Source organism: Pezoporus flaviventris, unplaced genomic scaffold (genome assembly GCF_033815535.1).
Source record: "Pezoporus flaviventris isolate CSIRO_AGI_PZ_B2104156 unplaced genomic scaffold, CSIRO_AGI_Pfla_v1 ptg000002l, whole genome shotgun sequence".
Lineage (NCBI taxonomy): Eukaryota > Metazoa > Chordata > Aves > Psittaciformes > Psittacidae > Pezoporus > Pezoporus flaviventris.
In genome coordinates, this window is record NW_026892550.1 from 68400397 (window position 1) to 68523938 (window position 123542).

At 42.6% G+C, this 123542-nt stretch overlaps 4 protein-coding genes across 15 annotated transcripts; 1 reads left to right on the forward strand and 3 right to left on the reverse strand.

The window, feature by feature from the left end:
- Positions 1-5971: 5971 nt before the first annotated feature.
- LOC133263001 (deoxycytidine kinase) lies at positions 5972-16828 on the reverse strand. Its single transcript, XM_061442548.1, has 7 exons — positions 16604-16828; positions 15219-15337; positions 13030-13223; positions 12327-12474; positions 11124-11239; positions 10545-10644; positions 5972-7269 (listed from the first exon to the last, which is right to left on the reverse strand). The coding sequence occupies exons 1-7, from the start codon at positions 16671-16673 to the stop codon at positions 7243-7245; spliced, it is 774 nt and encodes a 257-aa protein (XP_061298532.1). The 5' UTR covers positions 16674-16828; the 3' UTR covers positions 5972-7242.
- A 1053-nt stretch (positions 16829-17881) lies between these two features.
- On the reverse strand, positions 17882-59372 carry MOB1B (MOB kinase activator 1B). 3 transcript variants are annotated; one of them, XM_061442586.1, is made up of 6 exons: positions 59189-59372; positions 36307-36473; positions 32100-32193; positions 25946-26079; positions 23744-23907; positions 17882-23151 (listed from the first exon to the last, which is right to left on the reverse strand). In XM_061442586.1, exons 1-6 carry the CDS (start codon positions 59200-59202, stop codon positions 23074-23076), a joined length of 651 nt encoding a protein of 216 aa, XP_061298570.1. In that variant the 5' UTR covers positions 59203-59372; the 3' UTR covers positions 17882-23073. The 3 variants fall into 3 exon arrangements, with proteins under 3 accessions (XP_061298570.1, XP_061298580.1, XP_061298589.1); XM_061442596.1 differs by lacking the exon at positions 59189-59372 and adding an exon at positions 58684-58818; XM_061442605.1 differs by lacking the exon at positions 59189-59372 and adding an exon at positions 58437-58553.
- GRSF1 (G-rich RNA sequence binding factor 1) lies at positions 58846-73873 on the forward strand. Of its 2 annotated transcripts, XM_061442572.1 has the most exons (13): positions 58846-58981; positions 60732-60848; positions 62920-63014; positions 64314-64471; positions 65249-65393; positions 66149-66304; positions 66597-66737; positions 68147-68276; positions 70603-70763; positions 70915-71039; positions 71777-71912; positions 72146-72228; positions 73614-73873. In XM_061442572.1, the coding sequence occupies exons 3-12, from the start codon at positions 62987-62989 to the stop codon at positions 72202-72204; spliced, it is 1239 nt and encodes a 412-aa protein (XP_061298556.1). In that variant the 5' UTR covers positions 58846-58981; positions 60732-60848; positions 62920-62986; the 3' UTR covers positions 72205-72228; positions 73614-73873. The 2 variants fall into 2 exon arrangements, with proteins under 2 accessions (XP_061298556.1, XP_061298547.1); XM_061442563.1 differs by lacking the exons at positions 58846-58981; positions 60732-60848; positions 62920-63014; positions 64314-64471 and adding an exon at positions 64632-64850.
- Positions 73874-75120: 1247 nt separating this feature from the next.
- Positions 75121-121367, reverse strand: RUFY3 (RUN and FYVE domain containing 3). Of its 9 annotated transcripts, XM_061442646.1 has the most exons (20): positions 114728-115353; positions 114469-114656; positions 103319-103372; positions 95870-96043; positions 95029-95146; positions 93040-93141; positions 91915-92038; positions 91192-91253; positions 90032-90097; positions 89858-89927; positions 87762-87854; positions 86977-87057; positions 86320-86487; positions 85505-85602; positions 82140-82259; positions 79734-79836; positions 78465-78541; positions 77522-77549; positions 76933-77007; positions 75121-76373 (listed from the first exon to the last, which is right to left on the reverse strand). In XM_061442646.1, the coding sequence occupies exons 2-20, from the start codon at positions 114644-114646 to the stop codon at positions 76230-76232; spliced, it is 1935 nt and encodes a 644-aa protein (XP_061298630.1). In that variant the 5' UTR covers positions 114647-114656; positions 114728-115353; the 3' UTR covers positions 75121-76229. The 9 variants fall into 9 exon arrangements, 8 of the variants coding, with proteins under 8 accessions (XP_061298630.1, XP_061298602.1, XP_061298622.1 ...); XM_061442618.1 differs by lacking the exons at positions 114469-114656; positions 114728-115353 and adding an exon at positions 121058-121367; XM_061442638.1 differs by having other exon boundaries at positions 114469-115352.
- Positions 121368-123542: the final 2175 nt, after the last annotated feature.

Below are 123542 nucleotides of genomic sequence, written 5' to 3' on the forward strand. Positions count from 1 at the left end.
TTCTCCTAATTAACTATTAGCAAGCCAGACTTAGAAACATCTACAAATTCTGACTGAATGCTTGACAGGAATCTATATGCAGGAGGTAAACACATTGACAAAACAGGACAGAAGTGATCAAACTTGCTCACATACATAGTATCTGCTATGTGGTGAAGACATTACTTTGTTCATAACTCCCTCCTTGATATGAATATTTAATAAGTATTTCTATTTGGAAAAGGCAAAGCTGGACCCAAAAAAAAAAAAAAACCAAAATCAACCCAGGTTATTGTAATCCTGAAGCCCATTACCAAAACCCAGAGTTCCTTTGTCTTGTATGATGCACTTACCTAGCTTTTAAAGGTTGCACAGACACTGCTAGCTCTGGGAAAACTTTGACAAGCTTATCATGTACCCATAAATGAAAAGACTGAAACATGACACAGAGATGCACATGGCTGCTTTGCAAATCTGAGCCAATAATACCAAATGAAGAATCAGAGAAGCACTTGAATAACTGGTGTCATGCAGCTCAGTGAGGCAAAGCAAAGCTCCTGTCAGTTTCTATCACCTATGGGTTACAGAGTGCGAGAGATTAAACATCTCCAGCAGAGTTACACCGATCTGGACAGGTTCATCAGCTTGTGAAGATGGGAATACTGGTGGGCTGCTCTCAGAACTGGGTGTCCCACCCTGGATATCCCACTCAGACCAGCCCATGGGTTTGGGCGAGCTGCCGTTCCACCCTGGATAGCAAGACAGCATGGAAGAGATGGATTTCCACTTGTTCAAGCCTTACCATAGAAAAGCTAAGTCCTGGCATGGCTAATGACCAAGAAGGAACTAAGTGTGGCTTCCATAAAGCTTTGAGCAAGGGTAGAAAATACTAATTCTATTTCATTTTTTAAATGCAGTTTCAATGTGTTTTATTCAGAAGAGCTACATTATGCAGCTGTAGAGAAAGGCAACTGCTGAAGGTATCCTTTTGTTTTCTGCAGACTGTTCTAGTGGTCTTCCAAATTTCCAGTTCTGGAGTAGACAGACTAAAATCAGGGCCCACAGCTTTCAGAAAGGTAGGTAGGGTCTTAAACTTGGCTTGTAATAACAGCAGCAAGAGGAAAAGCTGGGGATCCCGCTTTTGGAGTATCTAATTTATTTAACTGCTTGGCTTCTGTTGTGTTGAGGTTGCGGGATGTGGCAGTAACACACAGCATGTATATCGTGATTCCAAGTGGCTCATAAGAAAGAATTTTTCCAGATTACATTTGTTTGCTTTGTTTATTAGATGTCCAAGGCTGGATATTTCTAGGAGATAATTACCCTTCTTCCCAGAGGAAGCAGCTGATGACTTCACTACCTCTTGCTAGCAGCCTCTTACCCACATTGTGATCAACACAACCACATCATCACACCAGCTCTTCTTGAGACATCTCATATTTATTCCCGACCTGGACAGATCCATGTGCCAAAACTTATCTGTCTTTTCCAGTTTCACCCCTTGATTTCATAAACACACTTCCCAACAAACGCAACTTGGAAATGAGGAACTAATTAAACCACTCTCAGAACTGAAGTAAAATAATGGCAACTACAAAAGTTAGAACTTGCTCCACTTGTCACAGCATGCATTATGTGGCTTTGCCTTGAACTGAATCATGAGGGAAAAAGGCTTCCAGGCCCCTGCAAAACCACTCTCTTCCCATCAATTCTCTCCTTTCTGTTCCCTTATCCCAATGTAGAAACAAAAAATAAGGTAGCCAAATTTATTATGAATCCCTATTGCACAGTACATCTCCCATTAAGATGTTCTCTTGATTACTTCAGTCGACTTGCTGATCCCCAACGGCAAGTGGCAGCTCCAATTTGTCTACTGGTAACTTTCATCTGTGCTAATAATAAAAGTTACAGGGAAAGGGAGGCAGAAGACACATCGCGTTTGCCTCCTCAGTAAGTCAGGATGTCATCCTCTCTGCACTCCCCAAGAACTAATGCCTCTTCAGATCACAGGTGGGGAAAGCCTAATTCTTCCACCCAGACTCAGAAACTAATGATTATATGCACATAGGTATTGTTACACAAAATGTTTGGCAAGTGGTTTATTTCTCTAAATTGACAATTTTCTGTAAGTCATTTTTTTTTAGTATTTTTGGAATACTTCCTTCAGAACAACATGTCTTTCTTCATTCAGTTTAACCTCTCCATCCAGCAAGTATTTCTTCCCTTCCATGTTTCTGATAGAACACAAATCAACAAAGAGAGCTCTTGCAGTTTTTCTTTCCTGTGTGTCACTACAGGACATCAACCAAGTCATGATGATTAAATAATTCTGGAAACCAAGTCTGCAGGCTTCTTGAAGATCCCCATCTGTCTGACTAAGGCTCTGGCCCACCAAAACTACCACACTCGGAGCAGTGTTACAGCAACAGCAGCCACTGAGATCACCTGGAAATTAGATTTGAGTGTTGTAGAAAGATATTGAAGGTGACACCTCAAAATGACTTCAAAAAGAAATTTAATGTTTGAGGGTTAAAGTTTTGGACCACTGACATCATTTGAAATCTTGTGCTGAAGCTGGATGTATTTCAGAAGGGAGGGTTTTTTTTCAGGGGAGGGGGGTGGGGGGGTTCTTGTATTTCTAACCTTTGCAAAGCTGTGCATGTGGATACACAGGCACACAAATAAAGGAAGATCAATGCCACCATAAGCACCTACACAACTAAGTTCAAAGCGTGCAGAGAACATCAGAGGCAGCTTTTGTAATTCTATGCCTTACAAACTAGTGCAACACCTGACACTGGATAATTTCATGCTAAAATAATTTTGAGCCTGCTTCCTGAGATTATAATTCTAAGCATTGAGTGTTGTGGGCAGTTTATTTCATTTTGTTTTAAAAACCTCTTCACACGATGGTCTCGAAATTCTATGTTTTGGTCATATGCACCTCCACTAGATGGCGCACTTTTAAAAGACATTTCCCTGTTTCTTTCCTTCTTGTGTATCACCAGGAATACGGAACAGCTTTCAGCAATGTCACCAAGAGTCATCCCAGGCCACAGCTCTTCGACTGAAAAAAAGCTGCCATCTCCTTCAGTAGGGTGAAGCAGCAGCAGGTACTGCGGCTGCTCGTCACCCTCCTTCACTGCAGGGAGGGCCCCAAACCAAACAGAGCCTCCAGTGGGCTACCACCCCGGGACCTCATCCAAAGCAGCCTATGTGTTGATTATATGGCTGAAACTGCAGTTGTCCTGCACTTGCCAGGTATCCCTGTCCTGAGAGAGGTGGCCTTTCACATGATATGTTTCTGATAAGGAACGTAAATTCAGTCAGTGTGTGCTATTCCTTTCACACACACCTAATGAGATCTTAGGATATCTACTTCAGGATCCAAATGATTCTATAAAATCACCGAAAGCAGTTCAAAGTAAGCATTGGTTAGCACTGAAGTTGACTTTTACTCTTCTTCCTGAACTGAGAGCTCCTTACATTTGTCATCATTCTCCATGTACTTTCTAGTTGTCCCTGTTACTCCTTGGAGAATTACTTATTTATGTTTCCTCTTTTATTGAAAAAGCAGTGCTTTTTCATTAAAACCATCCTCAGGGTTAATAGAAACTTGTAGGAAAAAGCTGAGGGAAAGAGCTAAGGCGGTTTTACTTACCCACCACCTGAGGGAGAAAAGAAGCCTTCATAACCCGCATTATTGAGCTTTTCTCAATACATGTCCACAACTGAAATAAGCTGTGCAGGGATAAGGTGGCCACATGATGTTTGCTCCATCACTCCTCACCTTGTTCTACCTTCTCCTCAAACTTCATCCACCTACAAGAGGGCAGAGCAATGAGTGCAAACATTCAAGAACTTGGCCATCCTCACCAGGTAAATCAATTATGAACATCAACAAAATGAACAAGGAACACCCAGTGATCCAAATCTTCAGGTTACCTTTTAACAGCAATAAACCTTCTCTTTTACTGCTCTATTTCTGATGTGTTGACTGGGCTTTGCTGTGACACTTTGCGCACACTAAGTACATTTCTCCAAGACAGCCCTTTATTGTGAACCATGGCTCAACATCATGATGAGCTAAGAGACAACAGGACCACTCAAAGGAATCCTCGAGCCCTGGTCATGGGCTGATCTTACCTACCACCAGAAATGTCACCGTGTGCGGGGGAAAAACTCCAGCCTGTTTATATGGGGGATGTAACACAGGCAGCTGAACTCAGATGAGTCAAGGACCATGATGACAATGAATCAAGAACCAACTCAAGGTCCCCTCTGGAAATACCTTTTAAACAGTATCTTTAAGGTTCTGGCTAGAAATTTTCTATGACATGTATCAGTTATTTTTCTATTGACCCAAACAGCTTTGCAAGGGATAAAATAATTTGCTAAAGCCTTTTAATACAAATACTCTTCCTTAACAGCTTCCATGCCCCCCAGGTCTTCAATCCAAGGCCTGCAGCTAACTCCCCTGCCCTTGTACATCTAGCAGCAGAAGGCTCTTTCAGCAAAATTCAGTCATTTCAGGAAGATACTGAGAAATCCTGAGCAACCATACACCATGCAGGATCACTATCAGCAAGCAGGATGCAAGTCAAGAGGTTTGGGCTGAGTGTAGGAACTGCACCTCAATGGGATGCTTAGAGCATGTAATGTACACATGTATCTTCAAAGATGAAGCATGTATCCAGCTCCATCTAGCACTTCTACCAGAGACATGTGGAAGCACATAAACCCAGAAATCTTTTGCCAGAGAAGAAAGAAACCTCCCGTTTTCCCTACAGCCACCTGACAGTATGAGGAGTGAAGGCATATCCCACTGGAAGGTCCTTTAGATGTAAGAGTGAAGGGCTCCTGACCAATGTCCCTCAAGAAACAGCAGAGCTTTGTGACCTGCCATGCAAGACACAGGGCATCTTTCTTCCAATGGCTGGCATTTGTGGACTTATGAAAAACAGAGCTTTCCAATATTCTTACTATAAAGGAGACTGAAGGAACTGCTCAATACAAGGTATCACACTAAGATCTGAATTGTGAAAAAGCTTTAACAATTTGCCATTAAAACCCCTTCCCAAAGACCTACACATGGACAGAGGAAAGAATCTTTTGCTATAAAAGCAGAGCTGGGCAGTACAGATGACAAAATGCAAGTACCAAACTAATGACAAGAGGGGGGAAAAACAATAAAGGGAGAAAAGCATGACCAACAAGCAAGAAGTTAAAGAGTAAAAAGCCTTTAAACAGGTTCTCCAGGTGACTGAGAAGTAAAAATAAAAGATAAGGGGGCAAAGGGGTAAGTGGTGGAACAGCTCATTATATCACAGGTAAAGAAAAGGTAAAGATAACCTGCCACAGAATTTCTGTGCGCTCTATGATGGGTTCAGAAAGAAGTCTCTGTTAGAGCTCAGGCTTGTTTACGCCTGTCAATGAGCACTGTCATTCCAGTTCTGTAATTAAATCCACAATTTTGACAGCTGAAACTGTAGGAATAGTTGCAGTTAGTCAAAGTAAGTTGCTACTGTTCAAACTGTTGCCAAGAATGTTTTAAAAGCTTCTGCTTTGTACTTCAAAGAAAATCTGAACTCAATCTTCAACCATTCCACCTCACTTCATTTCTGGAGCAAAGATCTGAAAAGCTGTCCTTTTCCTAGGCAATCTGGAAGTCCAAACCAAGACTTTCTACCATATTATTGATACATTCCGCAGTAACATAAATACTATACAACCATTTTCACTGATCAGTAAATTATACATATGACACGTTTTATATAATCCTGTATTTTTATCCCATAAACACATTTTCCAGACGTGAAAAAAAAAATCTGAAGCCAGTCAGTGTTTCAGAAATCTTACAGGACTTGGGACAGCCAATACACTGAGAACAAGTACTCCTAAATTCCTTTGCTGTAACCATTACAACATTCCAATCTACAACATCATTTCTTTTATGAGACAAGAGAGCCAACACTATCAAACACTGAAAAAGTCTTTTCAACCACCTTTATTTTTCAGTCAAGGGTTAGAGCACACCAGCACAATACCAACCACAAAGGAATTTGAGATTGCATCTCAAATTCACAGGTAACGCAGGCATCACAGCAAACAATAAAATGCTTTACAATCAACTTTGGCATTCAAAAGCCAACTGTGCAATCATCCAGAAATGTTTAAAGCAGAACAAAGCAGCTCATAAAACACCATGTTGAGATGTGTACCCTGTACCCTTTTCTGCACCTGAAACAAAAGTGTCTCAGTCAATAAAACACAATGCACTAGAGCAACAGCTACTCCACAAAAGTCTCTCCTTACTACACGAGGATGAGAAACGAGAGGGACAGCCTACTGCCAGTATTGCTGGATCTCATGTAGGCACTTAGAAGGCCCAGTGAACAAATGGAGAAGCTGGAAGAAATGCAGGAAGCCACCCCTGACATCCAAAATGTGATTAATGGAAGGGTTAGAAACATGGCATTTACAAATAGAGGCCTTTTGTAAAATGTTCTTCCTTTTATGGTACTCATCAAGCAAACATAATCCTCCACAGGAGAAGACGACTTAGCAACAACAAAAGCATCTCTGTTGTATTAAGAGCTTGGGAAAACAGACTAAACATGCTGAACAATGGAAAGCCTCTCAATAGCCTCATCTGCATCACACAATCAAAACCTCATTTGATACCTGCAGCATTTCAGCCACATTTGGATTTGGTTTATTTCAGTATATTCTGGGCAGAACTTCATCTATCAAAACTGTCAAATGAAACTTTCTTATAGCTTACAATTTAAAACTCCAGGTTATATTAAAATTCCCTCAGCAGCAAAAATGGGGTTTACTTTTTCCTTTCTCAGAACAATGAGACATCCATTACAAGTCAATTCCACTAAAAAAAGTCAAGAGATCTAAAACCCCACTACCTTCTTGAACATTAAACAGCTATTGGGCACAAAATAAATTTAAAAAAATAAAATTAAATACTCCAGAACTTAATGGTCTGATTAGAAACAGGCAAAACATTTGGGAACTCTCGGAATTTGAGTATCTTCAGAATTTGTGTGTATTACTTCATAAAATATTGAACAGACCTAGTGATTTATTAAATAATTTCCTATTCACAAAGCTTGTTTGTTCCTCACAATTAAATCAACAGTATTGAGTCCTGCCTCTCCAGAGGCCTTCTATAAAAGCAGAAGCTGCACTTCAGGCTTTGGTCGTGCAGATGTTTGGAACAGTTTGACTCTGCCTGCGCTTCAAAGAGGATTATAACATGCTCAAAAATTCTTTGACCTGCAAAAAAGAAACAAATATGGTCAATCAAACTAAGTATTTATCAACAGAAATACACAGCAACTACATTTACCTCCCCATTGCCTTATGCTTTACTACAACCTACAGAAACAGGAACTGGGAAAAAGAATCTTAGGCTCAACTATGCCATTTCTTGTCTGTTGCAGAATGACTCTAAGAGCAGGATCATAGAGGTCTGGAGGACTGTGCAAGCAAGGCAGGGGGTGGCCCCCACAGGTGGCCGGAGACTGGACCTGGGAGGAGAATGTGGAGGAAGCTCTGGGGGGGCTAACCAATACTGTTGTGCCAAGAAGGAGTGGCTGAATACCACTCCTATATGTGTGTGAACTGCATCACAAATAAAGTAGAAGTTGCTTATCACCCATATTGGGTTGGCCTGTCTGCTTCTCCTCGCCGCTTACACTTGTCCATCAAGAACTTTTTCAGCCATGATACCTGTAATTTAGCAAGTGCAGAGACACACTCAGTGGAATGATGCTCGCTCCTCCCATGGTCCTAAACTATGGCCCTATGTCGCAATTGATTTATCTTAAAAGCAAGTCTAACCTAAACATGAGGAAGATAATGAGCACCTCAAAACACGAGCATTTGGAAAACTCCAAGTCACACCCACTGCCAGAACACTGCTCACATTTCACGTCAATGAACAACCCAATGTATGTAATTACTGTGTTCCTTGGAATTTGAGGGTAGCAAATAACACTACCCAGCAAAACCACAGTTCCTGAAAAAAAATCTGATACTGTAGAACAGTTCCATAAAGAGCTCAGGTACTGTTGAACTCCACTTCCAGTACTTGAAGAGTGGTTCAAATGGCTACAGCTACCTAAAAATTAATAGTGGCCCACAGAAAGCTATCTAGAACCCTGGGTCAGAAATCCCTGATCCCACAGAGAGCACCAAAAAAACAGCAAAGCACGTTAAATAATCCATGCAATGGCATGAGAACAGGATCCAAACCAGGCAGTGTGCTACCATTACACTCCTAAGTGTGTGGTCACTTCAGACAACATCTTAAATTCAGGTCACTATCAAAGGTGGCAGGAAGAAAACATGCAGAGAACTTGCTTCTTCCCATAGATACGTGTGCTGCCTTGTCATGCCCCCTTCCCAAAAGGGTAACTATCCCTCCCTTTACAGTCTTGGGGTAGGAATATATGGCAGCAAGGGTAAGATCACCTTTTCTAAAATATAACAAGACCCAAGAAACATACAACTCCTATCTCCCAGTTTCAAGAACATCCTAGCAACTAGCTGCAATACAGCCTGAACTGGGAGCATTTTCTTCTCTGTCCCCTCAAGCTAGACTACTGCCTGAAAAGGAGTCGACAACATACTAAAGAACATGGTATTAATCCTTTGGCAGAGCTCTCATACACCGAGCGCATCTGTAAGCATTTAGTCCGAATTCTTGATGTGAAATGGAAACAGATCTTGGATCACATTCTCCACCTGTGACCCTTCCTTTCCTAGCTGAGGGTTCAAGGAGGCAATAAAAATAAGAGGTCAGAATGATTTCCTGGAGAGAAGGGAACACATAACTGTGCCAGCTCTCTAACTGGGAAGGTATTATGAGAAAGCCCCCTCCACTTCAGGAAGGACCAAAAGCAGTAGGTACACTATGAAGCTTATCACTAGGCACAGTTTCAGGACAGGTCTCTGCATGTCAGCATCACAGCAGAGGTAAGAAGGAAGCAGACAGGTTTTAGGTCCCCACAGGACATGAGCGTACACTGAAGTCCCAAGCACTCAGCCTCATGAAGAGAGTAACTGTTCTGGGACTCCATTTGGAATCTGAAAACTTAGAAATGCCAAAAAAAAAAAAAAAAAAAAAAAAAAAAAAAAAAAAAAAAAAAAAGGCCAACACAAGGCTTAGGCTGCTCCCAGATAACCTGACAGCCCTGCACAAGTAAAATCCTCTGAAACCCCTGCACAGGTGCCTGGGCTTGGCCTTATCTCATGGTGCAGGTGGGAAGCATATTCACTCCACAGCTGTGATGTCCAATCATTCCATCAAGTATCAAACTTTAAAAGAGCAAATACTATTAAGACTGGTTTTAATCAGATGAGCAGCTCTACTTCTCAGAGGATCAACGAAGATCAAAGCTGGTCTTCTTGTGAGGTAAACAATTTATTTCCAAAGAGCAGAAATATGTGCACGTACCATCACTAAGATCTGTAACTCATTGCAACTACTCAAATAAAAGTCAAGTTGTCCTCATCTGAACCCCACCAAGCTTCAAATATCAAATACCTGAACAGCTAAAATGCTGATGGTTTGGCCTAGCTTTAAAATATATATTACATCTTTTTGTGCTAAGGATTAGATCTTAATGCAAACACAAACCTCACCTTGAATTCTTTGTATATCAAATAGTCCGCATTTTTTCCATGCCTTCAAATAAAACTAAAAAATGCTTCTGATGAATATTCTGCATTACATCCCAAACAAAGTTAGAAAACTACATTTGAAAAGTACTGCCTCAAGTTTCAGACCCTGCTTTTGAGGATTTTGACTAACACTTTCATGAGCACAACTGAAGGAAAAAACTTTCATGATAGTTCCAATTTAATTAAGAAGGCTAAAAATACTGCAGCAGGTTGTAAGACTGTTCATTATCTGAATGCAACCCCAGGACTATTTTAGAATTGATGGCTATACACTGAAGTGCATTTTTAGAGCAAAGGATCCCTGCCTGCATCAGCTGTACTGCCCTTTGCTGTGACACAGGAACCAGAACAGGGGGCAGCCTGTACTTTCCTTCCTTTAGCTAGAGGCACCTACAAAACCTAAAATCATTTGCCACTGGCTCATTGCTTAAGATCAGAATTCAGCTGTGAGTTCAGAAAACTCACCCTTCAGTTTCCCCTTGTACTGGTTTTGTACTGTATTTTCACAGTACCTGGAACCAAAGTTCTTTTATTCACTAGTCCTGTAGGTGAGAACTTTCACACTTAAGACAAGGAAGACTTTCCAACAGTTGATGGATATTTAAATTGGAAATTCTATTTACAAACAAAGCTACTAGTGTCAAAGTCTTCTCAAATATGCCTGAAACATTTCCTCCCCTTTTTTTTTTCCTTTTTTTTTAATGGAAATTTTATGTAGGAAATACTATAAAGAACCACAGGTTCTAAGCCTAGTTTGACTTCAAACAGTGCTACACTTCAGGATGCAAGAAGTGTACTGAGTTCCTTTTGACATGCTGGCAACAAACCTCACTCATCAGTTTGTTCTGCTTATTAAATCCTACCTTTTCAGTCATGTGATCATATCTGTCCTTTTTGCCTTTGAAGTCTTCATTAACATCTAACGTTAAAATAGGTATTTCCTGGAGATACTCAAAATCCGTTCTGTATTAGGATAGGAACATAGAAAATGTTAGCAGCTGAAAACAAGTACCCATCATTCAAGTCTCTGTCAGCATTTTCCTTGCTAAGAATCCCATGAGAACTGCACATATAAACTACAGGCACAAACTCTGAATATAAAGCAGCTTGAAATTACAGTGGCACCTAAGATACATGATTGATTCTCAAACATCCTCTTCCCCCAGCACCTAAAGTTAAATTTAATTGCGTATTAAATTAGCTCAGCTGAATCCTCTGCTATTCAGGACTCTATGTAAAGAGAACTCAAGGCACATTGCGCATCCTAGTGATAATTAACATGTTGTCAAGCCAGTACTACTAAAGAACTACAGATAGAAACATTCCTAGAGTTTAACTTTACATATTGTAGGAAAAGCTGAAGTTTCACTGGTGGAAAAAGTATTATGGAACATCCTTACAAAGATGTATCCATCCTTAAGTAACCATTAAACAAACCCTACCGCAGTGTCCTATGCTGAAGCCAACTTTCATGTTTATAGTGAAGCTTCTCCAGATATTCAATGGGAATTTCTTGCTCTTCATCTCTTCCACGCAAGTAAATCCTATTTAAGCATTTCTAAAGGCAAAAGATAATAATTTAAAAAACTATTGTTTTTGCAGAGGAAGTCTAGTTTGTGAAAGTTTCTTTTGCCAACCCATCCTACTATGTTCGATATGCCACTCTCTGCCAGAGATGAATATTCAACTTGCTACCTATCTTACTAGCATAGAAACACTATTCCATGTTCAGCTGATGAAGCCCAGACTACAGTCAAAAATCAAAGGGGGACTCAAGGAAATGTATCATGTTATTTCTTCACTACAAGGAAAGTCTCCAGTAAGCTTTTTATTAAAAGAAGGGGTACCTGTGTATTGCATGAAAAGAGCACAGACTGGCATTACAAAATCTCATTATATATTTCACACTCTTAGGAAACCAGTTTTCCCATGTAGTATATATATCATTTGTTTCTGTCCTGAACACATCCAGAGCTTCAGTAAGAAGCAAATCAAAACTGTTTAAAACTGTTGTATTTTCCTGTTTATATACATGTTCTTTACTTAAAAGAAAAAAAAAAAAAGCTCTCAATAGCAAGCCTAACAGGAAAGCTCTCAGAGAAACTGTAGTTTCCAGTTCCAGTGGTATTTTCTGGTTTACTCTTGTCATATGTTCTGGTTTTATAATTAGAAAACCATTATCATTACATTTTATTTAAAAATACACAGGCTACATTTGAAAGAATATTCTTTTAAGTATTTCCAGACTGATTAGTCATACTCAAGCACTGTAGCTGTCAGGGGAATACTGCAACCAGAACTACACTGGAATCATTAGGACTGTTACAGCGAAAGATAAGGGTAGCTCAAGATTTTAAGAATATCACATTTCAACAAGCATTTTTCAACTGTTTCTTTGCCTGAGACAACCGAAGCAATCCCTAAAACAAAGACACAGTGACATGCAGTGACACTCAACTGTGACCTTACTGGAACTGACTGCAAGCACATTATTCTGTTATCATAAAAAAAGTCTAAATCATAGTTAAACACTATACTTAAAAAACCCAAACAAGCAAACAAAAAATCCTATGGAAGCATAAACAAAGATCAAATTTTACAGGCAAGGCACAGAACATGCACTCTCATTTTCTGTAAGGTCACACCTCGGGAGTGGCTCTGAGATAAATGATGCCATCCAGCATCAACCTCTGACCAAAATGCTGATTCATCCAGTAGTGCCAGTCTTGGTAAATAGTCCACTCAGTTTCATTCATGCAATCAGACTCATATAAATTGGCTGCAAAGATGTACCTGTGAACACATAATAGTTATGGAAACAGAAGTTAGCTTGAACACAGTTCTTGCTTTGTTTGCCTGAAGTACTGTACTGTAAGTAAATAAGAAGCTGAGCATAGTAATTTTGCAACTTCCTTGAGGTAGGCTTGGAGTGGAAATAAACAGCTGGTATCCTCATCCTCTATGTCCATTAGAGCTGGCCAGAGATGTGCCCACGAGAATCAGTAACACTGGCATCTCGGATATAAAATCTAACCTTCTTAATTATCAAATCTAACCTTCCAAACCCAGAAGCACATGGTACAGCACTACAAAATAGCTACATCTGTAATCAAGGACCATAAAAGAAAACAAGGGTAAGTGACAAAGGAAGAAATTGTTTATGACTTTTCTTGATGCCTGCTCCTCTCCTTTCTCTGAAGAGAAACATGCATGCACAAAGCATAAAAAAACCTACCCTCAAAGAATGAAGGTTAATTGAGGGTATACAACAAAATTACAAACCCCCTAACCAGTAGTTTTACTTAGGAGAATTCTGATCTTCACTTGAAGGACTCCAGTCCAAAGTACCTGTCACTGTAGACAGATCGCTCAAAGAAAACAACAGGATTCTCTGCCTCCCTGAGCTTGCCATCAAGGGACCTGAGCTGAGCCCGGATCCTGCTCAGGCACGCGTATGTTTGGAAAGTGAAAGACCACCTCTCTGGTTTTTCATACATCATCTGAAGCACATTTCCACCACTCTTCTGTGATGTGGTCAGCTCCTGGTTGTTAACAAATACAGAAACACCTTAAGTGAAGAAGGTGGACAGTTACGGTGAAACAGAATTTCTCTACAACATTAAAGCTGTTCAGCATTTACTTCAGGTTTACAACTGCTTCATTTACCTCTCAACCCTTTTTGTAATATAAGGCATAAATGCCAGAGCAACTCCCATGACACTGAGCTGAATGAGCAATTCTCTGCAATCCACAATGCCAAAATGCCCAAGTACCAGAACACTTTAATCAGTCTTTACAAGGTAAAAAAAAAAAAATCCTATCAGTATAAAAAGTCAACAACACAGTAGAAAAATCCATGTTCCTCTTACTCTGGCAAGTGTGAGCTTAAAATTGGCCTTATTTTGGCTTCCATCTATTAATTACAGTTCTTCCTACGGTAACAGCTACTGACATAGCATCTTCAGACCTCTCACCTTACCTAGGAGGTTCGGAACAGACTTGAGAGCAAAGATCTTCCTCAGCCAACAATGGAGATCCAACACCTTGAGAGAACCACTGAAGCTCACGGAAACAGAAAGCTGTGTGACTCAGGATACCAAAACCCCAGTCTACCAAAGACAACTGCTTTTGTCTGAATATTTTTGTTACATTAACACTAAATCCAAATACTGACATATTTTCAAAAGATTCTGGAATTCCAGGTTTCATCCTTGCCTCTAATTCCCTGCAACAATACTTGCGGTAGTAAACCAAACATGCCCACCACCATGCTCTGACACTGGCCAAGCAGCATCCTAGAGCACTGTTCACAGCACACCACCTCCAAAGCCTCCAGAAGGACACAACTAAGTGCAGTGCGCTGTCAGCAGGGCCCTGTGCTATTCAACTGCCCAAACCTGCCTAGGAACTGCTTGGAAGAGTCCCAGCTGGCATAGGACAGAAGTCTGTTAGAATCAGGGGACACAGCCTGGTTCCACTAAGCAGGATATGCTCCTCAACTCTGTCATCAAGCAGAGAAGATACAGCTACAGCAACCTCTCACAAGTCAGAGGACCTTTGTCAGGAAGGGGAAGGAAAAGGGGAAAAAACAAAGGCCTGTTGTTTGGGCTGTACAGCAGTCATACAACCAAGCTGGTGTGCAGTCCTGTGCTGTTCTATGGCAGCTGCTGCTGGTACTGTGTGAATAAGACAACAGCAAGAACACTACAGGCTATTGACAGGGCAGAAAAGAGTGTAAGACACCCACAGACACATCCACAAACAGCTTAACACCGAGCATTGTCTTGTTCTTAGGAACCTTTTTGTGTCTCCTGTCTAATTTTAGGAGTCATAATGTCCTCAAGCCTTTCTCCCTTTCCCACTCTGCCCCCTAGCAAGCAGGCTGGGGTGGGCAGGAAGCTGGGAGGAACAGAGCCAGAAGAGCTGATCCCAGTTGCCAATGGGATATTCCACATCATAGAATGCCACACCTCCATTAAAAGCTTCCACTTAAGTTTACCAAAACACATTGTACTTTTTGACAGAGCTAAAAAAAGAAAATCATCTACAGTTCTTCAAAAGCTCCACACAGCCAGCAGAGTGGCAACTTGGTAGGAGCTGGATTGCCAACAAAATTACAGGTAGCTGACTAAAAAAAAAGCACCACTACAAACCATTTAGCAGTTAGTTATTTCCTAGACATTTTAAGGGACAACTTCGAGGTCACCTAGAGAACCCTCTGCTCAATCACAGTTGGTAAAAGTAACAAAAGTACTCTCTTTTTTCCATCCTTTGCTTTTATACATAGAACAGGCTTTTACAGCTTTTATCATTTATATCCTGACTATGAATAACATTTATTCTACAATTCACCAAGCTAACTGAAAAACAGGAACTCAAACACTGAAATAAGAATCAGGAAAAAAGTTGCTATCACATATGTTTTCTAACAGACTTCATCTATCACACGTACTGGTCTTCTGAAATTAGGAGAACATACAACTGGGGTTCGGGGTTTTTTTGTTTTTAAAAAGAAACCTCAGTTTATTGTGCCATACCTCACAATCCTCTTCAGAGCTGGGCTGGACATTGCACCATCTTGCTATAGGCTCAGGAACAACTTCCCACTCCTCATCAGCTTGTTTGAGAATCTCCACAAACGTCGATTTCCCTGCAGCTGTAGACAAAGCATGCAGGGAAAACAGCAGCTAAAATCCACATTTTTTTACCAGGAAGAGTGGCATTATTTAACCACTATACAACTCCAGCTTCAAGTCCCATAAGGAAGTCTCTGACACCCACATACGGTTGACTTGATGTCAAGCACCAGAGACCATCCAGTACCACAGATCACCAACTCAGTAAGCATTGGGTTTTCTTTTTTTGTTGTATACCACACCAATAGCCAACTCAACAACAAAACAACGACAAGATGTCTCAGGCCAGCTCAATTATCTACATTATAAAAAGTTATATTTGCAATTAGAAGTCTTACATTTCTAAGGATACCAAGTGGTCCCATCTCAGGCATGGAGTTACAGCCTTCCAAGTTTTATTAGGAATCTAAAACAAACCCCACAAAAAAGGCAAGTAACATTGAAAGAAACATAAAGCAGAAGTGATGATTTCTCAAATGGAGACACCAAGGTGTGCTACTAGTTACTTCCTCCAGCACGCAAGTCATTCATCTGTCATTAATCTGCCAATGAGCTCAGGAAAATTTAGAGAGAGACACTTGAAGCTGGCAGAGGCCAGCAGTTGGCGCTATCAATTGCCACAGCGTGGAGCAATGTCAGTGAGCTGACAGCCCTCCAAGTCGGGTACTCGATTTTAAGCACATCCTCTTGCCAAAAATTAAAAAAAAAAAAAAACATAAAAACAAAAAATAAAAAATTTCTAAAACCCCAAGCACCAACAAAACCCAAAACAAAGATCCTCAAAACCACAACAAACAGAGGAGAGTGTCTTATGAACAGCCCCTCACTCCCGCTCTTCATAACAGACTTCTGCTGCTCATTAGGAGTCCTGAACATGACAAGTTTGACCCGACAGTCTGCACTGACACCGGTGTTCCACCCTGCAGTCAGAAAGGCTGTGAGAGAAGCCTCATCCAGGACTCCAACGCATCTTTAATGATGTGAATAAACCAAAACCTCAAGTAGAAAATTCCACCACCCCCCCCACCCCCATCCCGCCATTTTTATACATCGATTCATTAATTCCTACGGTGCCAACAAAGTTATCAACGTTACCGGCGGGCTTGGCGGCACAACACACCCCGCCGGCCTGACTCACACCTCATTACCTCACGAAGCGCCTTTTTCGCTGGGCAAAGGCGAGGAAGAGCTCGGCGAGGAGGGAGAAAGGAGGGAGGTCCCTCGGAGGGGGGAAAGAGGAAAGGAAGCAACGAGGGAAGGAGGGAGGGATGGCTGGCCCGACTCACCGATGTTTCCCTCAACCGCGATCTTCTTGATCCTGCCCTCCAGCCGCCCGCGCTTAGGAGGAGTAGCCATGGCGGGCAGCAGCCGCGGCGTGAGGGGACAGTAGCTCCGGAGGCCGCCAACGGAAATAACGGCCGCCGCGCTTGCGCCTGCGTTCGAATCTGGCGCGCGGCGGGCTCGAGAGGCGTCATGAGGCGCTGCGTACGGGTGGCCGCGAGGTCCGGGGCGTGCGGCGGGGCGGTCGGTCGAACCCAGCGCTGCAGAGCCGCGGCAGGAACGGAGCGCTTCGATGGGCGGGCAGCGGCCACCGGGGCGCTGCCCGAGGGCGACGCTTCGCTCAGACCCAACTGGCCGCAGCCAGAGTGGGAGGCGCAGGGAGGAGACCGTACGGTGCCACGAATTCAGTATCGCGGAAACATTAAAAGTCACAAGCAGGTTGGTTTTAAGAGGGACTGAAGCACTTGTTTACAGTTCAAAACCCCCCAAAACCCGCTGAACCCGCACTTGACTGCTTCCCAAAATACCATACCAACATAGCGCTATCTTGGTTCCTGGGGGTCCAACAGGGGAAAAACCCTCCTATCAATAGAAGGGAGTAGTGACCAGCACACACGCTGGGGTAAAACTCTGTATGAGCCGCTGCTGGCACGGTCCGTCAAACATCCCCAACCCCAAAACATGGGGATTAACATAAAATGTGAGATTTTCCACCACCTTTTCAAGCCAATGGCACAAACCACTCGTCAGGTGCTGGCAAGAGGTGACTTAGCACAGGTACGGGCATGAGTAGAGAAGGCAGAGGGAATCGGATGGTGGTAGGAAACCTGGAGTGCTGGGACTGGCAGAGTCGTAAGAGGCTTTGGGGAGAAAGAAAGAAGGGGAAAGAATAAAAAAAGGTGCCTGTGCTGCAAAGCATGGCCAAAAGCAGTCTGGATTTGGGGAGAAAGGGTGACCTGAGGCAGCGCACTGCAAACCTTTCTAGTGGCCCCGGGGGTCAGTGCCGAGGTAAAGCCATGGCAGACCCCTGATCTGGCATCCCAGACCAACTCCATCCACACTGGGTCGACTCGCGTCATGAAACACGGCACTGTCTCCGGTTGGTTTATTGCTATGGTGTCTGCCTGCAATACAAATATTCACAGATTCCAACAATGCAATTACAAATATCTGATTTGTAGGTGTAATAATGTTCATATGTGGACAACATATAGGAAAAAAAAAACAGCTATCTACAAGGAGAAGATAATTTAGAAACAGGCTCAAGAAGGAAATCAAGACAATCATGGTCAAACATAGCTATTTATTTTCTCTTATAAACAGCCTTGAGCTTGTCATTGAAAAAAAGCTAGAATTTAAATATTCTGTCCCATCACATACAACAATCTGTATACAATATTTACAACTCTCAAATAAACATGGTGCAGATTTTCAGACATTCAACTTTTTTCCTTTGTAATTAAAAGCTGTTCTTATTTAAAACTAAAATATTGATCAGTGACTACCAGCGGAAGCGGTATTGGCACAGTTAGCTCACAGTAAGGGTTCTCATCTTGCACTCTATAATTTACAACACATTTTATCCCAACTATGTTCAGGATTCTAAAGGAGGAGAAAAGGTTAGTGTTGCTTTCATCATCTCCAATTTCTTTTCTGCCTTCAAAAATGGCCTTTTATTGAAACTTCATTCAATTTATTGCCTTCTTCCTCTCTCGTGCATGGCACATCAAGGCATGTGCCTCTAGGTACATAAGTAACACCACCACAGGGTAGCCAAGTAGTACCACAAGCCTTGGAAATAAATGTTTCCTCAACAACACATCTCTGGAAAATGTTCTAAGTTGCAAATGTACAAAAATAATGAGTATAGTTTAGTGGCTATAAAAATTAATTTCCCCTAAAAATACAATACTCTATGAACACTTTAAGGAGCTGGAAAACAGGAAAATCAAAAGATTTTACACTTAAAATAACCAGTATTAGTCTCATCCTAGAAGAGAAGATGTCCAGGGCATAATGAGGCATCCATAAAACTGCTAGTGGTTTTAATAGTGCAGCTTGGAAAAAAACAACTGGTATCAACAGTGAAGGAAACTGGACCTGTCATAACAGGGAATCTTTTAGTGAAAGGAAAGCAAGGAGCCTGTGTTCGAGCCACAGCTTTTTAATAGCTCAATGGAAAGGGGGTGGTTTATATACAGTAACAGAGCACTCCAGCAGGTAGGAGGGGTGAGAGGGCAGTGAGATAAGGCCAAACTATCCAAAAGGGATGTGTTTATAGAGTGAAACTGTGTCTGGTGGTTCCAGATAAAGGGAAGGTGATAAATTTGGAAGGTAAGTAAAGTCCATAGCAGCAAATAAATATCCTTACCTGTTAACATGCATGTCAGGGAGACTGGGAGAGTATTCAGTTCCTAAATACTGAGTAAGGAGCGTGCTCCTCTCTATCTTAAAGTAAAAGCAAAAGTCCAAAGCTCTACATTGCATAGTAAGCAATAAAGGAAACTTGATACTTGCAGATGGGCCACCTGCCCATGGAAACCTGTTTTCTCCCTTCCTCTAGCATTCAGCTACCTGCAATGGCGGGTTTATTTTCTATGTGCATGATTAACTTGAATCCCTGCCTTGAGTTTGAAAGACTAGAACATGATGTATCCACACCACCTCAGCAGTGCCACCACTGGCAGTGGTGGCTCAACTTGACCCGCTTGGCAGCACCTTCCCCATCCCATCTCGAGGTAGATGAACCTCCTGAAGTTACCACTAAAGTCACTGATGTGCTCCAAGATGCCGGTGGCCAGAAACCACCACAAACCATAGGATTTATGGACCCGCTTACACAGGAAGGCCTCAGGCAACACTAGCAGCCCAGCCTCGCTCAACCCCACCAGCACCTTCCACTCCCAGTGACAGCAAAGCTCAGTTTTAGTTTGACGACACCACAGTCCGCTTTAACGTGGCCTGGAGCAGCGCAGGGTTTGTTCAGGATTCGTTTCTCTGGGGTTTATTTGGGAGTGAGAGGGTGCTCTCTCCTTTCCCCCCAATAAATGCACTATTTTATCAACACATTCACTTCACCCAGACTCCATCTGTACATCATGGCAACTTTTGTGTACCATTTCTATGTGCCCTTGCTTCAAGAGTGTAAACATGCATCAGCTTCTGGTCCCACACCTTTCTGAAGCAAAAAGCTGCAAACATAAACAGCACAGGGATACTAAATCCCAAATGCTGCATACATGTCTTCAATATTGTTATTTTCAAGTGTTGTTGTATAATTAAACAATGTGTTCATACAGCTGTCAGGCAAATCATGATCTCCAAGCTTTTATTACAGTCCTAGGCACTAGTCTGTAACAGGGTTTTCTACTGCCAGATTCTAAATCCAAAGAACACACTATAAACATGAGACTCATTTTTTGCATAAGAAATTCTAATTCTGACTGGCTGAACTGCACCAGATGCCTCTAAATTTCTAGAGCTGGCTATTTAAAAGAGAAAAAACACTTTCCAGAGCTTAAGTATGCCAAAAATGAGAGCTACTGCATTGGTATCACTCCAAGCAAATCCTAACACTTCTAAATATTTTTCTTTCAAGTTTCTTGCTGGTACATGACACCAAACCAATGAGACAACTTGACAGCTTCAAATCTAATGGAGGTTATCTCCTATTTAGCACCTTGGAGCAGGCTTCCGCCATTCTCCTGTGTCTTGCTGTGATAACTTGAGCTCTAGGCATGGGTCAGAAGGCTCCCCTCAAGTGCCACCAGCACAGGGAACATGCACATACAGCCTGTCCAGCAGCACTGACTCAACTCAGCAAAGCAGTTTTCATAGGTAAATTTACAGGACTTTTTAATATCAAACTGCATCTGCAGCACTCTTCATGCCTCTGTAGCAGGGAATTTCAGTCATTAGTCACTCCTCAGACAGAAGCACACTCTTAAATTCAGCTTCCTGCATGACCGGAGTCCTGCACACTGGAGAGACAAGATCCTCACTGGCTGAGAAAGGATAAGACCTTACTCAGCCTTTTTTAAATTAGCAGTTTGTTAGAATACTTGAGGGAAAGCTGTTTTTGCACCACCAGCTTAACTCAGTGTGGACTGTGGTAACTCCAGTCCAATCCCAAAACTCAAGGAAACCACCATATAAAAGCTCCTTCCTTTGACATCTGCATATTAAGAAAACTTGGTAATGCTGTATGATATCAAAAAATTAAACATAAGGACAACTGAACATTTCACTTGTCCTTTGAGGAGATTATAATGGGCAATGACATTGATCTGCCAAGGAGCCAAACGCAATACGTCTCCTTGAATGAGTCGTTCTGAATTAAACCAAGGGCTGTCTTCATGACAAATGCTGAACTGCAGGTGGTTTGCAAGCAGCCTCGCTGTCTAGTATTAGTGTAGCCAAACCTGAATGCAGTGAAACAAGCACAGAATGCCAGTTTCTAGCTCAGTACTCGCTATTCTCAATTGTTCTCATGTCTGTCCAGGGAGGAAAGAAAAGAGAGACAGAAGAGGTAACAAACCATTAAATTGCTTCTCCAGGAAGCAGCTTAAGGAGACCAGGAATTTAACTGTTGAAGATACCATAGTTCTTAAAATACCCTTCTGAAATATATCGTGTTAACACACAAGTAGTGATTCTAGTCTCCCAAATGACTACATGTTTATTATGTGCTTAGATGTTTGTCAGAGGGCTGTACTCATGGCCACCTGCATATTTTGCAGGCTGCTGAACAGTATTTTTCCCTTTATTCAGCATTTTCAGTCAAACAAAGGTGTACAAAAGGTAAGCTCAGCTTCTCTTGCATACTAACTGTGGCTTCACCTGTAAAGTTTAGAGGTTCAAGGTCAGTCGATCATATGCCAGTCAGTTAAGGTCTTTGTAACTGAAGTCTAAAACTCGTGTTATGTGTAGTCACAATCTAGCAAAAGCCTGGCACCATTAACCACAACCTCACGTACTCTGGCAACCACCGGTACTACTGGAGAGCACACTGAAGAACCTAGCACAGATTTCTTTGAATCCAAAACACAATGGCTTAGACGATACATAAATGAACAAGAGCTACTCATACAGGCTTCGGCAATGGGAAACCTGACTGATGACAGACCTCCAGCAGAAATCCCCAAGTCACTGACTGCGGATCATTCCGGAAGTCAACTTCTCCCAGGCCGTTCCCGTATCTGGTTTGAGAAAACGTAAGGCTGGAGAGGCAAAGACATGAACCAAGTGGGGGAAGGCCACATTTTGATTTGGTTTTCTCAGAACCAGAAGATGCACTTACTAAATGACAAAGCACTGACAATTCACCAGTACATTCCTATTACTTTTCCCAACTGCTGTTCTTCCTTGGAGACAGGCTGCAATTTTAAGTGGAGGAGAACACCATTATGCCAATGTAAATCCAAAGTGGTCCACGGAATTGTATTTCCTCCAAGACACATCTCCTACCACAGAAAACACTGGCCACCAGAGCTCCTCCATGGAGCTTTATATTCTTAACTTACAGGTTTTTATCTTAACCAAGCTTTTTATTCTTAACTTAAAAACATTATTTCACTAATTTTTCAAGCTGTATCTTTCTTACTATTACCCCAGTGCACTTTTTGTTTAATATTAACTATTTTTCCTAACCATATTTGTGCAAACTAACTGTTCCTTTGGCAAATGCGAGGAAACTTCACCAAAGTGACAGACCCCAGTGGATGCTTCCCTGTTAAAAAAATAAAAGCAACTATGAAAAGCCCAAAGCAATGGCAACAGACATGTAACTACTTGCTAAGCACAAGTTGTCATTTTGACACACCTTCATCACTCTGCTTTAGCAACGAGAACTCCACCATTGCTCTTCTTTATAAGAAATATCTACTTTTGAAAAATTTTATATTAATCTCTACAAAAATAAGACAGGTATTTGTATTAAAAGCTGGAGATCACTGATTTCAGCAAGTTATGGCTTTTTTTTAGTGTAAGCATATATATTTTTTTCCTAAAACAAGTAAGTGTCCTGGGTGTTAGTTTGTATTTTCTGTTTCCAGCAATGTTCAGTATTGTATGTGCTTTGCACCTCAGAAGTGAGTCTGCCAAGGCACTTAGAGAATGTAAGCAAGTCTTTCAGGGACTTCATAAGAATGGGCTACCACTGACACAATACAGAACCCATCCACCAGCAGAGTCAATCCCCTAACCAAGCACATTTCCTTTACAAACACTCAGCACCTGCTAAAATTCCACAATGAATAATAACGATGAAAAATAAGATTTTTTAAAAAAAGCTATTTACCACGTGTCACTAACAGAGAAAATATTTCCCGAATAAAAGCACAGAAAGTGGATTTGGCTGTTTGAAGTAACAGCTCAGGGGGTTGTTTTGTTTTTTTTTTTAAAAAACAAATGAACAAAAACCAAATACCACACGGTTGCTTAAAGAAACAAGTGAGTTCAAGAAATCCTTTTCCTTTTATCTGTCCTTAGAGGTGAGTTTTTCAATCAGTTCTTGAAGAGGTGCAAGTTCTCTTCTATCAATAAGGTTGAATTCCTGCAACAAGCATGAGGAGAAAGACAGGGTTTTATATGTACAGCTCTGGTGAGAAGTTTTATTCAGACAGAAATTATTTGATAGGAGGCTTTTAGAGCCCAGGCTTCGCCACTACAGTATTTTCTGCCTGCCTGCCATTACCTGAATAGCAGTGCTCAACTGCCTGAAGTGCTTTTTTTCCACTTAAAGGAAGGAAATTTAAGAAGATGCTCTTTTTCTTTTAAAGGGAGAGGGGGAAAGGGGAGAGGGGAAAAAAGAGAGAGAAAAATGTAGCTTTGAAGCTTTGTAGCTTTTCAGTCTGGCTTCTGATGCCATCCTCCCTCTTTCTTTTGTTACGAATTCCTGTTCTATTGTATCATTTGATAGGGAACACTTTTCAGTATTCAATTTTATAGGAAACAGAACTTTTACGCTCCTTGAAAGCTTCTACCAGTAAATATACATAAACATGGGATAAGATACTAGCTTAGGGTCCTGGAGGTATCAAGTCTCCTATGAACATACCAGCTGTTACAAAACTGAAGGGGCATTACTTTGGAACTTCACTTCTTCCACAATATTCCTGTAACCATAATGCTCCTGCCACACGTACCTGAACAAAAAATATAAAGTGCTTGAAAGAAGTGTTGAGGTGTGCCTCTTCTTGTAGTTGGATCACTGGATCAAAGTGCTGGTGATAAATGTGAGCATAAACTCTGAAGAGCCGCTTTAAAATTGTCTTTGCCACTGACATGAAATTCTTTGGGAATGGTACACCTAGAAGTAAGAAAACAGATGGCTTATTTTTCAACTCCCATACCATGGTCATGTCTTTTGAAAGCCACTCTAACCCAACCGCATGTCTTGCACAAGAAGGGCTGTTCCGTTTCACTCAGCAATTAATTTGGAAATTACACCATGTACTTGGGCTGAAGCACAGCCACAAGCTCACTGAAAGACCACAGGGGAGGTTTCCCTCCCTTCAGCAGACCAGTAGCTCCTGAACTTTTACCAAGACAAATCTGACTATGTTTCTACACTGAAGCCTTCTCGCTTCAGCTTCCAGCTACTAAACCTTGTTATGCCTCAGTTGAGTTCCCTGAAGAGCCTCCTCTGAGAGAGGATCTTCCTCCCATTCTGGCAGGATTCAGATACCAGAACAAAGGTATCTAATGTGCTTGTAGGTGCTCTCCAAGTATCTACCTGGCCTCTGAGTGCCAGTGCTGAAAAAGGGAAGCCTCCTGCAGGCTCTCAGCCTCATCAGTGGCCCTGTGCATGTGTCCAGGATACCACTCCAAGGGACACCAGATATCTTCGAGCTGGTAACTGAAATCACCTTTGGTATCAGCCACTGAGTTTTAACGCTTCTCTTGGCTGAATTGGAATCAGAAATAGGTTCTCTTCCACCTGTCTTGTGCCCAGCAAAAGAGTCCTGTTTCCACCCTGCTAACCACCATCCCTTAGCCAGAGGCTACTGAATGCTTTCGTAACTGCCTAAGTACTCTGAAACATGCTTTTTTCAGTCATCTCTATGAAAGGACCTAACAGCAGATCTTTGTCAGTGCACAAGTTTTATTAAAATTGGTTAGGAAACAGCAACCAGCTCCTGGGAGCAATGATCTCTTTAGTTGACACATCCACATGCTAAAAACGGTATGTAGCAACCATCTAAAAAGATTAAACCTGTCTAGCTTCTCATCAGGGAACAGTTTCCCCAGTCAGCTCAGTTCTTCTGCAGTCTTTCCAACTGCTGAAGTCCTGTCTGAAGGCCAGAGGTCCAAGCTGGTGCTCTATGCCAATCATTATCCTACCAACACTTTAAAACCCTAGCAGTAAAATTTTCATACTCCTATTTAAGCTTACTCTGCTTACATGGACATTACACTTCCTTCACCCGCTGCTGCATCACTTGGGAAGTTCATACTTAGTTGGTTACCCACTGCTGGCCTTTAAGTCTCTTTCTGAATTGTGACCGTGCAGAAAGGCATCTTCTTAAAGCCTTCTCTGCTTATCTGCTTAACTACAGGTAAAAACAATTGCCCCTTGATCATGACAGGTGACCCCGTTTTTCTGAAGAGGCTTACTGACAGTGTGTCAAATGCTTCAGAAACTCTCCACAAAATAAAAGCAATTAAGAGATCTCTGTTCCTTTTTTCACAATGATCATAAGCCTAAGAGTAATGGTGGACTGGAAACCTGCCAGTTAGGAGCTTTAGAACAGTCCTTCACGCCTCTAGAAGCAGGGTTTCATTCTTGTTACTGTTTCCAAACTGGTGGCAGATCATTATTTCCCTCCTGCTTTTCTGAAAGAAACCCCTCAAAAATGTACATCTTTCATTTTCACTTGAAAATATATTGTTAAGATCAAAGAAGCCATTCAGCTTCTTTGGAGGTAAAGCCTAGGAGAAGTTCTTCCTGAGGACCAAACATCTTCCCTGCATCAGAAAGCTGCCAGTTTGTACCAATTACTGCTTATGTAGTTATTTCTAAGGTAAAAACCTACCGTTCAAAATGTAAAATCAACAGATTTGATTAACAGGGTTATTAAATGGAAACAGTACTTCCCACATTGAGAACTGTTACAGATAGTTAATCACATGTTATGTATGCAAGTATTAACACATGGTTCAGAGTTCATGTACTACAACATCAATTTTACCTTTAGTGATACAAGTGCTTTCATAATATGTAATGTAAATTTTTAAACTTGCTCTATTTGTCAGTCATTCAGAAGATCTTTCAATGCTCTAAGACTTGAATAATCCTGTACAACTGTAATCCAAACACATTGTTCAATTTTACTTATTTACCTTACCTATTTTAGAAGGAAATAGCGTTTCATCATCCAGCTGATCCTGGACCCAAGTCATCAGGTAATCAATGTACTTTGGTGCAGAGCACTTAATTGGTTTCTTTATGTTGGTCCCATCTGCCCAGTGGTACTCATATCTGGGTTGGGTCAACAACAAGAAGGTATTTCTTAACACATGTGAATCATGCACATGAAGCCTGGAAGGCTGCCCTCCCTGGTCCTCATTACCCAGCACCCTCCCACAGCCCTTCCTTGAAACTACAGTCCAGGTGCTCCGAGTCATCTGCAGCTGCTCTGTGCCCCACCTTCCCCACTGTAATCCTGCCTTAGCCAGGTCCTCTTCGCAGTCTGTGAAGGCCTTCAAAAACTTTGTCCTTTACAGCACAATTCATTCACCTTGGGTGCAAATCTCCTGCCAATATGCACATGACAGCCTGAGGTCAAACTTGCATTCCTGTATGCCAAAAGGTGCTGTATGAGTAGGTTTCCAAGTCCTGAATGGCCAATAGCTACTTAGTCTTTTTTAACGCTTCCCCTCCTCTGAGGGTCTAGAGAAGAGGAAGCTCAGGGTGGACCTTACCACCTCAAAGGAGGTTGTAGTTTGGGGGTCAGTCTCTTCTCCCAGGTAGCAAGCTATAGGTAACAGCCTCAAGCTGCACCAAGGGAAGTTTAGACTGAATAATAGGAAAAATTTCTTCACAGAGAGGATAAATCAGGTATCAGAACAGGCTGCCCAGGGAAGTGGTGGAATCACCGTCCCTGCAAGTGTTCAACACCTGTGTAGATGACGCCCTCAGTGACATGGTTTAGTGGTGGTCTTGGCAGTCCTGAGGGAACGGTCGGATCTGATGATCTTCAAGGTCTTTTCCAACCTACTTGATTCTATGACTCTAAGAAAAAAACATTACAGCCTGTTGAAGTGAAACATCCACTAGTTACATGAGATTCTCACTCTCCAGGGCTCAGATTGGTCAAGGCACCTGACTGATTTCTAATGTGAAACTTCACCCGCTCCCTAGCACTGAGCTCTTTACCTCCCCTGGCAGAGAGGAACTGCAAAGTGAGTGGCAATGCCCAACCATAATACACTCCTAAAATTTACCTAATTTCTTTATATTTCAAAATATTCTTACAGATTTTTTTCATAACTAAAGTCCAAGCTACATCAGTTCTTGCAGAGATCTCAAATTATGTTTGTATTAGAGACAGGGAAGAGATTCAGAGGTAGGTTAATATCTAGGAGTACTCTTGCACAACTGGAAGCTGGTATAAAATGCCTTTCAGCTAACAGTTAGAAAAAAGCTTCTAGTCTAACCAGCCCTCCTTAGGAAAGGTTCATATCTGAAGATCTTTTGCAGATTCTTCTTGCAGCGAACCAAGCTTCAGAAGAATCTCAGTAACTGGAATCTCAGTTTCAAGTTACACCACTGGCCCACTTGATGGTTGCAGGCCAGTAACTGACTTGTAAATTAACTCTTCCATCTGCAGATAAGCTGATATCACCCCTTTACACACCACTGACATGACTCTGGAACAGTCAAACATGTGCTCTCTTTACCCTTTTCCATCCACAGAGCTAGTAATGTTCACATCTCATGCTCTATTTGATTGTTATTTCTTAGGACAGCAGTAGCACACCACAATGTCTGGGCTGCAACCACCTTCCCTTGCTATTTCCAGTTAATACTGTGTGGACAGTGCAGAAGGTGTTCTATTTTAAAGATCACACACCTCATTTTATGCAAAGCCTCACCCTATCTGATAAATCTGGCTCTTGGTTTTGTTTAATAAATTCAGTTTTGTCAGAACAGTACCTGGGAGAACATTGTCACAATAAACAATTTTACAAGTGATCACGAGCACACTACTCACAATGGTATAAAAAGTTCCCATTTTTCTAACACCAACAAATCACGAAGCTCTGGAAACGTTTTCACATTGCATCTCAAACACATGCAGAATTTCCATAGACACTAAGCAGACCACAACATGTCTGGATTTCTGAAAAATGAGTATTTCTCACTACCCAGCACTACCTACCACTGAGGTTTAAGTGGTATTAACATAGGACAGGTATCAACACTCAGCTGAGGTGCCAGTTTCGGCCTGGAGACAAAGACAACAAATGAAATTGGACACTAAAAATCTCATCCAAATAACATATATCCCTAAGAAGCCTCCTTCTCTCCCCACCCCCCAATACTATGGCTTAACTGTGTATATTTTAGAGGAAGAAATGCCAGGGAAGGACCCTTTGAGAAGCTCTAAAGTAAAAAAAAAAACAAAAACACACCCTGGGTTCAGCAGTAGCAGTCAAGCAGTCATTTTTTCTCCTTCTTGGTAGCTGGTGCAGTGCAGTGTTTTGACTTTCAGCTCGGGAACAGAGCTGATAACAATGATGTTTTGGTTTGGCCAAGGACTTTGTGAGCCTCATGCTCTGCCAGGGAGGAGGGGAAGCCAGGAGGAAGCAGAGACAGGACACCTGACCCAAACTGACCAAAGAGGTATTCCATACCACAGCACGTCATGCCCAGGATGTAACTGGGAGTTAGCCGGAAGGGCTGGGAGACTGCAGGGTTGGAGGAGGTATCGGTCGGAGCTTGGTCGGGCTTGGGGGCCGAGTTATTGGCCAGCTGGTGCTGAGGTGTTATATTCTCTTCCCTTGTTATTTCCTTTATCATTATTATCATTGGTGGTAGCAGTAGCGATTTGTGTTATACCTTAGTTACTAAACTGTTCTTATCTCAACCCGTGGGAGTTGCATTCTTTTCAATTCTCCTCTCCATCCCTCCGAGAGCAGGGGGAGGGCAAGAAAGGGGGGGAAGTGAGCGAACGAGTTACCTGACTGGGTTTAAACCACGACACCCACAAAGAGAAATATTCCCCCCGGGTTAGAACCATCTGAACTGCTACAGGAAATGACGGGTAAAAATCACGTTTCTAGCTCAAGCTTGTGGTAAGACGACTACAGTTCTGGTGATAGAAACTAATAAACTTTATCGTGATAGGCAGCTTCCCTACAGAAAATACATTTTTAGAAACCTCTAACAGCTCAGTAAGAGGTTCTTAAGGACAATGAAAACACTGTGTCGAGGATAGAGAAAAAAATACACAGTTCACTCCAGCAAGTGCAAGGGAAAAGCTAAGAATTCACAGTGACTGGTGGAATTCTCTCATGCTAACAAGTTATTTGCCATCTATAAATAGAAAACCCAACTGTGCTTCTCAAACTAGAAAATATCCCTATGTATAAACCAGCACAGGACCAGCACCTCCACCACACAGCCCCAGTTTTGACATCCAGCTTTGCAAAATGCAGTAGCCACGTCCCTCCTTTGGGCTCTCACTGAACACTTGTAACTAAGAAGGAAAATAAAGAAAATCACCATCACCCTATGCTGGTTAATAAGCAAAATACTTCTATGCATGTTCTTAACTTATCATCATGCCTGCTGCACCGATGGTGATCCTGCAACTGACATAAGAATAGCACAAACCAAAAAGGTTCCAAAAACCAACTAGGTTTGATTGGGTAAGAAATGGTTGTTCTTTACTGAAGTGAAAAGAATGGACCATTACCCTGAATAATCATGTTTTGGGACAAATTAAACCATTACTTTATTCAAACTGTTAGACAAGGCGCTGTACAGCAGGAGAGGGAGAGATGTTCTTGATCTTTATGTCAATCCTGAACTAACTCAATGTCCTGCCCCCTGATAAAAGCTAAGTGAGCACTCCTTACAACAGTCAAGTCCCTCTTAAAGGGGTTTCGAAGGCAAACCCCTCTTAAAGGGGTTTCGAAGATAAAAGTTAAGTGAGCACTCCTTACAACAGTCAAGTCCCTCTTCAAGGGGTTTCGAAGGCAAAACACCAGCACCTGGCAATGGATACAGGAACATTACACTTCCACTCTGCTACCCTCTCACTTCAAACATCTGGTTTAACTTCTCCATAGACTGCTACGAGTTTGTCAGTTGTACCTTGAAAACTGTGATTGAGCCATAACTTTGAACAGTTACCTCTGAATGCACCAACACCTTACAACCCTTTCTCAAGACATCAGCCATAAATATTTCTCCAATGGAACACAAAAATCAGACTTTAAAGCCACAGAATGCTTGCTGTTTTTGTTCTCCCCAGCTACTCATGCTATGGCCACCTAACCTGATTCAAACAACCCCATTTAAGCTGTTTCAGCTAACTCATACCCTTTCTCTGAAAGAGGTGAAAACGGAGCCATGGATGTGAGCAGACAGCAACCTTCAGCCTAGAAGCACTAATGAGTACCTAAGGCTCAATGCCTTTTCAATTAACACAGATTGAGCCAGAAGAGAACAGGACAGAGGTGTAAGAACCAGAAGAAAAAAAACATACATCTCAGTGTTTTCATGCTGACAGGTTCTCCAGCAGTACTTCCCTGAAAACAATGTTTTAAGCAAAAGCAAGCCACACTCACTCCAACTAAAGAACACGATCACCTAATAAAAATCTTGTCAGAATGCATCTTCAAGCATCAAGCATCTCTTTTCTACCCTGCTTCATAACTACTTGAGTAGGTTATACATTTCTGGCAATGGTTATCAGCCTCTTTGGAGAGAAACTCTTTAGCTTGGCAACCAGACAGCTAAACCTTTAATAATTAACCTCCACCCCCAAATAACTACTTCACAGCAGGCAAACAATAAAGCAAAGAAATATTTTCATGCTCTTATCTAACAATTGAAGAGTCCACTCTGCATGCCGAAGCACAAAGCAGACAATAGGCTATGGTACTGCACAAGTTCTTTTGTATACTGGTGAACTTGCTCTCCCTTTCATACTTCACCCCTTCCCATGCTGCAGCAGCGGGTCTGGTTTGGCATCTGGCATCTTCTGTTTTTAGTTCAGGATTGTAGTGCCAAGGCCTTTTCTGGTCCTTCAAGCTATTTCCAACTAGAAGAGCTCCTGCCCTCTCCATCTTGCCTTCCCAGCAGCAGCCTTGGTCCATCCTCAGCTCTCCACCAGAAATTCCTGGCTTCACACACTAACAGGAGGAAGTGGAGGAGAGGACTTGGTTTCACTTTTGTTTATTTAAAAGGAAGCAGAGCCCTCCCTTGCCACTTACTGAGAAAGGCAGGTATTTTCCTCTGAAAGAGGCAGCTGGAGACCAAGAAAAAACAGACATGTTGGATGTCTGTACAAAAAAGCATAAGCAAGAATTAAAGAAGTGAAACCTCACTGAGGAACAGGGTAGGGGATTCTTATTCAGACTACTAAAATCTGTAGCCGATTTATTTCTACAATACCTACTCAAACACCTAAAGGAAATATTTTGGTAATCCCCAAGTGAGTGCTTGCCAATAAAAACTTCAGATCTTAAATTTAAAAGCCCTCATTAACATTTCAGTAAAAAATAAAAGGAAAAAAAATAGTTTGATAATGAGTTTACTTTCCAGGACTAAGAAATATAAACAAAAAACCCTTACCCTAAGAAAACCCCACCTTTTCATTCCCAATTCCCTTAAAACTTCCAATTTCTCATCCCTTCATGGGTAACAGGAACCACAGAATCACAGACTGGTTTAGGTTGGAAAGGACCTTAAGATCATCCAGTTCCAACCCCTGCCATGGGGAGGGACACCTTCCACTAGACCAGGTTGCTCAAAGCCATGTCCAACCTGGCCTTGAACACTGCCAGGGATGGGGCAATCTGTTCCATTTCCTCACCACCCTCACAATAAAGAACTTCTTTCCTACATATAACTTGAACTCCTGTTTAAGTTTTAACCCATTACCCCTTGTCCTGTCACTACAGTCCCTAATGAAGAGTCTGTCCCCAGCATCTTTGTAGGCCCCCTTTCAGATACTGGAAGGCTGCTCTGAGGTCTCCACATAGCCTTCTCTTCTCCAGGCAAACTTTCTCAGCCTGTCTTCATACATGAGGTGCTTCAGCCCCCTTGATCATCCTCGTGGCCCTCCTCTGGACTTGCTCCAACAGTTCCACATCCTTCTTACACTGGGGACACCAGAACTGTATACAGTACTCCAAGAGGACACCCTTTCCACCCACAAAAGTTACTTTATCTCTGGCACTTGGCTGAGGCAGTATCAAGTTCTCAAATGCAAAAATCGTCTAAAAATTTGCATTTTCTCAATAACACATGAAAGAAGACCTTACTTTGGGCCAGCAGACATCACTGGACAGCTCTCCTCCGTGCAGAAGTCTGTAATGGTTCCGTACAGCATATTGATCTGGTTGAAGAAGTCAACAGCTGTAAAAGCATTTAAACCATCAGTTAACAATCTGCACTGTAACAGCAACACCAGCTTTCTGCAACCTTAACAGCACACATTGCTCAGAGGGTCCTGGAATGCTTTCTGTGAAAAAACTTCACTGTTACCGCTTTTTAAAATGTATCATAAAGGAGATGCAGAATGCAACCACCAATGTCCTACACCACCCTCCAGCAATGACTATTTAATTGTTCACTGCTGCAAAATCTTCCTTTAAAAGAAGGGAAAGAGAAAGCAGAGTTATTTCCTTTTCTGAAAGTTTGGTGCAGTTTATTACCATCCCAAATTCTACTGGCTAGTCTGGAATAAAACCGAGACTTTCAGTGTAAAGTTTCCAGCAAAAGAGAGCTGTTACTCATTAGGTGACACTGACTTCCCTCAGGCTTTGCATTTCAAGACACTGTCTTTTCAAAGAACATTTCATAGAATCACAGACTTGTTTGGGGTGGAAGGGACCTTAGAGCTCATCCAGTTCCAAACCCCTGCACCACAGGCGGCAACACCTTCCATGAGACCAGGTTGCTCCAAGCCCTGTCCAACGTGGCCTTGAACACTGCCAGGGATGGGGCAGCCACAGCTTCTCTGGACGCCCTGTGCCAGTGCCTCACCACCCTCACAGGGAAGAACTTCTTCCTCATGTCTAATATAAATCCACCCTCTCTTAGTTATGGTATGGTCAAACACTGCAGGTATGGGAGGTCTTCTGGGGGGTGGTTGGTTATTGCTTCAGTTTTGTTACATGTTTGAGAAAGCAGTTCTCTTAGCCAAAACTTTGTTTTTAAAGGGTCTACAGTTGAATTCCCAAAAGACTAAAACTTACTGTATCTAAATATTCCCATAGTTCTTACTACTTTAAAGAGGTGCTTGATTACTTGGTACTCTTTGAAATCAAGGCTCTTCTTCAGTAACCTAACAGCAGGTCCTGCTTTTCAGAACTGCAGACATTGTAATCACTTATAAAATGCACTTTATCTCTCCTCAATTAATGTCCTCTGCCCTTGCATCTCTTGGGGAGCACAGCATGTTACCACAGCATCAATATATAAGTTTGTTTTTCCAAAATGTCTTTCAGACAATGGAAATTGTAAATTCTGCTTTAGGATGAACCCATGTAATACAAGCCTACAGGAACCCAAGACTTGTGGGACTAGTTCTGGTGTCCTTTGGTGTCCTTATGCATCCTTTCTGATGCATGGATGACACTCAGCAATCATATGAAAACGCAAACCAAGTGTGGTGGAGCTCCACTCCTGTTTAACCACAGCGCTTTGCAAATTCAACTGACATAGGTTTACCCTGAAAGGAACCATGTATAGCACAGATAAAGATTTAATGCCCCAGTGCCCAGTCCAGGCTACATTGCTTCTGCTGCTAAAAGTATTGTGCCTGCCTACCCAAATGTGCGTTCCTTGCTTAACTCTGTTACAGAAACATACAGGTTTGCTGTGAGGTGGAAACTGGCATCCCAAATGTAAGCACTAGCAGATACCAGGTACTGTGAAAGGAACTAACAGCTGACGGAAAGCAAGTGTTAAATACTGCAGCTCCTTAAACTTCAAAGATTACATGAACATCATGGTAGCAAGTTACAGCAGATGCAAGATACGAGCTACAACTGTGTCATGCAACTTCCCAGGTATTAAAAAAGGGAAGCAAATAAAAACTGGTACGCCGTGCTCCTAGCACAGCTCATCTCTAGCAACAAAATTTGGGTGGGTTTTCTCCCCCCAGCACAGCTAAGGCAGAAAACAGCAAAACAACATTGGGAAAGGTAGACAGCAGTTACAGAGGCCCAGGAGGACTCCTACAGCTTGTTTGGGCAGAGGGAGGAGGCAGTTAACACAGGAAGAAGCGGTTATAGACAGCTCTTGTTCCTTAAGTGTACGCAAGAACTGTTAATTAATTTTCCATTCCCTGATCCCAGTGGAAACCACAGACCAGGGTTTGCTTCAGGCAAGCATGTTCGCAAAACCCACACAGACATCCACAAGATGACTGATTGTTGCAAATCCCATACGCCAAGTCTCAAAAGGCCAGGAGACACACCACCCATTCACCACCAACAGCCAGCAGTTTGCAACAACCAAGAAAAACCAAGAACCTCCTTTCCAGCATGTGTAAAGCTGTACAGTGTCTCTGCCTATTTTCATTTCCTCTTTTTACCCATTGCTCTGAAGTTTTGAGGGCTTAGACTATTTTTTCCAAGTGCTTTTCTATTGGAAAAAGTGCACGCTGCCTGGCGCTCTATTATAAAGGTATGAGCAGGATGTTATTACGGAATTAATTTTTGGTATTTTCAAATCAAGGAGATTTCAAATTAAATTCAAACCAAACTGATTATAGGACTTTTTACCTTTATATTTTTTAAACTTATTTCAAAAATCTACTTGTACACCAACTCACTGCCAGAAAACATGAGTAAGGCTAAGAGCTGAGCACGAAGCAGAAGAGCAGAGCCATGCTTTCCTGTGCTTTCACTATTGCAAAGGTCAAACCCAAGGACATTAAGTCCCACATTTCCTTATTAGATATCTCAATCAACAGAAGGGGGTTCACTGCTACCATTAGCTGGTACTAGGTGTGGTAGAGAGATGCTGTAAATGAAGGGAGAGTGTAATCAGTTAACCACTTGTAAACAAATAAAAGCAAACAAAAAAAAAAACCCACACCAACAACGTTAGAACTCGGCTGCAAGAAGGCACGACCAAGGACCATTTCATTACAGAATGCAGCTGTTACCCAAAGGCAGCTCCCGCTCTTTCTGTCATCCAGCTCATTTAGCATTTGGGAAGGGAAAAATGCCACTGCCACAGACAGAGAAGAAGAGGCAGGTGGGGAGTGAAGAAAGCACCAAACGGGAAGAATGCCAGCAATATCAGAAGCCTCTTTAGTAATGCTTACTCAGAAAAATGGGATGGCTTTTTTTTTTCTAGATAGCTTTGCAATACCATACAAATAGACTCTCCTAAAGAATGGTGTCAGCAATTTCATCGTTCCCTGGAAACAGTGGCAGGTCACATACCAGCACACTGTGTGGCTCATTCAGAACTGAAGGTTGAAACCAGTACGACAGTTTCACTTCCTGAACATGTCAAAGAGCAAGAGGAAACAGAACCACAATTAGAAGACATTTCTCTTGAGCATAATTTATACTGCATTGCAATGCACAATCAATACTATGCAATCACAGAAAAAGGCCAAGCCAAAGACCTGAAAGATAACGAAATAACCAGAGAGGGCACAGAGTCTAGCAGCCAGAACTCCACATAGGCTACTGAGCATGACAGAACTTGGGTTAATCCGCTCTTTAAGAGTGGAAGGCAGGCAGCAAATTCACGCAGCAGGGAGAGGAAGGAGGAAACATGGTCAGGCAATCAGAAAACACTAATTTGGGCCTCATTGTTTGGCCTGACCTAGCATGAAGCACAGGGTTAGGACAAACAGCTTTAGAGGAAGCAAAAATAATGACATCAGACACTTACCAGGGCAAAGGCTCACAACTTGGTAGAAAAAAAAAGGAAGGAACTAACATTAGAAACACTGTAAAGATGGATCTCTGGGTTTGTTATAGGCAAAAGAAAAGCCAGGCCATACACACGACCGTAGTCTTTAGCATCATTCAAGGTCTTCGCGCTTAACTAAATTAAGGGTTTATGCTTAGCTCAGAGAGGGTTGACTATACTATTGGGTAAGAACCCCAGCTGGAGAAGAGCTAGATTAAACATATTAAGATGGCACTGACAGGCTACTTTCTAAAAACAGCAGTGAAACTTCTACTTCAGCACTTGTTTGTGATCAAGTGCTCAGAGTTTAAGCACCAAGAGGAAGAACTGTTTTGTTAACGGGAACATATTTTTTTTACACAAGGAGATTTAAGAGTTTTTGTCTCTGAAAGACACACTGCATCTGTCAGCTCTACACAGTACTACATTCACCTCTCCCAATCACAGCAAGTGGTGCACACAGGATAGAAGAAGACACGCTACTAGAAAGGAGTACAGAGTTGTCCTCCCACAAGTGTCTACCCATATTCAACAATTCCCCCACACACACACATTTAATTAAAAAAAAAAAAAAAAAAGCCCACTTACTGTTCACTGCAACCCATTCATTTAAGTCTTCACCCTCTGGAAGCATAACGGCCATCCGGAGATTACCACTTCCCAACGTAGCTTCCGCATGCTTTAGCAGCTCGTACTGGTGAGAGCCCTCTGGAATATTCTTCTTTGGTTTGAACGTTTTGGAAGAGCGACTACCACTGTGTTAGAAGAGGAGATGTTTAGAGAACTCATGGAAAGGAAAAAGAAAGAAGCAAACAAGGCACGCATAAGCACAGGATTAATACTAAACACTTTCCCAATCCCGTATTTTCATGTGGGAAAAGGATATTTGACACAGACTGGGATGCAAAAGTACAGATGCTTTGACTTGTTTAAACAGTTAAATGATTCTCCACTGCCCTGTCCTCTCACCTGCTCACTCTGCTGTTAAGCCAGTCAGACAAGTGGGAATGCTCAGGCTCCCTTCCCTCTCTGGGCAAACTGGATCACAGGGAAGGTGAGACCAGAAATACTTCCTTCCCCAGAATTCGGACAGCTGCTTATCAAGGATAGCACCCAAGCCAAACAGAAGCCTTCTTTACTCTGAACACTGAGGAAGCTTACCCTGGTAAATCAAACATACTATTTAACAGAAAATTCCATGTTCTAATATCCACCTTCAGACATGAAATGTCATCACACCTACTAAAGTGTTGTAAGGAGGTACGGGCCTGTTCAGAGCTCTGACTTTCCAAATGAGGTATAAGTAATTACTATTAACCCCTCAAAACCAAGCTGCTAGTATTTAGGAAAGCATACTTTCTGCAGGCCTAGCTGATCCAGAATATTATCTTACCTACCAACGTAAAGTAACTTTTCCACTATCAGGTATTGTTTACGAACTTGGCTTTGAAAACACAGTTGCTCAAAAATACATTAACGCTTTAGCTGTTGCTGATACATTTCCACATTTCCCCTGAACTATCCCTGCCATTTTCCCCTGCTGTCGTAGCATACAGACCTTTCAGTCCCCCGGTTAGTAAAGAACTAAGGATGACAACTTTTAAAACTTTCATATAAATAATTTTCTTGCCTGTAATTTTGTTTGGAAAACATGGACTGACTTAGAAAAAAAACTCAGACATTTGAATTTTAAATGGTGGCAGCGAGCCTGGATGTACATTATCCCTAACGTGACAGAAACACGTTGTGTAAAATTACATATTTGCAAAAAAAGTGTCAAATCAGCCAGTATTTTTGAGTGGTTTAGTGTATGAGCTGAGAAGATTTCAGTCAGAAAAGGAAAACTGAGCTCCAAATTCCAATGGAAGAAAGTGGAAAGCTATGAAACCCAGACCGCAGAGTTTTCACAGCAAGTATTATCCAGTTCTCATTTCTTTCTATAAAAGACTTGGATGATTTTTCACCATCTCTCTACAGGACTAAACAGAAATTTTTATTAGTGAGGCATCATGTTCTCTCTCCAGCTCACTAAATACTTAAACCACATGCTGAACATACAACGGTTGTACCTTCTCCTTGGGCAATGCCAGCATAGCTATGCTGTCACACAGAAGCACTTTAAAACTTAATTCTGCATGTCATTCCCCCCCCCACGCCACACTACAGCCATCAACAGAAAATTAATGAGGATCTCGTTTCTAGAATCCTGGACACAAACAGCTCTAGCAGAGACACAATGTGTAACAAAGAACACAACAAAAATTGTTCTTTCAAAAATACGTGACAGGTGATTGCAAACATCTCATTTGCCAAGCATATTGACAAAACTGTCCAACAGCTCATCAAGTTCAGTTTAGACCTTAACAAGAGCAATGAGGAAGAAAACATACTGAAACTGGAGATAGAATAATGAGCTTTGCCCAGGTAACAACACCTTTTTGCCAGGTAACAGCATCTTTGCAGGTGCATCTTTGGGAATTGAAGAGATTCTACAAATCCATTTGGTTGAAGATTTACACGGTCCTGGTGCTACCCTGACTGCAGCAGCATCCTCCCCCTTCCAGCCTCCAGAGTTTCTTCCTGTTTTCTAACCTGATAAGGAAGCACTTGGCTGGACTAATAGGGATCTTGGAATGATACAGTACAACAGGCCACATACATTCACACAAACCCCAAAACAATACTAATGCAGTCAGATACTAAATACAACTGAGCCCAAAGTCAGAAGAGGAAACATATGGCTCCCATATATATTCTGTTAAAGGACCTTGCTAACATGCACCCAGTCATTTGCATTTCACCCTACGCGAAGATACCAGATCCAAATCTTAAATAAAATAATTGCCTCCCAGTGGGAGTATGAAGCTTCTATGGCTCAGGGAGTTCCCTTCACTTCTCACCCCTCCAGCCACCTGTATTTGCTGCCAGGCCAGGCTCAAACCAGCTCTGAAGAGAAAGCAAACAAAAAAGAAACTCCACCAAGCAAAAAAAACCTCCAGATCTTTCAACTAATAACTTAAGAGATACAAATTTTTATCTTTAGGAACATATCCAGTTCACAGCCACCATGCCAGTATGTATCTAATACAAATCTAAACATCTGACAACTGCCTTAGTGTATGATTGCACAGACAGGACTGACACAAGGTAATACAGCAACTGAAGAGCTAGAGAAACTGGTATTGTTATCTTTCCACATGTATCAGTGTAGGCAGAAGAAAACCAGCACATGCTAAGCAAAAGCACAGCACTTCCTACCTTGCTAACTAGACAATGGGGAAACCAGCTCCTAATACTTTCATAAAAAGTAAACTGAAGGTTAATACAGACTTACCCCCACTCCAAGGCTCTCAAGACATTCATTTATCAGAAATAAGAAAGAGATCCTTCCTTGCTGCTTACACAGAACCCCTAGTTCCTAAAACTTAAGTCCTCCTTTCACCATGTTTCAAAACTTAACATACATCAGCCTCTCTTCTGCAACACTACCTTTTTCATACAATGATCAAGAATGAAAAACTTCACCGCTGTAACTGGTCTGGTGAAGCTGCCCCATGAAAAGTCTGCAAGTTCATCATACAAACTACTACTGGGCATGTGCAGCTCCCCAAGCTGATGAAGAAAGCTCTACCCAGATACGGGGAACACTTACCACTTAATCCCTGCTACCCCCTTTCCAGAATCACTGGTTTCTTCCCATGACCTGGCAAAAGCTGTAACAACAGAATACACAATGATTTGCTCCCATCAACCATTTTAAATAAGTCATTTCATATCTGCCTACACTACTTCTCTGATCACTACGTCTCAAATTCAGCATGGCAATGCTAAGACAGCAGGAAATGGTTTCACACAAAAGGCAGGCAGGCATCCAAAAGGAAAAGCAATTAGGATAAACGCAGACTGCATTTATCATCACGTGCTATGGAAATACCAGCAATTTTGGCAATAACTTACAAGAATTCCATGCATTTACGCAGTTCACCATATGTGAAGCTGGTTAACAGCATGCACTGCTGTACCTTGATACAAACAAAAACTCAACAACCTAATACAGCTTCTCTAAGACAAAACCCTTACAGGAAACATTTGCTCCTGGGAGGTCTACTTGTAAATGTTGCTGCAAATATTATTTCAACCACCTTACTAGTTCATAAACTCTATTATTTAACCAAAATCCATCGTCATTTATTAACAACTTAGCACCATCAGTTAACTAACCTTTCAAATGGTTATTTTACTGAGTAGTCCTGCTTCCTCCCGAAACCCTGCCCACAGCAGCATCTTATTCCTGCTGTCCTACAGTAGGATTCCCAGTGCTGAGCTTAAGGTATCTTAAAACCAAAATAAATAATGCCTTTCTTCTTTTTTTTTTTCCTATTATGCAAATCTGTTACATGTGACAGATTTCAAAGTCTTTTTGTTCCAGGTCTATTTCCTCAACTCCTTGAGCATTCAATGAAAAAGTTAACTTTAAAGAGATGTCTTGATTAAGTGTGGCACTTAATTTTCACCTACATTCCATAACAGAATTAGCTGTATCTGTGTGCTTTTTCTCTCAAGACTGAAATGCTCCAAGCTTGCGTGCAGCACCTGCTGCCTTTCTTTCCCAGATAGTTATTTGAATCCTCCCTCAGTTCTGAAACATCACATTAATGCAGAAGCAAAAGGGGACAAAGAAACCCTCAGAAATACCACACTGAAGATCCTATTTTCCTTGGGCATAAAAAGGTCATAAAATGGGGAACATGATGCATCACCTCCGCTATTTGTCACTACCAGTTTCTGGCCTGCCAAGGACAACTGGCTTCTCAAAAGATTCTTGCAACTCCAAGGACATTTTGCTCCCTTCACTCCCACATCCACCATTTCTAGCAAATTATGCCCTTCTATTTTTATAGGTAAGTGCAGCTACAGCAGAGCGAGATGCAGCTTGACCTAACACTAAATCAGGAAACAAGTTTGAAGTGACTGACTCCCTGTGTCAGGACAACCACTGAAGCTGGCTCAGAAGCCACACCTCCGAGCCACAAGAAGCCCACACACTGCTTGGCTTCACACAGACGTCACAACTTGCTTGTAAGCAAGAACATAACACTTCCTCCAAAGCTGTAATATTATCTAGTCATCTGCTGACAAGGAGGGTTATTAATGCGCATTCTGCAGGCTGCTCTTAGGTTAGCAAGATGCTGTTTCCAGAAGAAAGACAAATTTTCAGGCATCCTGCTGACACTTCACTTCCTGGGCTGCCTCAGCAGTCCACTTCAGTTTCAAACACAGCCCTGGCAAATCTTTTACAATCAAAGCCATTAAATATCCAGCTTAAATTCTTGATAATTGTAGGCTTGTTAATTGCAGGAAAGGAGCTACTTAAACTTTCATGTTCCTAGGAGAAGCATCTCGGCCAGCCTGGCTTAGACCACCTCATCCCCAACTATTTGTGCACTCAAGTCTCTTAATGGAGCTTTTAGGTATTTCTGTGAAGTCTGCTGCATACCCAGGGAAGCCTGAATTAAAACTAGAAAGTTTAGGCTCCTTATGCCTAGCACTTAAGGCTTTACAGCTTGTTCTTACCACAGAACTAACCTCAAGCTCTTACTGTTGTGTCTAACACTGCTCAAGCTGACAAGCAAATAAACCAAGCATGCTTCACAATCAACCATACGGATGCAGATCAAAGCCCAAATCCTGCCTCCACCCAGGCTGCCAATCTATTTCTTCTGCAGTAGCACCACAGCCTAAACAACCGAAATACCCAAAGTGCTCCAAGGTCTTCCTCAAATTTCTTTTGAGGGAACAAAACCAGACCAAGTTATCCCATAATTCAGTAACAATTCATTACAACACCTTAAATTAATGCAGTACTTAGACAGTATGTGATTACTATGCCATTGGCAAAATGGAAGAAGTAGAAGAGACGCCACCCTGGAGAAGACAGGAGCATCTGAAAGCCTTTTTTTTTTTTTCCCTGCACACAGAGTTGCACATCACACACCAAACTGACATGTTTTACAAGAAATTTAAAGATATTATTTTATAGTACCATAAGCACTCAACTTCCATGGCAGGTATAGAGAACACTGCTCCTCCAACCTGTTTCAGGCTGCCTGTAGGCTCAAGAAGACACTGCTGCAAATTCCATCAATCATTTCTTACAGGGCTCATCATTTCTTACATTTCTCAATCATTTCTCAATCATTTCTTACAGGGCTGAATAGTTTTATCAAACACTGGAAAGGATAGAAATTTGCACTGGGGAAAAATAAATAGAAAATGCTGCAGTGGCACCATTTTCAGGATATACCTGACACCTATATTCTCCTAACTGGCATATAACGCTGAAGCTATGGGATATCATCTTTCTTGCACCACCACACTCCAAGTGAAATATTTGGAAGTGCTCAAGAGATTCTCAAAAAGATGAACTCAAGACAGCATGCAGAACATTCACTTGGGGCATGGAAACTTTTTCACCTTTCTACCCCTGCTTTTTCATCTTCAAAGGCCTTTGCAAGCATTAATTAATCCTCACAACGTATCTTTGAAGTCGGCATCATTAGGAACCTGCTAGCCATAGGGAAACCAAGGCAGCGACTCATTGCCAAAGGCCAAGGAGTAGATTTATCAGAGAAGTCCTATGTTTTAGTTCTGTACCTCGTTTTTCTCCTGCCGCTTCTCTTTTTAAACCCTGATACATAGGAACGCTGGAAGGCCAGAACCAAATTCCAGAAAAGCAAACACTTCAAGCCTTCAAACAATAATATGGAGCTTCAAATGATAACAGCCTGCTAAGAATAGACACACAAGAGTATGACCATGTTAGTTTCCAAGAGCCAACACATCAACATAGAAATTAAAATGAAAACGCAAGCTACTTTTTGGTAATTGAGACCCTAGTGACAGCATTTAAATGCATTTTCCCTGTGACAATCACAGCACCAGAAGGATAAATAAAGCAGGTAAAATAAAGTGGTACACATTCAAGAAATGCACTGACAAGATTTGAGCATTTCTAAACTGAGTAGTCACAACATTTCTGTTCTGAAGAAAGACAGTGTGTGAGCTGAGCATTGTTTTCTTTGCCTCATACAATACCAAGTTGTCAACTGTTTTCCAGACAAATTCCCACTCATTAATATGCCTGTCTCAGCCCTCAGTCGGTTCACTTTAATTTGGAAGTAACAAACCCAATATAAGACTACAGGAAGTGAGCATTCCACAGCCCTGCGTTCCTTTGACATACCACTATGCAGCAGGTCTGAAGTCAAATGAAGTGACCACCACCTTAGGACAGTGAAAGATAGCAAAGAATGAGAAACCCCAGAGGCGAGCTACTCAAGGGCTACAGACAGTTCTGCAATTGCTGTTCTATTCCCTGATGTTGCTTCTCATGAAGGAGAATCTGAGACCCCCTGCACAGAGAAGGTTAACGGTTTGAAATGAGACATGATGCTGTCAATCCTGCCAAAGAGAACTGAGAAGCCTGAAGTGCTCCAGGACAGTACAATACTGGGATTCAACTCAGCATTAAGAGGTATCTGAAGACTGTTCAACACTGTTGAGTTAAAAGTGAGCATCCATACTGGTAAGTGAAGATTCTAAATGCATAAGGGCTCACCCTGAAAAAATGTCCCTGTCTAAATTCTTCAGATACAGTCACTGTATTATCCTGAATACTAATGAAAGCAACACGCTTCTAAAGAGCACTCCCATCTGACAAAAATAACTCACAAACATCAAGCTGTAAAAAGTGTAATTCCCTTCACATGGAAGGAAACACAAACTCTGCCAAGTTAAATAAGCAAATCAAAGTAGCCTGTGCAGGGAAAAAATCAGGAGCTGCCAACTCCTTACACAACATAGCTACTCTCCCAAAAGGTAAGGCATTGGTTAGAAAGCAATTCCAGGCCCAAGGGTTTTGTGTTGCTTTGTTTCTTTGGAGGCTTTTTTTAAGAAATAATTAGTTGGACTTGAAAAATTTCCATAGACACATGGTCATTCCTAGAGAAACAGAATACATGTTGTTGATTGCTTATACACTCTACTGTAGAAAACAGTAACCAAAAATACTCAGATCAATGGCACACAACTGAAGTTTCCCAGAGTAGCTAGGATGACAGAGAACAACTATATAAATTGTTTACTACACCTAGAGGAAGTCACTGATATTAGAAACATGATAGTTATGAATGGTGAAAACTAAGAGTTGTTCAGAAACAGCTCTTCCCAAAGCTAGCACTGCCCCTGGTAACACAGGGCCTCCACTTTATAAGGAATGTCTTTGTTCGATTCACTTACCTACTGCCTGCCCAAGCCAAAGCCAGTTGCCACGGCTACAACAGACCATACCACTACCACGCTTTATAACCCAAGGGCTCAGAGCCAAGTTACTTCTTGACAGACCAGGGGAATTTAAAACAGCGTCTTTATCTTTCAGCACATGGACTTGACAATGATGGCAATACAGCACAGATTATTCCTAAAAGAAGATCTTCGTCAGATGTCTGGAAATGGAATAAATACAAACCCAGACAAAACTCCAGATCCCGCTTTTTTTCTTTTCAGTGAAACACCGTTATCCAGCCTTTCTCATCCCACCCATTTTTTTTTTTTTCTACACCATGGAGTAAATTCAATTTTCTGTAGGCTTTTCAAGTTGTGTTTCTCAAGGTGTACAGTGACTGTTATCACTGTAACCGATTTGAAATAGTGCCTTCTTCTACCAGAGTACTGACAGTGAAGCAGGTATTGTTACAAACTTTTTGATTCTCTAGCCATTGAGATGGGAATAAAAATCTGGCTTCCCCTTCTTGGAAAACAGCTGTTTTCATACACTGAAGTTCTACATAGGATGGTTTGAGAGGGAACAGATGAAAAAGCCATCATTTCATCAATAGCTCGTAAAAAATACAAATATCTTTATACACAAGACTCCACATGTTAAAACAGCAGACGTTTATCAGATGATTCACATACAGTGAGGAGAAAGTTATTTAAGGTAGCCTTATGGAACAGTTTTGCTTTTGGTTGTCCCAACCATCACATCACCACCCAGTGTTGAAAGCTGTCCTAACACATCCACATTCTTAAAGTACAATTTTTTTTCTTCTATATATACAGAGTCAGTCAAATCAAGCGAACGTGGGATTCGACCAGAAGTCACCACTTCAGCACACAGATGAAGACCAGCTCTTGCTGGCTTAGCTGTGACTCAGGGACAGGAAACTGGCCCTTGGGAGCCGGCCATTTACCTCTTCCCTCTGATACATGGCCTCATCTGCCCTGCAGCAGGACACTGTGCCAAATCCACAGAGATGTCAGATGGCCACAGTCTCTTTTCCAGCCAGGTACCTACACTTCTCCACGTCTCTCCACCTCCGTTTTTCTGTCTGCAAGCTCAGAATGTGTCTGTAAACAAGGGGGAGGTGTTATGCTACAACCCTCCAGTCTACTACAACCCCACCCATGTAGGTGGCAATGGTGTTCCTGCTGTTCACCCAGTTGGATGCAACTGTTCTCCCAAGTAATCACAATTTCTAATGCAAGGAGCGAGCAAGCATCCAGAACACCATCCTGTAACCAGGAAATCATCATCAGTTTGCTATGCTCACACACAAAATAAATTCCCTTGTTTCATTTGCAACATGTTAATACATTTTCATCTCCTGGAAAATCATCAAAATGAACAAAGCAAGTCACAGCTGACCTCCCAGGATACTACCAGAGCTGTGCCTGTGCTCTCAGAAACACAATTCAACTAATTCCCAGAGCAGCCAATGGCTGTGGAAGTGACTCAACTTCTCAAGCCTTGGACACAGCCCTGCTGGGCACTGCAAGGATAGGGCAGGCCATAGTCACAAAAGCAGCATGCAAGAGTAGCCAGCAGAGAAAAACTTGGGTGAAAAAAGGAAGAAGTACATACTCAGCCAGGGATGCCCTAGTCACTTGCAGAGACAAGCAGGCAGACAGCAGAGAACAGGAACGTGTCTGTGATATAAAACATGGCTTACTCTGCATGTTTTATCCATGTCACTGTTCTGCTGCTCCCAACTTCCACCATGGATTTTTTCCAAGAGCTTTAAGATCAACAACCACCACTTGAAACAAGTTTTCATACCAGTTCACAAGGAGGAGGTTTTTAGCAGAGACACAAGGAACCCCACATATTCTCCTCTGATACCCATGTGAAATTCTATCAAGTGAGAAGAACCACAATTATCCAGAAGGTTTTGCTGGATGCTCCCAGGTAGCCACTGACCACCTCAAGGCAAACACAGTGCTGTCTTCACTCACAAAACTTCTGTCTGATTACAAACAGAATGACATTTCTAAGAAAGCTGAGGACTAGTCTTGGCTGTTTTGTTAGGTTCTTTCCATCAGATCCAGATTCCTTGACTGTTTCAATACTAACATTTACTGTGTACATACAGACATCATGGAACCGGCATAATCAAAACCAGATTTATTTCTGCAGATTCTAATATCCTAGTATTTGTGTACTGCACTTTACAAGAGCAGGCTACTAGCAGCTTTGCAGAACCCCAAAGTATTCCTTTCTCTCCAGTGGCTTTGTTTTTCCTGCAGACCCCTGAGACAGAGTTCAGTATCTTTATCATTTCAGTCACTAATTAAGCTCTCAGCAAACTCGAGTGCTATTTTCTCATTAATGTTCCCCTCTTTTCTCAGGAAAACCTTTTTTCTGTCAATTAGCATTAGCTCACTTAAAAGGGATAGCACAGCATGAATTCAAACAAAATTCAGAACTTCATCCACTTATGCTTCAAAGTTTAGTTTCCACAAATGTTCAAACCTCACTTTACTGCACAAATGTGCCTACCAAATCATCCAGTAGACATAACCACACTTCTTTTATAAAAGTTACCTTTTCCTACAAATAAAAATTGGCACTAAAACATCATCTGAACACTGTTTTATGCTGTGCATGAGCGTAGGGTGCACTTTCCTCTGGAAAAAGAGGACTCAATCAAGCTGTAAACAGCAAGGCTACACAAAGCAGCAGAAAGGTTGCTGAAAACAATGCAGTATGTACCCTGCAGCAAGGGCTGCTGTAGGAGAACTAAGTCTATCCCAGAGAGAATGCAGTTCTGCCCTGTGGCAAGCAAATCCAGAAACAAAGTCAAATGCCTGTGACGGAAGATGATGTGCTTCATACCCACTGAAACCTGCAGAAAAACTCAACCCTGTGCTGCCTGCAGTCCAAACTATTTCAGATGTTCTCCCTCTAACTTGTGATCATAGAATCACAAGTGGTTTGATTTGGAAGGGACCAAGCTCATCTAGTTTTAATTCCCCTGCAGGGACACCTTCCACCACACCAGGCTGCTCCAAGCTTCATCCAACCTGACCTTGAACACTGCCAGGAATGGGGCAGCCACAGCTTCTCAAGGCAAATACAGAAAGAAAAAACAAAATTTATTTTTGAGAAATTCTTAAACCCTGTCACTCATGCTTCCAAGAAAATTCTGTGTTCTAAAGGAAAACAACTACACAGACGGAAAACGCTTGGTAACACATGTGGGAGTGAGGATGACATAGCACATGTTATGCAGATACATAGAAACATGAAAAGCAGTATTCAACAACTCAAACATCACGCAGAACATAAGGGAATGGAACAATTTTAGGGCTGGGTTTGGTCTTTTTTTAAGAGAGAAGCAGTAACACTCAAGTCCTGTCCAGGCAGTCAAATACCAACAAGAGAAGGAAACCTATCAAACACAGAATATGAGTACCCACAGATGATCAGAAATCGAAACTACAAAAGTACCATCATGGACACAACTAAACAAATTATAAAAGAAATATTAGGAAATACATAAAGCTACGAGTCTAGGTTATTTCTTTCAATAACACATCTGATTGTGTTTAAAGATACTGGAAACTTTAACAAAGCTTTACTTAGCCATTTAGGAAGACATGAGGGAGTTGAAGACCTTCATATATCATGAAGTAGAATACCATGAAGTGGCTTGGAGAGATCCATCTTGCCTTGGGCCACCTTGCCTACTGCCAATCCCATACAGTACCATCTACCAAGGGCAGGAGGAAAGGGGCAGCAGGTCAGCTAAATAAAGCAGGTGATTAACAGTATTTGCCTACCTGTGATTTCTTTACTATAGTACTTTTTCAGTTTGATAAAACAGAAACATCCATACAAAACGTATACACCACTTTCCATAGCAAATTGTTCCTCCTGACACAGAGATTTCCTTAGATTCAGCTAAGTTCTCTTTCTGTCTTTACATTACTAATGCTCTCTGCATTCTAAACCAGATCTGCTGGTAACATTCACACCCTTTAAATACATTTAAGCAAGTAGGAAGCACAGCTTTCCAGAAAGCAATCTGCAAGCCACTGAGGATGATAAACTGCAGCAGTAAAAGCTTGGCTCTAGTATCAAATTAGATCTTCACTTATATACCAAATATAGTGCTTGGAGAACATGCTTCGGAACATGGACGGTTTCCCAAAATGCTGATCAGTGGTTTTAAAAACCAGTGCTTTATGAATGACTAAAGCAAATCTAGTCAATACAACCTAAGAAATCACAGCAGGGAACTGGAAAAAAAAAATGTAAAACTGAACATCTTAAGGAAGTCTTCAATCCTTTTAAACACACAAAAAAAAAGGACTGTCAATGCTTTTAGGAAAAAGACAAAGAAAGGAGACACTTAATTAAATTTTAGTGGGGGAGGAGTCACTTCAGCACTTTACCAAAGTTAAGTGTTTTAACCTCAACACAAAACAGGCTGATGATACCAACACAGCAAATGAGAAATACTCTACAACTTCCCCAAAGAAAACCTCAAAGCACATACATAAGATTACACTTACATGTTGATTAATAGGTAAAACGTGGGTCTGAATTCAGAAACTAACAGAACAATCATTAGAGGCAAGAAATAACACAGAGAACAGGAAGAAGAAACGGACAGAAGGCAGTAATGAATAATCTAACAGCTTTCCAAAAATACACTGAATTATCTCATCTCTAAGTATTTCCTACACTACCCCCATTTTTAATACGATCTTGTGTAAGCTGTGTGGAACTATCTTCAGTAACATTTGCTTACACCTTGCAAAGTATCACATCAGGAAAATCCACCTGCGCAAAGCACCTGAAAGGGAACAATAGCTCCTACATACACAGGAGAACTTTTCTTTTGACATCATTTAAGCTTGCGCATTTGACAGTTGAGTGCACAGTCAGTTTAACTGTTCTATATTGAGTTTAAATATAAAGATTTTTCCTCATTTCCACTAACACTGCAACAAGAAATTTTAAGAGCTGTCAAACAAAGAAGGTAATAATAGGACATTAAAAAGACACTTGATTTTTTCTAAAAGTTACACGTCAGCATTAGAAAAAGCAGTATTTTGGTGCCACTATGTATGACAAGACACAGTAATACCATTTGATTCCTGGATCTGAGGAAGGGATTAAGATTCCATATGTCAAGAGTGCCCACATCTCTAGGACACAAGCAGTCAACTCTGGAGGTAAGCTACCTTTAAAGATAAGTGCAAGGCTACAACAACAAAAAAAACAACCCTCAAGTATGTGGAAAAGAGGCAAACTTTAACTAAACCTCAAATGAAATACGGGTAGGATCACAGAAGGTATGTAAGACTAACAAAAGGAGTAGATTCCTGCCAAGGAACAGCTGTGAACTGGAAAGGGAAGAGAGGAGAGAGTGAGCAAGATAGAAACTTGTCTTCACAAAAAAAAAAGAAAAGAAAAAAAAAATCCCCACAGAAGGGAGGTTGGGACAAGAAGCTGACGTCACAGTTGGAGTTCAAAATGAACGGGAACAAAGGAAGAAAGATCATTTACATTTGCAAGTTATATCAGAGCAACAGAAGTCAATGTTGTGAAGGGCAACGCCTAAACAGACAAAAGCTGCACCTAATCCTTAGCCTTCCCCTGAACAAAAAAAAAAAAAAAAAAAACCAGAAAACACAAGAAAAGAGCAAATGAATTCAAGTACTCCTTTTAAAAGTCTCAAAATACATTTGCATAGGGAAAAAAAAAAAAAAAAAACCCACAAAACCACCACAACCAAAAAACCCACACTGTTACCTTAATGAATTCACGGGGGGGGGGGGGGGGGGGGGGGGGGCTCCCTTTTTATTAACACAAAATTACCATCTCATAAACATGAATTCTCTGTCTGCTGAGTCAGGCTACAGATCTGAAACCAGCAGCAGAGACTTGAATTAAACAGAACACATCTGAGATATATAGTACATGGTACTACATTGAACAAAACTGCGTATTAGGTCCTGGAAGGCATACACTTACTGAGCTTACTAAGAAACAGAAGTTATTTCAGACTTACAAACAAAGAAAACAATTTAAGCTGCATGGATATGTGCCAGTCCAGCTCCCATTAACCACCTTTCAATCCCCTTCTCCAAAATACTGACCCAAGCAGCAGTGCCCTAGGAAAGCATCTGACATATCCACAAGCAGACTAACCGCCTTGCTGGCTCAGAGAGAAATTGTAAAATTAACTTTGTGGGTACCTCTTTATGATGTGCTTTAAAGTGATCCAGACAAGCTGCACACATGTGGTTTTAGATAACCTAGTCAGGACTGATTAGGAGAAAACTCCAGGGACAAACCTGCCAGCAGAGTTTCAAGTTGACAAGCAGGTATTCTTTATTGCGGCGCCGGGAGACACGGGGGATAGTTCCTAACGTGTGTCCCCGAATTGCTATACAGGTCATCCTTATATGGTCACTGAGCACATTACATCATTTTCCAAAAAGTTTCCGGCATGCGTACAAAAATGTGGTCGTTTAAGGGTCGTTTACTTTTCCCAACAAGCTTAATTAACATTACAGACATTGCAATCATCCTGGCCTTCTACTTCTCAGTTAGTTTAACTGCTCTCATCCTGGAGATCTGCTAGTCCGGGATACTCCCTAGTAGATGCTTACACCAGATTAATCGGTTTATTAACACCCCAAGCATAGCAATCATCCTGTCCTTTTACTTATCAGTTAGTTTATCTGTGCCCACCCTGGACATCTGCTAGTCCCAGATACTCCCCAGCTCCTGTCCTTCTATTCTGCTTTTTTCACACCTTTTGTACTGAGGTCCTGAGGGTCTGAAACTATGTCAACTACCTTCAAGCACCGCAGTTATTTTCCATTACAAAGCCATAAAACTTAACATTACTTAGAACTGATTACATTTTGTACTTTTGTGCCTCTTTGTTTCTGGACATACCATAACTCTGAAAGGAAATTTATAGCACCCTGGTCCATTATAAAATTCAGTGTATTTCCTTCTATAAGAGTTAAACAGATGTCTTCCACTGGAAGAGAGCCCCCTGAAAATTTAAAGAAAAGTCATTTTCTTGCATCGAGTTGTCTCATAGAGACTCCAAACAAGACTTTTCAAGTTTTATCTCCCGAATGCTTTCAACATCATTCACCTATGGTGACCTCCCTACATCACACACACAGTACACACACAGTATGCTAGAGATTGGAAGGGACCTCCAAAGATCATCTATTCCAATCCCCCTGCCGGAGCAGGAACACCTAGATAAGGTTACACAGGAATGTGTCCAGGCGGGTTTTGAATGTCTCCAGGGAAGGAGACTCCACAACCTCCCTGGGCAGCCTGTTCCAGTGTTCCGTCACCCTCACCGAGAAGAAGTTTCTTCTCAAGTTTAAGTGGAACCTCTTGTGTTCCAGTTTGTACCCATTACCCCTTGTCCTATCATTGTTTGCCACTGAGTAGAGCCTGGCTCCATCCTCGTGACACTCCCCCTTTATGTATTTATATACACTAATAAGGTCACCCCTCAGTCTCCTCTTCTCCAAACTATAGAGACCCAGCTCCCTCAGTCTTTCCTCATAAGGGAGATGCTCCACTCCCTTAATCATCTTCGTTGCCCTGTGCTGGACTCTCTCCAGCAGCTCCCTGTCCTTCTTGAACTGAGGGGCCCAGAACTGGACACAATATTCCAGATGGGGTCTCACCAGGGCAGAGGCCTCCAACTAGACTCCACCCCATAGACTACAACTCTCTGGCTTCTCTCCTTCAGCCAGTTCACAGTCCACCTCACTACCTGATCATCCAGACCACACTTCCTCACAACATAGTCCTTCACACCAGTATAAACACATCCATCACTCTCCTCAGTAACATTCACATATGATACAGCAGGGGAAGGTACAACACCGACAGCCAACATGACACTAGAGCCACAGAAGTGCTCTGAAGTGAAAGGAAAAGAAATGCCATGTTTAAAAAAGCAACACATGCAGAGACGACAAAGCAAAGCACTGGATCCTAATAATCCCACATGATGGAATCTACAGGCTAGAAAGAGTTCAAGAAGTCTGTGCAAAGCAATGAAGTTCTATTCACTTATAGCTGAAAACATTCTACAGTGTTTGAATACACAACCCACAATCTCCCTGTGTGCTTTAAAAAGAAATTTAAAAGAAAAAAAAAGGGACAAAAAACAAACAGCAAGTTCATTGTAGCTTAGCTCTAGAGGGAAGTGGCTTAGTTTACAACTCCTAAAAGCATAACAAAGCTTATCCTGTGGTTTAGGTTGATTTGTGGGTCAAAGGCTTATTGATAGCTTTGGCAGCAATATCCTTCTGATTGCTTACTATGGAAGACTTCAAGTGGCCTAATTAAATGCAGTGATTTGCTTCTCTAAGAAAAACAAGCAGCTTCATTCTGTCAGCCTTCTGCAACTCATAAGCCACCCCTCGGTGGCTTTTTCGAGCAAGACAAGAAAGACTACATAACTCTCAGGACACAAACAGGGTAAGACGCAACTTGACCACTTGAGGACCCCCTGTCTTCACCGTGGCTGGCTGTTGCCATGTCGAGGTCCTAAATCCAAAGACTTGCCAGAAAAGTATCACCCGCTTTTCAGGGGGAAAAAAAACAAGCCACTGTCCATGTGCACCAACCCTTCCCTGAAAGTGATCCTAGTTCCACCGGTGTTCTTGCCTGAGGAATGTAAACAGCTAATTGCATAGGTTCACTTACACTGCAAACACAAGGAGAGGACAAACAAGAGAAAACAATTGTTGCATAAAAGCAAACAATTAGGAAGCAATTAAGACAGGGCATCACTGTGATGTCGTAAACACAACTTTCACACTGAACAATGCCTTTCTTCCTATGTTGGGTTGGGTTTTTTTTCATTCCAAACTAACGCTTCTATACTAAGGAGGAAGCATCCAAGAACACTTAAAAGTGTCAGTCGCTCAGTTCTTCAATTACATGTTGCCCAAACCAAAGTATTAGCAACAAAAGTGGGGCTTTTTTTTCCAATACAATTCCAAGCTCAGATACCTTTCAGCCTGAATTACTTGTGCACAGCCCTGTTACTCCAAGAGCCATGCACAGGGTGAAAACAGCTTCATAGCTAATTCCCACCACCCTGACAAGGCAGCAGCACTCACACACTGCTGGACACAATTAATTTCTACTTCATCATACACAAATTTGATCACGTACTTTTTGAAAAAGTTTAGCTTACAAGCAGACATTTCATCCAACTCATCAAGAACAAAGTAATTGATAAAGGAATGGCAAGAACTCAACTACCTAAACGGGTAGTAAGGCACACACAAGTTGGAGTTGGAAGAACAGGGTTGGCGACACAGCTAAGTAATCAGCAAAACACTAATCACACCAAAAAGGAATTAATAGTTCTCTGCTGCTTTACCTTCTTCAACAAGCTCATTAGAAGGATAAGAAGTGCCTCAGTAAGTTTAACCCTATCAGCAAGCTGCACCCTAACAAACTGGTTTGGGAGCTTTGGGGAAGATAAAGAAGGGAAGCAGAGTGACAGATGATTGAGTACAGGCAGTACAAGGGGCAACGCAAACACTGTGGAACCTTTTCATCGCCATGGTTTTCGGAAAACTTTCTTGATGCTCTCTTTCTTAAAAGCAAACCCAGCTGCCAGCCAAGGGACAAATCTTTTGACAGCCGGTATTTCAAAACAGGAATGAAACACAGAGTTCACACAGCAAGTGAAGTGATGGGCTTCAATAACATGAAACACAATTTTCAGGTAAGAGCATGTTTTTTGACAGTCACTAATTCAATGAATCCTAGAATCACTTAGATTGGAAAAGACCCTTAAGATCACTGAGCCCAACTGTAAGGCTAGTACTACCAATGAAAGCTAGAGACAGCTACCAAAATAAAAAATAAAAAGAGAAAAAAAATAATTTCTGCTTTCTGTGAAGTTCACTGTCAGAGCTGATTCCACAGGAACTCTACTCTCTTAAGGAATCCTTTTGCTTCCCTCAAAGCTACTGTAACCAAGACTTACAGAAAAAAGAAAAAAATCTTTAAAAAGTTGGCAATAACTCTGCAATTATCTCTGCAATTTACTCATAGGCAAACTCAAGAGACTTCTGACTCTCAATGCTCTTCAAAAAAAGAAACTAGAAGTATCACTAATGCTACTGGTTAAACAACAGATTTTACAGTAAGGTAACAGAGTCATGTGTCAGGAGCCTCTACCCTGATCTCTACTCTAGGAACACAGCCTGCACAGTAGGATTACATTCATGAAGCCAAATCTGAAGAAAAACAGTACATGAAAATACAGGGAGAAAGACATCTGAATGTTCAGCAAGCATAAATTTCCCATTTCTAACAGTCTCTAAGTGCCTACACATTGATTTTCAATGACCAAAATTCCAGTTTAGAAGTGCCTAACAGTCTTCTGTGGGAGGCCTTGATAAAGAGGAGATAAATACCACATCTCCAGCTTTAATCAGAAGAAGGCGCACTCATGAAGCATTTGGTTGCTCTCCAGCTAGAGTAAGATCAAAAACAGTGCCTACTTTAGAAATGGCTTTCATTTGTTAAGCAGTAGAATCAAGCCAAGCTGAGGAAGGGGAAACAACAAATATCCATGATGTTCTTCAAGAGCAGGAGGAGACTGGGAAATTAGGAAGGCCACAATGCTTCTCAATCTGAAAACAAACACATCAGCTCTGACTTTGGTATTACTCTGTAAGAGATGCAAGGAAAAAAAACGACATCCCATTGTACCTTCTGAACACATATATATATATACACACACAAAGCGTGATATTAATTAAATTTATGAAAAAATAACCCACATTGTCATGGTTTAAGTCCAGCAGGCAATGAGAACCACGCAGCCACTTGTTCACTCTGTCTCTTCCTCGCTCACTCCATTCCTTCCTCCCCCCACTCCCGGAGGGATGGGGAGGAGAACTGAAAGAATGCAACTCCCATGGGTTGAGATAAGAACAGTCCAGTAACTAAGGTATAACACAAAACCACTACTGCTGCCACCAATAATAATAATGATAAAGGAAATAACAAGGGAAAAGAATACAACCGCTCACCACCCGCCAACTGATACCCAGCCCAACCGGAGCAGTGATCTAGCCCTTCCGGGTAACTCCCCCTAGTTTATATACTGGGCATGACGTGGTGTGGTCTGGAATACCTCTTTGGCTAGTTTGGGTCAGGTATCCTGTCTCTGCTTCCTTTCAGCTTCCCCTCCTCCCTGGCAGAGCATGAGACTCACAAAGTCCTTGGTCAGAGTAAACATTACTTAGCACCAACTAAAAACATTAGTGTTATCAGCGCTGTTCCCGGGCTGAAAGTCAAAACACAATGCTGCACCAGCTACTAAGAAGGAGAAAAATGACTGCTACTGCTGAACCGAAGGCACACATGCATCATCAGAAAAAGCTGCTAGGCTCTGACATGCTATATGATGAGACAGAGAAGGAAGAGCAGGACATCTTTCCCCCAGTTTGGGGTACAAGTTAACTTTGCATTGATTCATCAACACATGCACCCTGAACAGCTACTTATCCTAACCCCTATTTGCTGTCTCCATTAGCTCCTAGTCTTCCCAAAGTATATATAACTTCCTACTCAAAGGAATCTCATTTTAAGAATACTATACACTAGAATTTTCTGAGAGGGATTAACTAATACATAAATGGTTTGGGGTTTGTTTGTGGGTTTTTTTTAAGGAGAGTTTCACAACTTCGATAATAAAAGTTAATCTTTTCCTTTTAAAAATAAAAGCTTTTCATACAACTTCTTTTTTATGTAAGTTTTGCCAGTGTAGGATAACACAAGCATGCAACCATATGGCACACCTACTAGAACTATCTTTAATTTCTTCCTTGGAGATGGAAGCCCAAGTACCTGCAACTATGCTCTAATTTCCTTTTAGAGAGAACTTATCAAACTGGGGGTTTAGGGGGAACTGAAAGTAGTTTCTAGTCAAATTGTTTTTACTTTAAGGAAAAAAAAAAGAAAGAAATTGGACTACAAAAGATTTAGGATAACCTATTCAACCATTAAAGAGGTTTATAAAGTCTTTTCAGAAAGGAATAAACAGAAAGAGAATATAACAATGCTGAAAATAACTGCTGTCAAAAACGAGTGGTATTAATTCAGTGACTTGTCTGAAAAGACAGTCTTTCTGTAATGTTATCCATAACAAGAGAAGACAATGGTTTGCCTTGATTTTATTCCACACACACCCCCCCCGCCCTTGTAGCTTTATATGTCCCTGTCCCTAGCAACAGCAAAGAATAGCAATGGGTTTGTCAGTGGACAAGGACTGTGCAGTCAGTGGGCTGCAAGGGGGGCCCCAAGCACCTTGTGTTATCCAAGGACAATCACCCTGTTATTTGACAACAAGCAAACCTCCAAGCAGAGCAGGGCTTTGGATATCATATTTGAGTGTCAAACTGACAAACTACAGCCCAGCTACTGATGATAATAAACCTGTGTGACAGGTTCACTGCAGTTCAGAAAACGTTTCTGGTCTGAAGTGCAGAAGGACAGTCTTATTCTGCCACATCTTTATTTTTTGTTCGAAATTGGGAGTCAGTTCACAAAAAGACAACAGCACCACCAACACAGAGAAAACAGCATGGACAATCAACTCTACCACCTCCATACCAAGGAAGCTCTTGGTGAAAAAAGAGGTGAAAAAAGTACTATGAAAAAGGATGTAAAAGGTACTGTGAAAATGTAGGGGATTTGCAGCTCAAAATACAAGCTTTCGCTACTAAATCTGTAAACTGTTAAGATATTGAATCACTATCTTTGAATAACTCTACCAAGTTAACACGAAATTCAAGTTTGTCAAAAGGTGATGCTAACTTTGTGGATACATTAAAAAACAAAACAACAATAACAAACACCAAAAAAAAAAAAAAAAAGCCAAAAAGCATACCAACAACAAACACTACTTCCCAGTAACAGAAAGTTGCCCTGATCTCCCTGAGGCCTACCAGGCGTATTTTAAAATTAAACTTTAAAAATCCATTTCTAGACTGCAGATGAGCAAATTAGGTGCCATCTAAAACACCCTACCAACAGCTGAGGCAGCCTGGCTAGCATTTCTAGTTTTGCCATGCAGTAACTTCAGTTTCCATTCCTGTATTTTATCCAGCAGGGCCACTTCAAACAATGAAAGTGGGGGGCAAGGTTTGCTTTCCTGGGTTTCAGAAGGGTCTGGAAAAAGAAACAAGCATCTCATTACTGCCTGTGACAGAGGGTGGAGCGTTTCTTGCTCTTCTGTTACCAGTTAGACAAATGCCACAGAGATTGAGGCTCTCTGATTTGTAAACCAGACTCCCAGGACACCACTGTACTTGAAATCCTGTGTGTTGTTCCCCCCCCCCCCCCCCTTCTCCCTTGAAACAGCTGAGAATTATGAAGGAGAGGGACAGCTGGGGTTCTCATTAGGAGAATTCACAGACTGAATTCATGGACAGTCATTTGTAACCACCTCCCATTTGCAGCTTCCACCCTGCAGTTGATCGGTGTCTTTCAAAACCCTTCTTGGGGTAACACAACAGGCGAGCTGGTTTGGTACAGCAGAGTTAAAAGATACACGCAGTGGAGAGATTCAGAAGGAAGCCAGCGTCAGTGTTATTTGTCTCCATAAGAACACAACTTACCAGAACACTCCGGTTCCCAAGATAAAGTATCTTCTCCAAAAGCAAGCTACATATACATCTGTTGGTTATCAGTATAAGCCTTTAACAACTGTCAGATATTATGGCAACGGTCCCACGAACTGCTCGCACGTAACTCCAACTGTGCAAGAACTCTCAGCAGGGCGAAGGCCTTAATGGAGCTCAGTTCTGCGAGGGTGCCTTTTTCAGCTGGTTGGATTTCCCTTCTTTCCCTAGAGCATATCTTCAGTTTAATTAATAGGTCACTGAACCGGTTTATGTTAATTGTCGCAAGTAACACGTCTTTGTTCCCAAGGGGCGGGACCAAAGTTCATTCAGTTACTGTCCACGAAGCAAAACTGCAAAATGTAAGGCTCTTCGCACACCTAAATCACCACCAACTCCTAAGGGAGCTTTCTTTATGCCGCAGTAAACAATTGCCTTATTAGCAACACACACCCTACCAGCGACTCCTCGCTCGCTGGGTTTGTACCAGATCATTGTGTTCATACCAGATCCCCCTGTTTGTTACAGACCCCCTATGGCCATAATAGATCGCTCTGTCCACACCAGATCCTTTATGTCCGTAACAGATTGCTCTGTCTGTACCACATCTCACCCTGTCCGCTGCAGACTCCCCCGTCCCTACCAGAATTCATCCCTTGTCCCTACCAGAATTACCCCCTTGTCCCTGCCAGATCCCCATCACTCATCAGCACGACCATTACCTGAACCTGGAATTAACTTTTCAACGCTGCTCCTCACCAGAGCTGCATTAATGCAATCCAGTTTTAACTTATCTACCGCAGGTAACACTACGGGCAGCACCTTCTGCCCACACCGGCCTTGATATGAGCGAAAATATTTTTTTTTTTTTTAAATAAAAAGGGAGACCCCTGCAGACGGGTGCTCTCCCCTGAAGGCTGCTCTCGCCTTCCCCATGACATCCCTTTCGGCTTGCAGCACAGCGCTCACCGGGAGGGTCCCTCCGGCCTTCAGCTAAAAGCTTCATAAATTCACGTCCCCGCTGTCGGAGGCGCCCGGCCCGTGAGGAAAGTCGCGGCCCCGCTCCACCGCCAACCACCGCCCTCCAAACGCCCGAGCGGCGCCGGCTGGCCCCGAGCGGCCGTTAACTCACAGCCCCCGCGGCTGAAGGGACGTGGCCGTTACAGCAGTTAGCGCGGCCGGGTTCCTCCGGGGGACTGGGACACAAACGGAGAGAGCGGGCAGGGCGCTGCTCCGCCGCCGGAACGGGACGGAGAGAGGAGGAGAGGTGCGGAAAGGGACGCCATGCCGGCGGGGGCGACCACCCGCTCCCTCAGGGCGGCAGGGAGGGCTGGCGGGCGGCGGCCGCGTCCCCTCGGCGGCCGGGCTGCCCTGCCGGGCGGGACAGAGCAGCAAAGGAGGAAGGGAACCTTTTCTCCTTCTCAGGCAGCCCCTTCCCCATGCGCCGCCGTGACCCCCCTCCACAATTACTCACAACAAGAAGCTCATGGCGATGGCGGCGGAGCGGGACCGGCGACTGCCTGGGCTGGACTCGGTGCGATTCGGCTCCCAATGGCAGCGGCAGCAGACGGCAGGCGTGTGCGGAGAGAACGCTGCGGGGCGGGGACACAGCCCCGCCGCCTCTCGCTGCCGCCACCCGCGGCCAGCCCGGCAGCCATCGCCCCCAGCAGGCTCCGCGGCCCGCACCGCCCCTCCGCCGATCTACCTTCACGCCAGGCCTCAGGCAGAGGTCTCCTGCTGAGGCGTCTCCGCGAGAATGCCCGCGTCGTCGTCCCCCCGCCGCAGATCACTCAGACACCCTCGTCTTACCGTTGCAGGCACCCTGCCCTCCCTTCAAATAGACCCTTCTCGTCAGGCGTCGCCCTTCTACCCTCACTCTCTTCTGCGCCCTGGGGCAGCACAGGGCTCCCTGGAAACATTTCCCCCAGCCCTGGGTGACCCAAAGGCCACTTTCCTTAGGTAAACCTCTACACTGCTCCAGGTCGCAGTGTCCCAGTATCACTGGGCAATACTTTCTGGGCACTGGTGTAACATGCCTCTGACAGCTTTTAGGTAGACGTGGCGCTAAAATCCCCGTGGTTGCCTACCAAATGCTGCAGGGGAACCACAAAAAGTGCCTGAACAATAGTGCAGCTTGCCATTATTCACCCCTCTTCTATCTCAAACTGCTTCCTGTGGAGCAAGCCTGGGGTGTACAAGAACAGGGCAGTTTGCTTCAACACGTCAAGCCAGGGACTCAAAACACATTACAATTTCATTATTTATGCCATCCAGGCTTCTTCAGGCTCTCTATCCACTTTCTTCAGGTACATGGCAAAGGGGTTAAGGTACCCAACCCAGAGATAACCACCACGGTCATTAACAAATATTTTAACGAGTGTTTCTGCCCTCCTCACTCAATAGCCTGACCATTTTTATAAGCAACATGTCAAAATGGCTTCTGATATTTCAACACAAATGTTTGGTTTGTGAGCAACTTTTAACGCAGCTGGCTAGGGCAAGCAGTCAGCTAAGGACCCACCCCCAAAGTGAGGATATGGGCAAACTACTGAGGTTAAAAAGAAAAATAAAACCAATTTTTCTTACAAACACTGGCCAGTCCTTCACCCTGAACCACCTCACCTTGCGTGAGCATGGTTAAAAATTCCATGTCCTCCCACTGAAGCACAAACAGAGGGTGTGCAGTGCCTCACAAAAGATGTCTGGCAGCCCACCTGACACTAGATGACAGATACCTGTTATGTTTTGGGGGTTTCGGGATTGTCCTCTGGGAATCCCCACCTCCCATTCCCAAACCAGGCACAAAGCTCTTAATTTTGATGTTTGTCTTGCTCAGTTTATACATTCCAGGGAAAAGACAGGCAGCAGCACCTGGAATGCTTCAAAATACAATGTATTTGTATCAAATGAGGACCACACATTCCACTGTAGCCTTAGCCATATCCAAGTGCTTTGTCTTTATGGCAAAAATTACAATCCCAGGGTGTAATTTCACATAAAGATCTGCCTCTGTTTAGGTCAATAAAAAGCCAGCTGGATTTTGGATAAGGGACAGAACAGGCAGGACAACCCGCAGAGATTCCCTCGTGCCCCAAGGGGATTCTGTGAGGCCCAGCAACCCCACAAAGCTGCAGGTAGGCCAGAGGAAAACACGCAAAATCCCACGCACAGCATTAAGTTTCTGCGTGGCTCCTAAGGGGTTTCAGCTGTAATGCCTTATGTGGCAAATGACAGTCATCTTCTTGTCTCATGTTTTTAAATGCTGAAACTGCATTTGCTACTTTTCTGGCTCTGTCCTTCAGACCAAGTCAGAATGCCAAGTCACTGCATTTCTAAGCAAATTAAAATTATATGACTGGTTTTAGGACACTTTTAAAATCAAGTGTTTCAACTAGGCAGCGAAGGTGTAATTAAAAAGCATTTCATGACGTTTGCAATTTTCCTTTTGGCTATATTAGTAAAAGCAGGCATGAAATATGTCTTGGCATACTTTTTAACAGAGGCTGTCAGACTAAGTTGGCCACGTAAATCTAATTCAAAAAAAAAACCCAAAATTGCTGATTTCTCTGGCACATTCATGTTGGAACATGAATAACCTCCATTCTCTGTTCCCACCCATACACTTCCTTCTACCCACAGAATGTTTTATTTTAGTGGCAAGTTAAAATTAAATGTCTGTTGCTGCATCAGTCAGTAGGAAATACTTGGTCTGGGCAACTGTCAGAAGGAAGGGTTAAATAATGTGGACATTTTATGTCTGACATTAATATTGGTCTCTTCGGGATGGATCAGGGTCACACAGAGCGCTTGCTTCGGACACTGCTCATAGAAGGGACAAGCAGCATGCTGCCGACTTACGTAAAACCATTTGGTTGCTCCAGTGAAGGCACTGTGAATGCACCCGTGGCCTCACGTCTGCCACTTTGGTTTATCCATTACACTAGAGCTAAACAGAATTACACTGAAAGGGCCCTCCAGCTGACAAAGTGCTTTGGTCTTGAAGTTTCCAGCTTTTGCAGCACAGCTCGGTAAGCACAGAACATTCCAGCTGAAAAAAAGTTCAAAAATTAAGGTCACAAAACTTAATACATATGTTACCAAGAGTAAAAAAAAACAAAAAAAACCCCAACAACAAAAAAAAAACAAACAAAAATGTTTACAAAATGTAAATAATACAGTATCTAATTATTAAGCTCTCTAAATATTCTCTCCACATTCTAGATTAAACTGATAGCATCCATCAATATCTTAATTCTTGTTTTTGCATTAAGGATTTATGACCAAGTGAAACATTTAAGTATTAATATGATGTCAAAATTGTGGTATGTACTTGTAATTATTCTCTACAAAAAGTGCAGAGCATGAAGAAATTACAGGAACTATGAGGTTATTATACAGTGGTCCTGAGTCATTTCAGTTCTGGAGCAGGGATGGAGCAACTCAGCAGCCCTGTGATTGCTGGACTGTACAAAGAGTAATAAATTTGTCCTCTGTTACCTTCACAGCTGTTACGGTGCTCAGATGTTATCATTCCTGCTACAATTTTCATACACATTAGGGATAATGTCTCAGAAATATATTATTGGTGTAGGACCTGCTCCACAAATCTCTGCAGTGTTTATAGTGCAGACAAATTCTGCTCTCCTTTCTGTTTCCCAGAGTTTGTGGGCTCACTCAAGCTAAGCATGCTATTTCCTGCTGAATGCTGAGCTAGCCGCAGATGAGCAGTTGTGTAACAAGCTCATCTTTCATAGAAAATTATGGAAGGCTCATTGCTCAAGTGGCTTAAAGCTAAATGAGCAATTTTAGAAATACTACAACAAAAAATATTAAGTCAATTTTTCTTGATGACAGATTAAACAAAGTGATAAGTAATGTTTCCCAATATAAGATCAGTAATTGCTTTAGTATCAACTCAGATGCTTTTTCTTTTTCCTCTGATCAAACTAAAGCACAGACAGTATTATTTTTAACAATAACCAGTTTAACGTTAGATAGTGAAGGCATCTCCCAAGGCAGATAAATCCAGCTTCCTGGTCAGCAGCAGAATGGAGGGACATCTCCTGAGGTTTTTTATTTCTACTTATATTAACAAATTTCCTCTCATAAGTAGACTTAATTTAATACCAGTTCTGTTGAGAAAATAAATGCAAATTCTATTGTCCCTGGATGATTTTTTTAATTTCTTTTTTCCCCTGATCATAGGTGTAGAGACTTTGATCCCTCATATTTGCCAAGGAAGCGCTGAGATTACTGGAAAACTTCAGTGCAGATGCCCAACAAAATGCTGCTCTCTAAAGGTAAATTCACACACACTGACAAGGCGCAAGACAAACAGCAGTGGGATATATTTTACTGTACTTGGGAAGCAAATATATTGAATGAAAAATGGGTGGAAGAAAGCATCTCTTCCTTGCACCCTGCTTTGTTTACGAGCTGAACGCACATTAACATTCCCTCAGTCCGTAAGATTCAGGGATCTGTTTATTAAACTTACAGTGTGAAAGCCAACCTAGATAAAGTGCTCAAGGTGAATTCCTATAGTTATCTCAGTTTTTGCTCTACAAAATTTTCTGGCTTATTTAAAGAGGTTTTGAAGAGAAATCTGACATGTAGACTATGAAAAACTGGAATGTGAACTGCTTGAGCACTGAGGTCAACATTCCTTTGAAAATGTGTGTAAAAACTGATTTACCTTGAAAATTCATGAGTTCAGACTGCTATTCTCAAGAGACTGTGCTGTTTTCAAGGCAATAATCTGTCATATGGAACTTTGTTACAAGCAATAGTTTATAAAAGCTAAAGCCAGCAACAAGGTGACAAAATAGCTTGTTAACATTTTCAAAACACTGATAAGAAAGAAACATTCCAGGTTTCTGATAAACTAATGGACTAGCACTACTACAGGCTGAAAGACTTCTGCTCAAAAACCCAAGACCATATTTTGAGTGATAATCTGCAGTGGTTTAAGATGGTAACTCTCTCTTGGTGATCCCAAGATAAGAACGACAGAAGAGGAAAATCGCCCCTGTCGTGACTGTCACCTGCCTGTCACCTCGGATCTGAGCCTCCATATTCTCCCTTGGTTTCCTCCAGTGTTGTTTTGGCGTGGGTCTTATGGGGGATGGCTGTCTTTTCTCTTCCTGCTCATTTTGCTTCATCCTAAATATTCTTCCGGGTTCAACATGGCGTACCTTCCCTGGTAAGCTGGCGTTGGCTCTTCCCTCTTCATCCCTCTTCAGTGCAGCAGTACAACAGGACTCTGTTTTCCAGATCATATGGAAGGCATGCGTTTCTCACAAACAGGTTTAGCCAGTACTGCCTCACAGACTGCTAAGCTAGGATGGGAGCAAGGGGTAGAAAATCAATTATATTAAAGTCTACAGGGAAGAGGTGCAAAAGGTTTATCGTAGTTAAGTCTGACTTGAAACTTTACATTGCACAATTAGCGAGGATTTTTTTTTTTCCCCCTTCGTGTTTGGTTTCACAAAGATACATTTATATCAAACAATGTCAGTGGTGACAGAGACTCTACCTGAGCATAAGCCAGTAGTAATTTGTGAATCCCTGAACCACGTTTCTCTATTCACCCGTGTCAGAGAAGGAGCATCCCACTGAACGCCCGCCGCCGCACGCCACAAGGCAGAAGACTACCCCATCGCCTCCCCCCGCGCTGGGGGCACGGTTTCGCTCCCTCCTTTCACGCCTGAAGCTCTCCGAGTCGAGCAACAACAGCCGCCGCGGCCTGCCCAGACAGGTGAGTGGCGGCCGCCGGCACGAAGGACGCGAGCCACGGGCAGCGGCAGGACACTCTCCCCCTCAAGCTGCTGGGAAGCGAAACGAGGCGAGAAGGCAGGCCACCCCCCACCACAAGGCCCCCTGCTCCGCCCGGCACCACCGGCGCCTCCTGGGAAGGGGAGGCGGAGCCCCCGAGCCCCCGCTCGTCGGCCATGGCCGCCGCCGCAGCCCGCCGCGGCCTGGCCGCCCTGGTGCTGGGCCGCTGCCCGCCGCTGCTGCCCTGCCTGCTCTCGTCGCCCCCCCGCAGACTCCCCAGCGGCGCTGCCGCTCTTGCCCTGGGACTGGGCGCGCCGCGGGCTCCCGCTGCGCTCCGTGCTGCCGTCCGCACTTGCAGTCAGGTACAGCCCGCGAGGATCGGGACTAAAATGGCGGCGGCCGGCGGGAGCCCCGCCGGGACGGAGCGCGGGACGAAGCTGGGGGGACTGCGGCGTTCGCGGCAGTCGGAGTGGCCCCGCCGAACCTGGGGTAGCCCCCGCCGCTCTGGCATGTCCGCGGCCCGGCAGTGAGGCCGTGGACAGGAGCGAGAGCGCTGGCGCACTGATTCCTCTTAAACGGGAGGCGGTGGCTGCGTGCGCCATGTGCGTCGCGGGCTTATCCTTTCGCCTTCCTGCCCCTTCCCTCCCACCTCATTGCCCCATTGCCGTACACCAGCTAAACGGGAGCGGAGCCGGGTACCGCTGCTGACAGCTGCCCGTTCCTCCTTCTTAATTTGGGATTTGTTTCTTTTTGGTGACAGGTTACAGATGCACCGTCCCACCAAGGTCACCTTTCAGAGGAAGAACAAGAGTCACCCAAGGCAGAAAACGACAATGTCTTTCTCATCAGGGCACAAGGATTCCCGTTCTCTTGCACCGAGGAAGACGTGCTCACCTTTTTTGATAGTATGGGACTTAATTCTCCTTGTAACTGTTCACTGTAGTGCACTCAGTGGTTAATTAAGTTGACTGAAAAAAAATTTGAAGATCATTATCCAGAGAAAGAGGAGGTTTTATTATTGCTGCCAAATTATTCATGATTACGCATATAAAACAGTCAACTTCAAAACTCATCCTTGTGGCATTTTATATTTAATTGGCAAGTCTTTCCTTCTTAATCGATGTCTCCACAGTAAAGGCAATCCAGTTTGATGTGGTTCCTTTAAAGGCAGGTGTAGTTGGCTTCACCCCTCAACTTTCCTCTTGTAAACAAGCTGGAGTGGGTTTTACATACTAGTTTAAACTTCAGTGTTGCTTTCCAGTTCTAATTAATAGGCTTGTGCATACCCTTGCAGGACTGATCCGTCCATACTATTTTGTGATGCATCCTTCCGGAGAGCAGATGCAAGTTTTTCCAGTGGTTTCATAATCTGCCTAACTAAATTAGGTCCATTTAAGGTCTTGGGGATAGGAACATAGAGCAGGCAGAGCATAGCTGTATACAGCTGTAGAAGCTAATAGATATCACTTTCTTATCCATGATAAGCATGGTGCATTAGAGTTAAGATTAAGAGTGTTCTAATCTTTGTTTCAAGACAGTGTTTTGCACTGCTGAGGGGGGATAGCCTTATGCAGAATATTCAGTTTTCATCTGTGATCAAAAGGCTCCGTGTTTGATGCAGTTGTATATGTTCCTGTATCATGTGTTCCTTGATTTCTAGGCTGTAGAATTCGAAATGGTGAGAACGGCATACACTTCCTCTTAAACAGGGATGGGAGACGCAGAGGGGATGCCTTGATCGAGCTGGAGTCAAAAGCAGATGTCCAGAGAGCCTTGCAAAAGCACCTGAGGTACATGGGCCCCCGCTATGTGAAAGGTGGGTTTGCAACAGCACAAGTTACATTGTAAACTCATGATAAAGTGACTAAGAACTGCTTGAATAATAAAGTGGGCTGGGGTGAGTGTGGAGAGATGCAGGATGTGAAACAGAGCAGCAAATTAGCCAGCATGGCACCATTTATACCTAAATTCCTGGGCTGGATGGGAAAAACAAAGTGGCACCATTTTAGGACCATAGGATATGGGGTGGAGGAAGAAACAGGAAGTTTTGCAGAATGCCACCTGAGTACTGTGAGGGAAAACATGTTTTGTGCCTGTGTTCCTTGTAGTTTTTGAAGTACACGATAGTGATGTAGAGAGCTTACTACAGAATCTGCGGGATGAGTCACAAGCCATTAATGATGGAGTTGTACTACTCAGAGGCCTTCCCTTCAACTCCACTGAGGATGATATCGTGTATTTTTTCTCAGGTAATGCAGCCTACTCTGTGATAATTCGTTGTGAGGTGTTTACTTCTCTAAATTGATGCTGTTGTTCCTCTAAGTGAGAAAAGCAAAAGCACACACAAGCTTCAACAGCTTAAACACTATGAGGAGTTGCTGTCCTCCCGCAGCTAGAAGTAACTAAATCTTTCTGAACAGCTTGTGGCTAACCTAAGATCAGTACTTGCAGCACTCTTCTGAATCCAGGGGAAGGAAAGAGAGGAACCTAGATCCTATTGTCTGCAATTGTATTTATGCCAGCAGATAATTTAGCAACATCAAGAGCAGCAAAAAATGCCTGTATTATCATTATAGTACAAGTGAATACAACATGGAGTATTCACAGCTGTATAATCATGACAGCTAGGTCACATATGCCATGTTAACAGCAGTGTTTTGAGTTTTTAGTATTAGTGGCTTGATGGCGATTGTGGAAGGTGACTGCACCAGTTCTCAACTGAGCAAGTGTCGCACAGCATGTCTACACATGGTCATGTACCACACTTGGTGTGTGAGCAATCCAGGTGGTTGCTGCCTGCATTCATCTAGCAAGTATCCTTTCTAGATTTTGCAAAATAGATGGACATTTCTTTAGGTAAACTTCTAAGTTGTAGACTAAACCAAAGCCAGTTCTTCCCTGACCACTTCCTACTCCAAGTAGGCATGCACATAGAGTCATGTAGCACTAAGGTTCATAGTAACCATGATCATACCAAATGCAGAGGCCACCGATAGAAAATTTGTCAGCTGATAACAGGTAGTTCAATATGTTTGGAGGCATATAGTAGCAGAGTGATCACAATGACGAGGGCAGCATTGTGAAGCAGGTATTTCCATTTCTTCAGGATCTTGGAGAGACCCTTTGAGAAAAGAACAAGCTGCAGTGAGGTACACAAAAGCATTCCTGAAGAAAATAAGTGTAATAGCCTAGCCCAGCGTGTGCTCTGTATCATGTCAGATACAGTTACCTACTGGATTACAGGCTTCCCAAGACGTTTTACAAAAGCACAGAAGTTGAAGTTCAGTGAATTTGAGCTCAGTTTTGAAGACATGGGGGAAAAAAACACCATATGAAGCTATTCCAGGAACTTTTGCGCTGTGGATGTCTCTGTTGTCTAGAAATTGGATTCACTTGGTATTTTCATTGCTATTTGAAGCCTGAAGTCAGTTCACTATTGGCAATCAAGCTTATGTGATAACTAGCAAACCAAGCAAATAAACTTCAGTAACTAGAAGTTTAAAAAAAGCTATGTAGGCCAGCATGAGCATTCTTTTCACACCTATGTAACTGCCTTATTAGCTTCTCAAAAACTTGTAGAAGAGTAAGGAAAAAAGATGCCTCCATGAGCACAAGTTCCTAACAAGGTAAATGCCTTTTTCTCCCCATCCTTCTATAGGTTTGAAAATAACTGACATAGTTTTCGTTTACCGGGGAGAAAGAAGAACAGGAGAAGCTTTTGTGCAGTTTGCAGCTCCTGATATGGCAGCTAAAGCCCTGCTACGACACAGGGAATATATGGGAAATAGGTAGGTACCTCACTGGGGTTTGTGAGGGTACAAGAGCATGGTATGAAGCATGCTGTATGACTTACAGCTTGTTTGTTACCAGGTGCAACAGGTAATCTTCAGCTACCTCATATTTATTAAGAAAGCTTCTGCCTTTATTACTCTTAAAATGAACTCAACTTTAGGTTCATCTTTCAATAGAAATCATAACTAAACCTTTGTCATAGTTGTGTCAGACTGTTACTTTGTGCCTTATTTAAAAAGAAATGTTTTAGGACCTCTGAAATACTCAAGTATTCAAAATACTCAGTATTTACCTTCGGATAACCCAAGTGGTCATGTGTTCTTTAGAACTGTGGGAAAATTGAAGAAAAGAGCCTTTTGCAGGCCTCTGTGTGCTGCAGATGTCCCTTCAGCACTTGTAGCTTGGGGGAATTTGGGGCCTCTGAGAAAACATTTGTTCAAGTATTCCTGAAGGCAGCCTCATCCCAACAATGGTTTGACAGCACTCAGAGCTGCGAACACTAACCCACCTGCCCAGTCACAAGTGCACGGGGATCCTGCCCCTTCTACAGACATTTGCTCTCACCAGATTTCCACCAGATTCCCTAGCTTTCAGCACTTTTGGCAACCCTTGTCTCTAGTACCAAGCACAGTCAGTGTCTCCATTTGGAGAGTATGTTGTATGAAGCACAGTTTACCACTTACCTAGCTTGAATCCATTCCCAACCTTGACTGCTGCCTAACACCATACAGTCGTTGGCCTCTATGGTGACCACATTCACCTAGGCTGTTCTTCCTCAAGAATCCGTATTTAATAATTTTCTTCCAGAGCACTGAGCCCTGTGCCAAACACCTCCCAAGAGCCCCTCTTTTCTCAAGGAGAACTGTATATCACTTTTCCCCAGAACAACAATCATTTAGGTTGGAGAAGACTTTAAAGAACATTGGCTCTAGCTGTTAACCTAAACACTGCCAAGTCCACCAGTAAATTGTGTTCTTGAGCACCACATTTTTACTTCCTTTAAGTACCTCCACAGCTGCACTCAGAGGAAAAAAAATAAAACCTCAACAAGATTGTTTTTACCCTGCTGAATCTTCCTTAAGCCACTAAGTTCTGTCTCTTAACAAAAAACCTCTCAACTTTCTCACTTCAACACAACACTTATTTCCTTTCTTCTGTTTCCCTGCTTCCTGTTCCAGGCTGCACTTCTGTGTGTTTGTGCCTCCCCTCCATATTAAAAGAGAACAGCTGCTCTGTAGGTGTGCTCAGTAATTGAATTAACTACAGTACTTCCCTGCTCTCCACTAGAAATTAATGAATTCTCAGTCTGCCATTTTTTTTTGTCACGCTCAAATGAGCTGATGTTACTCACCCACCCGAGCTTATACATCTCTGGTGCTAGGGGATTAGCCAAGAAATTGAGTGGTTGCCAAAACTGCTGTCAACTTGAACTTACTCATTCTTCCTGAGCTAACAATTTTATCCAGAAATGGCCTTCAGCTGCACACAGTGCTGAGCTGGGGCCTCTGTCAGCCTGCACGTGGGGTTACTTTCCTTACTCAAGGCAGGGAGGGAAGCCTCCTCACCTGGATGCCCATATTCTCCTCTGCATCACGTTATTCCTTCAATGTTGTAGAAATCACTTCAGAATAGCAGTTAAATATTTTGTACAGTCTGGCTGGTACTGCCACCAGCTCTGAAAGATGAGCACAGGCAGCTCCAAGTTCAGGGGTTCTGGGATAGGTAGCTGGAAACATAGATAACTAATTTTATACTTTGACGAAACCTATGAATAAGAGTTGGTTGGCTGTTTTTTTAATCTGTTTTCCTTTCTGTGGTGTAAGTGGGTCCCTTAATGTTGCATTACACATTGGTGTATTATACCCAGGACTTTCACGTACATTAGATTTTATCCCATCAATTTCAGAGCGATCTGTAAAATCTTAGAGTTCCACTGAAGCATTTAATATGACCCTGTGCATCTTCTGTGCCTACCTGTTGCCTCGTTTGGAGTTGGGTGGGGTTTTAATTAGGGGTTTGTAGAAATTGGAAAGTGCAGTTTGCAGATGTGCAGTGAGGGGAAAATAGGCTCACATAAAAGGATGCATACTACTGAAAGAAAATACCTTTCAGAGGAAGTAAGCCTGTGACTGTCACTGCAAGTTGAAAAGGGCTTTCATAAACACAAATTCCTCAAACCCATTGCTTGCCATACTATGGCTTTCACACCTCATACGTGAGCAGAGTTGGGATGGGATAACATCCTGAAGGTGCTTTCTCAAAACCTTGGGTTCTCTGCGGAGGTGCAAGATGTGCCATGTAATCTTTTCCTTTGCATTCCAGATACATAGAAGTGTATGTGAGTAGGAAGCATCAAATGCAAAAGCATTTGCCTTATGACAGGCAGCCAGTGACCTACCACAGAGTGAAAAGAGAACATGAATACATTTCTGAAGAAAGGGAATCGAGTGACATGGGCGGCTCCGATGCTGAAAGAGGAAATAGTGAGTCCCCCCACTGTTGTGTGTGTTCTCTGAGGCCCATTTCTTACCCTGTTTGTCTGCTGTGAGCATGACCCCACATGTTTACAGCTTTCACGTGAGGTTGGTCATCATTGCCAGCATTTATGATGGGTTTTTTTCCTCCATTCCACAGAATTGTGCAGGGAAGGAATGGAAAGCTCTAGGCATGTTGTACAATCTGGGAGTGTCTCATCACCACTGCACTTTGTTCATATGAAGGGTTTCCCTAACCAAGCTAGTGCCCAAGACATTATAAGTGTAAGTAACAGCAAAGCTATGAATGACATTTGGTAGTCATTACCAATGGAAACCCTTGATTAATTGTCACAGATGGCCATGCCCCTGGCAGGGGGTTGGAACTAAATGAGCTTTAAGGTCCCTTCCGGCCCAAACTATCCTGTGATTCCTATGATCCTATAAGTGGTATAAAATGTTCAATTTATCCATGTTGTTCTTAGTCCTCAGTGCTGCGTGGCTTCAGGCTGAATGTGTTTGAGAACTGGACTTCACTGTAGGTTACAGACTCCAGTGTAGCCGTCTCTCTAAATACCAGTGGATTAAAGCTTGTGGGGCTGTCCTAATGTCTGTCACTTTGGCTCGAGTAGCCATTTATCATCTTATCTATGTTTCAGAGTAGCTGATTGTACAAAAATGAATTTCAGAATTATTTTTTCTCGGTTTTATAGATTTTAATAGCAAAGCAGTGTCTCAGAGTGAATGTACCTTCACTTTATGACATTGTGTCTACAGAACATGTGTGCTGTGTGAGGAGTTTTGTTTCTGTCAAGCATTACTCTGCCAGGAGCTTACAGAGGGTGGGACAGGTGACTTGGGTTTGCCCCAGCTTCACCTGGATGGAGAAGGGGGGGGCCTTCTGCTACTCGAGAGCTCAGGCTGCCCCACAGCCAGACAGGCTTTATAAGTAGAAACAGCACTTTTTTTTTGTAATGGGGCATGTTCTTGTTCTCTTTCTTCCTTACAAAACTCCTTTTCAGTTTTTTGCTCCTCTGAAGCCCACAAGGATCCTGATAGAATACAACTCCCATGGAGATGCCACAGGAGAAGCGGACGTGCATTTTGAGAGCCATGAGGACGCAGTGGCTGCAATGGCCAAGGAGGGGTCCCAGCTGCGTAAGTGAAGACAAGGGATGTTACAGACCTTGGGTAATTTGGCATATGGGCACAACTTGTCAAGCTGCTGTTAACTGCCCTTGTAAAGGGATCATCTTAAATGTAGATTTCAAAATTACCCTGTAACCAGACATTGGATTTGTGCGAAAATGAAAAAAAGAGAAACAGGAGAAACACTAAACTTGTCAAGTCACTGAACCCAAACCCAGCCTGCCTCTCTCTTTGTTCTCCAGAGTGCAGTGCCATTGAATTGTTCCTGAATAAACATCCGACGGCAAAAGAAAACTGCTAGTGACAGTGGCACAGTCTGAGATTGGTAAGTGCATCCTTCTCTCTCAGTCCTCTCTGTTCCATTCTTACCAACGTGTGCCTCACATTTACTGGTTTTGACACTTCTGTTGATGGGATTTCAACCAGCTTAAAGGCTAAAATTTAGAGTAACTGAAGGGGCTTACCTGAGGTCAGGCATTGAGCCTACACCCTCCACCCAGTGAGGCTGCTTCCACAGTATAGCAGTCTTGAGGTGACAGGGCAGCAGCTCCTTCTGGGGTTACAGCCAGAGCTGGCAGTGGTTGCTGTGGTGCCCAGGCACGGTTTGGCTCCAACAGCAGCCTTCCCCCTTGCAGCTGAGGCCTGCTGCAGGGAGTGGGAGAGCTTTGTTTCCCTCCTCCCTTTAAAAGTCTGCTAGCATGATTGATGTAAGGTTCTGATGGGGTTGTATTCCCTGATGTGGAAGAGGAAATGTGGCTAAACCTTTCCCATGGATTTAACAGCAGTTGGCCTTTAGGCTGGGGGGATGTTGCTTACAATTACAGTGGAATCTGACACAGTAACATTTTTCAGGTTATTTCTTAATGTTTTAATCCACCCACTCTGACAAGCACCCTTGCTTGTGGTAGCCAGCCTGTTCTCAGTGCAAAGGGCGTGCAGTGCTTTTCATAACGTTAACCACAGGCTGGTGGGGGTAGTATCCTGTAGCAGAACAGTTCTTGCTTGCTTTGTTGCACAGGAACAGTGTCTCTTGCCATTTACAAAAGAAAACTTGCAAGCTGTGTTGGGTGCATGAGGGACGTGGCCCTTCCATGGAGGAGGTCGCAGTGTGGCCTGGCAGTTCTTGCTGCCAGAACATCATCAGGTCATGCTCCTTCCTCAAAACACACCAGCCCTCCCTGCGGCAGAAGGGTTTCCCAGCTCCATTGCTGTGAGACTGAGTGTTTGTTCCAGGAAAGCAGCTTTCCTGTGTCCTTAAGTAAGGCCCTGGCTTACTTGTAATGCTTCTTTCAGTTCCCCTGGGAAAGGTGGGGTGCCGGTTGCTGCTGCCCACTGCAGCAGGGAGGCCTGGCACCCCCCAGTGCCCCACCACCCCTGCAACTCTGGATTGCTGTTGCACCAGGGAGCAGCTCTTGCCGGGGATTCAAGGCACACACCTGGCTGTTCCCTCCACCCCAGTGGCACCAGCACAGCCAGAACCATTTCTGACCCTGAGCTGGGATCCAGCAGCAGTGGAATTTAACACTTCCAAACCTATGTGTGTGGACTGCCACCCCCATGGAAACATCTCCCTGTTAGAGGTGTTTGTGTAATGCCAAAGTCTACTATTCTGTTATCGGAGGGAGTAATTCAGAATAAAATGCAGTGGGGCATTTGAAAAAAGGAAAGCAATAAGCCACAGCAAGGCAGTGACTTTTCTTCTCCTTTTAGGCCAAGTGAACATTCCGGAGATACGAGCATAAAGATGGAGGACAAGTGTCACTGCACACTAACTACGATAAAATGTATAAAATCTAGGTTAGCGTGGTGTAAAAGCATGTAATAAATTGTATTGCCATACTGTGGACAGATTGTGTGCTGAAAAGCAGAAGCAGCTGCACTGGAGGGATGGCAGGTGCTGCAGGATGGAGCCCTTCTAGTCTCCAGCTGCATTATAGAGTACAAAGGTTAATAAACCACCAGTATCCACAGTTAACAAACCAGTGCAATTTCAGATCTTCACACACAGGTCAGTGGGTGTGGAGCAGGACAGCCAACACCTCACCCCTCCTATGTGTAATCATGGCAGAAGGGTATGGAAAGACCACTCAGGACATGGGATATAGATGATCAAGTTTTTACTATTGTGTGGAACAAAATGAACATCAGAAAAACTGCCCTCTGCACCCCCAGGCTTGACGGCCAGTGTCAGCCCACACACACTCCAGCATTACAAGCTGTACCTGAGCAAACACACCCTGAACATCTGCAGCATCCAGTATGTCCCAGCAGAGACCTTCACTGAGGCTGATACACAAGGGAAGAGGCAAGTGCTGACACAGAGCACCCACTCGCTCTAACCTTCCAAAATGCCTGTTTCCATGCTAGTTGCCATCTCCTCCCTGCTTGTGTGTAGGGATCTTGTGTGACTTCAGGGGACCTGCTCACAAGCTGTCCTATTTTTCACACCAATAGTCACAGCCTTCACCTTGAGCAAGCATAGTGGCAGCCGCTCCAGCTGGAATGGTCAAAAACTGGGCACAGGGCACACAACCCTTGGGAGCTGCAGTGTGCTGGTCATACCAGCATTAAAGTGATTGACAGGGAGGGCCCAGGTTCTAGTTTAACCCTCTCACGTGGAAATTGTGTGGGTCTCACTTTCTCCGTGGGGGTGAGTCACACTGGGTTTGGGTGCAGGGATTTGACATCTTTTCAACATGTACAGCACATACACAAAACTATAACACTGCACTCGGTGTCTCACCCCCCTGAAGGAGGGTACCCACACTCAAATTCTAGGCTTTTCGTATTTAACACTGTTTACAACTACTAATCTACTGTAAGGGACAGCAGCAAGGAAATGGATCTGGTAACTGCCACAAGGGGAGAAAAAGAGTAGAAAAACTACATTAAGTTCCCCCCCCCCCCCCCCCCCCCGTGAAGGGCAATAAGAGAAGTTGGAGAACTTGCGTGGCTCAACACACCAAGGCCTAGAGGGATCTAGAAGAGTAATTCATGATCCAAACTAGCGCCAGCCAGAAAATCTCAGCTCTGAAACACTTTTTAATGCAGTCCCAGCCAAGCTACTGAACAGAAAATCCCCTCTGAGGAATTAAACCACTACCCACTAATAGTATTTGTACAAACCCAAATGCATTTTTTGTTACATGAATACATCAAGTTTTCTATGGACTACAAAACATTCTGTGGTCTTCAAGACTGACATAAGCTTCCAATACAACTCTGACCTGCTGTGTGTTTGTGAGGAGGCCACCACCGCTTTTTGGAGTAACAAGAAATTCCATGAGATGACAGCAACAAAGAATGATTCAGCATAAACTGTGAAACCTCTTTAAACTGTGTTTCAAACTACCACTTCTAGTAGGTGCAAAGCATTCCGATTTCATCTTGCCTTCATTGTGATCTAGCAGAAAGTGAAACACCAGGTTTTCCATGGTGACTCTCAGGTGTGCAAGGGGACAAGGTGAGGTGGCCCTAAACCACTTTCTGTGTCTAAATACTTGGGACTCCAATTCCTCTGTTACCACACCGAGGTGGGAGGTACAATTTACACCCTTGCGTAGTCACAAAGTCAGTGAGGGTCTCTGAGAGGGAGGTCGGAGATGCCATAAGGCACTTACATGCCAGATCAGTGCAGGCCATCAGTTCTCATACTGTGCATCCATCAAAACCACCAACACCCTCACCCCTTACAATACAGAAGGGGAATTTTCACAGCTTTGATTGGTTTTGGTAGAGATATGAATACTAAGCCCATGGCCAGAGGGCTGAGCCAAAGAAATGAAGCTAGGAAGGGATTACTGGCATCTCACCCACCTCCTGACGCCTGGCACTGATGTAGCAGGTAGAGCCAGATTGTCAAAGGCAACTGGGAAAGGAGAAATGGGATTTCAAGTGCAACCAGACATGAGGATTAAAAAGCTCCTGTTCTGCTTTCAGTGAGCCTCTGCTTCACAGCAGCATGCTTTCACACCACATGCTTCATGATGAGAACATTCTCAAATTGCACACACACAGCTCTTTTTTTGGGGTCTGTTCTCACTGTGTCCTGAGGCTACTCAGGCACATCCTGGGCTACTTCCCATGACATTCACAAAGCAGTTCTCCCGCACAAGCTCAGGCCTCAGAGCAGGCAGATTTTTGTACAGGGAAGGCTCAGAATGTTTTGTTTTTTTTTGTCACAAGAGACTAAACACCATGAAGCTGCTTCCCCTTTGACGTCCAAAGAACACAGGCAAGAGTCTTCTCTTCACATTCCCCCAAACAACCCCAGAAACCATCATCAGCTACAACCATTTCTTGTCACCTCTCTCTGCAGCCCATCCCCTACAAGGGACTTGTTGAGTACTGTTGCATGAGCTGCTCATGGCAGGGATTGCAGACATGCTCGGGGTTGATACTAGATGGGAGGGGCAGCTCATTCACTGAGCAGGCTTCACAGAAGATGCCACCACAGTTCTTGCAGATGTTCTGGAAGGCAGGAAGAGAATAGAGGAATAGAGATGCTCAAGACATGACCAACAAAAAAAAACCTTACATTTCCTCTCATGAATATTCAGTCAACCCAAATCTTCTGCTGGGTTAGAGAAACGCTTCACAGCTCCACCGTGGAGTGGAGCACTCCCACTGAACACCCTTTTTGGTAACTCCTGTAATCCCTCTAGATTCGCACTAAAGCAGTGAGGAAAGCAAGAGGGGCTTAGCCACAAAAAAAGAGACTAAAAATAAGAATAAGGCAAGGTGGCAAGTGGAGAAATTAGAACTGTACCACTGCCTATTCTCACTTCCCATTGGTCCCCGAGGACCCCACTTAGCTGAAAAGGGAAGAAGGAAAAACAAACCACTGAACACCAAGCAGACTGAGGAGCCCTCAATCAAGCACTGTTCAACAACTTTAAGTGTAAAGTGGAGCTCACAACAGGGCTCATTTCCTTGTCCCAGGTCACCAGCAGGAAAACTGCACTACTGAAATGAAAATCGGAGGAAACAGTGTCACCATACGACAGGGACCACGAGTCCTTGAAGTTACCTTTCTTTTACTCCGGCTGCTTTCCTCCTGGCAGAGCTGGCAAATCTCAGCATTTCCAGGTCCTGAGAGCTGCTCCTAAACCCCAAGTAAAAACCAAGACATTCTGCTTTATGTGCTACTTTACACAGCACCTGTGTTAAAGCTCTGCAGCTGATCCACATCGTAGAACAGGGAGGAAGGTTTCACGTACTCATGTGTTTAACCCCCTCTATTCACAGCACATCATGCATTGGCAGGATCATCTACAGTCACACTGGCTACACCACACGGCAGACAGGGAATCACAGCACGGCTGTGGGAACCAAGGACCATGCAGCTCTGTTTTCAGGCCAGTGTCAGGCTGCTGGCCCAGCATCAAGGTGGGAAATCAACACCTTTTTCATTGTGAACAAGAGCTGACACGCACAGCAATGTTTTTTCTACTAGGGAACAATAGCTTCTATGGACTCTAAAGCCAAATTCTCATCAAGGCAAAACCCAAGGGCAAACTTCGGGGTATTTGGGGAGGGAAGATGCTGCAGTGACCCAGGAGCTCCCTCAGCACCCTTGTCCCTTCAAGTATTTCAGTGCAAGAAAAAGAATCACCAACCTGCTCTTCCTGCATGCTGCTCAGTAACCTGCAAGAGAAGAACATCATCACCTGGAGCTGGTACTTCACTCATTGCATCATTTCAGAAAAACATCTGGACCATCAGAGAATTCCTCATCCTTTTTTTTTTACATCCTACCCACACAGAACTTTGGGTTTGTCTCTTCAAAACCACACTGCCATGGCTGCTTGAACAAGAGATGAGGCCTTTATAAGCTTTGTCAAACAGCAAGGCAGAGCGGCAGGATGTGACTGGTGCTGTTTAGACATCCAGCACACCTGGCTAAATGGGAAGAGCTGTAGAAAAACTAGTAAAATACCTTCAGAAAGGGAGAAGTTTATAGAAAAGACTGTTTCGATGGTATAAACACAGTTTAAACCTAGTTTTAAACTTGTTGCTGCAAAATGTTTGAGCCTCTCTAGCTGCTGCAAACAGGCAGTGGTAATGGATTTAGATCCAGGTACAGCTAAGAATCATGCTATCTGAACTTGATCTTCATACAACCATCTTCTTGAAAATTATTTTGATTCTCTTTCTCCAGCAGCTTCTCTTCTGTTCCAGAAGCCACAGCTTATTACCTACAAACACCACTGACCCACCAACCCTTCTCCTTTCCCTCACCAACAGAAAGGCTTACAAAACGCTCATTGAGTAAGAACAATTGATCAAGAGCAGGTTTATAGACACAAATTGAAATAGAACTGGGAGAGAGACAGAGCTTTTCAGATCCAGAAGGGCTGAGGGCAAGCAGTAGAACCTCCTCCTTCCCTTTGAGTGTTATGAAAAAGCAGCAGAGACCTCAACAAAGGGCATGAGGTTGAAAATCTTTTTAAGAAAGGGGAGCCGCACTATTACAAACTTCCCATTAGCACAGAAATCAGCGAAGGGGAAGCAGGACTTAAAAAAGGAGAAGGCAAAAAGGAGATTTCCTTTCTTTCATACTTGTGTGTCAGGACACTGTTCCCTCTTAGCGACTGTTTCAGTTTAGCATTTTCTTCCTGGATTTTGAGCTTCCCATCCTGCCAAAAGGAAACATTTACCCATCAGTTGAACTGTGTGATGATTCCAGTTTCACCCCTGCCATACTGCAAAGGGAGACTTTACCTTGCTATTTTGGGAATACCGATCCGCCCCTCCTTGGCACAGAAGTGTCTTTGGACACTATGAGAAGGCACATACACACCCATCCACCCTACATAGTTTACTTTCTTTTGCTGTGATCAAAAAGCTGACTTCATATTTTAGAGATGGACTCTTCAACAGGTCCAATGACCTCCTTTTGCTAGAAGGTACAAGAAACTTCACAGTCACTATTGCTTATGTTAACAGCAGAGGCAGAAGAGGCAGATGGGCTGAACAGGCTTTTTAAAGACACTTCCACTGCATCAAGCACCGCCTACAAGTTTTGTGGCAACAGGGGCATCCATTCTGCAATCACTTTTTTTGTACCTTGGCTCACTGAAGCAGCCCAGGGGAGCCCAGTGAAGGCAACTCTCAAGGGCAGCAGCACACATGGGAATTGCTGATACAGCCTCTGTTATTACTTCACAGTTCTCACAGTTACAAGTTTTGTTCTCCAGAACAACTGTTTTACTGCCAGTCCCCAGCAGAAAAGCCTGATTTGCTCTGCAGAAAAAGCTCCAGAGCGGATTTTAGCTTTCAAAGGCAAACTTCCTACTAAAAAGGGAGTTTCACTTGGGAACTATGAGGTCTGCTCTCGAGATGAACACTGCCCTTTGTTTTAAAACCACCAAATTCACTAATGGGCAGCACTAAAAGAACAGTGGAAAGTAATCTGTGATGCCCTTGAGAGAATTTTGCCTTCTAAATTTTACTATCCATTTCTTTTGGGAGAATTTCCCTTCTAAAACAAAAAATAGAAGCATGGAAACTTGCTTTTCATCAGATGTAAGGTGTACAGCATCTCTCCTGCTGTATTACCCTTGGTTTTATTCATCTAGTGAAGACAAACCGCAATTACTACCAAAACCTTGCCAGGTACCCAGCCTGGAAGAGGAAACCAGTGTTCTTGCAATTTTTTTGGTGAGGCTCAACTCAGGAACAGCCTATTTAGTGTGTGTAAACAAATGTTCCAAAGCTCCCTTTGTTGTACTATATTAATATTACGTACTTATTGCCCAACAAAGCTCAGGAACAGCAAACGAGCAAAATGGAACTCCAAACACAAGCCAAAAATACAAGTTATCTTACCTGCCTGAGCCAAGACTTTGTGCCTTTTTTGTTTTCTTGGCTGCTTTGGTGACTGTGTGACCATCTGTCCCTTTCCCGCTTCAGTTCTAGTTCTAGGTGGCTCCTAGAATATCGAGGTGGAATTGTGAACAAAGGCTATGGTTTTCTAACGCTTGACATTGAAACATAATGAACTATTTAACCCTCTCTTCACATTAAAGAAACTGAACCCCAACTCAGGAGCTGAAAACTGCCTCTGAATAACAACTTGTCTGTGTGTTAAGTGTGTTAAGCCATAATATGTCAGGATGGATAATCTAGACGTTCGTCATCTAATTCCCGTTTTGAGGGAAATAAACCTCTTGACTACGTCTGGAAGTCCTGAAACAATACTTACTTCTTCATCTGTTACAGAGCTGTCAATATGCACCTTTTTTCAAAAAGACGTTCTTCAGCACATCAGCTGCTACAGGATGAAAGCCAACATCTTTAACCATTTCCCAAAGCTATCCACATGGGATTGATGGACTGTTACCCCCTAAGAGCTGTGGCAATTCTTCTGACACCTCACCTGAAAATGGAGCTTAGTCCTCACGGAACAACTGTAGGCTCCTCACCAGAAGTGCTCTGCAGCCTCTGGTCTAGCCTAACCTGTACTAAGGGATGACACGTGCTGCTTCAAGACTGCCAAGCAGCCTAGGCTTTGGTGTCAGTCCCATGCACCATGTGCAGTGGTGCATCAAGCCAGAGGGAAGAAAAATGTGTCTGAGTGCAGCACATTCATATTTGGGAAAACAACTCATCAGTGGTCAAGAACATCTGAGGTCCCTGACGCAGTCTGAAGGAGGCTCAAGAAGAGCACAACTCTAAATCTATCTGTGGATCATAGAATCACAGTTTGGTTTGGGTTAGAAGGGACCTTAAAGCTCATCTAGTTCCAACTTCCTGCCATGGACAGGGACAGCTTCCACAAGACCAGGTTGCTCCAAGCCCTGTCCAACCTTCCCTTGAACACTGCCAGATCAAGGAGGAGCCTTCACTCTGGGCCACCAGAAAGCTCAGAACCTCCATGACTGCCTGCGTGGAACACCAACAAAGCTCTCTGTGCACATAGACCGTAAGGGACCAAAGCACTAGAAACTCTGTTTTCTGAAATCATTCCAAGTGAAACACAGTAGCTGCCATAGGGAATGATCCCTGCTCTGAAATCAGATCCTAGAAACTGAGTATCTGCTGGTAAAAGTAGCAGCAAGACTTGTACTACAAAACGTTCAGAATCCTCTTTGATATTTAAACCAGCATTATCCATTATTACCCTTGTTCATCTCCATACCACTCCGACAGTTGCTGAAATAACTCGTTATGACTACAGCTGCATTAATTCCATAGCCCAACTGAACTGAGTTAAGCTGGTGGAGACTTAGACCCAGCAACGAACACTTGCCCATGTTGATGCTTAAACCAACTGAGGAAGTTCTTGTTTATAACTGGATTTACAACCAACACTACCACAAAAAGCCCCATCTCCTCTTAAAGGAATGTAATTCAAGCAAGACTGCCCACATCCCACTGCAGCACCCTCCAGCAACTCCCTGCTGTAGAACCTCAGCTAAATAAAGCAGTACAGCCTCCTGGTAAAGGAGGCTCAATCATTTTCATACTTTCTTTGCCATTTAGCTTGAGAAAAAGTCCAGCTGATGTAAAAATAGACCAGTTTGCATATGCAGAGAAGATGCCTTCCCCCTTTATAACCAAGAACACTGCTAAGCTCACCCACACACACCCAGGACCTCACACAAATCTGTGATAAAAGCCATTTGCTGGTTTTCTGGGGAGCCTCTGTATCTTTTTGAACAAGGAAACAAAAAGCTGTGCCAGGAGGGGAGCAGGGGATGAAAATAAAATGAAAGCACACAGCAATGCTTTTCCACAATTCATCCCAGTAACCTTGCAACAAACTAAAGATGTGTCATGGCTGCAGAAGGAGACACTCTTCTATTTTAAGATAGATAAGAGGATTTAGCTGTTTTCCCAATACTCGTAAATGGATGACACTGCAGGGGAAAATAGGACCCTAAAGCTCATCCAGTTCCAATTCCCTGCCATGGGCAGGGACACCTTCCACTAGACCAGGTTGCTCCAAGCCCTGTCAAGCCTGGCCTTGAGCACTGCCAAGGATGGGGCAGCCACAGCTTCTCTGGGCAACCTGTGACAGTGCCTCAGCACCCCCACAGGGAAAAACTTCTTCCTGAGATCTCAATTTCCCCTCTGTCAGTTTAAAGCATTTCACCTCCTCATAGTTAACACCTGCTTGGCATCTAACACACCATGTGTCTTTCTCCACCTCAACCCCCTCTCTTTGCCATCACTCTGCCTGCTTTCTACTAAGGACAGCCCAAAAAAGAGGTTGGAAAATGGTCTCTTCACCGCTGCCTGGAGAGCTCTTCCACTTCGAGCTGGAGGCTGTTGATTTTGTCCCCAAACTCCTGCTTGAAGAGGCGGTTGTCTTGCTCGGCCAACTGACGGTCCTTCTCTGACTGTCGCAATCTGGATTTGAGCCACATGAACTTGTGATAAAAAACAAAAGCCATGGTGGGGAGGAAGACTGAGTTTAACCAACAAATAAAACACCCAGTGAAAAGGTAAAGCCAAAAAAAAAAAGAAAAAAAAAAAAGGAATGATAAAATCAATGGGAAGGAGGAAAATATTTTAAAGAAAAGTAAAACGTAGGTGAATCAGGCAGAAGCTCTGATTTTCAATAGTTTTTATTCTATTACTACAGTTTACAGCCATTAGATGAAAAACATAAAACAACACTTTTATCCAGATTCAAAGCAAACCTCAAGTACACAGAATTTTAAGTCCAATTTGATTTTAATGTACGTTACATTTCAGCTCTACACGTGTAACTGGAACTTGCAACATAGGTTAGCTACTCTATTGAGAATTAGTGCATTTTCCTGGTCTCTTCCATGGACTGACACAAGGCATTAGTATACCAAAGCATTTCCACTCTGGGCCTGACAACAGAAAAGGCCAGATCCTTAATTCTGCCTTATTTTAGCATTATTGTGACAACAAACCCAGCACAACCCCTTAATTCCACAGAAATCTGAGGAAGAGCAGGTGAGTTAACTGTTCTAATCAGCAACTTGGATACCTTGATGAAAGCCTCCACCTTTTAATTATTATTTTATTATCCTCCAGGTAGTTAAAATGAGTTTCTAGTTAAAGGTTATTAAAGGTTAACTTTATATTTCCAAGCACACTACTTGGGCATAACAGAGAGATTTCAAATGGGGTCTCCAAGTCTGCTTGTGTCCCTTAAATAAGCCAAGTGATGGTACACATTTATGTACAGTAGGACTGGGCTGAGCCTCACTGATTTTAAACATACCTAGTGAGGATCAATAGGGCTTCTTTCTCCTGTTGCGTTTCAGTTACATCTGCCACCTAGTACCCCAAAGAGCGCTATCCCACAGAAAAAAGGGAGAACTGGCATCAAAGAATTTTTACAGTCATCTCACCACAGCAAAAAACCCTTATTCAATACAGAAACCACCCAGATATGATCTTCTTGAAAGCAAAGAATAATCTCAAGGAGCACTTATAGCATAAGGCCTGTGGCAGGCCAGCATGGTGAACTTCTGTGGCCCCAGGCATGAGAATTATTAGTTTCTAATAGTCCCAGCTACAGTTATTTAAAGTTTTACACTGGGGTGTTAAATTGGCAATTATTTTTCCTATCAAGAGCTGATTCCCAAGCTTTAGCTTTTTTTCCATTAGCAAATTCCATTTGTATTGAGCAAGAAAATCTCCCCAAGCAAATGAAAGAAGTGCGATAGTAAAATGTAACTCTTCCTTTTTAACCACTAGCTACTCAGACAAGGAATGGTCAAGTACCAAATTACCATTTCCGCTCCCCACCATTGCGCATTTTGTTCCTTTCTTCTATTTTTATTTTATGCTTTTGTTTCTTTTAAATTCTAGAGTAAGAAGATCAGATTTTTGTTTTTAAAAATGTAACTTCCCTTCCTAGGAAGAGGAAAGACCTATCAAAACACCTCTCCTCAGCTTCCTTCAGTTGGGAAGAACCTCAATGCACATCTAGCAGGATTCATGGCAGAGGTAGAAGGCAAGGCAATGCAAAGATAAGGAGGTTTCCACTGAACTTACCACTCTATCATGTTACTCTAAGACACCTAGCTACTAATCCTGGACACATGAAGTTTAAAGGAATAAGGAGAAGTCCCCACCCTCCCACCAAGTCACTAAGGCAAAATTGTTGCAAGCAGTCTTGTTTACAAGAGGGCTGGTCTTCACGGTGATGATCTATCGCATCTCGGACTTGGGGCTGAACCCACACAACAGAAGTGAACAGGGAACGGCTTGGGCTACGCACACAACTACTTTCAACAACTTCCAGGGATGCATTTTTTTCATCTACTGCACAAAAAGGGGAACACAGAAAACTATTTGATTTCCCAGAGCTGGCCAATCTGACAGCGGCTTGACCAACGCGCCTAGAATCCGTAACGGTTGAAGACTTGTGCTGCTGTATACGGTGTGCATCACCAGGGTGTACAGAGCCACAGATCTCCCATTCCTTATGCTTTCCTGGTGTGTTTACTGGCCAACTCATTGGTACTTTAACATGGTTTAAAGGGCAAAGTTAGGGATTTTTATACCTGACTCTAAATCTCTGAAAAAAAAACTCACTGATTTTAAAAATTCAGCAAATTCCAAACCAACTTTAGGTGACAATTAACATTTTAACAGTTGCTTTTAGCAATTTGCAAGTTCTCCCCTCATAAAGGAGTTCTGATGTCAGAGCTGTGAGGTGACCAGACATAAAAATGTCTAATGATGCTTCTGGATCAGTTTGTTTGCTGCACTATTTAAGGTTTTTGCCTGTTTCACCAAATCCTTTTCACTGTTTAAGTAAGTCAGAAGGAGGGTGATGATAAAAAAAGGAAAATAAGAACAGCAAGAGAAAGAGAGTAGATAAATTAGCTGAGTAGGTATAATAAAACATTTCAAAATACACATTTTCTACAAACAAAATGACTTTTTTTATAAACAACCACTCAAAATATAATCCTTAAAATGAGAACATTAATTTAGTGCAACGACATACTCATTAACTAAGTCCCAGGCACCACATACATGCTCCTGAGAGCTATGCTTTTCTTGGAGCTAGCACAACAGTCAACAAAATTCCCAGAGACTGAAGTTCTGAACCTCTGGCCAAAGCTCTGCAAAGCTTGGCTTTGAGAACAGGACAAAAAGGAAAAAGGAGCATTGCTTCTTCTCAAATCAATCTGATTTCTCATAAAGAGAATGCTTCTGTTGGGGGTATTTTTTCCGAAGAGCACCAGAGAGATGTGGAATAACCAAGGTACCTCCAAGCCTGGCTTCTGCTGCTCCTCCTTCCTCCTCCCTCTCTAATATTGTCATTAACAGTCAAGAACTTCTCTAAGTTCCTATTTCTATTTTTTATCAGTGCTATCAGAGACAGTGATTGACTTGTAATGACTGAACAACATACAAAAGAGCAGCTGATGTAGATAAACAAAGCTGCTGTGTTCATTACTGGTTTAGTCATATATTCTTTTCTCCTGCAAGCCCTCCAGAGCATGCAAGACACTCTGAACAACATCTCAAAAATCAGAGCTCTCCTCATGTAGCTTTGCTCATCAGTGTCGGAGCAGAGCACTTCCATTCAGGGTCTGCAGGACATTACCATTAGAATATACACATGCTTTTGTAATTGTCAAAGCTTCATTTTTTACCTTTGTTCAAGCTGTTTGATGGTGGCAGCCATCTGATTTGTTTTTTCTTCCAAACGACTGTTTAATTCACTCTTCTGTTTCACTCCCATGTCTGAACTCTGCAAAAAGTAGCATTGTGGAGCTTTTGTAAGTAGCAGTAAAACCAAAATAAGCCACCATAAATCATGTGGCCAATGAAACCAAAGGAATAGAAGCCTAAGAGGTAGGAAAAGGTGCTCAAAAAGCAAAGGCCAGATCAATACTGGAAGGACAAATATCTTGCCATGCCGGTGCAGGCCACATCTGGGCCCTACAAAAAGGCAATACCACCATCAGTGAAGCTTCCTGTACAACAAATATTAATGTGGTTCCAGCTAATATCATTCAACTGCTTTGCAGAGAATGACTGGCTCAAGGAAAGCAGAAGCAACTCTTTCCTGTTCTAAAGTTTATTTTGGGATTTTTTTCTGAGCATTTTGTGTTGCTCTTTGTCTTAAGAGGCTGCTTTTCCATTACTCAGTAATGTATGTAACTACACCATACACCTTCAACACCAGATTGTACTGGAACAGCAGCTACCATGGCTCAGTTTTTATACCACAGAAGGTACTTTTCCCAGTGACACACACATATTTCTGGATAACGATGTGTCTTTCTTCAGAAGAAACTCTATCTTCCCTCAACCTCCACCTCAAATACTAGAGCTTTCTTGCATCAAGACAGAAGTGTGCTGTCCAGCCTGTAACCCACACACTGCACCTTTTAAATAGAGAGGGGCAAAAAGAAGAAGAAAAGACATCACTTTTATCCAGAATTTGACTGAATTATTTTCCTACCTGCAGCTTGAAAGACAGTTCATGCTTTAGGGCCCTGAGATCATCCAGCTGCTGCCTGAGCGCGACCAGCGCATCCTGCTTCTCGCAAACATCTTTCTCCAGCATCTTCATGGCTAGCTCCATCTCCTGCCGCATCCCAATCTGTGCCTCCAGCTCTTTCTCCACATCCTGGAACACACAGATCAGGCAGCATCAAGCTGGAAAACGTTAACTCCTAAAAGCATCCTGCTCAGGCATTTTTCTCCCCACTAGCTGAACATACGATATGGAGTAACAGTTCAGATAATGGCAATATTCTTATAATCACAGAATGGTTTGGGTTGGAAGTGACCTTAAAGCTCATCCAGTTCCAAACCCCTGCCATGGGCAGGGACACCTTCCACTAGACCAGGTTGCTCAAAGCCCTGTCCAACCTGGCCTTGGACACTCCCAGGGATGGGGCAAGGCAGATGCATCAGTCCCAGAAACACAACTGCACTGCTCATTTTGAGAAACAGTCCTGAAACTGATCAACAGAGCCACAAAATGAAGCAGGAAGATGAGAATGAAAAAAAAAAAAAAAAATCTGGTCAAGCACTGTCAAAAGTGATTGTCTGACATGGAGTTATTAGGTGAAAAAGCCATTTACCAGGAGCTCCCAGCCCACACAGCCCTTACCAGCCGCAGCTGAGTCTCCTCCTTTAACTGTTTTCGTGCCTCAGTCAGTGCATGTCCATCAGCAGTTCTGTCTTTAGTGACCTAAATTAATCAAGACACCCAATTAGCTTGTCATTATATACTACTAACCCTCATATTTGCTGATTATTTGCTTTTCCCACCACTTGGAAAACAAATTCTGCAACTATCAAAAATCAGAGCTCCATTCAGCATGCAGCTTCCATGGGAATTTATTCTACTTCCCTGTCTCACCAAGTGCTCCATACACTTCAATGGGTATGAATTATACAGACAGTGTCAGTTTTCAGGACTTTCACAGTATATTATGGATGGTTACAAATCCTCAGGAAAAGATCTTGGGGGTTTTAAAATTAAAACCTGATTTTGCCATAGTTACTAGAGATCCTGCCCCTTGATTTCTGAAGAGGGTAGTGTTTCAGGCCAAAAAAGCACAACTCCTACATCCAAACTGTTCTGCTAGCCTCTCAGTAAATTATTCTTCCTCCTGTCGCCTCTGACACCTTGCCATGCAAGCCATGAACATGTTGTGTGAGCTCTCAGCTCTGCACATGCTCATGGTTTCATCATCTATGGCCAGACAGGATTTACTGTAGCCAGGATCCATCTGTTACCCTCCATGAGGATCCATCTGCAGTCACTCTTACCTATTGCATTTTTGTGTGAGATACATAAGGAAATAAAGTCTCTTTCAAACATGGACTGCAAGTTCAATCTAGGTGGAAGCTGCCCCAAAGGGCCAGTAAATCATTCACACATACACCAACCTTACGACTGGACTCTAAGATGTAAGAGCTTTCTTCTTTAACCCGTTCCATCTCCTCTTGCAGTGTAATAATCCTGTTGTTTGCAACTGCAAGCTGTGAACAAAACAGAACAACAGTAACATCACAAACATACTTGGGCTTTCCCCCCCCCCCCCTCTTTAGACCCATCTTCTTCCATATTTGGAGTGGCTAAAGACAACTTGGCCTCTAAAAACAGAGAAGGGCTACTAGAAAAACCAAAAGCATCAGTTAGTGCCAGTGTGATGGATTTTTAATATTAGCCAAAACAGAGACTTCCTAACCTATTTTGGTTCCTGTCTTTCAGTAAAATTACTGACTTGTTGAGGACTCTACCTGCTAGACTTGGTGTAACATGTGGTTAGCGCAACTCAACCGAAATCCTCACTCCATTCCCTTCCCTTGCCAAAGATAACAAGATGGAAAAACGTGAGCACACAGCAGCTAAATTTTGCTATTTCTAGCAACTGAAATCTGCTACCAAGAAGAAATGCTTGTGTGGGTTTGCTAAAGCTTCAGTGGTTTGGGTACACTGCTAGGCAGAGCACCTGAGATGTAAGATGCTCAAGTATTTGGGCAGGAGAAGCACAGTGAGAATCTCACCAGAGGAGGATTTGACTGGAAATGGAGCATGAACAGCACAGGCCACCCTTAGGAGACAGCACATCTCCCTCAAATGAGTTCCCAAAGAAGACGTCACTGCAGACTCACATCATGTGTCAAAGGCCAAAATAACTTCAGAAAACTCCTCCTGGCTTTGTAAATCGTAACTTACATAAGCCTTGCACACTAGAAAAACTCAGTGACATTCCAAGACATCAGCCATTTTATTAAGTGACAAACCCAAACAGAAATCACCCTGATAGAAGCCTGAGCTTTGGTACAGCTCAAGCCAAATGCACAAATTGATGTCACATGTGACACAGTTCATTAACTACATCCTGCAAACACCCCGGGCTGGCACAGTGCGTTCCAGTGTCACTCATATTCTTACTTTGAACAGTGTGCAGACTTCACTGAGATGCAAACAAGTAAATCATTAAAAATCAAAAACCACTTCAGTCAGCACTGAAATTACTCTCATGGGTACACTCCTTAACTGGCATAGCACCCATACTCTGCAGGTGATAAATCAGTAGCACTGAGAAAGCCAGCCTCTATGCAGACCACTTATTTAGAACTAAAAAAACATTTTAATTGTAAAAAGCATTTTTTGCTCCTTAATTGCAAGAGTGGATACGGTAATTTCCATCACTAAAGCTTCTCATTGTCTGGAATAGATCCATTAGAGTAATAGTTCAATAACCAGACACACTCTTAATGAGGATGAACAAGCAAAAAAGAATTTCTATTTCCTATTTGTTCTGCAAGAGCACTGAGACATCCCAATCAAAGTCATTCTATTCAGCTAAGTGACATGGGGACAGAAATACTCTACAACCATTAGGATGAGACCTCCTATCACCCATTTGTCAGGGAACTGACCCCAAAAGATTTTATTACATTTATGCCATTACTAATGAACTGCAAGACCAATTTAAAAATACAGGTTAGACCTCTGACTCATGTACCAACCATTTCTCATACTCAGACTGAAAAATGTTTCATCCATAATAGTAATTTTTCCTTTATTTCTTGCAAATTGTGACAGGCTAGAGAAAGTTATTGAAACATTTCAATTGCTATCTTTACACTGTAGTGAATTTCTGCACCATCAAAAATGTCTTTGTCATGGCCGGACCTCCCATAACCTGCATCAGCTGTAGGGCATTTGAAACTACAAGTACCATACAACTTATTCTAAGATATTTTCCAAATATCAGAAAGCATGCAAAGACTTCAGAATGATCAAGTGCATTCAGCAGCTTTTGGGTTTTTTAACACCAACATTCAGTTGATTTTCCACCTCACACTTCGTAGCAACAGCCAGTGTAATTCTTCAGCAGGTCAGTTATTCCAGGTTCATCATTAAACACTCACCATTACATACAACAGACATCCAAAAATAACTCCTCCATTACCTTTTTAAACCCAATTCCAAAAGGCTAAAACATCAAATTATTTCCTATTACACTTACCTCCTCAGTCAGTTTAGTGTTGGACTTTTCTAAGGCATCCACCTTGGCCTGCAGGTTGTTTACTGTAGCACTGTTGAAGAGAAAAAAAAGCCCTACAGTAATTCCTGCTTTTTAAAAATCCTGGTTTCTATCTTGTAACACTAGATAATAAAGAATAAATAAACCACATCTTACCTTAAATGCCTATTGAGTTCTTCTACATAGTTTTTCTGATCCAAAATAGCAGTTATCTGACCATCTCTGGAAAGAAGAAATACCATTCAGCTCAATCATTTGGATTCAAGGAACTAAGAGACTCTACTAAAGGTCAAAGAGGAAATGTTGTCATCTATATATCTCTCCAGCATAGCACCAAGACCCTAGGTCTCAACGGACTATAGGATGCATACGAAACAGAAAAGTCAAGTTACAGTCTATGCCTTTATCATCAGTCACTGTTCCCTGACTTCTCAGAAGCTGCAACTGCTACGCTCACCTGGACTACACTGAGGTGACACACCAACCAGAATGATTAAAGCAGACGGCATTTCAAAGAGCACAGCATTATTTCAAAAGATCAAAAAAAAGGGTTCTGAACTACTGTGATACTGGACAGGAGTCCAAGAGTCATCCCACCAAAATCCAACTGTCAACAAACACATTTTGCATGCACTTGTAGCAGGAAATCTTGACTAAAGAAAAACATGTTCTAAAAACTACAGCTAAAATAAATGCAAACAAAACACATGATCCTGAAGGATAATTATTAAATACATACCTGAATTTAAGGACTTCCTTAGAAGGAAGAAGTACTCTTAAAGAAGCTCAGAAAACCCCAACACCTGATGCATATGTCAATGTGCCTGCACTTTATTTTCCAACTACTTGCTCTGAATGTTGCACAGCCCATTTGAATATGGTGGCACAAGTACTTTAGGCTATTATTAGTTATGGGAATTATTATTAGTTATGGGAATTAGTTATGAGAATTACTATTTTTTTTCTAAGGATATTCTGGTACCAAAAATCACCTACCTGCTAGCCATACAAGGGGCAAAGGCTACTAAGCTGCCTACCAAAAAGGCTTTAAAGAAGGGCAGTCCTAACTCACTCTTAGAACATTTTTATCTTCAATTGCTAGTTGAGGAAGAACACAGAATTCCTACAAGAATTTACTTTTCCTCTGTCCCCTCTCAGCATTTCCAGTATCTTATTAATGTTATGGTTTATCATAGAACAGCAATTCAGCCTAAGTAGCTTTTTAATTAAAAACATAACAGCTTGCAGGGCAACCTGGAATACTTGAATACAAGTTACCAAGAGGTAAGAAGCAGGACAATTGTGTATGTACCTACCCTTCGCTGCCTTTTGTGCTGTTCCCATCTTTCAAATACATTGAGAAATCAATAACCCCAACCTAAAGGTAAAAAAAATGCATTTAACATTAAACACTTTTTCTAAGACTAAACACTGTCTGTAGTTGTGAAAGTTTGAAGTCATTCAGTTAGGACATCGATACATGATGTATTACAACAAAGACTCATTATACCAGTTATCTATCCAAAATTAATGAAAATATGGCTTATTTCAAGCAAAACTATCCTAGGATAAGCTGCAAGTAATAGGCTGTAAGAATAAGCTGTTACCATCACCCTACCTGTACGTTCACTGCTTATGCAAGCTTGAACATAAGGGCACACAGGCTGATTTTCTTTTAACAGCTACAATGACTTCATCACACAGCATGAGTGAATTAACAGTTCTATCCATTTCTCCCCTTATTTTAGCCAAGTCCTTGCCCATTTTCACCTCCTTTTTCATTTACTACATTTCACTCCACAGTGACCTGTGTGCAGACCACAGCAAACTGTAACAGCAATGAGCAAACAAAAACCTTGAGTCTCTGATCTCAGTGCCACCAGCTAACCAAAGACCACACTCACAGTAACAAGCTTATATTAGCCTTGCATTGCATTTAGTAGCAAACTTACATCTCAGTTGATTAAAGTCCTCTACAATGCAAAATTCTTTCAATTCAAATGAGCAGAAAAACCCCACATTAACTGAATACCAAATACCTGTGAGTCCAGGTCTTCACCCTTCATGCAGAAGTTGGCATCGATGACATTCAAACCTACTAGGAGGCCAGCAATGATTGCACCTTCTTCTTCCATCATCAGTGCATTAGGCTCATAAAATTCACTGCATGATGTACAGCAAGAGAAGACAAATGTTGAATCTTTAAAAGTCAACTAAAAATATGTCAATTAGCATGGGATGGATCCCCTCTATTTCAGACACACAGCAAGCTCAGCCTCAACAAAACCCTAGGCTGTGGCATGCTGTCCACACAGAAATGTACTTCTGTGTACTGTCCATGTAATTTTGCTCTGACTGAACATATCTCTCAGCAGATTAAGTTTTTAGGCAAGGCAAAAACCCAGGGAGTTGAAGACCTGGTTACTCACCACTGAAATGTGCTGGAAAGTAAGCACAGCTGTGGAGTAATGGCACAGCACACTGAAGATTTAAGAGTGGGCTTAATATCAGAGTTTAAGTAGCACCCTTCTATTCCTCTATTACCACTGTGATTAACACAAGCCACTGCCACATTTTCCAGCAGACAATACCAAGTTGTCCTTTCTAACCTCAAGTCAGGTATGGATTTACATGGACAGCCAACAAACACCTACTGGTTTGAGTCAAGGAGCACCCAACATGTTTATTAAATCCTACTGCTATACGCAGACATAGCAGTTCAAATCCATGGGTTTTCAATTAAACTACAAAATCATTGCTGGTTTATGAGCAGGAAGCAGAGATATGTGGAAGTGAAATTATTTGTTCCAAGACAGACAGTAATGGAGTGACAAGGTCATAAATTTTCCCAGGGCCAAGACTGCAGATGGAGAACACTGTATCTCTTCTGTATCTGTACCTCACCTAAATAATCTCTTTGTAGCCAAAATTTGTGTTTATTCTAATGAATATTTGAGACAAAGTGGAGAATTAATAGCTTCTGAATTAAGAAAGAATACCGAGCTTTTTTTAGTCCCCCAGAAGATGGTCTGCATTTCACAAACATTAACATTTCTCACGAAAAGTACACACATACTTTAACACTTGGGTGTAGAAGTTCATAAAGATCTTACAAGAAGACAGAGGCGAACATAATCTAATCTGAGGATGAGCTCAGCACTCACCTGAGAAGATCCTTTCTGTTAATCAAGGCTTTCATGTATTCAGAAAGCTTCTTCTGCATTAGAGCCAAGCGAAGCCAAGCTCTTCCTCTACCCACAGGTGTCCTACAAACGCCAGAAACAAAACGGTTACAGACATACTTCAATGTACATTCACAAACAGCTCCAATAATCCCCTTCTATCTGAAGGATCCACGTCTCAAAGAGAGTTGGCACTGATGAACGGATGGGGCTTTGAGCAACCTGGTCTACTGAAAGGTGTCCCTGCCCATGGCAGGGGCTTGGAACTGGATGAGCTTCAAGGTCCCTTCCAACCAAAATAGCCTGGGAGTCCATGAAAACCAGGAAATACAAGGTATTTAAGTGCAAATAGTTACAAAATACTTTAAGCAATCACTGTTTCTCTCATAAGTAATTCTGCATTTTTTGTTATACTAAAAATATTTCCCTGACTTAACATTGCTGGATGTTACTACACAGAGAGAGATCAACTGCTTCAACACATCACGTTTTAATTCAAAATCAGCTTTGCACAAGGCAAGTCAGAATAACATGTATACTTGAGTTCATCACAGATGCCCAAGTGTCACTCCTTCAGGGAGGTATTCAGCTGAGTGAGAATCCACAAAGACAATGGAAAACACAACTTCAGTATTGTTCTCTTCAACTAGTTTGCTTATTAACATGCTCATAGGATGCAATGGGTTACAGCCACAGTCCTTTCCTCTGTTTCTTCCAGCAATCTGAAGCACACAGCTTTAAAGATACAACTGATACGCTGCATCACAGCTCTGGCGCATCTACCCTGGCCAGAAGCCAGCACCAGTTGCTCCAAAGGAAGATGTAAACCCACCACATTGAGCAAGATACTGATCAGAAGGAAATTTCTTCTCCACCTCCAGCAGTCAGTCAACTGTCTTATACAAAGAGCACATGGGGCACTTCTTTTTCTAGCCTTAACTGGAATAAGCAGCAACTGCCCATGAAAGCCATCTTCACTACTCCCCATTCTTGACCTCACTAAAACATGACATGACATTTCCCAAGGGTTAGTATGAATCCAAGGTTTCAACACTTAATTCTAAAACTGCTCTTTCTTTCAATTTATTTCATATTTTAATATTCTTTTACAATAGGAAAGGGTACAGGAGCTCTGCCACAACATTGCTGGCACTGTACACTGGTCCTGTTAGCTGTGCCAGGAAGAGTCTTGCACAGATCTCCAGTAAAAGCACTTGTCCATACACACATCACTAAATACAAACCTGAAAGAAGCTGTTACTAAATCTATTAATCTCCTCTTTCAGCAAAAAAGATTCAACCTTAGTCCTGCTGCTCATACAAAAGCTTCCTTGCATCTTTTTTCTATTCCCAGGCTGAAAGCCTCTTACAGTTTCTTTTTTAGCATGGGAATAATCAAACCTGAATCTGATGTCTGAAATAACTATGGAATTTTTAAAAGCAATATATGGTTTAGGTGATTTTTTTCCTCCCCTCTTTAACACAAGCTAGAATCTTGTCCAACTTCGTGCTGAGCTTCCATTTCACACAAACTTTACAAGTTTACGTGAATTTATTTAGAAGGAAAATCACCTCTGTCTATCAGCCTCAGAACTATTTAACCTGTAATCACCCTCCTCCTAATTCCCTTCCTCTTCAGTCTGACTTAAGAAAAAGTCAGTAAAGGCTGTTCCAAGCCCTAAGACTCATGGTCACTGGTTTAGAGCTAGTAATAAATGCACTGTAATAAATGTCCATAAATGCAATACTGTCCATAAATGCACTACTGCCCATAAGAACCCATTGAAGGAGTATATCCTATGCTCTCCTTCTGCAAGTCCTTGATTAAGAAAAAGAGAGTAGCGATCTATTTTTATCAGCCCAAGGTAGCAGGATTATTCCTGAAGGTTATCTTTACCCTTCCTTCTCCAGGATCCCACATACAATAAAAAAAACATATTATGTACTTGTGCAGTAAAAGACTGTACTTACTTCAGCCCTGGGAGATCCTTAACGCTTGCTGTAATCTCTGCAGCCTCAGGAACAAGTTTTTCTACTAGTTCTAGAGGTCCCCAAAATGACTTGTTTTGCCCAAGAAAAGTCTTTTTGGCTAGAAGAGAAGATGATGTAAAAAGAACCCATTAGGCATGGTCAGAAGTAAAGAAATAGTAGACAAAGACTGCCAGAAAGGTTCTTCTAGGCCTGCTGCTGTAGGCAGCAAGTACCGAAGATAACTTCTTTTGCCCAAGTGTGACAGTTACTGGTGTCATTCAAATAAGGCAACAGGAGCTCGAGACAGATGCCAGAAAACAGTCCACACATCCCAACATGAAAAAAACAACATCCAGTGAAACCCAGCAACTCAGCCTCACTGCCAGAGGTCAGAATTTCTACTAAGATGCTGTCACTCTCTCTACATTACACCTGATGTGTGCACAGTCATTTTCTCTCACTGGCCACCACCTTACAGGGAGGAGGACCACACCACCACTTGGAACCTGCTCCTTCTCCACAGACAAAAAGGGAGTCAGGAGGTTGCTGAGGAGCTAATTTTATCACTGATAACTTAGCTGTACTCAAATCACAGGTAAAGCTGGTTTAAAAATGGCAAGCTCCAGCAACAACTGTGAACTTTTCACCTGCAGTGTTATACCTTGGGTGAGATTTTTCTCCCTTCCTATGGCCTCACAAGTCAACTGTGACCACAGAGGTGACTCTGGTCCACCCCTCTTTAGCCTACTGCAGATTCCAAAATTAGATTTTAGAAGAAGATTTCTCTTCTCACTCCTACACTCTGACAAACAGCCTGGAGGACCCCTCTCAAGCATCTTACCTTTCAGGCCATGTTTAAGGCAATGTTCCATCACAACGAAAAACTGCTGGAGAGGTGCGTAGTCGGAGTCCAGTGTCCTGCCCAGATTAAGCGCCGATTCAATCAACCCCTTGATACTCAGTTTCGCCATGTTCATCAGGTTCATGCGTTCATTCGCCATGAGATAGTTAGGATCTATTAAAAAAAAAAAAGGAAGAAAAATACTGTCAAGTAACAAAAGCCATTTTTAATACAATAACATATCCCATCTCTCTCTTTCTGTTCCTCAATTTTGAAGACATTTTTAGGGGGAGTGAGAGTTTCACATGAGGCACTTTCTTCAGGCCTTTTGTAGAAAAAAAATCAAATTTAACTAACATTTTTTGGCCAAAGCCACAATGACACGGGAATAGGTAATATACCACATTAAGGGTGCCTCAATACTTCAAATAACTACCAAAGCTTTACATTTTCAAGACAGAAAAGCTTGAAGGCTGCTGTTAACATTGTGCTTTAAGTCTTGATGACATGTTACTGAATGTTATGCCTATCACTTGTTCCAACTCATATCCCCAAACGTCGGGGATATGAGTTGGAACAAGTGATAGGCGTGACGACGCCAAGTGAGTTCAACGTTGTTCCCTACGTCGAACAACTACAAACTCATAAGAATTTGCAACTCGGTATTTGTTCTTGCACCTAAAGGTAACCATTAATCAACTCACACTTAATCCAGTAATGTGTCTTTACCCAGTGTTGCATCTTTCCTTCTCATTATTTCTTTTTTCCAACTTGGATGTAAAATGGAGCAAATCCCCTCCTCTCTTCATTTTATCAAGACTACTGAGTTTTACCCCTGACAATTAGGAGCTGATGTTCATGGCTCCTCTGCCAGCTCACTCTATATCCCAACAAAGATCCTCTAAGACTATATTCTTCCTTTACCACATTACAAATATTTTGGACTTCATACTTGCTAGTTGCTTTTCATCACATGAAATAAATACAGACATCCATTTTCCAATCTACTCCAGGCCTTCAGGCCTCCTGCTCCAGGACTTGTACAGCATGCCCATACCAACACCTATCCTCTCCTCCCAAACACCATCAGTGCATTTCCAACACCTCAAGAAAGATACTAATTTACAACAGTGCTGACCCCTGGTTCCTAAAATGATGTTGCGTTGGTTAAGTTTTCTGTTTCTTTCTTTTCCCTGATAATTGCACAACCAATTTTTGCACTGAAATTCTTCAGTGCAAGCAGCTTCATCCCTGTAAGGTACATTTATTCTGTAAACAGCCATGGACCCTTGCTTGAGCCAACTTGCCACCTTCATGAGTGTGAATTTACCACACTTACCAGCAAAAACATGACAAGAGGACATCTAAGACTACGTATCTAAGCACAGGGTACACATTTTATCTGCTGTACTGACAAAGTATGCTTGCATGTAGCAAACAAGTAAAGCAAATAAACACTGGAGACCTAAGAACTAGATACAATTCCCTAGGGGATGTCTTGCAGAAGTTTGGGGTTGCTTTCAGCAGGTCTGCCACTGAGTATACATCAAATCTCTACTAGGTAGGTAGACTTGAGCCATGTGGATTGTTAACATTTCTCATCCTCTTGTCAATACAACTGTGAAGAACTACAGCTTGCAATTTTAAAAGCAACAACCTAGGCAGAAGAGGCCAAGGTGTATATTCTGAGATTACTGCAAACTCCTACAGGACTTGTCCTGATGATGGAAAGTCATCATTCTACTTCATCATGATGCTGCTACTAAGTCCAGTTGCTGAAACACAAACTTCTCGTCCTCTCAAACCTAGTGCCACTGCAGAGAGGAATCTCTGCAGCACCCATCAGCCATAAGGAGAGCAAGGAGCAACACTTCATAGAACCATGAAAATTCACATTGTTCCCACCTCCAACCTTCACTATCTCCTGCAGGTTGAAAAGCACTGTAGGCCCAGCAATCTGTAGCTGACAGGAGTAACATTTTGATTTCAGTAACCTATGTCTGAATCCAAAACAGGCAAGAAGAGCAACCAGACTGATTCTGCTTATGCCAGACAGAAGGAGACACCAAAAGGCACTTCAGGGTTGGGAGACAAGAAGCAACTACTGAAGCAGAAATGGAAACATCCTCAAAGAACCTGAGAAATTATGAAAGGGAATGGAAAGACAGCATTTGTGAAACCTTGGAACAACAGGGGATGTGCTGAATCTGCCTTTGAATCATGGTCAGGTACCCAAAGCTCCACAGCAGGCAAGGTCTCATTATTGCCACTTAGTTTTTGGGTGGCCTGTCTGCCAGAGGACAGACTGTTTTATTGGGGATGCTGATGATGACGTGGAAAAATACTCAGACCAAGCACTGTGGCAACAGCACTAACACCCGTGTACACACTATTGAAGCTGAGGGCTGTGAAGAAATCCATAGTGTAGAGGTGAGATGGACCCCATTCTTCTCCAGGATAAAGCAGGACCTGAAGTTTCCTGCTCTAAATTCCACTAGAAGTGCACTAAGCAGAGATGTTTGTTGGAGAAGGGGAAAGTACATATGGCACTAAGCAATGCCAGCTGGAATTGCCACCAGTTGACAGCCCCAAGTCTAGCTGTGTGCCAGGACAAACCTGCTGCCATGGACAAACACCTCCTTGTCCAGGGAACTGGCAAATAAGTCCAGTTGCTCCTTTATCTCCATCCAATCTTCCATTGCTGAGGGATAAAGTGATCAAAACCCCTCGAGAGTTTTGTTCTACTAGGACTACGCTCTTCAAGCACTGATTGCCTCGGCTCGCATCTTATCAAAAGGCTGAGATTAGGCAATTCCAATTTATTTTCATCATTTAGGAAGCTTCAAAGTACTCAGTTAAGAATGAAATTCTCACAGAAGCAATAGACTGCAGAAAGATTTCATTTAGTAGGTGATTTTTATTGCCTTTGCAGAGCTACCACTATTTTAAGCAAACAGATCTGGCACGTACATTAAGCAGATCACCTGTTCTATGATTTGCAATCCATATTATGATTTCCAGCAAGGCTAACAGTCACCATTACCAGGAACACAGACTCAAGAAAAGCAAGTCAGATGTAGTATTTGCAAAAACTATTAACTATTATTAATTGTGCATGCAATTAAAACACTCTTCTGGATAAAACTAATGACGAACACCTCCAACAGCATCTATCACAGCTGCCCTTTCAGAGTACATGAACATAACTGTGGCGTTTGTTTCTACTGCAGACAAATACTGTCACAAAATAATGCTCTGCTTGTTTAGAAATATTACTTTGGCTTCAGTTATTAGCTAATCTGAATTATGGCAGAGTCCAAGGATACTGCTCAGGATCAGTGTCCTACTCCATTACATACTCACAGGAAACCATACACATTTCTTAAGAGTATGGAGAGCTGCTGCCTCACACAAACCTACACACTGAGGTCGAAGGCATGCTTTTAAGGGTAAGGCACATAAATTTCCCTGAGTCTGAGAGGTCTGTGACTGCTGCATAAAACATAGGGCTATGCTTTCATCTAAGACTAAAATGTGCAATCACAGTCTAAAGAATCATTACATTCACTAATTAAAGATTTCTACTTCATTAGTCTGTTGTGAACAGCGGTGCTCTGTGTAGGCAGCTCATCCAAGATTGTCATCTTGCAAACCAAATAACTGTTATATAGTATGAAACAAGATAAAATCACAAAGATTTATTCCAAAAATTAAATCCTAATTTATACTATTGTTATGTGCACTGCAACATATACAGCTTTAAAGCAGTAAGCAAAGATGACTTTTACACAGTAACACTACCCAAAGAGCTTTAACTCAACTAGACACTTTTTGCTTTGACAAGTCTGACACTGATGCGCAATTGAGAATCTCTGTGTCAGGATCTTCCCCAACTCTCTCTTGCTGCCTTGAACTGCAAAACCTCTGCCTGTGTTTTACTATACATGCTATATTTGTAAAACATTAAAAAGTAAAACCTTGGCCCTTAAACTTTGCCTGTCAATGTGGTTTGGCTTTGAGAATCTTAAATTCTCAAGACACTTTGCTATTTAGATATTGTAGCTTCTACAGAACAGAATTTTTTTCTAACTACATGGGATATAAGTGATCATGACTGAACTGGACTTGCATCTCACCAAAATGACAGGGTAAACCAGCCAGCTCACCTATTTCCTTAAAACACTGAAGTCTTGGGTTTCTAAAATACTTAGGAACCTGAAACTCAAGGAAAAAGTCAATGCAAGTCAGATCTCAAAGGGTTCAGCTGCAACTGTGGTCTAAGTACTTCTCACCTATTCACAATAATTTGTCATTAAATTACTCTAAAAAAGTATAAAAAAAACCTAGAATAAAACCAGAACTTTGATCAAATGCTGAAAAGTCATGAAACACTGCAGATGTGAACAAATCTGCTCAAAGTAATGCCAGTGAATTAGTATTTGAGCAAGGTGCTCCATGTACTGAATCCATCCTCAGCCAAGAACAAAGCCATCTGAAATTTAGAAAGGCTGCTTCTGCCTGTGAAAGAGAAATGACATCCTGCAAGCTGTTCATACTGTTTTCAGATTAACTGAGATATGTTAATGGGCAAAGACTTGCTTTCAAAACAAACCAGACTGCTATCTACAGGGCACTGAGTTTCAGTTAGGCCAATTCACATCAGCAAAGACATTAGTTCCAGCTGCTCAGACTATGAAATCATGAACACATGTACAATTTCAAATAAATGTGGAAAGCAAATCCCTAGATAAATTAAGGATGGTCATCATTTAAACTGGAGTTCAACATCATTACGTATTTTTTAAGCTTCTTCTATTTCCTGACGTTCCCCTCAGATCCAAACGCTTCATTTGCCTTCCAGCAATGCAAGCCCCCAAGTACCACCTCAAGGATGGGGCGATGCACGTTCTGTGGGTCATGCAAACATTCTCTTGAAGGGTGATAAAAATAAAACTGACATGACTATTCACAAGTGAAAAGCAGAAGCATGTCTGTTTCTACACAAGTATGTTTAAGTTTACAATTTTTTTTGCTTCTATATTCAAAATTCTACCTGTCTACTCTGAGGGACTGTCAATAAAGAAGAAAGCAGTGGGACTAACATCTTACCAAACTGAAATTTCATTTCCTTAAGAGAAGATGCATTTTCATAGAATCATACCATAGAACAGTTTGGGTTGGAAGGGACCTTGAAGCTCATACAGTTCCAATGCCCTGCCACGGGCAAGGACACCCTTCCACTACAGCAGGTTTCTCCAAGCCCCATCCAACCTGGCCTTGAACACTGCCAGGGATGGGGCAGCCACAACTTCTCTGGGCAACCTGTGCCAGGACCTCACCACTGCTTCATCTGTCCTTGCTATTATGTCCTTACTATTGACTTTTGAGGAGGAAATCCCAGCCTATATCAAGCATCTACCAGTCCCTGATCAGTCACCAAGGAGGACAGTTACCCGCACACACCAGCATGTAGGGGTTTAAAAAAAACAGAATGGTCAAGGAAAATAAAGACAGAAGTGCAAACAGCCAAGACACACATTTCAAATACATTCCCCCATGCCCCCACCCCACGCACAGCAAAATAAATACAAAATAACTGCACAATGACTCATGGAAAACAGAAAAAAGTCTCAACCCTTTTTTTTTCTTTTCCCCACAAAGACTGCCTTGGAGGTGCCTTGTGCTGGATGTGCTGGGAATTAGCTGTTACGCCAGGAAAGAACATCTCCATGTGTCGTAGCTCTGTTGAGAAGTTTGCTGGGTTTACCAAGCCACCAGGCAGAAGCCCAGGAATTTAACTAAGCACAACGGTTAAGAAAGGCACCATCCACAGAATATGACCAGCCAAAGATGCAGTTAATGCATCAAAACTAATTTTTGTGCACAGCACACCCTCTTGTAAATGATCTAAACCGTCCACGTTTCCAAATATAAACAAATTTTGCTTTGTCATGATTGATTTTGCTTTTTTCGTAAGAAAGCCCTAAACCTAGCTGCATTACCTTCCTTAACTATCAGTTAACATTCTAGCAGTAATCACAACTACATATTTTAAGACAGATACATCCTTCATGGTGTTGCTCATACTTTATGCTCTGTTTATAACCCTGAATCTATAACATAAACCCACTCCATTTCACTATTTGGCTTTTCCATGTCTCATGTTTAAACTGCTTATCTGTGCTATAAAGAAACAAATGCATCTTTTGGTTATCATCCTACCAGTGAGAATTACATCAAACTGAGTAAAACACTGGTAAGAAGAGTAACTCCATGGGATCTGCAATCCACACCACCTCTGAAAACACTCCATGCACAAACTGGGAAAAAGAGCTGAAATGCACTGGCTGACTTTACTCCTTTAGGATTATTAGTGTGAGATTAACAGTAGTTCTGCTCATAAATCTTCTAGACATCAACAACACTATCTTTAGCTTCTAATTTGAGACTGCCATTTTAAATCATTTGGCCTGTATAAATACCCTAACCATCCTTCTACACACTCATCTATGTTCTTCCTAGTGATGAGCACTTAAACTTCCCAGCCACAAAAGAAGTCCTTTGCCTCTCAAAGGTGTATTAGCCTTTTGTGCTGCAAACACTTCCATTCCAGGCATGAACAGTTTTATCTTGTCATCAGATTACAAATTTACTTGAGTGAATGCTGAATTGGAGATTCAGCTATTTCATGAAATAGGGGGGTTTTCACCATTTTTATGAAACAAGAAGCACTATCAAAAAAATAATCTGAGTACTTGACAAGTTTTAATCAAAATTCGCAATGCCAAGTTTTCAAGTCACTATTGTAAAGTCTGGAGTTGATCAACAAAAACATTTCAGGAAATCTAAAGCTTTGTGGTGATTTCTGAGATATCTTTTTACAATTTAGCTTCCATATATTGCTGCAACCTTCTAAGTTGTGTTTATATCAGGATCAGAAAAATCACTGCCTTAGAAAGCATTCGACACAAGTAAATTAGCCCCTTGTTGAATCGCTTTTTCTGCCTCTACTTGAAGTCACAACACCCCAACATTTTTGAACATATTTTTAAGCAATATTACATGCACATATTTTCAAAAGAGAGATCAGTAAGAATTTAGCAGCCAAAACTGATCACATGGAACCCATGAAAGGGCTGATAAAAATAAGAAAAGCCTTCACAATATCCATTTTAAATGTAAATTGAGACAATTTCAAGAGCAATGCATAGCCTTGAGCAATCAAAGGCATTTTGTTTAATACTCAAACAGCAGAAACGAACTATCCACACAGAGTGCAACTAGTACAGCACGTTCTGGCTGGGAACCTGGTTCAACCAGACAAGCATGTTCAGAAAGCTCCAGCCACTGTCACTGGCAAACTGTACACTGCACTCAGGCTCAAAATCATAAGGCAAAAGCCAATCATCAGTGGAAATAATAGCTGAAAGACGCTGGTGTGGCACGCACCTTCAGTATCATCACGCAATTGCTCCACCACATCTGTCAAATCCTCCCAAGAGTCTTTGCAAACAGCCAAAAGAAAGGAAAAGAAAGAAAATGTCATGCAAGCCATGATCTAAAGGAAAGATTCAAAATCAAGGTATAAAAAAAGGATAACTGAAAGGGAGATTTGCATAATACAAGACTTAATTCATAGTGGCAAGAGATTTGCAAGTCAAAAGGGTTTTAGTCTGCACAAAGCAATACAGCAAGGTGTTTGAGAGTCAAATTAAGGTAAGCTTCAGTAAAGCTTTTATAGCTTTGTTTCTTTCTGCATTAAGACAAGCAATGTTTTTGTAAAGCACATCCTAAAAAGAGAAGCAAGAAAAGCATTATTTTTTTTGCAAGACGAAAGCACCAAAGTTGTTATATTTGTACAAAGTCAGCATTTGCTTCAATTTCCTCCTACCCAGCCCCAAAATAATCCCCAAACACAGAAATACAGACACACATGAAAAGCAACCACCTTTTGGGAAAAGGACATAGTGAGGACATTGTAAAAGAAGCTTGAACTGAGCTTTATGTCTATTATGACTGTCACTTCAAATGAAAACTCCTGCTGAGACAATCCAGCTGAGCCTGGACTTGGGTCCCAGGTTTTGTGCTGTTTTCCTGATGATGATATAGTGAGTCCTAGGTCAGAAACACATTTATCTCCATGGCAGGAGCCTGCAGACACCGACAGGCCTGGGGAGGAGGAAGGTGTCCTGGCAGAGGAACAGGCAGGACAAGGAAAACTTGTTTCAGCATGCCCACTAATTCCCTGTTTTCCAACCCAGAAAGTGAAGCCAGATGAGGCCCTGGAAGGTCTGAACCCCTCGGGATTTTCAGCTTCCTACTTACGTGCCCGCTCTCCCCAGTGCTCATTTGCAATCAGTTGAATGTCCCTTCACAGCCCAACCTTGCCAAAGTCCTGAGCAAAGTACACATGGTACTGGGACCTCCCCCCTCCCACAGAAAAGCTATTGCCTGCTCCTCCTGCTGTCAGAGCCAGCAGTGCCCAAACAGCACAGCCACTATCACTGGATTTTAAGAAAAAAAAACTATAAACTTTACGCACCAGGACATCTTTCAGTTCAGCAGGGATTTCCCATTCTGTCGGGCACGCACAGTGAACACAATCTCCCTCTGCTTGCTAGGAACCACTAGAAGTTTCACCTAAGAAATTCCCAGCTATTGCAAGAACAAATCCTTGGTGATGTTCCCCAACACCACCAGCTTTCCCCACGTGCTACACCTCATAAAAGGATGTAATAGTTTGGATTGGAAAGGACCTTAAAGCTCATCCAATTCCAACCCACTGCTATAGAGCAGGGACACCTTCCACTAGACCAGGTTGCCCCAAGCTCCGTCCAACCTGGCCTTGAACACTGCCAGGGATGGGGCATCCACAGCTTCTCTGGGCAACCTGTGACAGTGCCTCAGCACCCCCACAGGGAAGAACTTCTTCCTGAGATCTCATCTCAATTTCCCCTCTGTCAGCTTATGGCTTTTGGTCTTACAAGGATGTTACAGCTTTGTGAGGGCTCAGGAGACTTGTAGCTCAGTGCAGCTCTTCCCTGGACCATACTCTTACCTTGTAAGGCTACAAATTGATCTCCCTCCATCGCAAGTCACTTCCACCCCTTTCCCTTTTTTTTTTTTAGGATTTAAAATACAGATGTTAGTGTGATTGAGAAGTTCAGTATTTGTAGAAAACGTTGCATGTAGCAACACTGCATAAGCATGCTACTGTTTGATATTGTCACTTCAAACTCCTTACATGCACCATGTAGCCTCCAATTATTTAAGCTTTCTACTCTCCAGAGCCTTTCTTTGCTCAGCTCCATATCCCCAAAACACCCAAAACCTATGATATACTATGACAAATGTTAACAACAGTGAAAGAGGAGACCTACACACAGTAGAACAGGTTTTGCTTTCTCATCACTTGGATACACAGCCCCTGTATACACAGAAGGCAGCAAAGAGCCTCACAGGACCATGGCTAGCTCTACCCTCTTCAGGGGAAAGGATTAAGGCATATTTATTTATTTATTTAACCCTTAGCAAGTGATTCATGTAAAGGTTACAGAAAAACATCCAGCAGAGCCACAAATATTTTCTATTACATCCCTACAGGCAATAACCCTTTTCTCCAGTGAGAAATGCTTGTAAAACCTGCATGAATTCATACTGGCACACAGACACTGTGAGATTTGTATAGATTTGGAGGCAAAAGCACACATTTAATTACCTACCACTTAGTTTCATGTTTTCATACATTTCTTCATGCATCTAACTGGCATTTGTATGCATTTAATTTCTTCTTTTGTACTGCAGTTTTCTCTACTTGTCTGGAATTTCCACCAAACAGCAGGGAAAAAGCCTTCACATACACACAAATCAGTAAATCAATAAATCACAAAGACCTGCAAATTGATAGTTTCCATGCTCCCTGTCATGCTACCTCTAAGACAATCTCGACAGTTTATTATGGAAAAATATTCAAGTCTCTAACTGATGCACACCAAGTTTAAGAAACAGTATGACCACAACTTCATAAAAAATTACCTCATTCCAACTAGGCTTCCAGGAAGTTCAGTATTAAGGAACTGAATATCCCACTGGAATAAATCTACAAGGAAGTTCTTAATGAAACTGGAGTACTTGTGATCACTAACATGTTAACCATGAAAATCCCACCCATTATTTTAACTGGCATAGCAGCCACAGTGTCTTTTAAAGCCAGTGTCAAAGGAAACAAACAAAACCACCCCATCCTAACTTTATCTTTCTGAATTTGCTCATATCTTCATTTTTGCTGTACGTGCATATGCAATACCTAACAGTTACATTACAATCTGGAACAACTCATTTAGGAGTAGGGATATTGCCAGCGGATACGCTTTCCCATGCAAATAAAAGCTTTTAAAAATAAACCCTGGGAGAATGTACCAGCATAAAATTATTTCATGCTGTTATTAAACAGAAGAAGTGCTTCATTATTTAAGATTGAAGTTATTAGCCTAAAATAGTTGGGTAGTAGAAACCTTTATGAATATTCCAACCTACCACTGTACCTCTCCAGCTCCTATCTTGATGTGCTCCTACCCCTCCTGGCAGCCCTCAGCACGGCTGTGCATAAGTTCCAAGTCCATATGTAACACTGGTAAGCAGTGAGCTGCAATACTACTACAAAGTGCTGAGAAAACATGCTACATACAAAACCTGAGTTCCCAACACAGCTTCCAGGCCATCAATTTTTTTTGTCCACATCCTCTTTACTTTTATTAGTAAATACCTTGTTAGTACAACTAAGAGGATGGAATGCTCCAAACTACTTATATAGCTATATATATATTCAGAGCAAAGCAATAAATCCATTCATCCTTACTATAGTTTCCAAGCATCATGTGATTATCTAGCTCCTCCAAAGACAGATTAAATAGGTCAGGATTTGGCTTGGGTTTGGTTTGTTTTTTTTTTTAAGTACAGAAGTTCTTAACAAATGCGTAAGGAGAAGCTGAGAACTCAAAACAACTAGCACCGGCCTGGGGAAGTAAAAGCTGAGCTTGATACAGGAAGTACTCTAGCCATGGAGAAATACCAGTCATGCTGCTGTGGCTATGAAAGGCTTGACTCAAATCTGTTAGTTTCTGTACTAAGCTTACAGAAAACATGAACTCTGTTGAAAAGTTATAAACAAATAAAACTGCAGCAAGATCAGGGCCCCCATGTTCTGCTTACTGATAAGGAAAGGAGTGATTTTGGAGCTTGCCCACAACAGTCAAGATAAATACTGAACATGCCAGCAGCTGAACTCCATCAGCAGGAAAGACAACTGGAGTGCATTTTACCAACACACTAGTGTTAAAATTCCCTGTGCTCCCGCCTAGTCATTTGCCATGACTGAAATACGGTCTGAGGAAAGAAGGAAAAACAGCCAACAAGTTTAAAAAAAGACCTGCACAAGTGCAGACAACTTAGGACTGAACACTAAATGCAGGAATCAGGTGACGGTTGAGTGAACCCAATCCAACTGCAAACAGAAATGTCAAGTAATAAGGGTTGCTTTCTCCCAGTTGCCCTTTTTTGCTCAACATCTTTCTTTTATCTAAGCCCTAATATTCAAAGCACGCTTTTTCAGCCACAAGACCACTCTACCATGCCTCACTGCTGTGCCTGAATTAGAGCGCCAGGAGTGACAGCCGCAAGTCCCATGTTCACTCAAAGGCACTTTCAAGTTGAACTGAAAGTGACATTTTACAACAGCCATCAGTATAACCAGGTAGTTTCAATGCCAGTTATGCCTCATTATGCCCTACATAGGAAAAAGTATTCCAGAGAAGATGCTACTGGAAGGAATGCTGGCACATGTGCTCTTCAAAAGGTTCATTATAGGATAATTTGTCTGATTTTAACTTGTAGTCTGCTGCTCTAACCACTTGCTGTTCTTTTCGGGGCCACAGCACAGGAGAAAGTTGGAAGAGCTTTCTGGGAAATACTGAATATGCATGACAAATTGAATTCACATGGGTTTTTTTCCTAAGGCTAGCACATTCTCCTTCACTATATGGACAAATACTACTTCTATCATGAAACACAAACTTATAGTCAGATTGTTATATTTATTTAAATTGCATTAACTTGTATTTGTTGCCTTAGGACTTATGAATAATACATTTAATAAGAAATAATTGAAGTGGTCAAGAAAGAATCATAAAATCACAGACTGGTTTGGGTTGGAAGGGACCTTAAAGCTCATTCAGTTCCAAACCCCTGCCATGGGCAGGGATACCTTCCACTAGACCAGGCTGCTCGAAGGTGCTGTTAATATCAGAGGTATGAAATGATATTTTGCAGATTAGATTTGAAAATCAGGTGAATCATGAAATGTCAAGCAAGGACAAGGGACCAACAGAGAGTTTCGGTGTCATGTTCAAACACCTTGCAACCCAAAAACCTGGGAGGTGACTAGCCAGCCTGCAGCCTAGAAAGCCAGGAACAATCTGTTCCGAACTTAGACAGTAGCTTACAAAAAACCCCAGTTTTAAAAACTTGCTACATAAAAACCCCACTTCTAAACTTTGGCTATATGTGCAGGGCAGGAGAACAAAATGGAGAACACGCAGGCTTTGATACTGCTGCTGCCTTGGGCAGCTTCCATTATCCTCTGTTGTCTATAGCTGTCCTTCACCAACGCTCCTGACCTTGCTGTAGTATCAGCAAGGTAATATATACCTGCAGGTAACAGTTCATTTTATATATTGCCTCTGACCACATCAGTACATCCATGATCGCCTCGCTGCTGTCCTGTGCCCACCTTCTTTGTTCCCTCAGTTAATGCATCCTTATTCAGCATCCAGCTGCTCAGAACTGCTCCACCTCACGTTACAGCTTGTGCTTTCATTACAAATCGTGACAACCGACTGCAATATTTTTAGAGTGAAATTGTTAGGAGATTATATTTGTTCTTTTTTAAAGGCCGCTGTCATCACTTCTGTTTTAATGCACACTGTTCCTCATTTGGCAGCACCAGATCACCATTTGGCAGCACCAGACTGACATGACCATTTTTCTTGTGCCATGCACATCTTGACCTAAGCTCAGGCTTGTGCTGTGCCAAAAGAAATAGCAGTGACAGATCTGCAAACTGGGAGGAGATAAAAAGAAAGTAAAAAATCCTAGAGAACTCAGGAATTCCAACCCCACTCTCCACTATATGTATAGGACAAGGAAATAGCAATGCATGTCACATACACTAATGGTGTAATCCCACCCTAAGCTTTGGTCCTGTCTCCACATGTACCATTAGGCATTTCCATGTGTTGCAACTGCACGGATGTGCATGGAATGTTTCTCCGCAACTATCCTCTTTCCAGAGGTAAATACCTGAATAACTGTTCCAGGAAACTTCTCATTTTATTTTGGCACTTGATAGTTTGCACAAGGAAAAGAAAAAACAAAACCCTTCCCCCCCCCCCCCCTTTCCTCCCCCTCTTTCACTTCCCATCTTTGTTGACACCCAAGAGGTTTCTCTGCAACACTTCTGGTTCATTACTTCTGAGGGAAATAAGTCTGCTCCACATTTCCCAGATCTGACTTAATTTGGATTAAACAATCTTAAAAGAGCAAAGAAAAAAGCTCATGATTGTAATTTCTCAATAACAGCACTGAAAATACTTACAAAAAGTCTAAAATGTAAAACATAAACCTTAATTAGGCACTCAATCTCTTTTTCTCTAAATTGCTTCAGATCAGCTGGAGGGCTGGCACATTGTGCGTACTGTCCTTAGGAGCTTTCAGAAACTGAACTTTCCCTCTCCCTTGGTTCAGGGTCAAGTGTCCACCTTCTCTTGGACACTTCCTTTTCTGCCCAGATCACGATGGGATTCAGTGCAAATACAGTAAGGAGGATGTATCCCTCTCTGAGGAGATGATCATCTTTATCATATTACTTTTCAGTACATGCTTTCAGAGTTATAGGACCTAACTGCTATTTGAAAGATTTATGACCATTAACACATTGTATTTCATTTATCCTGCATACTGTTGACTTTGTATTTATTCCATTAAATCTTAGCCCCCAGCTCCTTTTGACCCGTTCAGGGGTTTCTGCCACCATATGTATTTTAGGAGTACTTTTGTGATGACAAAAGCACAAAGACAAAAAAGGTAGAATCCAAAGGATGATTTAGTAAACAATGCAACAGTTTAATGGGTGAGAGCTATTTGAGTACTGAAAAGCGAATCTGCTTTTTTGGAAGAGCTATGCAACTTCTACTCAGGGCATTTTACACAAGCACGTGTCTGAAACTGAAACTTTTGAAGTCATGGTCAAAAAAGCAGAAAAAACGCCAAACTGACCTTAGCTACCAAAAATTGTAATATAGAAAAGATAATTTTTCCTTTTTAGTGCAAACAGAACAGGATTTTTAAAAAAATACAAAATGGGAATTCTGTAATTCCTGGCAGCTGCAACTCAGATCATAGTGTTATCATGTGTATTCCTTCTGTTCTCAATTACAAGCTGATCCCATGAGGATTAAAACTTCCATTGCTCTGATGTAAAGGGCCTCCTGATTATTCCAAGCAGAAATTTAACATTCAGTAAAACTGTGTAAAGCCTTTCTTGCATTTCATAGCTTCTCCCAAAGTTGAGATTAGGGTCCAACCCCACAGACACATGCACTCTTGAACGTGCAACAGAAAAACAATCAAGATGTTTTTCACACCTTGGTCCCTAAAGACGCCTCAATGATCACTACATCTTGCATGCAAACAAGAGCTCAATAGCCACTCCTGTCACATTTCATTTTGTGGTGCCTGCAGAGCACAGTGAAGTTCTGATTACCTAATGAAGAACCACTGCTTAAAAAAATGAAATAATTTCTCCAAACCAAGCAGATTTACAGTATGTAGCAAATTCATCATCTTTTCATACACATACAATTGTTCCAAACAGCTGGAAAAGCAAACTGTGCAACAATAACAAGCTTTTATTGTTAAATAGAGCATCCATGTTGGATGCTATATTGAATACATACAAGCAGCCAGAAACTCAGCAACTCTACTAATGGTACATGCTTCTCCTAACTTGACTAAAACTTGTTTGCTCAGAGTTACACTCGGAAACAACCAACTCTGTGTCAGGAATGGAATTACTCCAGATTTGCACTGTTCCAACTCAGCTCTGAATCCATCTCCCAGAGTATACTGCCTTTGGCTTAAAAAGCAAGGGCACTGGGCTTGGGCTTACCAGAAAACATCACAACCACAGGAGGATGCCTGTTGTTTTTAAACACCAGTGAGTAAGAGTGTGCTTACCACTGTGCACTTAACATTACTGACTCTCATCCTGTCCCAGCCTCTAGCTCCCCTGGCACCCCAACTCTAAGATTAAAACTATTCTGATGCCTCTCACTGGAATTAAAATACAATATATCTGGATAGGGATATCAAACCAGAGCAGATTAGAATTGCTTATTTAGCCTCTTCCTGGATGTTTAAACTGTCATTTCCAAGTGATCTGCTTTAAATAAATAACCAAAACCAAAATATAATAAACCTAACCACTATTAACAAACTATTTCCATTGGAAAGAGAAAGAAGAAAGTATTGAAGCTTCTTGCTTATCACAACTCTGTTTTCTCAGATATTTTACTTTTTTGCCTTACCTTTGGTATAGGTTCAAGGAAAAAAAAAACATCTTTAAAAATAGCAAAGTAGAAACTCGCACCACAGCCAATGGTATGAAGAAAAGCTTGAAGGTGCAAGGCCTGTAAGATAACTTGGCTGAAAAAGCCAGGGACCCATGAGAGGAGACACTTGGGACTACTCATCCTCCATATAACAACCAAGTCATTCACAGGATCCTACAGAAGAGCAGCCCAGCAGAAGCATACAGCTGTCGAACTCTTCAAGACTACCATCTTATTTTCCCATTGCATTTTTAACCTTCCCCATCCTGCCTGCTATTGTGTTCCTGCCCCTTTGTCTTCTTACTTCCCCACCGCCCACATCCATGATCTTCCTCTTCTCACTATGACACTATGGGCAGGCAGTTCTGGGATGCAAGGATGGGTGCAGACACCTACCATGCAAAACAAGGACCACACAATGGGTGCACAGGGAGGTGTAAGGCAGGATAGCTGCTTGTGGGCTGCGGCATAGCAGCTGACAGAGTGAAGAGAGTCCAGCGGCAAAAAACTGTCAGGAAGCAGCAAGAGCTGAAGGACAGCAACTGGAGACTTCAAACGCTGATGACAACAAACTGTTGGATTTGCTGCTGCAATATACTATTTTTACATGTCTTGATTTGTAAGGGGAAAAAAAAGGCAGCTTTTTGTTATGCTTTTGACAGAAATCTAGAACTTTTTTTCCCCTTCTTCATAATCCCCACTTTTTTACATTAGTTTTATGGAGATATTACAAGACACACCAGCCTCAGGTCTTACTTGTCCTGCTTTTCCTCTCAGACAAGCACTGGATGCCTGTTCCGCACATACAGTGAGGACACAGCAGCAGCGCTGATGCAGTAGCACCAGTTCAAACACTAGGAATAAAGATGTGTCAGCTTTTCTACTATGCACACTTCTTCCTGACCTTCTACCTCTGTTAAAAAAAAATGACTTGGGTTCAACCACCCCTCACTTCCCCAAAATAACCAGTCTCACAGCCTTTCAACAAGCAACCTTAATTTATGAATGTATAAGCATCTCTGTAAAGGTCGTTATGATACAGCTTTCTTTATTCAGTTTTTTATATAGAATTAAATATAATGGCAATGAAATAAGCAAATACTAACCCTTTGCTGATTTCTAACCCTTTATGGTACTTGCAAGAGAGTGACTGTAATTAAAGCTTTAAAACCAATTATTTTTCTAGTTGGGGAATGGTTAGTCTAGTATTAGTGTTAGAATTGCTTACCTAGGCAACCCAGGGGGAAATCTGTACACTGAAGTGTACAGATATATTCAATACGCTGAATATTCAGCATACTTCAGTAAGGCAACCCAGAAAAGCTCCATTACAGACACTGGATTCAGCCAAGCCTGCTTTCCCCATGAATTTGCTCAGAGCAAGAAAGCAAACAGATAGGAAAGAGATGCATACAATAAACAAGGAGTTGCAGGACTGACTCACAGTGTGACTGCAAGGTTTTCCAGGCTATACTAAGAGAAGAGCCCTAGACTGCTTGGAAGGCCATTTACTGACTATAATGTGACGAGCCAAGAGAGTAGGTACCATTTATGAAAGAGGTAGAGAGAATATATAAAAATCATTCCACCTATACTAGAATGTACTGTTCAAAAACCCAAAACACTTCAGTCCAAAAACAGATGAGACCAAGCAAGGTCTGAAATGGTCTGCGCCCCATACAAGAGTAAGACAGTTGAATTACTGCATCCTTGGCTCACCCTGTGCTCACTACTCTGGTTCTGCATTCCTGTGCCTACAGCACCCCCCTTGAAATCTCAGGACATGCTTCCAAGGGAGCACTAGGCTCTGCTTTTGAAACCTCTGTCTAGTATCCCACTGCGTGACTAAGAATCTGGCAAGCAAATCCAAAGCCAAGGGCTGCCACCACTGAAAGCAGCTGTCAAATAGGAATTAAATTATCACCTGGGAACCAATTTTAAAGCTCAGATCCTTACCACAATTTAAGTTACCTTATCCAGCAAGACAACAATATAAGACATTACTGACTTAACAAGCCAGCAAACGGGTCAAGCAAGACTACTTGGTGGAGTGACACTTCAGTAGTTACAGGAAAAGGGTCACACATAAAAAGATGAAGCCGTTTCACTGTAAGGCCCAAAGACACTCAGCATCCAGCAAAAGGGCACTTAGAACCTGACGGTGTTGGCGACAGCACTGGTTACTGGCCAAAATACCAGCAGAAATACACCAAACCTCCTTCTTCCCCACTTTTTTATTGGTAGAGCAATGCACGTATGACCTCTTGTGTTTTTAGTATCACAAAGCTTTCAAACCTCATTTTATATGACCTGGTGGTATCAAAGTGCTCTTACCCACAACCCAGATAACAAAGCCCTTTTCAAGGAGAAAGCAAGATACGTAACACTTTTCAGGCTTCCAAGGCAGTATAAACTTGGCACACTCAACAGAAGTGAGCGAGCAGATGTGTGATGGTATCATCACCTGACAACGGGCCGAACTACGTAATCACTTGGGGCTTTCCAAAAACTACCCACCAACCATATGCAGACACAGGGCTGTGTTTTGCCAATGTGCTCCATTTGTATAAGCTGGCAGCTAATAAAGCTATAAGCCCTGTTTTAAGAGTAAAATTGTGATGAAATGTATCACTAAGCACACATCACGGTCATCTTCTTTCCTGAGACCTACAAAGCTGATCTTTCCAGATACATCTTAAAAAATACTAACAGTTAAGCATGAATCTCTCTCTGGGGGGGGGAGGGGGACAACTGTGAAAGACACAGCAAAATCTAAAAGCAGTCTAAAGCACCAGTGTGGCTTTGTAACTTGTCAAACGGTGTCCAAGGTTCTCCAGGCAAGACGAGAGCATCTCATCCTGGAGACACACCTCCTACCTCGTCTGTAAGAATGCGATGGGTGCAGGGATCCCAAGGCAGGGAACCGGACCATACCTTCATGGGTAGGCTCTGGGTCAGGTGTCAGCGAGATGTCGTCCAGCTCGCGCAAACAGAGCCATTCTCCATCCATCGACACTCGGAATTTGCAAAGATAGATGGTCTCCATGGCAGCCTGAGTGATCTTGTCTGTGGTGGGGGTTGGCATGTCGCTTTGAGGCGTCAGAGCAGACATGATGACTCAGCTGGTACAACAACAGGAACAGGGGGAAAAATCAGGACTGAAAAGCCTTCCGAAGAAGAAAATGAGAAATACCTTGCTGTTAAAGAACAGATGTGCTCAGGGTCGCACAGGCTGCTCTGGCCTTTTCATACATAAAGCAAGGTAAAAAGGCTGCTTCTTCAGGCTCCTCTCTTCCTCCCTTCTTGTCACCAACTGTTGTCGTCTTCAGCTGTGCTAGAGGCTATTGATCCTAAGCAACCACAGGAGACCTGGCTGCTGCATCAAAGCCAGGGGGTGGGAAAAAACAAGGAAAAAAAAAATATATATTAAAAAAAAAAGCAAAGCAGAACAAGGAAAAAGAATGGCTTCCTCTGCTGATTACCCAAGCAAAAACAAAGGAAGAATGCAGAGATGGATATCCAGGTTTGCCAGAATCACACTGCTGGTCTCTTTCTCCCAGCAAAGCCGGAGTGCCGACAGGATTGGCTGTGCGCAGTGAACAGGGTGGTGACCAAAATGGCTGACTAATGAACTGAACTGAAAAATCAGGCTCATGTGATCAGCTGCTCCGAGCGGAGGGCAAGCGATTCCCAGGATGCTGATGCAGAGACAGCAATTAGGCTCTCTTCATGCACAGCACCTTCTCATCAGGCTGTGCTAGTCCATTTGGGAGCAAGCATAAAGCCGCATGCAGGTTTCTCATCCTTCATCTCCACACTACAAAAGAGGCACAGACTGGCAGCGTGAGGAATACAAAGACACATTTGTATTCCTTTCGCATGCCTGGATGCCACTACAGGAATTAAAGTACCACCTTTGTTTTCATAGTAGGTGTGGAAGTCACAATTTGTGTTTTAGTCGCCGTGCTACCTTCCCAAAGGGTACCATTGAGCCAAGATTTCCCACACACAGAACAATGTTCAGACGGATTTATTCTTTCAGGAAAACAATGAGGGGGGGCGGGAAAAGACCTGGCTCCAAGCACTTCAGTGCCAAGGATTAAGCTTTTTTAGGAGGGCACATGCACACAGAAGAACAATGAGGGTGAATACCACAAACATCTGTAAGATTCATGACAGAATTTCAGTGCTTCAAAACCTCATCTGAAAATTGGTACAGCTCAGGTGAGGCTGATGAATTATTGCCCCTGCAGGCAGACAGGCAGACAAACAGGCTTTCAATGACTCAAAAACAGGTGACAGCACTGTGCTGCTGTCGCTTCAGAGCCAGCTCCATCACCTCCGTTTCCCCAAGCCACCGCTGAGGGACAAGGGGTCCCAGGTCACAGACACCCTCCTTATTTCGGAGGACACTGTTTAACCAGGGCACAGGACACAGTGTCACCACCCACCTGAACTGTGACATCAGGCAACACTAAATGAGTTTATCTTGATTCCTGTGTGGCTCTAGTATCCCTATGGAGAGCAGATACAGTGCATCTACCTGAAATGAACGCCTAGTCCCCCCAGCTAAATTTGGACAAGGCTGACTGTTCACCAGAACAGTATATTTATAGGAACACATGAATGATTAATGCATTGGACCTTATTCTCTGTACTTGCTCTTCCCTGAAGAAATACAAAGATGTACATCTATTGCTTAAGGTTGTGCAATACAAAACCTGATCATTTGACAGAGTTCAGCATACCAGTGCATCCAAATTTTTGAAGAAAAGCACCCATTACGTAATAACCTCCTAACACTGGCAAAAAGGGTTAAGAGCTGTCATTTCTGACAGGCAAGAGGAAGAATTTGCTTTTAGTGAAAGCCTCCTGCTCAGTGCATAACATTTTGACTCGGCAACTCTTCCCCCCCCCAGACTAAAGCAAACAAAGAGCCATGCAGTGTGTTATTAGTGATGCAAAGGAGAGTTATTTCATGAACGACAACAGCTACTATTGTTCCTCCTCCCTGAGAGAGAATGGGGCTTATAAACTGTGATGACAGCATTTTAACTCCTGTGATATTTATACATCCTGTCATAAATGACAACCTGTAGTTTCACTGCTCTTAAACCAGTGGAAATCGCCATATACAAACAGCTACAGGAGAACAGCTGGTCCCTCCTGCTAACCTTTTAAAAAAGCCTAAGCAAGCAGCAAATGATCAAGATAAACTCCTTAGAATCAACATAGTACCATAAGCCTTGTGTAAGGTGGTGTCCAACATACCTAATCCTCAGACAGTTTAATTCTTTTTTTGTTTGGACCAATTAGAAAAGCAAACAGCATTAGGTGTGACCCAGCAGTTCCCGTTTCACAACGCAGGTCTTCAACTGAACTCAGCACTGGCAAGCTGAATCACAGCATCACAGCAGAGCTCTGTTAAAAAGAAATAAGTAACTGTTCAACTTCCACTGGATTTCTTTTATACAGTTTACTTCTTAACATGAAGAAATAAACGAAGCCAGTCTGCCCTGTCCACCTCAGTTCTATTTTCAGGCTCTTCTACACCAACTTCCTGCTGCAAATACTCCACAAGGATACTTAAAGGACTTGGAAAATAATTTTCCAACTTCAAATAATTTCAGTTTATTAGTTTGATTTTTTTCTTAAAACAAAGCTTTGGACACAACATACCACTTAATAATTGCCACCTTAAAACAGAGCTACTTCACCTCTCTAAAACTGTACCTTCTAGTCCTGTAAGAAAAAAAAATATATGTAGCATGGATATACTTAGAAACACTGATGAAAAAAGAGAAAGGTATCAAATATTTGTATTTTCATAATTTCTTTGATAAAACTACTGTCCAGCTCAAGGCCTACTGATAAAACTCCATCAGGATTCAAGGGGTGGTCCACGGATGAAAGAAAACCAAATGCAGGTATATATGAAGAGGAGTTATTCACAAAGAACCACTTTCTCAAACGAGTCAGACAGCTTTGGCTGGTCTTACAAAACCCTCATGTTAGCCACACTTTGGCAAAAGCAGACGGAGGCTTTGGCTAGATGACAAAACAAGGCAGTTTTTGCAAAAACGTTTTCATGATTAAAGAATTAGAGATTGACTTTGTTGTAATTTTAAGAATAACCACCTGAGAGCAATGCACTGCATCAGCCACCAGGATTTGAAAGCTCAGCTGTACTGTGAAGTATTTTTAGTTTCAAAAGCTGAGTAACTTAGAATCATCTAAGCAATAAAACCCAAATTCCCAAACAGCCTTTTGGGCTCCAAGGGGCACCTTTGGGTGTACATTTACCTCCAGTGCCAGCAAGCTGAACTTCAGACATTACGATAAAACTTTCCCCATCACTGTGTATACCAAAGCAGCCGTACAGCAAAATGCCAGTGTTGGCAGATGAGACTATTACTTCAGACTATGAAGAAATACAAGTCTTTATATTGCAGCCTCTGACAAATATGAATCGTGAGCATATTCCTCCAAGTTCTCCTAATGCTTGTAACCTGTTTGTCACTGCTCTATCAGACCCAGAAGCCTGGCAGCCTGGTCCAGTAAGGTAGCTCCCAATTTCTAAGGGAAACAATTCTGATGTTCCTATTTTCTGCCCATGCTCTTGCCTGACATGTGAAAACCTCCTTCTAGCAAACCTATGAACATGACTTTTGCTCTTTCACTTCAGCTTCAACTTCGCATCAACGTGCCATCCAGCAATGGCATTACCAGTTGTGACAACTACAAACAGCATCAGGGCTGTGCCTGCTTCACGAACCAACAGAGCTGCTACTCCACAAATCATATGCTCTTCCAATAGCCTCTCTCCAGGCAATCTCTTAGGTGGAATATAATCTAAAATTAGTAACAAAGCATCTACACTGCAAAGCCCGTTTCTGACTCTTCTGTCAGCACAGATTCATGTATTACCTCAAATAACACCAGCACTTTGAACCCTCCGTGCTAAAAACGTAAGTGGGCAAAAGAAAGTTTAACAGCCTGAAAAGCAGTGACACAATTCCTTAATTTCTAGAATAAATGACAAACTGCTTTTTGTCTCCCTACTGTGAAATGCAGAGATATTATTTAAGGATTCAAGTAAACCCCCTAATTGAGGATACCATTAAAAAAGAGGAAGGAAAACTCTACTTGAAGTATCATGGTATCTGGTAGGCTTTCACTGGAAGCAAGGAATTATTTTGGCAGGATTTTTTTTTTTGTTTGGTTTTGTTTGTAAAGCCAGCATAATCAAGTTGCTTTCACTGTAGTTCCTGCAGCTCAGCATGTTTAAGTAAATCTTCTCGTTCCTTCTGTCTGTCTGGAAACACCTGTATCTAAAAAGCAGCTGAAAGTACCCTTCAATCCTGTCATAAGACCTCTTGAGAGACAAGAATTTAACCATTGGGTCAGATCAGGAAAAACCCCCAAGATTAAATAAGCTTCCAAAATATTCTCAAGTATTGACTTTTTGGTGTATTGGTCTCTACCTCCACTATAACACACAAATGCCAATATATAGTAATTATTTTTATTACTAATCATGGAAATAACAGCCTTCAGGTGCTGAAGGGAGGAACTTGGGATGTAGCAGGAAACACCCTTCACTTGCATTTGTTCTTTCATTTCACAGCTACATAGAGGGGAACTAGTATTCATGAAGTGTATCACTGGGATTTTTTAATACACACACAAGCTGCAAAAAGCCTTCTTTACACTCCTTGTTTTATCTTAACTCTTCAAGTAATTCCAGCACTGAAGGATCAAGGGAAGCAGACATGGAGAATCACTTCAGGTGCTACTGTGGAAAAAGGAGAAGCAGAGCATAGACATGACAGTCTTCATAACCCAGACCATGAGTAACACCACTGCACAGAATGACTGTCATTTATAGGAGATACAAGAAGGGATAATACCTGTAAGGCCACATTATTCTACAGGTAGCCAGGATTAGTGTCAACATTTAAGCACACAACATACTGTCTGCTCCTGAGCGAAGTTCAACCCACTGCTTTAAGGTCAACCCAAAGCAGCAAGTGAATGAGCAAGACAGCAGCAGAATCCATTGCTCCTGCTACTCAATGATAAATGCTCTTACAGACATGAGAACCAGGAAAGAAAACGCAACAAAAAAATCAAGACATGATGAAAAAAATTACTTACAGAGTCTGCCCTGGGAGAAATAGATTGATTCCAAAACACCATGCAAGCAGATCATGATCCGTGCTCCCTTCAGACACTGCTACCACCACATCAATCACTGATGCCTCCTGAGGAGGCTTTGACATAGGATATTGCACAGACATCTGTTACCTCAGGGTCAGCAAAGAACAAGGAAACGCGTACATTTATTTTATAAGGGTCTTCCACAAAGCGTACATGAACAGCCACTGAACAAGGCTCACACGAGGGATAAAGTGTTGCCCAACAAGTGAAGTTTTACACTAACTCCTTGTGAACCAATGCTGCTCACCTCAATGCCTCAGTTTTGCCACATCTCCACAGAAACCTTCTTACAATGAAGTTTGAACAGCAGAAGCATGATGGCTAAGGTTACATATTTTTCTTAAAAGCTTATTATCTGTCAGAAATAGCTCGGTACTTTGCACACACATCACAGGACTGCACTCAGTAAAGATTTCCTGACTGGAGGGAGAGAAGTAATAATGAAGGTTTTGACAGGACGCTGTCAGTTTAACCAACTCGTGGGGGGGGGGGGGGGGGGGGGAGTTTTGGACTGCGAACAAAAGTTTGCTACCAGAGACAGCCCTTCATGTAGCTCAAAGCAAAGCTGGGTCATTTCACCTGCTACTGGCATTACAGAAATGGACTTTTCCTTCACAGGCTAGTGCTCTGCTGGAGTGTGGGGGGATGAAGAGGGAGGAGGAGGGTGAGAGAGAAGGAAAGATACCCTCCCCAAATAATCAGATAATACGTGAGTGAACACTCACCTGGGATATAGGCAGGAGCAGACACAACAAAGGCAAAGAGGTGGGTTACCCACACCCTGGCCCAAGCCCAGAAGCTGCAGCTATCCACTCAAGATGGATGGTCTGAAAGGGGGAGACCTCTTCTATATGCACCCATACACATAGTTTTTGTTTGGTTTTAAAACACACCACCTACTTCACAGTACTCCGGCTTACCCAAATACACCGCAAGAACATCACAAGCAATCATACAAAGCAGAAAACTCTTTGCCACCCATCCACCCCGCCCCACAGGCGGCAACACACTTCAGCCTCGCCAAGTACCCCGCCTTCGGCTTGCCCTCGATGCCAGCACCGGGCGGATGCCCCAGAGGGTGCTGCCCACCACATAACTACACCCCAAGCCAAAGGCAGGGTGCCTTCAAAACCTCACGGGCACCGCTCCATGCGCCAATCGCCGTCGGAGCCCCCGCCTCGCCCGGCGGCCCTCAGCCTTGCAGCGGCACCTCCACCCCACCCCCCCCCCCCGGCACACACCACCCCGCCTCGAGGGAAGCTCCCGCCGCCAGGGGAGGAGCCGGAGCCCCGCTGCTACTCACGGGTTCCGGCCGGGCCCGGATAGCTCAGCACGAGCACTGGCAGGGGGTCTCCGCCGCGGGGCGCCGGGGGTCTCCACACACCGCGCGGCGCGGCGGCGGCGCCTCCATGGCCGGGGTAGAGGAGGAAGAACGGCGGCGAGACAGGCGACGCCTCCTCCTCCTCCAACGCTGCCGCCACCCCCTCTCCCGGCTCGTCCCGCCGCTCCATGGCGGGAGGTAGCTCCGCAAGGTCCCCGTCCCGGGAACTTTCAGCCAGCGGCGGCACAAGCGACGCCCGCTCCGCCTCCGCCATCGCCGCCAGGGCCCGGCCCGGCCCCGCCCCGCCCGGGAAGCAGGGCCGCGGCCCGCCTCGGTCCGCCTTCGCCCGCTGCGGGGAGGGGCGGCTGGTTCTCTTGCGGCGACCCCCTTACACCAGCCGCGCCGACCCGACCCGCGCCCACCTGCTGCCGCCTGGAGCCCGGCGGTGCCGTGACTGCAGCGGCCCGAGCCCGGCCCTGCTCCTGGCAGGAGCTCTCCCCTCGGCCCGGGGCAGCAGGCCTCCGCTCCCCGAAGGATGGCTCACCGTAGACTGACTAAAACCGGGCAACCGAACTCCACGCGGTATAGAGCTTTGTGTCCACCCTTCTTACCGAGAGGTTTTTTTTGCCTCCAGCCTCATACCCTAACACGTTCTTTGTCACTGCTGCCAATTCATCTTTCTCCCACTTTATCAAAACCAAGGTGAACCTACCTCAGCTTCTACCATAAGCCTTCCACCCTGCTACAACCACCACCCGCCCTGTTCCAATTAAATGTTATCACCCGTATTTCACTGTCTGTTTCTACATTGGCCCAGAAGGAAGGAAGCAGCAGCCTTGTACATGTAAAGATGCCTTCCTGGGACCAGAGCCTGCACAGGGAAACACAGATTTTAAGCGTAAGAAAACCCCTTCACACAGCAACAAGGAAGTTGGACTCACACATGCTTTAACTCGCCCACAAAGAAAAGCTATTGCACCACATCTTGCCTCCCCCTCACCTTCCCAAGGGCAAGATCCCATCAACAACGTTTTCACATTCTCTGACAAGAGGTGAAAATACAAGGTCCAAATATACTCCTTACTATCACAACTACCACATCGACCATGTCAATTGGAATTTCACTTAGGAGATTATTTCTCTGAAGACAGTAATAAAGACATCTCATTAAGGCAGGGCAGTTGCTGTGGACTGTAGTGCTGTCAATAAGAAGGGAGAACACGAATCTGCCCGTTTCTAAATAATATTCTGCATTCAGTGCCCTGTGGTGAAGCTGAAGCATGTTGCTGCTTTGCTGCAACTAATTTAACAGATGCTTTAACTCGTTTTCCAAATCTCAAAGCTGAATGTTTGAATTTCAATTTTCCAGTGTTAGCAAGAATGAAATAACGCCCAGACTGTGGTGGAGTATTATGGAAGACAATGAGGAAAGACTTGACAAAATTTAAGGCAGCAGCAGGAGTATTTTTGTATAAGCTACTCAATGTATTTTGCTTACCTTGCATCAATAGAAATTTCAGGTTGTGATGAAGAAAAAGCACTGTCCACCTCTCTGCCACTGTGCTTTTTCTGCCCATGCTTCCAAAGGCAACCCAGGCTTTCTCTAGATGCTGATCGCCCACCAAGGACTGTTTGCCATGTGTATAAAGACAACAGACCACCTTCTACCTCTCCTTAGAGCTTGCTGCACACTGCCTATGTGCTTTTTAAACACAAATAATTCACATTTAAGTGCACAAAGGACTGTCTCTTGAATTTCCATCTGCTTGCTTGAAGCATTGTAACAATGCAGGAGCAGGTATCTCCACAGCCACGTGGGGCAACTCATGTGAGATGTGACTGTTGCCCGAGTGTTTAAATGCTAACCTGTGTTAGGTGCTGTTGAGGCAGACCCCACCACCAACCCCTTCTGAGTAGAGCAGCCAGCACTCACTAAGCAGGAGCCTGGTGAGGACAAGTGCCATTCAGTGTCACTTGGCAGTATCAGAACCTTATCCAGAAGCACTGCTGGAAGCAAAAAAAATCCCAACCCCAAAACACCATTAACCACAACCTTGCCCCACTTCTCACTTACTTTCCTGACCATCATCTGTGGTCCTCCCCTTATTTGCATGTGTCCATTTTCACAGGGATCTTCAAAACCTGTTTGGCACCAAGGATTTCCCTTCAGCTCAAAACATCCCTCTAAGAAGCATCTCTTAGGACATCACAATGCCTTCCCTCACATGGCCATACTCACAGCCTTCCCACAATCACTCATTCATAAAACCATACAGGAGTGAGCTATTCATGGCTTTGTCCAATCTCTGAACTAACCAACTGAACTTAATGCTGTGGTTAATCTTAATTACAGTGCTGGGCCATCTGCTGGCTTCCTGTGCCGGGTGTGCCAAAACACTGAGCTCCCTCTTCCGTATGGCCTCAATCACTATGTTCCTTGGGAGCGTGTCTGTGATGGTGCACTAAT

Bases quoted from the DNA above. Each gene is read 5' to 3' on its own strand.
- LOC133263001 (XM_061442548.1), bottom strand. From the start codon at position 16,673: ATGGCTACTCCTCCTAAGCGCGGGCGGCTGGAGGGCAGGATCAAGAAG. The intron at 13,224-15,218 runs GTATGGCACAAT...GTTAACAACCAG, and splicing joins GCTCTGAAGAGGATTGTGAG to GAGCTGACCACATCACAGAA. The intron at 12,475-13,029 runs GTACTTTGGACT...ATGTGTTCACAG, and splicing joins CGATCTGTCTACAGTGACAG to GTACATCTTTGCAGCCAATT.
- MOB1B (XM_061442586.1), bottom strand. The intron at 26,080-32,099 runs GTAAGGTCTTCT...GACCCAACCCAG, and splicing joins GTGATGTCTGCTGGCCCAAA to ATATGAGTACCACTGGGCAG. The intron at 23,908-25,945 runs GTAAGGTAAATA...TCTTACTTCTAG, and splicing joins GCTATTTCCTTCTAAAATAG to GTGTACCATTCCCAAAGAAT.
- GRSF1 (XM_061442572.1), top strand. From the start codon at position 62,987: ATGCCCAACAAAATGCTGCTCTCTAAAG. The intron at 64,472-65,248 runs GTGAGTGGCGGC...TTTTGGTGACAG, and splicing joins GCCGCGGCCTGCCCAGACAG to GTTACAGATGCACCGTCCCA. The intron at 68,277-70,602 runs GTAGGTACCTCA...TTTGCATTCCAG, and splicing joins AGGGAATATATGGGAAATAG to ATACATAGAAGTGTATGTGA.
- RUFY3 (XM_061442618.1), bottom strand. From the start codon at position 121,349: ATGGCGGAGGCGGAGCGGGCGTCGCTTGTGCCGCCGCTGGCTGAAAGT. The intron at 90,098-91,191 runs GTAGGTACATAC...TCTTCTTTCCAG, and splicing joins AGCACAAAAGGCAGCGAAGG to AGATGGTCAGATAACTGCTA. The intron at 85,603-86,319 runs GTAGGAAAATAA...TACTTTTTGCAG, and splicing joins AACTGTCTTTCAAGCTGCAG to AGTTCAGACATGGGAGTGAA.